The sequence below is a fragment of the Pangasianodon hypophthalmus genome, chromosome 9 (assembly GCF_027358585.1).
Source record: "Pangasianodon hypophthalmus isolate fPanHyp1 chromosome 9, fPanHyp1.pri, whole genome shotgun sequence".
NCBI classification, from domain to species: domain Eukaryota; kingdom Metazoa; phylum Chordata; class Actinopteri; order Siluriformes; family Pangasiidae; genus Pangasianodon; species Pangasianodon hypophthalmus.
In genome coordinates, this window is record NC_069718.1 from 9,259,752 (window position 1) to 9,403,930 (window position 144,179).

Genomic DNA, 144,179 nt, shown 5'->3' on the forward strand with positions numbered 1-144,179 from the left:
AAGATCACACCTGATCAAACGTCTGCTGCATTGCATCAAACCACAGACATCAATCAGATTCAATTTTTCCTGTTCACAAAGTTGTTGCAGATCCAATAAATACCATCATGTCAATGCAGAGCAATAACAATCACTGTGACTTTCCAATAAATGCAATAAATCCTGCAATGCAATGGATCACATCCTTAAACGTGGCTACTGTGCAAAGCATCTCTGATGTTTTTAGCCTGCTCTTTGCTTCTTAATACAGATATCTGACTCCAATGGTACTAAAAATACAAATTTCTGTCACCATTATTACATGCACTCAGCTTAGAAAGACAAAATCTGAGCCTATGCTCTACTTTATAGAGCATATTTTGACTGTGTATGGGTTCATGGCCTTGGATATAAGCACTGTTAGCTCTGTAGCACACCCAGTGTTATAGGCTGTTACTGCAGTAGTGTACTATATGTTTCATATTATTATTCACCACACATTTGCACCTCCAAGGCACTCAGTATTTCAACAGCATGTTTGAAAAGGTTTGCATTCACACAGACCTAATTAACATAATGCGCACTCTATTATTCATTCATTTATTCATACTGTATTTTGAACCCAGCTCTAAGTTTAGTGTCACTCTTCCAGGAGTCTCTGAGATCTGAGCTCAGTGCAGCTATCAGGAACATCCTCCACATGCAAAAAGCTCATTTACATATGGTTTCCTCGCCTACACTGCACATGACATAATTCATCCAGTTATGCCTTGAAAATCACCTGAACATTGGAGCATGAAGTTCTTCTGTATGATAGAAATTAGCAGTTGTCATTTTGGATCTCAGTAAATCAGAGCTGTACTAGTTGTGTTCATAGTTAGATAAATCATTGGTCTCAGTCTTTAGCTAACTTACACTCTGTGACCATATCTTCCAGTACGCCTAGCAACAGTTCTCACAATTTTAATCATTTGGATGGTGAGTGCATTGTGTGTTTCATCTGAATGCACCTCTAGAGATATTAGAGATATTAATATTCCTGATGTTTTTTTCTTACGTCCATTGTCACTGCACCTTCACAATATCTGTATATATATATATATATATATATATATATATATATATATATATATATATATATATATATGTAAATCTAATTGTAAAAAAGGATATCGGCAATCATCTCCTAATCCGAGATCTAAAAAAGTTATTTTTTGAAAGTTGCACAAGCATTTAATTGAAAATAAGGCATCAAATGATCTCACTACTCTCTAAAGAAAAGTGAACAATAATAGAACAGTGAATAAAATAAGTTAAACTGTTATTCATAGCTTTATTGGGCTGGAATAATAAAACCAAATCAAATCAGACATCCTCGTAGGAATTACATGGATCAATGCCTTGCTATTTAGTATAAAATCAGTTATCAGTAGTAAAATAACACAATATACTTTAATAGAGACAAAGTAATAAAAAAGATCTATTTATCTATCTATCTATCTATCTATCTATCTATCTATCATCTATAACAAATTTGAATACTAATCAAAAAATATTTGTATTTACAGAAGAACCATTCTGTTTACTTGATTTTTGTGTATGTTACCCAAGTAGGTCAGCTATAAGTATGCATTTAAAGTTATCACATACACTGAATGGCATTTAAATGAGTTGAATTTCTATTAATAGTATCTGTATGAATGTATTGTGATATTATTATTGATTAATAACACTGCATAGAATATCATAAAGCCACAGAATATTATTTATTTTTATTATATATTTATTTATATCATTGTTCTAGTTATTATATAATTATTTAAAAATATAATTATTAAAATATATTATATACATATGTACACTTTGTGTACAAAGGTTAATTTTAATATTATTTTTGACCCATATTAACTGTACATATAAGCACTTGCAATTAGCTGACCTGGTGATTAATGATTTAATTATTAAATATTTATTTATTTATTTATAAAAATCATTATATCCATAAAAACATGTTTTATGCCACATAGCCATTAAGTAAAGCAAGCAATCATTTTCAAACAAGAAGAGATATAGTGTCCATAGAGGAAAATGAAAAATTTATATCTCAGCCTCACATGCTCACCTGTAACAAATTAAATAATTACATTTAGTCACTAACTGCCTCCGTCTCTCTCACCAGTAGCTTGTGACGGTCGCAGTGCTGTCATTGCTCTGCATCGCTTGTCTCTGTTGCCTCCTGGCCTGCCTTTCAACTATTGAAAGTCAAACAAATCCAGAGGCAAGACTTAAATGCTAGGCAAGTACCAATTTATACTTACATGTAAATAAATGGTCTTTTATGTAGTTGACTGAGGCTGATCTCACCTTCTCCTCTCTTCAGCATAATCTTCATGGTGATACCAAACATGAGGATGACGATAAAAGCTCCCACTCCACAGATCAGCAGAACGGTGGCGACATCAGTTTCATTGCCTCCGGAAAAAAATGACACAAATGTCCAGACAAAAATCAGGCAGCTATGAAGGAATTCTACATAGTTGAAAACGTGAAATTCTGTTGATTGTCTACATAATAGTAGAAAGTGAAGGCGAGTCGGCTTGAACACTTTTCACCACTCACTTACCTGATGGTCTTCGTCAGTTTAAACTGGATTTAATTCCAGTAGCCTTCACTTCCCACTACTACATGTTCAAAATAAACTAGAGTCTCTTTATCAAATACATTCCTTTATTGATTTCAATTACAAATTTCACATCAATATTTCTGGCAGAAATAACCAACTGATAAAATACAACAAATGTATCAACGAATATATTTTCACATATAAATCTTATGTCGATTATGCAGCATTTTATTATCATTAAAAAGCCAACAGTCCAAAATTATAATAATAATAATAATAATAATAATAAAAAATACAGGCAGCAAAGATACTAAGATCAGGCTTACATAAAGATCCAAAGGCATAAATGAGAAATGAGAAAGCAAGACATGTAATTATTGATGTGGTGAAGTATTCAAGTAGATATTTATTTAACATTTAAGGAAGAAGTTTTTTTTTATTGTCCACATTTTGCAGCAAGTTTTCCACCATGGGAAAGTCTTCAGGACAGACAACTTTGCCCCCTGATTTCTCAGTAACATGACAGAATAAATGATACATGTGAAATAAAGAGAGACTGGTGGGGAAATGACTGTTTATAGCTGATATAATGTAAGTGGTGACAGGGAGTAACTGGTTTTTTGGACTTTCACAGCATTAAATGTAACTAGAAATGAGTAAAATGTATGTCCTTCTTTAATAAATGAAGAAAATTTTCAATTGCTGTGGTATAAGAGGAATAAAATACTTCAGGCTGTGCTGTTATTTCAGAATAATCAACAACAGGGTGGTCACAGCATCATTAAACCAGAGACAGTGGATGACTGCAGAGGTGCAAGTGCTACTGAAAACCTGAAACACTGCCTTCAGATCTGCTGACAGGGCAGCCCTCCAAACAGCAAGGGCCAATCTGTCCTGGGCTATCAGAGAGGCGAAGCACAACTATGCACAAATAAATCCATGGCCACTTCCAAAACACCAAGGACACATGGCGTATGTGGCAAGGTATTCAGGCCATCACAGACTATAAAGCTACACCACTTGTCTGTGATAGTGATGCATTGTTCCCAGACGCACCAAACAATTTCTGCAGTAGATGCCAGGAAAACTCTGTCTAGAGTTAACCCATGGAAAAACCACTGGTCCTGACAACATACCTGCTTGGGTGCTCAGGGAATATGCTGATCAGCTTGCAGATGTCATCACAGACATCTTCAACATTTCCCTGAGCCAAGTAGTCATCCATGTGTTCTTCAAGACTACCACCATCATCCCTGTACCAAAGAAATCATCTGTATCCTGCCTAAATGACTAGATGTCTACTGACCCATTGCACTCACACCTATCATCATGAAGTGCTTCGAGCAGCTAGTCATAAAACACATTAAGAGCCGTCTTCGCACCATACTGGACCTATTTCCGTACGCCTACTAACATAACTGCTCAACAGAGGATGCCATATCTGCTACCATCCAACAACAGGACAACTATTGAGAGAGTAAAAGGCACCAAGTTTCTTGGTGTGCACATGATGGAATACCTCGTCTGTACTGTCAACACCACCTGCCTAGCCAAGAAGGCCCAGCAGCACCTCCACTTCCTGTGGAGGCTGAAGAGAGCCAATCTCCCCACTCCCATCCTCACCACCTTCTACTGAGGGACAATAGAGAGCATCCTGGCCAGCTGTCTCACCATGTGGTATTGGAACTGCACAGTCTCCGTCCACGAGGCTCTACAGCTGATTGTGAGAACATCTGAAAAGATCATTGGGGTCTCTCTACCACTCATTGTCACCTCATACAATAATCGCTGCATCCGTAGAGCCACCAGCATTGTGGACGACCCCTCTCACCCATCCCATGGACTCTTCACCCTCCTGCTATCTGGCCGTAGGTACAGGAGCATCCGTGCCACCACCAGCAGACTCTGGAACAGCTTCTTGCCTGAGGCAGTCAGACTACTCAACACCCTGCTGCCTCCCAACGCTCACCTGCGCTAGTCAATCACCTAACCCAGTATGACTCAATAGCACTGCACACCTGCACTTTACAAAGATGCATCAGACCCTTTTTATTTATAAGACTCTTTTTGCTGTCAGTATTGCTACTACACTTATTGCTGCTACACTACACAATAATTTACAGTCCATTATTCAATAGCTTTCTCACACAACACTGTTCTGTTTTCCTGTGTGTTTATTTATTGTCCTGTGTATTTCCTGTCCTGCACTCGTCTCACACTGTTGTGTATTTGCACTTTATGTAGCATTGTATACTGTTATGTGTTGCACCTTGCTCCTGGAGAAACGACATTTAATTCCAATTTATATTTATACTATATAAAGGAATGACAATAAAAACCCATTGACTTGACTTGATCAGGGTGGTCACGTTCTACAACATTAAATGTAAGTGTCAACGGTTAAAAGTATGAAGTGTGTCATTCTTTAATAAAGTCAAAATTGTAATCATTGAGAAATTGAGGGAGAAAACACTTTGGGACATGCTGTTATTGGAAACTAATCAAGTTCAGGCTGGTAACATCACATTTTCCTATAACAACATGCCCAGTCATATTTTATTCCATATTTGTCATTATATGATAGTGAAGTATTATTATTATTATTATTATTAGTAGTAGTAGTAGTAATAGTAGTAGTAGTAGTACTATATATTACCTAAGACTTTCATTTATTTATGAATATGAAATTAGGACTATGAAATATTTTATATGATGTGTTTCTAGAGACAAATTTCTTAATACTTACAATTTATTTCATTACAGGAAGAAGTGAAGTTTCCACATGGACTCAGAACAGTACAGATGACTATCACTTTCTTCGTGATTTTCTGATCTAAAGTGCCCTGGTTCTGGTTGTCTAACTTCTTCCGGTCCTGCCACCACTCAAAGCCGCAGATCAGGTTCTGAGGCAGGCTAGTATTACAGGTCACGCTGACACTGGTACCACAGTTGTTTACAGAGTTGTTCTTCATCTGTACAGTGACGTTACCTGTATCATCAAAATGACAAATGTCAAATGTATACAGTACATACATACATACATACATATATATATATATATATATAATGAGCTAATGATAAATAAAGGAAATAGTTTTTGTTCTTAGTAAAATACTCTTACTCACATTACCATAATGTCTTTTTCATAAACTTTGAATCAACACTGAAGCACAAAAAATGTAACTTTTTTTGTAATTTTTTCTTGTTAAGAATTTTTTGTACCACTCTGTTTTCTTAGATGCGCATTTCGTTGCCCATTAGTGTCTGTTCTTTAATCAGCTAAACTGCTTGTAAACCAACCATGTGTTTTAGAGGAAAAATCCACCCAACAAGTAGCATTTTAATCTTTATAATTAACAAGCGACATTCAGTGGCATCCAAGATTAATTTCTGAGTTGACTTTTTTATTTTCAACTTCTTTCATTGACATTTTGGTTTTTTTTTTTCATTTTCATTTGACACTTTATTTAGCAGTTTCCTACATTACCCACAATGCTGTTTGACTACCTTCTGATACCTGCTGATGAATTCGACTGTAACTAAACAGAGCGATGCAGCAGCGCTTTAGTCCTTTAGTCTGTCCAGCTCTCTCACCTAGTCATCTGTACACTCTGCTAAAAAAGATCAACTTCCAAAGCTTCAATGTTCATACCAATACCACCAACACCATCACGCTCATCATCTCATAGATTGCTAACTAGCTGAGTTGACTCTCTTCTGTAACTGTCATATAGCTGCATTCTTGCTCTTTTGTTTGCTGAAACAGTGAAACCTGACTGTGTCTCCTATTAAATGCCATTATAACTGTGTTAGCAATATCAATGTCCCCATGTGACCTCAGTGCGGCACACAACCGCTACTTGCTCACAGGAATAACTGAAATACATCACCACCCAAAAAGTTGGCACCAGAATCACTAAGCACATCATATTTCAAAACATATTTAACGTGTCTCAGGGTAGAGAAGAGAGTTTGGTGAGTCATTTGGTAACAGTTTTGTAACTGCATTCTTTATATGAGAAAAAATATAACAGAAAAAATAAAAACTTTAATACTGACCAGGAGGACATTGTGTCAAGTTCTGTGAACACGGTTGGAATCCTTTATCAGCTAATACAGGAAGCAACATGATACAGTGATGAGACAAACACATCGCCTGTTATTGATTTACAGTAAAAGACACAATTCCAGTGAGAACACTTATGGATAATAAGTTAAGACAGACAAGCAGTCAATGACTTTACCTGCACTGAATGAATTAGACAGTACATGGTCTAGAGAGAGGGAGAAAGAAAAGTACAAAAAATAACTAGAAGTTATTAGGCATAAATATGTGATGTGTGTTACAGTGGAAACTCACAAATCAATGTAGAGATGAGGAGAGAAGTCAGGCCTGCTACATCCATCTTTCTGCCAGGGTCATTACTGAAAACTAAATCACGTAAGCCATATATGAAATGTTGCAAACAACAACAACAACAACAAATTTTGTTTAAAAAAAAAAAAAGAACTATCATATTTCTTATTAAATATATATATATATATATATATATATATATATATATATATATATATATATATATATGTGTGTGTGTGTGTATATATATATATATATATATATATACACACACACACACACACACACATATATATATATATATATATATATATATATGTGTGTGTGTGTGTGTGTGTGTGTATATATATATATATATATATATATATATATATATATATATATATATATATACAAAACTCTCTCCAAATGTGCTGTCGAGATAAAGTTTCAAATTCTCAGTGTAACACTAATATAAACAAATTACATGTAATCATACAGTCACATATTACTCACTTCCTCCTAACTCAAATAGCTTAGGTTGTAATTTAATTCTGCCATAATCAGTCCATATAACTTCTATTATAAAAATAAATTCTACATAACACTGAAACAACAATAAAATTTTTCAATTTTAATATTAATTTTTTTTTTCCAAAGGAATGAAAAGTTTACAGACATTTTTAACAATCATTATGAATTTTGTGGGATGTAAACTGAGCTGTATTACTGAAATAATGAAACAATATCATATAATGAAAGGCTTGCACCTAAACCTACTTCTAACCAGAGTATAAGCAACCAAAAACAAACTTTAGGAAAGAGATAGAAGGGAAAAATAAGTTTAAATCATTCCATAATCCTACCTTCAGAAGTGGCATATGTTGTATGTGCGTGCGTGTAAAACAATGATGTGGGAAGTGATGTGGAAAGTGAAGGAGGTGAAACCTTGCTCTTTATGGCTGGAATGAGTTTGCTTTGGAAAGTGATCCTCCTTTCCTGTTCTCTATGCAAATGACAGCAAAGATACAGTATGTAAAGTCAGTAATGCAACAGCAAACACATAGCTATGCTGCTTTGCATACCACAGTAGCATCATATTCTTCAAGAGAAACATATTCAGGAAGTACAGAGAGTTATAAACCTACTATATATACACACAGTTGAGATCCACTTTATGAAATAATTCATATAAGTGATGTGACAGGAAACGTGCAACTGAGTAATATGATTAATATGATTCATTAGGTAAAGATCTGAAAGTTTAAATTGAATAAAGTCATCCTACAATTTTAATATGAATTATGTGAACAAATTCTTCCTAATAAAATTAAATATAAAAAATATGTAAATATGAATATATTTGTATTTATATTTATATATATTTTCCAGGTACACACTTTGGCACTTTTGGTACTTTTAACTTTGTTGACCTTGTGAGTCTCATCAACACTTTTGAACTTTTTCTTTAGAAAAGCTTTTTTGGTCATTTTATCTATCTATCTATCTATCTGATGTTCTTTAAAAGCTTGTTCTTATATTTATGTTTAAAAGTTGGCTTTGAGCTTGGGTTGCCATGTGCATGGAGTTTCACGCGTCGACTCTGTCCACGTGGGTTTCCTCCGGGTTCTCTGGTTTCCTCCCACCTCCCAAAACACAGGAGGATTAGCTAAGATAAACTGCCCATAGTGTGTTGAAGAGTGTGCGAAAGGATCGTCGTGATGGACTGGCCTCAGATTCAGGGTGTCAGATTCATCACAGGCCTCATGCCTCGTGTTCCAGGGACAGACCCCGGGTGCGCCGCGACCCTGAACGGGATGAAGCAGTTACTGAAAGTGAGTGAGTGAGGCAAATTTGCTTCTTACATCAATTTCCAATTTTTTCCCCCCCTGTCCTAATGGCATACCAGGTACCTGATATCAGGTAAAGACACCTCTCCACTGAGGAACTCCATTTCACTTTTCCCTTCAGTGTGTTCTGTTCAAACTGTTCCTCTTGTTGTCCAGCAGAGGGCGCTGTGTTTCAGAAAAACAGACTTGTTCAATTAGACTTTATTAAAGTACCTGCCTGCAGCACAGCTGTGGAAACTTTCTGACTTCCAGCTGAGGCTCAACACGTTAGTAAACATATCTAGTTCAACAAATCAGATGAAGTTTGCAGTGTTATTCTGAGTAAAGAGGTAAACAGCTTCTCACAGACAGTATGGTGGCAGTCAGGGCCTTAACCCAGGCCTTCATTTCTCACTGGAGCACGCCGAAGTGGATTAAGAAAAAAATCAGAGAGAATTTAACTAAAATGCTTCCAAAAGCGCGCAAGGTGAGTTCAGTGAGTATCACTGCATGATCTGCTCCATCCATGTCACAGCTCACCTCAGCTCACCTCACCTCAGGTGAAACATCTTCTCCACATATTCTCTCTGCCCTTTATCTGTTCCTACCCTTTTACTTTCACTCTAAACTCACAAAAGAATCAGAGATAAGCTCTGGGGAGAATGTGTAATGCGAATTCACTGCGTTTCCATGCAGCATACTTCAGAAATCAGTAAACATTTCTGTCTGAATATACATCCGCATCACCAAGCGGCTATTTTTACTCAGAGCGCGCATGCGCAGTTTACCAGCTCAGGTAGAAAAGTCACTAAAAACCAAAGTGCCTCCTAAACATTATGTTTTCACCTGATCTCAATATAATACAATTAAAAGAGTTTGATGAATTTCTAATTAGAGTAATACAGATATTAGACTATGTTTACAATCTTTTCATGAAGCAAAACATTGCTAAAAACTAAATTTTGTGAAATATATTGATTTTATATTTAAACTGCATTAGTTGTTATGTGTTGGTTGTTTCTTTCTTTCTTTCATTCATTCATCTTCAGTAAGAGATTTATCCTGGACTGGGTCACAGTGGGTGTGAGGTGGGAATACACCCTGGACAGACACCAGTCTATCACAGGGCACCACACACACACACACACACACACACACACACACACACACACACACAGACAGAGTCAGATCTAAGGGCAATTTAGCATCACAAATCCACCTACCAGCATGTTTTTTTGAGGTAGGAGGAAACCAGAGAATGTGCACAGAGACTCCACACAGACCCCGGCCCGATCAAACCAGGAGTTGTTCATTAATTCCAAATAAATATTTAGCAACGGGAAGCTCCATTGCAAAATATCTGAACCTCCCTCAACTAACATGATTCACAGGAAGTTGCATCATCTTTTCATCAGGAAGATGACGATTCAGTGACATGCAAGTTGAATTAATTTCCATTTTACTATTACTGGTGGTTTTTACAGCCTTGCACTAAGCTTTCCAGGGATTGGCTCCGGATCCACTGTGACCCTGACCGGGATAAAGAATAATTTTAAGAATTAATTATTAATTATTTAGTTGTATTAATGTTTTGACTCTTTTATTACAAAATAATCACATTATAAAACAAGTAACTGTAACTGCTAAAATAAACAATGAGAGCAACATGAAAGAATCAGGTGATCCTGAACAAACACACATACACACTTGCACAAATGCCCCAAGAAAAATAGCTATATGTGTTCTCTGTTTAAAATATCAGTCTAGCTAGCAAACATTAGCTCCCTAGCTAGGCTACATTACCTAGCATTGCCTAGCTTTCCTGCCAGTTTAAACTTGTTGCTTTTGGTGCTTAGTTTTACCTTAAAGTTAACAATACTGTATGTTTTACTGTATCATTACAATTTATACCACAGCGCTGTTGTATTTTCGAATCGGATACGCTATTGTTTCTGTAGTAATAACCCGTTCACAGAGACCTGTATGACAGAAGCTCAACGTTAACTGATTTTTTTAAAAAAAGTGTATAATTGTTGATTTGGTGAATTTTTCAGTGAGGGGACATTTATTTAGCTATTTGGAAGGAGTCTCCAGTGTTAGCACTTTGTAAAAGCCAGAAGTAAGGTTGTAACTGTAAGTCACATGACATGGTAACAAGACAAGCTGCATTTTTTTTTCTTAATATCATCACAATAGAGCGGAATAATAGATAGGCTGGAGAGGGAACGTTTATAGATGCTATAACATGAACAATAACAGGAAATAACGTGTTTTGCATATGTAAAATATACCTAAAAAGTATGACGTGGTGTTTTGTAATAAATAAAGATTGTTAGCATTGGCAAATTGCTGTAGTATAAGAGGAATAAAACACTACAGGATGCACTGTTATTGGAAAATAATCAACTTTGGGGTGGTAAAAGTGACTCTGCTTCATGTCCACCCATATCACACCACCCTATCGTTGGTTATTTTCCTATAAAAGCATGCACAATCACAGCAGTGTTAGAGTAGCTGTACAGTAAGGCCCTTTGATACTCTATAGTCTGCCAGTGCTGTAAAAATATGGAGAGGTAAAAAAAAAAAATTTTTTTTTTTTCCTCAGAGGGATCTTATAGTCCACCCTTTCCCAAAATATATTACACATCTATTGGACACCCCTGCTGATGAATCAGAAAGTCATGTGTGTGTGGGGGTGTGTGTGTGTTGAGTTTGTGGTGATGTTGATATGCCTGGAGGGCCTGACTTTGGCGTGTGGTTGCATGTTTAGGTTCCTTTATATTGCAGCTCGTATCACAGAGTTGCTCAACAAGGTCAAGAACGAGTTTTTAGTCAGAGCAGCCACTTCCCCTTGTGGTGTGTTGCTATGGCAAGACTTCCCTTCGGAACAGGAAGTGACAAGCCGTGCGAAGTAACGGGGCGTGAAGTAAAAGAGTAGGGTGTGCTCGCTTTCTGGTGAGGTGTCCTCGCTCTCAGCTGGATCGAGCCATGGCCAACAAAATGAAAACTCTGGCAGTGCCAGCCAGTAATCTGGTAAGTGCAAACCTGGGTTCGATTTTCTTCTGCATTATGGAGACTTTTTGTAAATAAATCACAGGGAGTGTTGAAGAGCTTTGAAGAGTCAGAGTGGAAGCAGTTTTGGTTTTACAGTTTCTCCACTTCAGCATGGCACTGCTGAAAGATTTAAAGATGCTTGCTGTGACAGCACTGTCAACGTCAAGGCAATGATTGATGGACTTCTTTCTGTTTTCTGGCAATTAAAACACCAACATGGGACAAAACTAAAAGGTTGGAGCAGGAACTTGACAGATTTAGTTCATTTGGTTACATTTTAAGGATGTGAAAAAGAAATAAAGTGCTTGTTGGTGCATAGAGATGAGCAGATCTGAAATGCATCATCTCATAATGCTATTCTGTTGCGTACAAAAGTCTGTGCACCCTTTGTAGCGACTTCTAGTGTTCGGTTTCAAGAAATTGAAAAGGTCAAATAGTTTATGTGTGTGGGGGGATTTTACTTGGTTTTAAACAGCAGGACACGCCCACATTCATTGTACCTTCTTGTAATTCTGTGTCTCTTTGTAGATAAAATGTAAATCAGAAGGTCATTTTCCTTCCCCTGACCCATTTTTTGGGGGGCGGGGTGCAAACATTTGCACTTGACTGTAAATAATGTAGCATATCTGCTGCAAAATCATGATGTAAAATGAGCTAAGCTACTTTTTAAAGATGCAACAACACAATTCTCTAATTTTCTGCATAGTTTTAACTTTTCTCCTAAGTTCTTTTATTAAATAAAAGAAATACTGCAGCACTTTCCCCAAGCAAGCAATGCACAATACAGTGCTGCTGCTTGCATGTATGACAGGGACTTCACTGTCTTGATACCTCTAGCTAGTGTTGTGGTGGCCCGTGATCAATAAAAGATATGTGGTGTTTTGCTGCACTAGCACATTTAAAGTAAAAAGAAATCTGTGGTTTTCATAACAGTAAGATTGCTGATGCAGTTGTTTGTGCTGAAGTCTGACAAGATCAGACAAGAATTGGAGCAAACGAACAGTCAATAATATTTTCTCCTTGTTTTTATGCTGATGACTGCAAGCAGACATGATGCATAGGCTTTCTGCATGCACAAACATGTGAAGAGGTCGGACCGTTTTAGTCGAAACATACAATACATACAGGGGAATGACTAAGTCCCTAATAAAACATGATGGGGCATGCTGTGGTGGAGAAAATAACAACAGGGTGGTGTGATGTGACTTGATGAAAAGTGGAGTTACTGTTACCACATAAACATGATTCATTTCCAATACCATGAAGTGTTTTTTTTAATTAATTTTTTTAATAGCACAGCAGATAGCCAACACTAACAAGTTCTCAAGTAATAAAGAACGCCACGTCATACTTTTTGTCCATTTATAGATATGTTGGAAAATCTGTGAGACGTTAATTCCTGTTATCACTTAGCAGCTATAAACAGTCATTCCCTCACCAGCTTCTCTTTTTTCTTTCTTTTGAAGTTAATAAAACAAAAAAAACCAAAAATGCAGCTTGTCATGGTAAAGAAAATCCACAAAGCTCAAAGTCCTGAAAATTCTCATGTGGAGGAAAACATACAGATTTACCGTCTGACTGTTACAAAGCTCTAGCACTGGAGACTCCTTAAAAAAATAATAAATAAACATACCCTTACAGGGAACATCACCATAATGACAATTACACTCCTTTTTTTTTTTAAAAAAAATCCATTTATGTGGCACAACTGTCATACAAGTCCCTATAAATTAGCCATTCCTACAGAATGCATTCGAATGAGCACTTTAATATGAAACTTGTGATTTGCTTTGCATCCGGAACTGCTGTCAAAGCTGCTGTTATAGGAAATGAATCAATGCCTTCTGACCAATCAGATTCGAGAATTCAACAGCGCTGTAGTATAATAATAATTATTTATAGGTTGCATCAAAGCTTAAACACAACGTAAGTAAGCACGAATAGCTAAACATGGGGAGGGAAGAACTTCAAGTATAACCATAACTGCAGTTAGGTGCAGAAGTTTGTATACCCTGAAGACATTTTATTTAGATCCACAAATGGTTTTGTGTTTTAAGTTTCACAGATGTTCCTTCATTATCAGAAGTAACAAACTGGTCAAACTGTGTATGTTAAGTTATTAGTAATGGAAAAAAATGTATTTGTATCTCCTTTTCTAAATTTGATGTAGCAAATATTCTCCAAAAGCTTGTCTGCTCACTTTTTGCTTTTCTAACTCTAATGATTTGGGTAAAATTCCACACATTGTTCTGATGTGTTTGAACTCTGCCACAGTGTTTGGCTAATCGTTTCCCATTCATCTTGGAATAACTGTTAAAGCTCTTGCCAGGTGATGGATCAGTTCTGGTGATCAAGAACTTCTCTTCTAGCCATCTTGATATGGCCTTGATTTTGGATTGTTGTCTTGTTGCAGAATACACCCCCTTTTCACTTTTTTTTTTAAATAGCCATGGGTGTGCAAACTTTTGTATTCAGTTGTACTTTTGAATTGCATTAATGAGAGCTTCTGTATGAAGGGGAATTTATTAGGATTAGCTGACACAGAAACGAGGGTGTCATTGAGAATTCTGCGTATAGGACTTGTGAGAATGGGGTCAGATGTGTCATGAAAAGCAAGATGATGAAACTCCAGTTTCCTGTGTAACAGCTGCCACTCTCCACTGAACACCTTCAGTGCAAGAGCAAACCGCTCAGCTGTTTGGGAGACAATATCCTGTTGTGATCTTGCAGCTTTACCCCAATTCATGCACGTTGTTTAGATAGGTTTATCACCCTGTTTGACTTTTTGTCTTGTGTGTTTGCTTCTTGCAGACGCAGGCAGTTTCGGATGGGGGTAAGTACAAATTGAATTCTGAAGTTGCATCTCTGCTTTTTTTTTCTCTCTGTTGATTGACGTGTTTAATCTTCACGTCCCATAGATCTGAGACAATTACAGGATTTGTTTTTATTTCAGCTTGAAAGGGGAAAAGGAGAAGAATTTGTTTACACCAACCTCTTTTTGTATTTGTTCTAAAGCATAAAAAAGTGATGGATGTGTGGATTTAGCATGCATTTTAATATTAAAGTTGTGAAAGTTTGGTGAAGAGGAACAGCAGAAACTCTCACTGCAGCAGACAGATGGTACTGAGGAAGCTTTCTGCCAAACGTAGAGAGTAGGAGGAGGAAAGATGACATGATGATTAATAGACTGCATGCGTATTTAAGCCTGGGCCACACTACAAGATTTATACCATCCTAACTGATGTTGATATAATGAAGTAATGACAGATTTCACAGATTGTTGTCGTGGATCATACTTCAGTCATCAACCTCCCCCATACTACAAGAATAAAAACATCACACACTTTTAGATTAGGAAACTGAGTCCTGACGAAAACCTTTGGTTTTGAGGTTTGTCCCAAATCTCAAAAACTGAGATCTCAGAATATCTCAATAACGAATTTCACATGAACGGACATGTACCGCTTATTGGTTATCGGTGTTTCGTGCAAAAATTGCAGTGTGAATTACAAACATTAAAATGATTCGTTTACTCTTTAACCCTACCACGCCCATTGTACATGAAGCCCCGCCCCCTCCAGAATCAGTGGTGGCCAGCAGAGTTCACACACGTAGCCTTCCATCATTTCAAGTTACAAAATTAGCTATAAACACAGAAACACCAAATAATGTACTGACGTTGTCGTTCATGTTGTCACTGATCCAAACATTTACTAGTTTATCATGTTAACTTAATGATTGAATTAACGTTACCTGACCAACAGAAACGTAGCTAAGTCTCCGTCCAACTTCATCACCTTTACAGTCAGTAGGTTCGTCCATCTTGGAAAAGCAGCATCAAGATTTTCCACACAACTGTCGTATCTGCCAATGTTGGTGAACAAAACTGAATTCTGCCATATTAGCTTTTTAAAACAATAAACATGGGGGCGTGTCTATAACATGACTGACAGGAGAAATGTAAACTCAACCCAGCAGTTGTTTGTTGAGACACTTCTTTCTCTGTACAATTATGTTCAACAATTGTTTCATATTCCCCAGAGATTGCTATTACTCTTAATAGTAAGTACAATAAAAATATGACTAATGCATCTTTAAGCCTGTCTATAATTCTGTACTTTTGTATAGAAATGAATCCGGTTGCGTTTTAAATGTTTTCTCCTCATCTCTGAAGAGTTGAACACGTCGAGGTTGTCGGGCACAGGCAGCAGCCCGAGTCTGAGCAGCGGCTCTGCTGGAGGAGAGGTTGCTAGTGGAGTGGACGGTCCGGCCAGCAGGGTCGTCAGCTGGGCCGTGTGCTTCGAGCGCCTGATGGAGGACCCAGTCGGAGTGCGCTACTTTACTGTAAGAGCTCAAACCTGAATTCTCACCTCAGTCTTTTTTTTTCTTTCCTCAAATGGTTGCGTTACGTTTAACACTATGAACTTCTTTTGTCCTTTATCTGCACAAGAATTCCTATGTGATTCAAAATACTAAGAAAAAAACCTGAAAAATCAAATATTATACAGTTAGAAAATAGAAGTAAGATATAGGTATGAGAGAAACCAAATGTTTGTGTTTTTTATTCTTTTATTGGAAAACTGGAATAAATGGATCTAACTGGAATAGGCAGATCTGGATCACTCTAAATAGGCACAAAAACACATTTTCTTTGCAGCTGATAAACACAAGACAAATCTAAGCGTATAGTTCCTTACAGTAACTGTTTCACCAAACAAATACAATTGCCTTCAATAAAGTCCATAAATACAAAGATTTAGGTGTTTGATGTTTAATTTAATTTTAATCTCCGATTTTTTTAAAAACTTTTTTAAATTGTCAATAGTGGGCAAATGTATGGAAATGTATGGAAGCCTAAAGGATAGTTGTCACCTTTAAACCTTGGCTGTTTGAGTAACAGATTTTGTCAGATCTTCATCCCTAAACCATATGCACCCCCCCAACTACACCATATACGCCCCCCGACTACACCATATACACCCCCCGACTACACCATATGCACCCCCCAACTACACCATATACACCCCCCAACTACACCATATGCACCCCCCCAACTACACCATATGCACCCCCCAACTACACCATATGCACCCCCCAACTACACCATATACACCCCCTAACTACACCATATACACCCCCTAACTACACCATATACACCCCCCCAACTACACCATATACACTGCCCAACTACATAATATACAACCCCAACTACACAATATACACTCCCCAACTACACCATATACACCGCCCAACTACACCATATACACCGCCCAACTACACCATATACACCCCCCCCCCCAACTACATAATATACAACCCCAACTACACCATATACACCCCCCCAACTACATAATATACAACCCCAACTACACCATATACACTGCCCAACTACACCATATACACCCCACAACTACATAATATACAACCCCAACTACACCATATACACCCCCCAACTACACCATATACACCCCCCCAACTACACCATATACACCCCCCAACTACACCATATACACCCCCCAACTACACCATATACACCCCCAACTACACCATATACACCCCCAACTACACCATATACACCCCCCAACTACACCATATACACCCCCAACTACACCATATACAACCCCCAACTACATAATATACAACCCCAACTACACCATATACACCCCCCAACTACACCATATACACCCCCCAACTACACCATATACACCCCCCAACTACACCATATACACCCCACAACTACACCATATACACCCCCCAAATACATAATATACACCCCCCAACTACACCATATACACCCCCCAACTACACCATATACACCCCCCAACTACATAATATACAACCCCAACTACACCATATACACTGCCCAACAGTTCAGTAGTTTTTGACCTATTTATATTCCAGATAGATGGATGGCTAATTTTATTACTCATCTGTCAATATGTCTGAAAGAAAAAGGCATTTGAATCATGTAGGCTCACTTCTAGAGGTCGTGAGATTCAGTGCGCAGTGTAAAAGTGTGGTGACGTTTTTACACAGATGGAGGATAACTGGCTGATGGTGCGTGCTCTGCTCCACTGTACAACTAAACGGGTCAGATTTGCTAGAAATAAATACTATTCCATCCAGACCTCTCTGAATAGCGAGATTTCGTATTTGCTTTTTGTAAGATAAACTAAGAAGTGTTGTGCAGTGTAACTTTTTTTCTCAGAACTATCTGCTTTCCAGTGTCCTTTTTTTTCCCTAGCTCAGCATATTTGCATGACTCAGAGCAAGATAGTGGTTAATGCTTCATTTTAGCCAGCTCACAGCTGTCTTGTGAAATATCTCTCTGGAAACATTACCACTAATGTGTCATTACAGATGGGAGTCAGCATTGTGAGTGTGTTTACATGATGAAAATATGATTATATGGATTGTATCCCAATAATATGGTTATTTAGCAATACATAGAGAGATACATAGATAGATACAGCATTATTGTCGTTGCACAGTACAGGTACTCGTCAAGGAAATTAAGTTTAGCATCTACCAGGAGTGCAAATAGTAATGTTGTGCAAATTAACAGTTAGGTGCAGGTTGAATATGTAATCATGTAGTCTCACTTCTAGAGGTCATGAGATTCAATGTGCAGTGTAAACGTGTGGTGACGTTTTTAATACATACCATTAATCTATTTTAATTTTTCTACATTTACACTGTTAGACCAGAAAAAAGTAATATTCCCCCAAGTAAATATCTAAAAAAATGGGGCAAGAGAACTTAACATTCCTTACAAAACAAAAGAATTTCAAAGTTTCATAGTTTTGTAACTGGGTAAGTGTGTATTGTGTGGGTGCTCATCCTGCAGTGCTAAATAATTTCTCTCGATGGCATTCAGTAGAGGACATAAAGCATGTCAGCACATGCTAGGTACAATTTAATAGGTATTAAATTAATATCTGCATTCTCACTTTGCAAAATTATGACCAGCTTCCTGTTGACCTGGCCAGAAAATGAAAGTTACAGGCTGTGGGTGCAGCAAAGTTCAAACACACTTTCCTTTATGCTTATGAGAAAATTCTGCAAGGACAAAAAACTCATGTCCATCCACAAAGCCATTCTAAAAGTGCTGCAGTTAAATTATGCAAACTATAAACTGTGAGTTAGCATGCTTTTAGCTAAATAACTAGCATACTTTCAGAGCACTGAGAATAAGAAACCAACATTCTTACTCCAGTTAGAAATTTAGCTACTACTTTTAAAACAAAAAAACGAACAAAAAACAAATGTCCGTACTTCTGTGCATGCTGGAAAATATTCTAACTTCACTTTAGAACAGTTGTATGATGTCTGCTTATATAAATGAAAATGGTTTGAAATTGTTTTCTGACATAAATACATCCTCAGGCTTTTCTCAAGTCGGAGGTGAGTGCTGAGAACATCCTCTTCTGGCAGGCCTGTGAGAAGTTCCAGAAGATTCCACCTACTAATCTGGATGAGGTAGGACTGTTTTCACACAGTTATGAGTCACTCATTACTGACCTAAATTCCTACATTATATTTTTCATGGTCCATCTGTACATTTTTCAGAGCTGTTTTTCTTTTTGATTTCCAAGCACACTGATCACACCAGGTGTAGCAGCAAGTATTTATTGGTGGTATTTCGTGAACTGAAGCAGGCATTCGGTTAGAAATCTGTAGGTCAGTTTTTTCAGGCTGCTTCAATTTCACCATCAGTGAAGTTTTTCTATCAGGTGTGTTTGATTTGGAGTTGGGAATGTTTGATTCTCAGTTAGGTGTGTGTTTGATTCGGGGTCAAGTGCATTTATTTTTTCCTGAGTCGGGTGGGCATTTGATTGAGTGGCGGGTGTGACTGAACCTGAGTCTGTTGTGTTTGATTTAGAGTCAGATGTGTTTGAACGTGAGTTAGGTGTGTCTTAAGCCTGAGTCGGCAGTGTTTGATTTGGAGTCGGCAGTGTTTGATTTGGAGTCGGCAGTGTTTGATTTGGAGTCGGCAGTGTTTGATTTGGAGTCGGCAGTGTTTGATTTGGAGTCGGCAGTGTTTGATTTGGAGTCGGTTGTGTTTTGAGCCTGAGTTAGGTGTGTTTTGAGCCTGAGTTAGGTGTGTTTTGAGCCTGAGTTAGGTGTGTTTTGAGCCTGAGTTAGGTGTGTTTGATTTGGAGTCGGGTGTGTTTGAATCAGTGTCGGGTGTCCTTTGACCCTGAGTTAGGGGTGTTCAATTCAGATTTGGGTGTGTTTTATTCAGAGTCGGGTGAGTTTGTTTCGGTGTTGGGTGTGTTTTGAGCCTGAGTTAGGGGTATTTGATTCGGAGTCGGTTGTGTTTGATTCGGAGTCGGTTGTGTTTGATTCGCAGTCGGTTGTGTTTGATTCGGAGTCGGTTGTGTTTGATTCGGAGTCGGTTGTGTTTGATTCGGAGTCGGTTGTGTATTGAGCCTGAGTTAGGGGTATTTAATTCGGAGTCAAGTGTGTTTGATTCGGAGTCGGGTGTGTTTTGAGCCTGAGTCGGGTGTGTTTTGAGCCTGAGACGGGTGTATGGGAGCCTGGGTCAGATGTGTCTGAACCTGAGTAAGTTGTGTTTGATATGGAGTCGGGTGTGTTTGATTCAGAGTCTGGGGTTTTTGATTCAGACTTGGATGTGTTTGAGCCAAAGTTGGGTGTGTTTTGAGCCTGAGTCTGGTGTATATGATAGCATATGACTTCCATCATTTTCATCCTCATCAAACAATTTGGTGAGTCTTCCTGGAAGAGACCACTACCATCAGGATAGAATTGTTTCATTATAGAATAAAGGTGATCAGTCAGAAGGGCCCCTTGATGGGGACAAGTGGATGTAAATGCCAGCAAATAAATAAACACCCTCCACTTTGCTTTACTTCTGCATATCATGCAACACAGAGGAGAAAATGAAGAAAGTGTGGCACTGTGGTCGTGACTTCTTGTTTTATACATTTTCACAATCAACTGGTTTGGAGGGTTTTTTTTGAGAAACCTTTAGTTAAATGCGGATAAGCTTTAGCGTTACCCTGGGCACATGGTAGAGTCAAACTGCATTTAAAATAAGTTAGTGTTAAAGTTAGAGTCAAACTACATTTACATTTCTGTATTTTGCAGATGTTTTAATTATGTATAAATTTATTTATTTTTCCCACTTATCCAAACAGTAATTTGGATAAGAGAATATAATCCAAGAACATGTCCAGACTCATAAAATAGTCAGTTAACTTATGAATGACAATTTCCTGGTATATACAAATAACACTAATACAGCAATGAGTAACCCTCCCGGAACAAAGGTTTACCTCAAATGGTAACCACACCATAAAAAAGCACCTCCAGTTATGTGTATACACACACACAGACAGGAAGAGCTGAAGATGTTTCAATATTAATATTCACATGCTTTCATATGAGCTGAGTCTACTGGCATGTCTGAAGATTGTGAATGAAGCGGTCAACCTTAAGCATTTGTGTAAAAAGTGGTTTTATAAAACATGACGTTTTCTTATTAAATGTATAAGCAAAACTGATTTTAAAAATCTGTTTTGGTCAAATAATAATTAGTTTATAAGTGCATGCAGACCTCGAAGGCATAAAACAATTAATCTTTATTTATAGAACTTTTCTAAACTAGTTTAACAGTTCAGAAGAAAACAAGAGTTAAAATTTTATAATTAAAAGCATTTTAAGAAACAGAAAATGGAACACAAAATTTAGCAGTGACAAAGTAAATATAGTCAGTACTAATTACAAAAAAATGATAAATGAGGAACCTCTGTATCGACATGAGAATAAGAACTGACTCACTGACCTGACACTGTGTATCTGTGCTCATTCTGTGTAATCACAGCAGCATAACTGCTAACTATGGCTAGTTAGATACATAAAATACAGCATAGAGAACAAAACTATCATGAGACACAGATCAGTGGACAGTAAATCTACACAGCAATGGTGATAAACACCAAACACAACTAGTTCTTCAGTCGCTCTCGAGCCGCAGAGACTAAATTCCCTAGCAAGAAAGAAGACTCTCACATACTCATGTGCTTACTTTCTTTCTGCTAGTCACTGTGTAGCTCGACTTCTTTTGTGCCTGAGGTTGGAGTGTGGTGGTGTTAGCTGAGCTACTATAAGATGTATTAGTAGCAAGTAAATGATGTGTAGCTGTCATGTCATGTGATCATCTCATGAAATCAGTGATAGGAAACTTTTATAACCCTGGCTTTATTACCTGGCTTTGTGTGTGTGTGTGTGTGTGTGTATATATATATACATATATATACACACAGTCAGGTCCGGAAGTATTTGGACAAATATGGCATTTACCATTTAGGAATTACAGCCATTTTCAACAAAGTACCTCCATTTTCAGGGGCTCAAAGGTATTTGGACAAAGTGACATAATTGTAAATATAACCATAATTTTAATACTTGGATGAAAATCCTTTGCAATCAATGACTGCCTGAAGTCTGGAGCCCATGTTCTCAAAACTCAAATTCTGAGTTTCCTCCCTGGAGATGCTTTGCCAGGCCTTCACTGCAGCCACCTTCAGTTGCTGTTTGTTTGTGGGTCTTTCTGCCTTCAGTCTTCAGTAAGTGAAAAGCATGCTCTATTGGGTTGACATCAGGCGACTGACTTGGCCATTGAAGAATATTCCATTTCTTTGCTTTCAAAAAGTCTTGAGTTGCTTTCGCAGTATGTTTAGGATCATTATCCACGTGCACTGTGAAGCGGAATCCTATCAGTTTTGTAGCATTTGGCTGAATGTGAGCAGAGAGTATAGCCCTATACACCTCAGAATTCATCTTGCTACTTCTGTCAGCAGTCACATCATCAATAAACACCAGTGAGCCCGTTCCATTGCCCATGTCATAACACTGCCTCCACCATGTTTGACACATTATGTGGTATACTTTGTATCATGAGCTGTTCCTTTCTTTCACCATACTTTTCTCTTCCTGGTATCATTCTGGTACAAGTTAGTCTTGGTTTCATCAGTCCAAAGAATCTTATTCCAGAACATGGGATGCTTTTTTAGATGTTTTCTGGCAAAGTCTAATCTGGCTTTCCTGTTGTAAACCCTCTGTATTTACATTCACAAATTTATTGTAGATTTTGACAATGATACGCCTACCTTCTCCAGAGTATTCTTGATTTCTGTTGATGTTGTGAAGGGGTTTTTCTTCACCAAGGAAAGGATTCTGCGATCATCCACTTTAGTTGTCTTCCGTGGTCTTCCAGGCCTTTCGATGTTGTTGAGCTCACCAGTGCTTTCTTTCTTTTTAAAAATGTACCCAACTGTAGATTTGGCCACACCTAAGGTTTTTGCTATCTCTCTTATAGATTTATGTTGTTTTTTCAGCCTAATGATGGCCTCCTTCACTTGCATTGAGATCTCCTTGGACTTCATATTGGTAGCTCCAGTCGAACAGCTGCCAAATGCCAACTCAATACGTGATATCAACTCCAGACCTTTCATCTGTTTCATTTGTCTTGACGTAACGAGGGAATGGACCGCACCTGGTCAATTAACTTCTTGTCAGTCAATTGTCCAAATACCTTTGAGCCCCTGAAAATGGAAGTACTTTGCTTAAAATGGCTATAATTCCTAAATGGTAAATGCCATATTTTTGTGGAACCTCTTAAATAAATCTGAAAGTCTACACTTCAATCACAACTTGATTGTTTTATTTCAAATCCATTGTGGTGGTGTATAAAGGCAAAATCACAAAAACTCTGTCATTGTCCAAATACTTGGCCTAACTGTGTGTGTGTGTGGGTGTGTGTATATATTAATATATATATATTAGTGTGTGTGTGTGTATGTTTTACTTTAATAATACTGATTAAGGTAGTATATCATTATAATATGATATGTTGCCTTACGGCCCAGTTGGTGTTAAATCTTGTCACATTAATATAATGCCGGTGTGAACATCTGCTTGTTCTGTCTCTTCCTTTTCCTCTCGGCGTTCAGCTGAAGAAGCAAGCCCGCTCCATCTATGATCTATATCTATCTGAGAATTCCTTCAATGCTGTGAACATAGACGACACGGCACGCACTAACAAGAGCGACCTGGAGAAACCTACACCAGAAATGTTTAGCAAAGCCCAGCAACAGGTACACAACACACCCACTTGCATATGACACAACACACCCACTTGCATATGACTGTTTTGTACAATAGTCTGTGCAATCCTGAAGTCACTGAATGCCTTTCTCTCTGTCTGGGTTTTTTTCCCTTTCCTGGGCAGATCTATAAGCTGATGAAGTTTGATAGTTACGCACGGTTCGTGCGCTCTCCACTCTATCAGAACTGCATGCTGGCCAGTGTGGAGGGACGACCACTGCCTGACCTTGAGCCTCAAAATAAGTGTGTCACTCCAACCAGTGACAGGAAGGTAACACTGATTTAAATTCATTCCTTCACTTATGCTGTTACTCTGCATTCCCACAATCAAGCAGCAAAGTTACAGGTACATTTTTATTTAAATTAACGTGTGACACAGAGCCACAATTCCAGCCACAAATGACGCGGTTTATCAGGTGATTGTCAGGTGATTGAGGTGTTGAACAATTAACATGAATTACCAAGCTCACAGCTAATGTAGCTAGCTGGCATTATTGAGGGTTGGGACTGAATCTGGGTAGAAGCAGGATTGTCTCTGTTTTGATATGCATCCCTGTCTTGGCTTTCAAAAAATACAAAAAACAGAATTGTGTTCTGAGAGTCACGTATACCTGTGGCTGATCCGAACTGCAGTGCAAGCATCTGTCACTTACTCCAATGGACTTGCACATTTTTGTGACAGCATTCTGCATGGATTTTATTTTTTTCTGCATGGGAGCATCATCAGAAGTCCATGCACACACTCAGCTGGTTACCACCTGCATTTATTGAAAAACATGTAAACACAGTTTCAGATATATTACTATAATATTAAAATAAAATACATCATGTAGCTAGTGTGAACATGATCTTTAGCAACACTGATTGCTAGTGTGTTCCTTTTGCGTAATAATCGTGTATTATAAAACCAATAATATTAAGAGCATTCTGTACATTTAAGTAGTTTCATGTTCTACTGGTATTTATTTATTGAAAGAAGCAAAATAATTTGCAAATAGGATTGGCAAAAAAAATTAGTAAAATGTCTAGAAATAGACTTCATAACCTTATGTGTGTTTATTAAAAAAATTATCTAAGAATTATTCTACATTGAAGATGTGTTCACTTGCTAAGAGATCTTGTTTCCAGTCCCCAGTGAAGTAGCTACATTTTGGTCTAAGCTGAAACTGTTGTACTCAGTGTAAAATAGGGGATTAAAAACTTTTGCACTTTACTGTATGCTGTATACTGTATACACTTTAATGTGGCCTGATGTGTGTGTGTTTGTGTGTGTGTGTGTGTGTGAGCAGAGCACAAACGTGAAAACGCCATCATCTGACAGCAAAGCCAACAAAAGGAAGAAGCTTGAGAAGAGAGGATCATGGGGAGGTACTGCAGGACTGATTTGGTGTAACTTTGTGTTCTCATATCTTATGGAATCGAACAATGCCTTGTGCTAATTTTGTGTGTGTGTTAGCAGATGTATCTTACCGCCAGGTCACAGTGATGAGGCAGGAGTCTCAGATCTCCGTGAAATCCAGCAGCAGTGTGGAGTTGGGGTCACTGTCCAACAGATCAGAGGTGTGTGTGTGCAAGTATAACACACCACAAATCCTAAATGTCTGGTCAAGATTTTAATGGCGGGTTATAGTTTAAAAGAATAGTTTTTCAGCCAAGAAGAGTTTTCTTGAGTGGTTAGTTCTAAAGTTTTGCACTGGAGCTATGAAGCTAATATAATACAAGAAGCTAATGTTGGATTACATTTGGATTACATACATTGTATACATTTTAATTTTAGACTGAACTACATTGCAAAAAATTATAACCAGTTATAAGCCAGTGAAAATATCTTGAATAATGCCAAATTTATCTGATATTTCTCATTTTTAGATTATTATTAGAAAATAAATAATAAGCTTAATAATATCAGGCTTTAATTTGAATATAATTCTATTGGCAGATGATTTATCTTCTGTCTGAAAACAAAAATTGTTAAAATTGCAATTATCTGCCAATAGAAAAATTTCAATGTTGAGATGTTTAGAAATGGGCTTAATATAGTCAATATGGTATTTTTACTTATTTCTGTTTTATTTCTTTTATTTACTGTTAAGACTAGTCTTTGACTTAAAGATCTCTTGGTTAAGACACTTTATGGATGGTGTAATTTATACAGAGATTCTGAAATATTTAAAATTTAATGTATTTAAAATCAGTATGCTGCAGAATTTGATATTTTAGCAAGTAAATATATCTTGAATATGTTTGTAAACAAATCGTCTTATTCTATTGGCAGATTATCTTGCTTATTTCAAGCGTTTCTTTCTAGATTTTAAGCTTGAATTTAGTAAACATGTCTACAAATAATCTCAATGGTCTTATATTTGGTATATAATAATCTCATAATGAGATATTAGATAACTTTTCCTTTATTCAGGATATCTTTACATGCTAAGATATCACTTTTTTGCCATGTACCGCAATCAAATTCTGTTAGAAATCCTTCTGTCTGTCATTCCTGCTTTTTCTTATGGTCTCGCTCTCAGGATGGCTGCACGAGTCCTGTCAGTTCAGAGACGAGCTCGTCTGTTCGAGCGGATAAGTACTGCTGTGTGTTTATGCCCGATGGCACGGCCAGCCTGGCGCCGGCGCGAGCCGGTCTGACTCTGCGCGACATGCTGAGTGGCCTGTGTGAGAAAAGAGGCTTCCCCATGAAAGACATCGTGATCTACCTCGAGGGCAAGGATAAGGTCACACACGCACTGCCCTGATTTTAATACACAACAAGTCTGGTGTCCATTCAAAATAAATGCACTTACATAGAATTGATGTCGAGATCTGTGCTTTTCTATCAAGTAAATGACATCACGTGGGTTAAACCAATGACTCCAGCGATGATTACATTACCACAGCTTGGTGATATTGGTGTAGACTGATGGCTGATATAATCTAAGTCTTTGCAGCAGCTGAATAATGTTTTCCTGTTGTGTTGTGTAGAATGTGTGTCAGAGGCAACAGCCTCTCTCCTTGGACCAGGACAGTTCTGTCCTGCAGGATCAGCAGGTCTACCTGGAACTCAGAATAACGTTTACGTGAGTCCATCTGTCACACACAGTTTACTGAAACCTTACAGGAAACAGAAATGTATTTTCCATGGTATACACAAGATGCATTACATTAATGTAATGTATAAGTTTGCTATAAGAAATAATAGACAGATTTGACTATGTTAAAGATATTTTCACATGCTAGCTTTTTTTGTTGTGATGTGATATGATTTGTTTGTTGTGCATGTGTAGGTTGGAGATAGTGTTCACAGGAAAGACGATAGGCATCATGGCCAAATCGAGTAAGACTCTGGGAGACGCTGTGTTCTCTGTCCTACAGAAACACCAGCTCCGACCACAGGATGCCGTCATCACTGTGGTGTGTGTTGTGAAAGTTTTTTTAAATTCTGCCTTATCTGAAGAGTACCTGCTTACAGCGTTGCACTTGCTGTGGCTGTTAGAAGTTCTATATTGCGTAATAATTTCCTGTGACACCTAATAACCATGTTCTGTCTTTCTGTCAGAGTGGATCGAAAGAACCCTTAAACATGGACGCCACGGTGTTACGCCTGGCCAGCAAGACTCTCTGTCTGGACCGAGTCAAAAGTGAGTCAGCAGTCAAAGACCAAAAAAACTGACTGACATTTTGATCTTTTTGAATGTCTTTACTCTACACAAGCTCTCCTGTCTTCATGTGTTTGGCTTGTTGTATAAATATGTCAGTGTTTCAGCTCACAGACCCCTGTGGCCAAAACCCACTTCACATCCCGTTAGCTTTTCATCTCACAGAGTCTCTCGGTTCTTACAGGCCAATTACTGAGTGCTAGCACAGGAACCGTACTTCAGCCGGTTTCCTTTTTTGGCATGGTGAAAAATCTGAGTTTACTGAATTCTACTCTGTTTGAGCTTGCCCTGAAGAATGTTAAAAATGCGGTTTGTCGCTTGCTAGATCGACAACACAGGGTTAGGACAAAATGTTCCATCTAGCTTCCTAAGAGGTTTTTATGTTAGTTCCTCTGAGGAGCCCTTAATGGTTCTATGTAGAACATTACAACAGAAGAAGCTTTTGCAAATGGTGGAAATGGATCAACTTTAGCAGACTAGAATCAGTAACTTTCCAAAGAACCCTTCAACCTTTTTTGCTAAGAGTGTATTTAAGGAGCACAGGAGACTATTCCTTTAAATCTTGCAAGCCAGACTTGGATCACTTTGTTACTTGTAATGATCCTTAACATCAAATTACTCTGCGCTTTCTCCAGATTAAATCCAGTGATGAGCTTCCTTCATCATTGTTGGTCATACTTTTCAAATAAGCGACAAACTTTTCCTTCAGGAAAGTTACTTCAAAACTCCTGAACACCACCACTGGGCAATGAATTGTTTTCTTAGTTGTATATTGTATCAAACATTTATCATGCTATATTATCCGAGACATTATAAATTCCATATACATATTCCATCAGTATTACTCTGGTGGTTTAACGTGTCACTTGATTTTTGTTTTGTGCTGCTCTTGGTTCAGGTTCAGGTGGAGGTGATGTGAAGGGAAGTCCAGCTTTAGACCGAGGCAGAACGAGCACCAAGCCCAAAAATGAGATGGATGGTAAGTAGCATCAACATTCGTTTATCATTACACACCAAATAAACAGTAAAGACCATCATTGTGCTGCTAGAATATACTGCCATAGACCTTATGCTGTGTCTGCTGCTGCCATTGAGACTGTGCATTTGGTTGCTTTGTAATTAGCATTGAGATGAGTTGCTGCTAGCATACAATGCCCTAATCCTAGGCTGAGTTTATTTCTTTGACACATTTGGAGGACATTATTGTATGCTAGTAGTAGTTATCCATGTTTAGCTAATAGTCACATATAATTACCTACAATTAGTTGGCAATTTATTAGGTACACCATCCTTTCGCGATGTTACGCTTAGGGACGGAAGGATCAATTCGATATAGATTAGCCGATTAGTCAATACAGTTAGCCGATCAATAACACAAATGTAAGTCAGATCTTGCTACACGCACTGAGGGGGAAAAAGGGAAAATGGTGTGCATTGAAGTGAAAAACGTCATCAGTCTGGCAGTTTTTCATCATCTCAGACCAAGCCAATGCTAATTGCAAAGTTTGCACACTTTAAGACAAGCAAAGAATGATAACACCACTAACCCAGTGGCAGCTGGTGGTTTTTAAAAAAGGGGAAACACAGCTGTCTGCTCCCAGCACTACCAGTCAGCTAATCAACTGTACTAAGACAGACGCTAGGACCTGTTTTTGTTCAGTGACATCGGAATTAAAAATTCTTGGGCATTGGTCTGCTCTAGTGTTTCTCAGTCATGCCTCTTAAGTAAGACCATGAAAAACTTTTTGAATTTTAAGGTTAACAGCATTAACAGTGACTGCCATGTCTCGCTAAAAAGCAGCTATGCTACTCAAACGAACACAAATATTCAAACAAGACTTTTGTACTTAAAATTTATTTACATTATTTAACACTGTTACTGATTTAGGGTACTGGCTGATCAGTACTGTAACTCTGAATTTTGCAGCTGATTCAATGATTGCCATTGGCTAGGAAAACCCACCCCGGAAGCACTCATTGACTCCCAGTGAAGCCCAGAAGCCTGTTGTCCAATGAGCGTTGATCTTTGCTCCATGTAAAACACAACTATTAGCGGTGGTCCTACAGCCTTTTATGGAAGAACACTCAGGCTGTGCTGTCCACCGAAAACAGCTTGCATTAAATGAATGAATAGCATGATATTACAGTGGGATATTTGATAGTTAGATTCGCTAAAATACTGAATTTCACCAAGAGTGATGAATAAAATAGACACAATGGTAAATATTTCATTGCTACATTTTAATGAAATTTTAGGGGAGGTCGGGCTTCCCGTGTAGTTTTAAAGCAATCAGTTAAAGTAGTCACTTGAGATTACATCATACAACCGAGTACAGTGAGTGTCACAAGCTAGCAGAATTAGCCAAGATGGCTAGTACAAAACAGACAATGAGGCACCAAACTGTGCAGACCACATGTGACTGATACTAAAATGACAAGAGCCGTCCGAAAGCGAAGGAATATTTCCATCACGACCAAAGTGGTGGAATTTATTGCGCTATATTACCGGCCATTCTCATTTGTTGAGGATGTGGGTTTCTGTCAAATACTCAATATCACCTATGTTACAAGCATAGCTTTGAGCTAGCCTGGAACAGGAATGAGCATCACCTAGTGATGGACTTATTAGAAATATGTCACGACTTTTTTGTTCATAATTCATAATTCACAAATATTTTGAGTTTTTACAATTCTTCTTTCCTGCACCCTGTCTCTGATCTCTAATATCTCTCAGGTCTAGTGGAGATGCTGACCCGCGTGCAGTGTAGCCGAGCCGATGACCAACGCGGCTTATTAACCAAAGAACAATTGGAGCTGCCCTTGTTCTTACAGATTCCTGCACAGCAGAGTGAGGGAAAGAGTGAAGAGCAGAAACCTAAGAACGTACAGGACAGCTGCTCGAACAAGCACACGAAACCTGCTGAGAAAGCAGCAAATGGGGAGAAGCCCTGTATTAATGGAAATCATAAAGACTCTAATGGAGAGAAGAATAAAACAAAACAGAGTGACTGTGCAGGCTCCGCCAAGGGAACGTCACACTGAGTGTGTGAGTGTGTGAGTGTGTGAGTGTGTGAGTGTGTGTGTGAGTGTGTGAGTGTGTGAGTGTGTGAGTGTGTGAGTGTGTGAGTGTGTGAGTGTGTGAGTGTGTGAGTGTGTGAGTGTGTATATGTACATAGTATGTGTGGACCAGGCTTCATATTTAGCATATTTCCACACACATTATTTGGAAAGGACCTTAAACATTGATACTGTGTTCATTTTGAAAAGATAAAGTAGAAGCAAAGGGAACCTGGTGCAGAAACTTGAGATTTCTGTATTGTGTATTTATTTTGTATAATTAGCATTATGATCAAGCGTGCTTGTACTATATTTATTTAGTATTATTCGATGCACTTGCACATGCTTTATATGAAATTTTTATTCACTTATGATTTTTTTTCACTTGAATGAATTTGTCCTAAAAAAAGGAATGAACTCTTTGTTAAAGATTTGTGCTTAATTTAGTTTTTCGTGTGTAATTTTGTGTCGATTTTGTTCTCTGCACTGTTCCCTTTGCTCTTCAGATCTAATACAGTCTGATACTGGAAAATGAGGTGTGAATGGTCTCCATGTATAATTTATAACCTACAGTCACTTACTGTATCTATCTGATACAGAGGTGTAAATCTTGATTGAAGTGGAAGTACATGGTAAAGATTAGGGTTGAGGCAAGGTTAAAGTTTATACCATTTCTTAAAACGTCATTATAAAATAAAACAAAATCTGATCACATTTTTTATTAATCTACTTGGGGAAAGTGAAAATAATACACAGTGCTTGCAAAAGATGATTGGTTGTGGTATGAATACAATTGATATAGATTTGATTGAGCGTTTTATGTAAGGAATAAAAAATGATAGCTCCTTCTTTTATAGGAAAATATCAACAATGATGTGATGTGATGCGGCCTGATGCGAAGCAGAGTTACTGTTACCATCCGAAGGTTGATTTATTAATTTTTTTCCCCAATAACGGCATATACCGAAGTGTTTCATTCCTCTTATACCACTGCAGCTTGCCAGTGCTAACAATTTATTTACTAAAACACAACATGTACATTTTATTCATTTATAGTTAGGTTGTGGAACACCCAAGTACAAATTAGTTTCCGTTATCACTTGCGTAATTACAGCTACAAACAGTCGTTCACTCACCACACCTCTCTTTTTTTAACCCCCTCACCTGGAACTTAATAAGACAAATGCAGCTTGTCATGTTACCAAGAAACTGCAAAGCCCTCCATATTGGAAAACTGCATTATTACAAATTACAGCATTACCTCTGACTGTTACAAAGTGCTGACACTGGAGACTCCTTCCATAAATGCTAACTAAACATTCTCTCAAAGAAAACTTCACAGTATCAACAATTACCCGTGTTTTTCATTAGAATATGTGATATAATGATAGTGTATTATTACTACAGTTTATTATGATAGTGTAACTGATGTTTGAAATGATTTCAATTACAGCTGGAAATACTGTCAGAGCTGCTGTTATCTCTGACCAATCAGAATCGAGACTTCAGCAGCGCCGGAGTATAAATATAATCGATAAATAATGTGAATTTGTAACTCGTCGACAGGAGAAAAGAATTAATGTTTGAGATTGGTAGTGAGAACCTGAGAGGTCTGAAAAGGCAAAGAGTGGAAATGTAATTGTGTAAGAGTACTTATTAAATTTTTATTATATTTGATAAATTACAATCTTTCTAAGTACTTTTCACCTCTGCTGATATCTTACTATTTATCAGAATTAATATCGCATGAATTCTAGCACGGTCTGATGACCTCATCAGGGACGTTGCGCTTCCCATTTCAGTAGGAGTGAGGAACAGGTCACTTCTCTGATCTAATTGGCTGTGTTTTAATATCACTGTGTTAATAACCGTTAATTTTTTGTGCAGGAGTTCTCTAGTTAGGAACAAAAGGCAATAATGGGAACTTAGTGAGTTTCATAACTCCCACTTAAATGAGTGCTGAGATGTGAATTGTAGTTTTGTATATACTGATAGACATACTCACTAGCCAATTTAATAGGAACACCAGTACCCCTGTTCAGTAACGCAGTTCTCCAATCAGCCAATCATGTGGCAGCAGTGCAATGCATAAAAAGATGCAGATACGGGTCAAGAGCTTCAGTTAATGTTCACATCAAACATCAGAATGGGAAAATGTCATGTCAGTGTCTTTGACAATAGCATGGTTATTGGTATTTCAGAAACTGCTGATCTTGTGGGATTTTCGCACACAACATTCAAAATGGTGTGAGAAAAAAACCAAAAAAAAAAACAAAAAACAGTGTGCTACAGTTCTGTGGGCAGAAATGGCTTGTTAATGAGAGAAGTCAGAGGCAAAAGGATTGTAGCTCAGTGGTTAAGCTTTTGGACTACTGATTGGAAAGTGATGCGTTCAAGCTGCCACTGCTGGTCCCCTGAGCACGACCCTAAACTCTCAACTGCTTAGTTGTATAAATGAGATAAATGTAAGTTGTTCTGGATAAGGGTGTATGCCAAATGCCATAAATGTAAAATGGCCAGACTGGTTTGAGCTGACAGGTGGACTACAGTAACTCAAATAAACTCTTTACAATCATGGTGAGCAGAAAAGCATCTCAGAATGCACAAGACATTAGATCTTGAGGCAGATGGGCTACAACAGCAGAAGACCACATTGCTCTACTCCTGACAGCCAAGAACAGAAAGCTGAGGCTGCAGTGAGCACAGACTCACCATATCTTCAACCCTGCCGTTTTGGTGAGTCTGTGCTTCTTTCTGTTTGATGGCAACATTAACCCGAACCTCTTGACCTGTATGTAGGTGTATACGTGTTCCTATTAAACTGTTCTGGTGAATGAATGCAGTCTATATAAACACGCACTTAAAAACATCTTGAAATGATAAGGATCTATCTTTTCTTTTTTGTGGGGAAAAAAATGACATTTTGTCCAACCCACTTACACGCATACGCACACAAAACCACACTAACAGCCACCATCACCGTCACTGTGTGTCTCGACTGGTGGGTGTGTGCACTTGTCATGCATGTCTGTGAAATTATGAATGGACAGAGAGTGTGGTGTGGTGTGAGAGAGACGCAGAGGAAGGGAGGGATGGAGAGAGGAAAGGCGTATCACTAGAGACATAGAATTATCATCATCTGGCAGCACAGCCTCTCTGTCAAAGGTGGGGAAAGAGACGGTAAGAATCATCCTTTTTCCTCTTTATTATATTCCTTAATTCTTTGAATAATTTACTGTGCATGTATTTGTGCAATGCAGAATGCTTTAAAAGTACAGAATGTAATTTTTCCAGTGTGTAATTGTGACTCTGCCTTATTAATATGTGCCTGCATGATCACCTGTGTGTGTGTGTGTGTGTGTGTGTATGAGTCAGTCATATGTGTTGATCTGAGTATTTGTATTCACCATTGGTTTCAAGATCAATGAAGGGCAAGCAGACAGGCAGAACATGTGTGTATGAGTGTGTGGGTGGAGACCGATACACGGACATACGGGAGGCGATTTGCTTGGCTATGACTCGGTATGCTCGAGTGGTATTGATGTTACCCAGTGCAGAGTCAGATTGGGTCCATTCATCCTCAGCAGGCAGGTAGCACCTCAGCAGAATTCACAATAGAAATTCTATTACATTTAAGAGATGTTTTCCAAGGTACATGTTCTTTATAGATGAAAATGCATGGGTAAGATGAAAAATAATCAGTCAGCTGGGAGCCTGAGGGGCTGCGATTTAATTTTTTTTTCCAGTCTGATGGATAGACTGTAGGCATAGGTACTATATACCCTCTTAAATCCACCTTGGAATTATAAGGATATACAGTTACTTAATGATTTAAATGTATTATATACATGCCACTGAGATCATCATAAAATTTAAGGGATTTTGCATTAAAATATTATTTGAAAATGTCAAAATTAGAAACAATGTATCTGCTTTGACTTTAGTGAGGGTTAAAGATTTTATGGCTCGATATCCTAAAACCACAGATTTTATTTGCACACGTGTGTGGAGCTTCCCCTTTTCCTGTGGACTGATCATTGTCTTTATGTGTCTTTTTAAGCGACACTAGGTTTATATACGTGTGTGTGTGTGTGTGTGTGGGTGTGTGTGTGTGAGTGAGAGAGAGAGAGAGAGAGACTGAATGAGTGATCTGGACTCTGAACACACTTCCATACCATTCATCTACATGAATAATTTAACAAATGCACACATGACATTTAAATATTGATGTGTAAGTGCATGATGTGTAAGTGTGAGTTAGTGTTGTCAAAGTCATTGTTGAGTGTGAAACTCCATCCAGTATTTCAAGTATTTCAAGGCCTGGCATAGTGCATTGTATGTTTGTACATTCATATATACAGCAATCAGGAGCACATATTTAACATAGTCTATATAAAATACTCTAAGATGTCTTCTCCTTTTTTGCTGTATGAATGCACAAAAACCAAACCAAACTCTAAATAAATCATTAGAAAAATGGAGAATGAAAAAAATGACACTACATGCAACACAAAACAGATTACAGATATGACTGACTAGCCTGAGGGTGGAGAAGGTTGGCAGGGGTGTGGATGGAGTGGTGGCAAGTAAAACTAGGGCACCAAATAGGTCATGGCTACATCTGTGGTCAGACACTAGGGCTTTATATTCTTTATCTCTGCATCATGGTTCTGAGATCACCATTTAGTTTTCTGAAGGAATAAAATAAAATCTCATTACACCTACAAGGCCGAATAACATTGGTACAGTAGGAGTGTAATTGAAATATTTCCACTTCCTGTGTTCATTCAGATCACAAAGAACCCATTAGAGCAAACATAAAATGATAAAATGAGTCATTCAGATTGCATGACTGTATAACGATGTGAGGTTCATCATTTTTGAGCGTTATCTACATTGTGAAAGTGTGAGTGAATTTAAATGATTCTTTCCCCATAATAACTTGCCCTCTGGTGAACAGTAGGACTTCTGAATTTCTAATTACCATTTGTGTGTGTGTGTGCGCGTGTGCGTGAGATAATTTAATATTTGGAGTCACTCTCTTGTGTTTCCATGGTGACCTGGCCTCTGTTATTACCATTTGTCCCCTCTGGCCTTGGCAGATCAATGCTCATACTCATAATCATGTATACATTGACACCTATGCTGCCTTTTTATATATTATGCAAGGGCTTTACTTTTTACAGCTTATTACTTAAGTAGCACATTTTTAATCTATGCTTATGTGCATATATTTTATCATTAATCTACATCCATCCTACATTAGCTAAACATCTTACTGCTGCTAAACATGTCTGAATGGTTAAGACCGAATCAAAAGAGCAGGTGACCTCTAGTGGTGATGGATTGCATGTCCCTACATTGTGACATTTGTGCGTTCTTATTTCATTAAATGCTTGTTAATGCGCTTTTGCTTTCTCACACTGATAGGCCCTGAGCGAGTGTTAAAGATAAAGAGTGTCCCTTCTCCCTCCAGCACCCTCCAGCACTTGTCCAACATGGAGCAGAAGGTAAGCAAAGAGATTTGGATCCAAAACATACAAATAAAAATATCAAACAGCAAAAAAATGGATTTGTTTTTTAAAATTTATGTTGCAACACTCTTTTATCTCACCTTCTTACTGTGATTACCATGGACTGGTATCTGATTTTAAATTCATTAACCAGAATCATAGACAAAGAAAACTGTTTCATCAATATACCTTTGAGATTATAAATTATGATATTAAAACTCTGGGAGAGTAAATTTTTTTCCCACCCTTTCCATATATATACATATATACATAAATATATATAATGTGCAAATAGTACAGTAAATTATGCAATAAAATGTACATGAGAAAAAAAAAAACATTTGCAGTGCTGCTTTCCAGAGCGGCTTCAGGAAAATACTACATGGCATGTACGCAATATTTACCACCCAGAAACATATAACTGTCTTTTTTTCTCCCATGTGAGCATTTGGGTCCTGCGAGGTGTGATCTACGGTGAATTATAGTAAGCATGGTAAAAAGACATCCAAGTTCAGTTGGAATACAGAATAGGTTGAGTTACAGTAAGCCATAGTTCTCAAAATGGTGTCCAGGGATCTGTGAACCAAAGCCAGAGGGTTTGTGATTTTGTAGAAATCAGAACCTACCATTTTCCAAGCTGTCTATAAATAATATCAACATGAATCTAATGACAATTGTATAATATGTGTTCTAGGTGGGGAAAGTTGAGAAAAAAACTTTATGGTTCCAATAAATAGCTAAAATGTCTTTTATTTTACAGTTAAAACTGGCATAAGGAGTAGCTGTGTCTCAAATCACACACAAATTATACTTTTTGTTTGGATTAAACCCATTAAATTAAAATTGGATAATAACTATAAGACTAAATAAAATAACTTTCATAACAGTGGGATGTTTTCTTCCCTCCACTGAATTAAAATAAAAACTGCGTACACCCTGGCTATGCTTCATGGCCCCCTGGTGAATCCCCTGATGACTCCATTTTGAGAATCATGGACCTATAGGATATAGTGAGTCTTTAAAACTCATTTGGGATTCATAATTGGACATTAAGGACTGTTGTACCTTTAAGGGTCTGTTTATATTTTACCTTGTTGAACTGTACAGTACTTTTTTCTTTTTGCATGTAATGAGTTCAGACCAGGGCTCATCAGCGTGTCTGTACACGTTGAACCCTGGGACTGAAACTGGGGAAGCAATTCTCACAGTCTAATATTACTCAAGGCCTCTTGTATCCTACCTTTCTGAAAATGGTGAAAAATGCTTTTAATATGTTGTGGGAAGAGTTTGAAACATGGATTGAAGTATTATTCTAACAATAAAACTGTACACACTCTGTGTTTTCATCATTAACAAGGCAAGACACTGATGTGATGTTAGAAATGACCTACTATAAAACTGTCACTATGGCACACCTTTGTGACTTTGTCATAGTCCCATAAGGCCAAGCCCACCTGTATTTATTGTCGATACTGAGTTCTGAATCTCTAAGATTAAAAGAAGTGACGAAAATGTTTGTGTGAAAAAAAACCCATCATGATGATGATGATGACCCGTGGTTCATATTAAGAAATACAAACAAATGTACTAAATGTAGTACAGTAAAAGGCCCTGGGTGCTGGAATATATTTTAAATGTGCAACAAGAAATGGACACTTTTATCATTTAACATGACCCATCATGCACCATGGCGCAAAAGGGAAGATGCTTGTAGCAGATAACTGACAGAACCAGCATGACTACCAATAAGGCGTGTAGAGAGTTCAACTGAGGTGTTGCTTTGGTGTCTGTCGTAAAACTGTAACAGGGTTTGAAGATTCCTTAGAAGAAGAAAAAAAATCAGAACATTTTAATGGACTCCACCCTCAACTGGAAAAGTATTTATTTATTTATTTATTTATTTTGAGGAAGAGGTTCACCTTCACCTTACGGGAAGCAGAGGGCTCTAAAAAATAACTGCTTCTTTCCATACAGGACTGGTATGCTGGTATTTGAACAGGCATCTTTTGTTTACTATGCTGTATTATTAAGTACACATCTCCACATAATAAATATTTCTATGTATTAATATGCAATTTGGGATAAACTGACGATGAGGTTGTTTAGCTCCTGCAGAAAACAGTGGCAAACTGTTGATGTCTGAAATTGGGAAAAAAAATCATTATAAATGATTTAATAATTAAAAACATTTTATTCCCTCCACGAACACTTTTTAAATAGTCTTCTATTTCCTCAGACAACGTCACCTCAGAAGCATATGGTGAAGAGCAGGTCCAAGTCTACAGAAGAAATCCAGCAAGCCAAGAAGGTGAGTGATTGTGGTATAGCACTCGGTCACTTGTGCTTTCTGATTTTCTTTTTTGACTAATTGGCCACCCACTGGTAAATTAAAGCTACCAGCAGACAAGCTCAATTTAAACAGTGACACTGATGGATAATCTAACTGCTCATCTAATAATAAAAAAGGGTGTGTATGTGTGCTTTGTGTGTACATGTTCTTGTCACTCAGCTTGACATGCCATTTTATCCCATGACCAGTTCTGTAACTTGTGCTTTCTATACAGTTTATTCATCCACTTCATTTATTCTAATGTGGTCACCTGGATTTGAAAAGTGAACCAAAAAGACATGCAGTATTTGCATTTAACTTATTATATTTTAAATTAATTTAACATTCAAATGAAACAAAATAAGAATAAATTGATGTGTGGTGATGTAGGGTGGTGGGGTGTCAAATTAAAGTGGCAGTGCAAACATTGTCAACAGTGTAAACATTGTAAACAGCGATAAAATGAACAGGGATATACAGTATTGTAAAGAGTAATTATAAGAAAAGGAAAGAACAGGGAAAAATGAATAGAAGTAAATTGCCAGTGCATATGGATATGAATAGTGGATGGTGGTAAAGTTCACATAGCAGCAAATAGCAATAACAGCAGCTCTGACAATAGTGCAGCTGTAATTCAAATAACAGGTGTATATTACTGCATTTATTCTATGTTATCATTTCTATAGTAACCGCTAATTCAGAGGAAGTTGTCCATATAACCTACGACTGATAAAAAATGTTGTATAATCAATATTTGGGATGGTAAAACTTTCTGTAAGGAGATGGTTATTTTGCATTTATGGAAGGAGTCTCCAATATCAGCTCTGTGAGTTTTAGTCTTCAGGACAGAGGGCTTTTGTATTTTCTGTCTTCTCAGTAGCATGACAAGCACTATTTTAATAATAATAATAATAATAATAATAATAATAATAATAATAATAATAATAATTTTTGGTCTTATTAACTTCAAGAGGTAGACGAAAAGAGTGAGGGAATGACTGTTTATAGCTGTTAGAAAGCAAGTGATAACAAGAACTAATTCTAATTAATAATAAATAATTACTAATAAAAGGAGTGTTATGGATGTTCCACAACATTAACTATATCTATAAATGAATAAAAATTATAATGTTATTTTTTAATTAAAAAAAAAACACACTAGTTGGCAGATTGCTGTGCTATAAGACATACTGCTTTATTGCACAATAATCAGCGCTGGAGTGGTAACAGTAACTCCGCTTCATCACACCACCCCTCTGGTTATTTTTCTATCACTGCATGCTCGGTCATGTTTTATTCCTCACTTGGAGAAGCAACAAGTTGAACCTGTAGACAGTTACTGTTTCATTTAGAAAAAAATGCTAACAGGTCACAGTGGGTTAAGAGCTGCATGGTTCATTTCAAGTCCAGATAAGCATACTTTTGTTTCATATACAGTATTCAAATTAGAATGAAATATTTATTGATATTGTATTTCTCTTGTGATCTTTTAATTTTTCAGGCCTTCTACATACCGCAGAAGTCCCTTCCTGGTGGATCAGATTTAGATAAAGTGAAGGTGAAGTGAACTACAGTTCAACTAAGGACAAGTCAGAAAAATCCCAAATGCTCTTCCGCATTTTAGTTATTATTCTTTACAGACTAGCCAATACAGTGTGTCAATAATTACTGCTGCTGTACAGTGAGGTCATTGTCTCTTTCTAAAAGTTAACCATGGTTTTTGAGGTCAAGAGGAAACAATGTTTACTGTGGTACAATTGTTATACCACTAAGATTATCACTCTAGTAAACAAAATTAAACTGCTTAAACTACAAAGAAAAAAAGACCAGTGGAGTTTCAGAAATGTTTTTTTTTTAATTTACTGTTACATATTAAAGTTTCTCTAAAAACAAATTTAGTCAGCTTGTTGTGCCAGTGGGAAACAAGAGCTGTAACATAAATCAAAGATGCCAGACACCAGATTTGTCAGTTTCATGTGAATGTACTGAAAAATATAGAAAACAAGCTACTGGCAGAGAATAGCTATCATGATAAATAACGCCAGAATGATAAACAAAACGAGCGCTCACTGAGATTTTTTAAAGTACCTTCCCTATTCCAAAAAAAAAAAAAAAAAATCTACACCACCTCCCTTTCTCCCTTTCTAAATAAAACATTAGAAAAAGACATGCTCCAAAAAGAAAACGCACCCCTGCAGTGGCCAGGCAGCTATAAAGCGTGCATTTATTTGGTATTTACAGATGTGTATATATATATATATGTATATATATATATATATATATATATATATACATACACACACACACATATATATATATACACAAAGAAGCTGATAAAATGTTAACACACCATGGGGTCCAAAAGACTAGTGAAATTCTTCTATTTTGCATTCTTTTCTAATTTAATACAACAATTTTCATTATAAATAATATTATTTTATTATACTATTAACTTGAGTAAATAAAAGTGCAATCTTTGAAATATTTCTATGAATTTCAGAGTTAGTACAGAGTTTGGTACGTCCCCTTTTTGCTTTAATGACAGTGTGCACTCGAGCTGGCTTGGACTCCACAAGTTTGCGCAAAACCTTACGATCCATTTAGATCAAATCAGATCACGTGTCTGATCATGTGCTTCAGTAGAAGAGATTAGACATGAAGAAAATTTGACCTTTTGTATAAAGCAGTTACCATGGTCCATATCACACATTTACTTATATTTAAATAGGGACCTAGAAATAGTGCAGAATCTTGAATATTAAATATTCAAGATATTGGACACTGACTTTCTGTGTTTTAAATATTTCAGCATTCTAAAACTGTTTATTTCCAATTTTAAAAGTAAAAAAAATCCCAGATTTTGAATGTGGTCTCACACTTTTGGACCCCACTGTATCTGAAGTATAGGTGAGAAAATAGGTTGTATACACAGTTTACAGAGCTAGCATAAAGCTATAGTATGCACAGTTTAAGGGTTGTACAAAAGCTAGCATAATGCTGTATTAAAGTTCAAAAGCTAGCATGGAGCAAAGAAATGAGTTCTGACCATAGCAGAGTCCCAACTAACTACTGTATTTTAGGTGAGCAGAATGTTTTCTGAATGTTGCACTTGGAGTAAATAAGTTACCATGAAATACTGCACTAAAATCATTGTAGTATCATTCTTTAGAGTTTAATAATCATACTGTACTGTAGTTACCATAATGCACCACAGCATCACTATAGTAAATGATTAGGGTAGTGTAACACAAGAATGTGTGGTAATTGCAAGGTATTGTGTGTGTTCATCTCATTTTAGGAGGGTCAGGAAGAATCCGAACCCCCCACGTCAGCCTCAGAAGAGTTCAAGTAATATACAGGAGCCTGGAACAATGCGAATACAGACACACACACAAACACACACACACTAAATATACACATGTATATCGCAGACACAATTCAGACACACTTCTCCATGTCTGTGCTAAGGCAAACTGTGACTGCTTCACATATCAACTGAATGTGTTTCAATAAAGTACATGTAATTCATTTGGTGCTCATATACAGTCGACTCCAAAATTATTGGCGCCCTTCATGACCATGAGCCCCGTATGCTCACGCATCCTCATACATCTAGCATGTTTTAGAAATTTGTCCCTTCTTTTCTGTTGTGTCCCTGATTGTGCTTAATAGTCTATTTAACTGTTCATGTATTTTCTATATCCATTACCTGGCTTGTGTAGCTCAACAACCAATCTGTATAAAGAATTATAAATCAGGACAGTACACAGTATAAAAGCAAATGTGTGCATCATGGTTACAGAGGTTTATGTATTTTGTTAAAAAAAAAAAAGGAGGACATAAATTAGACCATTTTTCAGGTTTTTATTTTTGTTTCATCTGAAGACAAGCCATGACAAATGCTCCAAGACACTTGGAAAAACCTACCAGCCAATCTCCTTATTTATTTATTTATTTATTTATTTATTTGTCTGTCTATCTATCTATCTATCTATTAGAAATACATACATATTTAAAAAAGGAATTGATGAGAGTGATTTATTGCTTAAAGAAATCCAAGTAGTTGTTCTTTTGCTTAGGTGGAAAATTAATATCATCATGTGATGTAATTTTAGCTCGGGAGCAGCAGGTAACTTTGCTGCTTCACAGCACCAGAGTTCTCAGTTCAATCCCTAGCTCGGGTTATTTTCTGTGTGGAGGTTCTGTAGATCCATGTGGGTTCTCCAGTCTCCAGAGTTCTCCAGTTTTGTGCCACTTCCCAAAAACATGCCAGTAGGTGGAATGGGTATGCTAAACTGGCTCTAGGTGTGAATGTGTGTGTGTGTGTGTGTGTGTGTGTGTATGGTGCACTGTGATGGACTGGCGTCTTCTCCAGAATCTATTCCCACATTGCATCCAAAAACCCATGTATAGGCATGGTCACTGTAGTTGTTGAGTTGTTGCGATGTTGATTATATTGTATTTATGGGTTTGAGGAGGCGGTGTTACTTTTCAAAGATGCTCTGTAGGCTAGTGTTCAAAATAAACCTGTTAAATACAAGGTGTTTGCAGTGTATTTAAAGCGTTCAGTATATATATATATATATATATATATATATATATATATATATATATATATATATATATATACAACCTGCCTAATATTGTGTTGGTCCCCTTTTGCTGCCAAAACAGCCCTGACCTGTCGAGGTATGGACTCCACTAGAAGGAGTCCACCTGAAGGTGTGCTGTGGTATCTGGCACAAAGACGTTAACAGCAGATCCTTTAAGTCCTGTAAGTTGTGAGGTGGGGCCTCCATGGATCGGACTTGATGGCCAGCACACCCCACAGATGTTCGATTGGATTGAGATCTGGGGAATTTGGAGGCCAAGTCCTTGAACTCTTTGTCATGTTCCTGAAACCATTCCTGAACAATTTTTACAGTGTGGCAGGGAGCATTATCCTGCTGAAAGAGGTCACTTCCATTAGGGAATACCGTTGCCATGAAGGGGTGTACCTGGTCTGCAACAATGTTTAGGTAGGTGTCAAAATAGCATCCACATGAATGCAAGAACCCAAAGTTTCCCAGCAGAACATTGCCTCAGGTAAACGATGCACACACACCTGGCCTTCCACATGATGTAAAAGAAAAAGTGATTTATCGGACCAGGCCACCTTCTTCCATTGCTCCGTGGTTCAGTTCTGATGCTCACCTGTCCATTGTAGGCACTTTTGGCAGTGGACAGAGGTCAGCATGGGCACTCTGATAGGTTTGTGGCTACACAGCCCCATACGCAGCAAGCTGTGATGCACTGTGTGTTCTGATACCTTTCTATCATAGCCAGCTTTAACTTTTCAGCAATTTGTGCTACAATAGCTCTTCTGTGGGATCAGACTAGACAGACTAGCCTTCACTCTCCACGCGCATCAGTGAGCCTTGGGCGCCCATGACCCTGTCGCTAGTTCACCGGTTGTCCTTCCTTGGACCACTTTTGGTAGGTACAAACCACTGCATACCGGGAACACCCCACAAGACCTGCCGTTTTAAAGATGCTCTGACCCAGTCATCTAGCCATCACAATTTGGCCCTTGTCAAAGTCTCTCTAATCCTTACGCTTGCCCATTTTTCCTGTTTCCAACACATCAACTTCGAGAACCGACTGGTCACTTGCTGCCTAATATATCTCAACCCTTGACAGGTGCTGTTGTAACGAGATAATCAATATTCATCACCTGTATACTTCACCTGTCAGTGGACATAATGTTATGGCTGATCGGTATGTGTGTGTATGTATATAAGCAGAATACTGCTACAGGTTTGGATGTTGTTGATCATCTTTTCCAGAGGCAGAACCAGAAACAAAGTACTTCAAGTCATTGACACCTGATTTCAGACTGCTTCAATCACACTCGAATATGAAGTGATGATTCTCCAATAAAACATCCAAAATATTTGACCACACAGCCAGAATGAAAGGAGGACAAAGGTGACTTCAGTTAAAATTTCCCTAACAAATTCCAAATGGTGATGTGTCTCCTCTGGAGGTCCTGACATTTTCTGTTATCGAAGTTGCAGTCAGGAAGATGCTCTTTAAGTTTTATTTAGAGGCAGCAACTTCATTCCGCATCTCTTTTAATGGAGTTTACATAACTAAGGTTAATGTTAATGTTAATAGAAAGCTTCTAAAAGCTCTCCTGAAACACACTGAATAAAATACAGACTGTGAACAGAAATGGGATTTTTTAAATGGTTTTCTAAGGCCCAGTTTGAGAGTATAAGAGCCTCAGAGCACTCTTGGTTCACTTGGTGCTTCAACACCTGCAGAGCTTTATCAAAAGCCTGAAAAAATCCTTCATAAACTCTCAATATTATCAGTAAACACAGTAGATGTCTAAATTTTACCAAATTTGAACCACTTATTTTCAGCATGTGTTATTCATGCACTGATTCTGACTGCCAATTTGTTCTCAGTGCTTCAGCACTGGCAGTGACTAGCAAAGCTCTATTTTAGAACATTGTATTGGGTCCAAATGCACTTTAAACAAACATTAGCTTCATGTAATTTAATTTCCTTCAACTGCACTTCAAAACATTCAGGGTTCCTGATATCTGAGATCTGAGATCTACTGCTCAAAACGTGAGGATTTGCTGCTTCTTCAGGCTCCTTAGTAGTGGAATGAACTTCCTGCTATGGGCCAAAGTGTCTCTGTTCCTTCAGCAAAGGTCTAAAGACCTTCCTCTTCGTTTGGATTTCTCAGATTTATACATTCAATCAGGATTTGTTTAACACTTTGGTAGTCTCAGCCTCAGACACCCTACCCATGGACTCACAGAGCATCCAATATATTTTGTACACATTTCTGATTACAAGCTTCAGAATCTTAATTGGTGCATTCTGATTGGCTGTCTCCATTTCTTTATTCTTCTATATTTTTCTATATTTCTATATTTCTTATTTCATATAATTTATATATACACTTCTAGTGGGAGAACCTACTTTTGAATGAAAATTTTAGGGTAAGGTATATTGACTGGACTGAAAAAAGTTGGCACAATCTTGTCTTTAAAAGTTATTAAAATGCTTTGTTTGAAGCAATTTTAGTGAGCAAATGAGATAATCTTGAAAATCTGTTGAAGGAAAAGGGAAAAAGTCTCTGGTTGGTCATCCACCATGCCAGTCAATTAGCCTCTTTCAGTGAAGTTAGGCTGGTTTTGGCCACATTTATTCCCCGATGTACCTTATCCTCAGACGAGAAAGGTTAAATAAAATGAAAAATCTACAAAAGTCTGAAAATCTTCCACTTTCTGAGCTAATGTCTCTAGCCCTGTAGCTATTCTCTTGTCCAATGAGCTGCCTTAAGCTAAATAATTTACATAAACACATTTGATTGGTCACAACAGAAGACCTTCTACAAGATCCATGCTTCTGTAGCAATAACCATATGTTCATTGGCTCGGCTACAGTAATTTTTCAAGTATGTGGTTTTATCCGCTGACATACTTTGCTGGGTCCACATCTGGACTGCGGTCCATCAGTTGATGACCCTTGAAATAGGCCAGTCTAACACTCGGCCAAATCTGCAATAATTTCTAGTCCTTCAGCTTATGATTTTTTTTCAGTTCCTCAAAATACTTTGCATTGTTACGTCAGCTGTTTGCACTTCTTATAAGTCACTTTGGATAACAACATTTGCCAAATAATTAAACGTAAATGCAAGTTGTTAAAATGTGTTGAAGTGTTGATAATTACAGCACACCATTGTAAATGATTCTTCAGGATACTTGAAATATACAATACTAGTGACATTGGATTTGTTCCAGTAAAGGGCTATGGGTGAACTGACTTCGTATAACTATGTTACATATTGAAGAAAAACAAAAGCTCTATTTAGTTTTTAGTGTTGAACCTCATTAAAACTTGAGATCATAAACCGTGTGCCAAGATCCACAAAGATTTGAAAACTATTTGCAAATGCACACATCGTACCTGTTCAGTTAATATTCAGTGTGCTTGTGTTTTCCACCCCAAACTTTCAACAAGGTCTAGTTCTAAGATGATCTCATGCATGCATGCTTTTCTACTTCAGGTTATAGTTTGTATGAGGTTAATAGGTCCATCGTGGTGTGTGTTGGTGCTGACTCCACAGGTCCATCAGCAGTCATTAACTGACTCCTGACTCCACTGAACCCTCTGAGTGTGTAGATAAGACCAACTCTGGAACCAGGCCAATATTATTTTCCAATGACTTTAACAACCAAAATGATATTTTTGTTAAGAGCACAAAATGTACAAAATGATATTTTTCTTAAGAGCACAAAATGTACAAAGTTATACTTTAATGCAGATTTGTCATGCTGCCTAGTTTTGATATTTTGATCCTTGGATCTCAAATAAAGAGCAATAAAGAACAAGCCGAGCTAAATAAGGGTGCTTTACTGGATATTACATAAGCTTTATTTTAGCCTTCCCTATTTTGAAGAAATACAAGCATAAGGTAACACTCAGGGTCAGCAAATACAAATATATTTATTCCTAATGACTTTTTCCATCTATCTTACTTAAGGACAATCCCTGGTTATGTTTGTATGCTATGCAGACTCAGATGCCAGCTGGCAGAAACCGAAGACCTTTGCGATCAGTAGTTTTGGAGAACAAGTTGTATCCAAAAGTATGAGAAGGTGCTGAAAACCAAAGCAGTGAAGCATAGCTGAACTTCACAATGATCACTTTTGAACCAGTTAAATATATGATGGGGGAAGAAGAAGAAGAAGAACAACAACAACAAAAGTTGGCATAAAACCAGTCACAAATAGCTGACTTTGGCACCACTTAGCCACAAGATGTCAGGTTTTTCCAAGATGCCAAATGGTTGAATACGGTTTCGGTATGGTTAAATATTATTATCCTCCAGTTATTTAAAAGTTTGTCATTAGTAACTTCAAGTAACTTCAAGCTTTCATTTTCATGCCTTGATACACATGTGGGCAGTCGATTATTTAGTTGCTGAGTGGACAGTGTGAGGGCATTTTGGTTAATGAATGAGAGAATTAAATTATACCCAGTTCACATGGTTGGAGCTTCTTTTATAAGCCTGGGAATCCCTTTACATTAAGGGTCTTCAGCTTTAAAGACTTCTCACCTGCTGAGGAGAGAATTAAATCTCTGTCCTTTTAATAAGGTATGATGCCTTTACATTTCTGTCAGGGTTTTTTTTTTTTTTTTTTTTTTTTTGGGTGTGTTTTGATGACCATATTATTATATTTGAGTATGCTACAAGTTTATAACAAGTTAACAAGTATATTAATATACACTGTAGACATTAAAGAGAAGTATACTACATGTAAAGTATAATATATTTACAGTTCTGATATGATACTAGGATGTGTAAGAAAAGTACACTAGGTTCCAAGTAAACTATGTGCAAGTTTTAATCCAGTACAAATGTCATAATTAATTCAAAATGTGTTAGGCCCGTGGTTGGGAGTTTTGTGTGTTCAAATCCCGATAATGCCAAATCGTGCCAATCAGAGAATTCAGGTGTCTGATGAAGCCAGGTGAGCTGCATCTTTACAAATTATGGAAGTGTCTCATGGCTCAGAGGAAAATCTCACAGATTGGTAGCTTATGTGTGATATGTTAACTAACTAGATTTGCTTGTTTTTTTAAATCACCGTGAAAATGCACATTCAGAATAATACGTATGTATATCTTACTCTTCAAAGTAAACTCAACAAGTATAGCCTATGATTTGCTTCAATTTAGTCCAAAGTACAGTACAGAAGTAGTGCATGGATTATGGAAGTTGTGGGGAAAAAATGCTATTTCATTATTTCAAACTTCAATCACTAGCTCTTTATTATATCATGTCCCTCACTTAATAACTCGTTATGTTGATTTAATATTTAACGCCCCACAATCTACCAATAATTAATTCACTGAATATTAGCTTATGCTATTTCACGGGCAGTAAGTAAGCCAGATGTTGCTTCAGTAGAATTCAGATGACACATATACCTACATGTAAAAGTTTTGATTATCATCATTAATTAATGACTGTGCAGGATGAGGCGCAAACTGTGGTTTAAATGCTGTTTTGAAATGGTGGAACTGTTCAACCAGAGAGCTGTTGAAAGGGTTGGGACTAAAAAGGAAGTGTGAGTTCAGTATTGAAGAGATAAATGTGTTAATAAATGAAGCTCTTATTAAATCAAGACTTTCATATCAGAACAAATAAGCATTAATACAACTGATATGTCAGTACATTTTCAGTTACCTTAGTGAAAAGGTGTAGAAAAGTTTAATTAAACTTTAATTGTTTCATTTATCAAATAGTTGACTGTGACTCCTGTAACATAAAAACTGGAAAAAAAAAAAAAGTGCTGTTTAATGTGCTGAATTTCTCTGATACATGTACAGAAATTGTGTTTGTGATGATGTGCTATGACCAGGGTTGCCAGATCTGCAAGAGACAAGCAGAAGCTTATTAAGACACATAGTTTGCCTGTCATTTTTATCTAGTAAATGAAATGGCAATATGTGAACACTTTGAAGTCTGAATAAGGGGGCGTTTTCCCATCCTTCCAAATTCTCCCACACGACAAGGCTGAAGCATAACGGGGGATTAGCTCAAATGGTAGAGTGCTCGCTTAGCATGTGAGCGGTAGCGGGATCGATGCCTGCATCCTCCACACTCCACCCTGTTTTCAGTATAAATTACACTCGCCAAATTCTTTATCCGTAGTTTGATGGCTAAAACTGAGAGGCTCAGGAGGAGCTTCTTCCCTCAGGCCATCAGACTCCTCAACATGGACATGTCCACCATACAGACCCTGTAGGACTCCATAAAGACTCTCCAGTCTCTCCACACACTGCACTTTGCATTTTGTATTGTTACTACACGTAACATATTGCATGTTTTGTACATCCGTTTTTTACACATTCCTGTACATATATTTCATATTTCTTATCTTTTTTCTCCTTTTTTTTTTTGATTTTTCGATTTTAATTTAGTATTTAATGTGCAGTCTAAAGAGGAGTAGGCCAGGTTTCCATTTTTGCAAGTTATATCCTGTATATAATTGTGTATGTGACAAATAAAATCTTGAATCTTGAATTTAATGCACAACTGATTTTGTGAGGCAGACAAAATCATGTGCAAAACTACCTGCTGCTAATTGGCCACTTCCAATTCTTTTATTGTGCTGAAATCACCCTTTTAGTGCGACCCAGCTTCATTTGGCTACGTATGAATGGGAGAAGCTCACTTAGCATGTTGCCTTGTAAAAGGTGGTTAAAATGCAAGATTAAGCTTGTACGTCAGTTTCATACATAATAAGGATTTTTTTTTGCAGAATGAGGCCTTATTACACATGAAAAAAAGAGCAAACAGCTCAGTACATCTGGAGTCAATCCCAGGAACACTGTGTGGAATGCACACTGGATGGCATCACAGGGCACCAGGCACACACACATTCACACACATATTCACACACTCATTTACACCTAGGGGCAATTTATAATAGCCAATCCACCTACCGGCATGTTTTTGGGATATAGAAGAAAACCCACAGACCATACAATTATAATACATCTTTACATTTTTACACATTTTCAGAAGGAAAGTCATTGCCATTCCTTCGGCCTGTGCATTTTCCTTGGGTAGAGTAAATCTACACTGGTGTAATAAGGCTGTTAAATATTTATATGTGAATTTAGAAGTGTGAGACAGCTGTGTGGGCTGTCTGGGCCATGTGTAAACTGATTATAACTGTAACATATTGAAGAAGTTTTTAGTTCTGGGCTCCACATTTGCCATGAATACTTGAGATATTTAACAGTTTGTTTTAGGTTTGACATTTTTTTTCTGGCCCACAATAGACAATAAGCAGTGTCAAGGTTGAATCAGAAGCTGTGTGGCCTGACTGTCAGAAAGTTAAAATATTTGAACTGTATTATAGGCTAAACAATACTACCCTGATTGATTCCTAATGAATAAAAAAAATCATCAGCAATGAACTTGGGCCATACCAATCACTTAAGCCCACCTAAATAGCAAGTTGGTTAATCTCTAAAATAATAATAGTAATAATAATAATAATAATAATAATAATAATAATAAAAATATTTTTATTTGAAAAATCTCTTGGTGTGTATTCAGTCCACTGAAGTGCTGCTTCGGCGATTGTAATGAGTCATGAGCTGCAAATGAGTGTGAGTCTGTCACTATAATTTGAATGGCATTCAGAGCTCCTGCTTTTAAAAATGCATTAGCAAAGCCTCCTACGAGACTGAATTTCCACAACCTTGACATGAAAAATGCATTTATTCTTAGATATGCTGCTTCTGAATTGAAGGTAATGGCAGCTGAAGGTAGTTCAAGCAATTAGTCGAGACTCTGCATCTTCGGTGGCCGTCTGAGATTGCAAGTGCCGTCTTTGTTGTGTACAACATCTTATACAAGCTGTCTTTCATGAAAGGTCACAGAGGAAAGACACTTATTAAGTGCTGGATAATTGATCTCTTGTGAATAACAGCAGGCTACGGTGTTTCAAGGAACACTATGAATCCTCTCAGTATCAGGCTGCATAGATTTTGGCATCTTAATATCTGATAAAGCCTCACGGCTATTAGCTGTTCATACTCACGATTCCCTGCTGCTGTTTTCCAGGAAGCCATGTCCAGCCGGCCAATCACAATCATATCGAGTAAGACAGCACAAGGGGGAAACTACCATGGTAAGCAAATAAAAGGAAATTCATATTTTTGTCATATAATTGTTTAACTGATTTGTTTGACATTTGATATTAAAATGCATTCACAATTTGATTTGAAAAGTTTTTTAGTAAACCTGTGTTTGATATAATCTGAGAATTTAGTTTGTTTACAAAAAGGAACTCAGTTTGATATTAAAAGTTTTGAATGCATTCATAGTAATGCATTCATTGGAGGTCTTGAAGTAAGGAATAAAACACTTGGGGGCATGTTGTTAGTAAAATAATCAACGACAGCGTGGTGTGATGGCTCAAGCCGAAGCAGAGTTACTGTTATCACCATGAAGTTGATTATTTTCCAATAACAGCATGTGTTTTATTCCTCTTATACCATAGCAATTTGTCTGTGATTACAATGTTTAATTTATTAAATAATGACATCATTCTTTTTACCTTTTATAATTACTTTCTAACATTATCTAATGTTTTGGAACATCCACAAAAGTTAGATTTTGTTATCATCTTCTTATGACATAACCACTGTAAAAATGCCATTGTCTCACTAGCCTTCCATTTTCTTACTTTTGAAGTTAAAAAAATGCAGCTTTTACAGAGAAAGCAGAAAGCAGAAAACTCATGTGGTGGAAAACCTACTGCCTGTTATAAAGCACTGACACTGGAGACTCCTTCCATAAACATTCCTTACAGAAAACTTTACCATGTCAAGGATTATACATCTTTGTTAAATAACAACATGGTATTTAAATTCTTACATTATGTGGCGCATCTGCTTTACACGATCCTGTGCATTAGCTGTTACTATAGAAATGATAATATATTACAATGAGTGCATTAATATAAAGCTGTTTTTTGGATTACAGCTAGCATGAATGTCAGACTGAAGTTGGAAAAAAAAAAACCAGCTAAAATTTTTTAAAAATTAATATAGGAGTTTTATATAAACATACACACACACACACACACACATATATATATATATATATATATATATATATATATATATATATATATTGGGACACCCTGTACACAATACACAAATCAAACTATATGTTTGCTTACAAACTGTCAAAAAGTAATAATGTATTTTTTAAATAATTCAGGAAACAAACTTCAGTTCATTTCAGTGCTACATTTGTGTAATATCTACAAAATAAATTAACACTGAAAATACATAAATATTTGGTATAAAATTTCAAAAACAGTAACAACTACTCAGGACAATGACAATAGTGATGATTAGATCAAACCCAGTCAATATAAATACATTCACAGATTACTGTGAAAAGCTGTTATCACTATGCATAACATTCTCTAATTGCTAGCAGGAATGGATCATGTTAGCAGGTTGTGTTAACATATAGACTAGGCCTACCTAAATTTGTTTAAAAATGCATTAAAAATGTAAAAATCTATCATAAATTACTTTAGGAAACGTAACAGACTACATGTAGGGCATTACTAGCCACTTCTGGTTATAATTCAGCCCACATACTTACTAACATCTAAAACTTTCACAGATAAGTGCTGTGATTTGGGAAAAAAATGTGTGTAATATCTGACTCTCTCAGCTGGATGACTGGAAATGAAAGTGGTGTTCAATTTTTTTTTTATTTCACAGCCCTATTTCTGCCTTCCATGCTTGTTTTTTTCAGGGATGAACATCCACAGCCCCAGAGTGTGTGAGTGTATGGAGTCTGACTCAGCTCTGTGTGGGGAGTCCGGCCTCGGCTCCACCGTGGATCTTATCAGCAGCTGTTCTCACACACAATGTAGCCGAAACCATTGTCCTGCCCACAAAACCTGGCTCCCGAAAGTCCAAGGTGTGTGTGTGTGTGTGTGTGAGACTATGTGTGTATCATCTCTTAGCTGTACAAACTTTTTGACTCCTCCAGTAATATGAACTTATTTTAGAAAATTGTGCTTTCTCCTCGGGCAGCACCGACTGAGGATCCCAGAGAAGGGAGGGAGAGAATGATGTCAGTCTTCATCAGTGTGCTGAAGATTCCGCTCCTCTTCTTCCTCCTCTACTGCTTCGTTTGTTCCTTGGACACCTTGAGCTCTGCTTTTCAGCTGGCCGGGGGTAAGTATGTCCCACTAACTGCCCCCTACAAGAGCAGGTTTTAGACCTAAATGCATGTCAGAGTCCTTCTTTAGTCTATCTAAAGGAATACTCCAATATATTTCACCCCAATCTCTATTTACTGCACTGGGACTGTACATGTCAGTGGTGTCCAGTCTTATCCAGATCAACTGATTAAACATGTGGAATCAGGTGTCCTGCTTGAGTAGAATGAAAACCTGCACTCACACCGGCCCGTTCTGGATAAAATTGGACACCCCTAGTATATGTGGTTACAACTGGAAAAGAAATACATATTGTCCCCGTGCTGTGAAAAGTTCAGATCACATTTTAATGTACATCTAATGGCACTTATTGAATTCAGCCAACAAGCATTTATGCAAAACATATGAATGTATTTATGTGGAACATTTTAATGTACCCTAATGAACTCTAAATCTGGAAAAACTATTTTTTCTGCAATGTTGTTTCCACATGGATTTAGATAGATTTTGTGATTTTGTGTTTTCAGTGTAGTTAAGTGAGTCTGATGGATACCGCAAAACCTAGCTGAGGTGATGTTATGATTGAGGTGGCATTTGTTTTTATGTTTTCATACATTTACACATATGTATGTAAAGTCAGAGTAAATGACATTTTAAACCACTATAACCACAGACCACTATGCCTACACTTTACTAAATCTAATCATTAAATGCAGTCAATCCTGTTACCTGAACACATTCACCCTGATGAAACATCTGTAATATTTCATAAGTCACAAGTTCACATATCCACAAGTCATTAGCAGAGATGCTAGTTAACCACATACTTTAATACCATGGCTTTAATTCATTCATTAAAGAATGGTTTTAGACTCTCAAATAGTGCTATTGTCAGGAGAGTAAGAGTTCAAATCCCAATAATGCCACAGCTTTCTGAATGGGGTGGATGGTGTTCCTCTTTTTTCTGTCAATCACAGTGACACTAGCAAATCTTGGGCATCTGTGAGCTCATGTATGCGGAAGAGGGTAGATAGCACTTTCATCCAAGTGTGTTATGCTGCCATGTGACGCAGCAGTTCGAAAATATGCAGTGGCTGGCTTCATGTGTCTTGGCATGTGTTAGCCTCCACCCTTCTTCTTTGGTAGTTTGACAGGAGAGATCTGAATGGTGGGTAGGAACTGGCAGGTGATGAAAATGGGAAAAAAGAAGGGTTATAAAAATGTATTTAGTTCTACACTGTTAAACAATTCTGTACTGAACTTAGTCTGAACCTGTAACTAACCCTCCTATAAATCTCTTAAATCTGTGCAGGTAAGGTGGCTGGAAATATCTTTCAGGACAATGCGATCCTGTCGAACCCTGTGGCTGGCTTGGTGGTTGGCATTCTGGTCACAGTACTGGTGCAGAGCTCAAGCACCTCCACTTCCATCATTGTCAGCCTCGTCTCATCCGGCCGTGAGTATTACAGCCAGAACAGAACGCATTTTAGAAGCCCTTGTGCAAATAGCAGCCATGCTACGCCCTGAGAGATAAGAGCTCTTCATTTCTCTCTGCCTTTCTGACACAAATATTGAGAACACTCTGACCAGAATCAATAAATTCTTAGTCTAGCATTTATTCATTGATTCTTGTCACTGTGTTCTCTAGGTTGTGTCCGAAGCCTGGACTGGACTGGAATGAAGAGCTCTTATCTTTCATAATACAGCAAGGATCCTATTTACTTAACATGACATCAAATTATTGAGTAAACAGAAGTGTTTTTGGATAACTTTTTGCATCCTGCACTAATTCAGGTCTCAAGGAGCCAATATTTTGGCTTCACTTATGCTGTATTAATGCTCAAATAATATGAATAAACAGAACAGAGCTATTTTCTTTAAACAGTATCTACACTTTTGAATGAAATAGTGTACAGAACATTATATACTCTCCAAGTTATGCACTAACAGTAACAAATCATGATTTTCAGAATTAACAAATCATAATTAGCACTTAGGCTTGTATTTTTTAATGAATTAACCAAATAGGCCAAACAACAACCACCTGCAATACCAAATGCTTATTCCATCCATGAGTAAAAATAAGTCTACAGCGACAAAAGGCAGTTATGATCTAATGCTTTAACCCTTTGCAGTCAAACATGTTTTTGAATGTACGGCCAAAACCCACAAATCACAAATCATCTGAGTAAATGCATTGTTCATATCCTGAAGATATGAACTATGAGAGCTTTTTTTAGTTTGGTAAAAATTTGGTGAAGACATGCATAGAAACATTGTTACTTCCTAAAATAGCAGGTGCACAACAAGCAAATGATTTAGTGGAATTTTCCAGAACAGATATCTCTGCTTCCTCTTGGTACACAGACATAAATTAGCTATCATAGCAAAGCTCTTTCACATGGTCTCTTTTTCTCTGTCTCTAGCTGCCATGGTCTTGGAGTTATTTGTGAGAATATGATGTGGCATCATTTGGATGCAGCGATGCGTCTGTCAATTCCAGGGGGTTAATTAATATTTGTGGTGTTTAACTGGAAAAAAAAAAAACATAATTGAGGTTGAATGGCGGTGCCAATATTTACATCAGTATGTCTCAGTTTATTAGATCAGCATCTAGTAACATGCTTTAAATGAATTCATGCTAATTTACATGGAGTTATTTTTAAGCATATCTTAACATTTCAGTAAATATCAATTAGTACACATGTTAAGATGTTAAAGAGCTCATATTCACAAATCTGATTGGTCAGAAGGTGTTGGTTCATTTTCTACAGCAGCTCTGTGAGTAGTTCCAGCTACAAGGCAAATCACAGGTTTATATTAATGCACTCTTTCTAAAATGTTATTGTCTTATATGGCAGATGCTCCAAGTAAAACATATGGAATTGTTAATATCATGAAATTTTCTCCAAGGAGATATTTATTTAACATTTTTAGAAGGAGTCTCCAGTGCCAGTGCTTTGTAACAGTCAGAGGTAAAGCTGTAACGTAAAGTGTTTCAACACAGGAAAGTTTTCAGGACAGAGGGGTTTCACAGTAGCATGAGAAGCTGCATTTTATTTTTATTATCTTTCAGGACAGAGGGGTTTCATGGTAGCATGAGAAGCTGCATTTTTTTTTAATTATCTTTCATGACAGAGGGGTTTAACTGTAGCATGAGAAGATGCATTTTTTATTATCTTCAAGACTTATGAGAGAATGATGTGGATGATAACAGGAACTAATTTGTTTCATGGACCTTCCACAACATTAGACATAACCGTATATGAATATACTGTATGATGTGTCATTCTTTAATAGATTAAAAAAATGTTAGAGTGGAGATAAAGGATTCTTCAGGGTATGTCAGGGTATCAGCTTGAATGTGGTAACAGTAACTTAACCACTTACTTAATTCTGAAATCTATGGCTTTTTAATGCAAAAGTGATTACTATACATTTTATGGTATTTAAGGAAATTTTAATGCTAAGCATTACTGAAATCTCTCTCATTCAATTATATTTGAAAAAGCAATCCTTTTAGCATTCAACCTTTGCATTGCCTGCTTTTTTGCCTTAAAAAATAAATATAAAATAAGTATGAGTCTCTGATGAACACAAAGCAGATGGTGTCCTGGCATGAAAATCCACAAAGCAGTTGGAGTACAACAGGGGATAGAAGTTCAATACAAATAGTTTTTCCTCTTTGTTTCAAATTAAATGCTTGCTAGTCATGCTTGACAGAAAGCTACATTTTAATGCACTAGTTGCCACATAAACATGTGAGCATTAAAAGCTGTCAAAATAAAAAGCCACAATAACAATTTCAGATTTTATTGAAGGAACTGGCATGGGATTATGTCTACAGAGTGCCAACAAAAGTTTTCAATGACATATTCACAGTAGAGAAATTCAGAATAGGTTAATGTCACGTAATGCTTTCACATGTGTTATCCGGGGTTTGTTCTTTTCCAGGGTTGTGAACTGTAGCTAATAGGTGGCGTGGTTGATCGTTAGCATTTTCACTCTGTGCTGGGTTAAATGCTAGCTCTGCCCCTGATTGAGTAGCAGAAAAAAGAGTAATTACAGGAAATTACTGATGCTGAAGCTGCCGCTGGTGAGTTCAGGGGCAGGTACAGTCCGGGTGGTGTTACAGCTCCAGGGCAGCAGTACAAACAGATTGTCTAGGAAAATCATCAGCCTCTAATTTAATTGTCGTATAAGCGGAAAGAGCAAGAATGAGATTTGTACTTGAAATGCTGAAGTTCTTGAATTGCCTGGTTTTTATCCTGTCATTATTCTGACTATTTCAGAGGCTATAATCACTCTGTCTATCATAGACCATTCAATTATGTTCATTTTTCAATTGAGTAAATGCACTCAGCTCTTCAATAGACTTATTTGTGTGTCTCTGTGTGTGTGTATTGTGTGTGTGTGTGTGTGTGTGTGTGTTGTAGTGTTGGAAGTGAAGTCTGCCGTCCCTATAATAATGGGCTCGAACATCGGTACATCCGTCACCAACACCATTGTTGCTCTGATGCAGGCTGGGGAGAGGACTGAATTTAAACGGTATGGATGTGAGGCAAACATCTCCATCTCAGTATAATGCCATGATTCACTGGTCTTTATCTTCATTATCGTCACTAAGATCATGATTAGCACCACCGTCATCAGCATCCACATCACCTTGTTTACACTGGTGGAGGAAGAAATAGCTCTAATTACAATTGCACAGTCATGAACGTGACTTCTCAGCTACAGACCGATATTCAGGTGCTACAATGATCTGCTACAAACTAGACTTTCTAGAACTGTCTGCTAGAAACCAACCTGAACTGTGAGCTATGAAACAACACTGGGGATCCAGAGCTCTTAGCTACAAAACAATAGATGCATTCAAGATTTTTCAGACACAAAACCATTAACAAGGTCCTGGAATTCCCTGATAATCCCAATACACAGGTTTTAGATACAGATCTCAGATACAGAAAAGGTACTATAGTTCTCAAATTCTCAGCTAGGAAACAACACTGGGGTTATGGAACTCTTATACGGACATTTTCTCCTACAGACCAGCATTCAAGTTCTAAAATTCTTAGCTACAGACCAATAGGCAAGGTCTAGAACTGTCAGCTATGGACCCACACTGGGGTTATAAAACTCTTTTGTGGGTACAGAACATTAAAAAGGGTTCACAATTTTTCAGGTACAGTCCAATACTCAAGCTCTAGATTTCTCAGCTACTGACCAATACATAGTTTCTTATCCACTGGCCAATAAGCAGATTCTACAATTGACAGCTATGGCACAACACTTATAGAACTTATAGCAGGTACACAACAATAACTGGGTTCTAAAATTTTGAAGTATGATCCAATAATCCAGTTCTAGAATTCTCAGCCATGAAACAAGGCTGGGGTTCTAGAATTCTTAGCTGTAATAATTTTGGTTGATAAATATCAGCTGTGGAAAAACACTAGAGTTTTAGAACTTAAAGTTACAAAACAATTCTCAGGTTTTAGAATTTTCAGGTTTAGACATATACCCTTGGTAAAAGAACTCCAGAACAATACTGAGGTTCTAGAATTTTTTGGGACATGCTAATATTACGGTTCTAGAATTCGCGGCTATAAAACTATACTAAGGTTCTAGAATTCTTAGTTGTAATTATCTTAGCTGATAATCAAGCTGTGGAACAAAACCAGGATTTTGGAAGTTAAAGCTGCAATATGGAGGTTCTAGAAATATCATGTTCAGAGATTTACTCTAGTGTTAGGACTTCAGAATGAAATTCTAGAAATTTCAGATACAAATCAATACTCATATTCTAGAATAGCCGAGACTATGTTTGTGAATTCGTTTTGGGGGTGTGGCTTTGGAGGAAATTAGAAGGAGGGGCTGTATTCAGAATTTTGAGGTTTAAAACAGAGAGTTTCAGTTAACTTCCACCAAAATCACATACTATATTACCTACTATACCTACTACTTTCTCTCTGTTCATTCTGTTTCCCCTCCTGCCCCGGTGTGTGTGCAGGGCGTTTGCGGGAGCTACGATCCACGACTGCTTTAACTGGCTCTCGGTGCTGGTGTTGCTGCCCCTGGAGGTAGCTACAGGTTTGCTCAGCTATCTGGCCCGAGCCACTCTATCCAGCTTCCAGATGCAGAGTGGAGAGGAAGCCCCGGAGCTACTCAAGGTCATCACTGATCCTGTCACTAAGCTCTTCATACAGGTGGGTGGGAAAGACTGTGAGCAGGTAATCACAGCTGTGCTGATATTCAGTACAGCAGCACAACTGTGAGTGCGATATTGATTTTATACAACAGTTCTATAAAAAATAAATGAATATACATACAGTAACTGACATTTCAGATGCAATATGGCTCAATATTTTATTTATTTTTGCTCAGTCAATGAAAATAATTCCCAAAGAAGCCACAGTTGGATAGAGCGTTGCTTGTTGCCATGCAACGCAGCTCATAGAAAGTGTAGTAATGGTTTCACTGTCTTGAACTATTGCTAGATAGTAGCAAACACGGGAAGGGAAGGGAAGTGATACACATTGTGAAACATTCCAGTGCTGTTCATTCTTGGAACGTCGCTTGTCCAATCAAATTAGTGGACTGGAACTAACTTTTGTATTGTCAGGAGGTCAGAAGGTGTTGATTCAGTTGGTATAACAGCAGCTCTGGTTCTGACTGTATTTCAAATCACAGGTTTATATTTATGCACTTGCTCTAATAAAATATTTTTTTAATGGTAACAACTCATGCACTCCACAAAATCTAAGCCTAGTGATAAACAGATGACTAAAACGAGTAGCTGTTTAACAAGTAAGAATGTCTAATCATTGATATGGTGAAGCTATCTCTAATTTTATGTTTATTTATGTTTATAGATGTTTATTTAACATTTATGGAAGGAGTCTCCAGTGCTAATGCTTTGTTAAAGTTAAAGTTATTCCATTACGTTTCCACAATGGGAAAGCCTTCAGGACAGAGGGCTTTGCAGTTTCTTGGTAACATGACCAACTGCATTTTTGTATCATTAACTTAACAAGAGAGAGGGAAAAAAGAGAGACTAGTGAAGGAATGATTGTTTATTGCTGGAATTCTGGAGGGCTGTGGTATAACTCACAATCACACTCATTGCTACAGTTGAGATCATGCCTCGGTTCAGTGTGAAAGTAACTCCTGTTGACGTGTTCCATCTAGCTGGATAAATCTGTGATAACTGGCATCGCTATGGGAGATGAGAGCATGAGGAACCGCAGTCTGATCAAAGTGTGGTGCAGCATGGTAAAGTCTCATTTTTACTTTTACTCAACAACCTCCTAGCTACGTCAAAATAAAGTCAATGGAATTATTTCTTCCATTCACTCCTTATTTACCATTTATAAAACCTGATATTTTAATTTACTCAATCCATTCCTCATTCAGTGCATCCATTCCATATTTACATATTTACTTTATTTTTACATGTATTCCTCATTTACCAGTTTACTCCATCTATTCCTTAATTTCTCCACATATGTCGTATTTACTCAATCTAATACTCCTTATCGATATCTCAGCATACTCCTCATGTATTCAACTTTTTCCTCATTTACTCGGTTTGTTATTTGTTTAACACATCTTCTCCATGTACTACGCCTTGTACCCAACAACTTTATTTCTTATTTGCTTCACCCCTACATTTTATTTACTCATATACTATTTCCTAAATATATTTCTTTACTTATGGCATCTATTCTTGATTTATTTGATCTATTTCTCATTTATATATTCGTTATTCATTTACTCCATATATTTCATATTTTCTTCCTCATCTATTCTTATTTACTCTATCTATTTCTCAGATATCTAACTACTCCTCCATTTCTCCATCCTAAGCAGGCATTTTATTGCATTTGTTTTAAAAATCTTATCGGTGGTTCGCATTTCTAGCCCTGCAATTACATGTTTTAACATTGCGATTTATCTGATAATGTCAAATATGGAGTAATGAAAGAACTGAAATTTGGAAGAAATACAATGCCTGAAGCTCCACCTTCTTCGTAGTTATTCCTATCTCTCACTTTTTGTACTAGTGACAAAGTTTCAGCTCCCACCATCTCCTCCCTGCTATTCAACAACTCCTACCTAAGAGTCTTTAGTGGTGTGTCTGGCTGTCTAGCACAAGTTCTCAGAGTTCTCCTTACTTTTGACAGTTTCACAATCAATCTTAATGTCATTTAGTTGAAGGCGTGGTCTGCACTCACATGATAGCTTTGGTGCTTATCAAATATATTTAAGAATCATTAGTACACTAGAAATAGCCAATGGAAGTTCTGTATATATGGAGTCCAGCACAGTTTAGTGATCATTCTGCTTTAACACACTTGACCGAACTCTTCAGGCAGTGACCAGGTTTATTAGGCTGGTCCAGGACCAGCGTCTGTATCCTATGACTTTACCTAGGATATGACTTTTAGCATACCAAGAGGATTGATGCCCATAATCCTTTTAATATTTAAATACTTCTTCCAATAACTGTGAAAATTCCTCTATGTGTGCTATGCTAATATCTGTCAAGTATTGACTCATGAAACTCCTTTGCTGGAGTGTTGTCTCAGCAGTTATTTTCAGTACGGGTCTGTAGTTCAGACAAAAGAACAGAATGAGAGCCCTCTCTGAAGGTGAAGCTCTGTCAATCATGACTGCTGTTGTTCATTTTGTAGAAATCCTGGAAAGGAATATTTATATACTTATTTCCCGTTCATGAGTCACTCTGTACTGACACTACAAAATAGAATATAAATACATTATTCTGCATTATGCTGCATTTATCTCTGTCCACTTGTCTTTCATCATGGTCCAATAAATACATTACATATATTAAGAATAATTTGCCTTTTTCTTTATCCTAAAAATTTCAGGACTCAAATATCTCAACTAAAGCACCATTTCTGAATGCACTTTGGTAACTTTGGACGCTTAATTTAACTCTAATTGATGACTGCCTGATATTCACAGTCCCTTATGTGTGCTGAGCTGTGCTGTAACGTAATGCCCCTGATATGAAGCTGCTGTTTTATATAATCTTTAGACAATTGTACTAGTTGAACTTAGACTTGATCTTGGATTTAAGTCCATTTTTCTTGCATGATATCAGCTTGAACGAGGAGCAGTAGTAAGTCCATTGGCACTGTCTGGCAATTTTATATCACCACAATTTGTCATGCTGAGATTTATATTTTGGGCTGTAAACACACACACACACACGCACACACTTTAATATTGAGCCAATATTAAATGCATAAATATGCCATTATTTTTTAATTATCCTTCAAATCGTGGTCATATCTTCTGTGAAGAATTAACAAACAACACCGAAGTTATTGTAATTATTTCAACAACTCAAATTATGAATTAAAAGTATGATGAAATAATCTGTTAAAAAGAATATTAAAAAATATATTAAAACAATATTAAAAAAAAAAAACTAAAATGCAAAATAACAGGATGTGCTGGATCATGTGTCTTATAAGCTGCTGAATGATGAATGTGGAAGCCATATTGTTAATTTAATCCAAATGAAAACACTTTACTGCTATCACTATTTATGAAGCTATATACTGACAATATGCTAGACTCTTATTAGATGTTGTTTCAATACTTCTGATTCATATATCATCTATTTGGTACTTTTAATTTTTTTTTTTTTTAAATTTGGTCTTTTGCTTTTATGTTACTGTAGATCATATTCCATCTGACAAAAAAAACAAACAAACAAACAAAAAAACCTGCGTCTTCATTCCACATTTTCAATTCCCCAATTGAAGAAGAATCCTTTATTTTAGAAGAAATAGTTTTTAGGTTTAAAGGCAGGCGTTTGTGTTTAAATGCAGAGGACTAGACACTAACCATCTTAGACACTTCTACTTCAGAAAGATCCGGCCACCCTGTAGGTGTAAACTACATGCAAGGGAATTTTAATCATTTGAATAGTAAACCCAGAAAATCAACTAAGGAAGTGAATAACCTGAATGTGAATACGAGTGACTTTCCCCAGGTAAATATTAACATAACTTTAAGCTTTAAGTCAAAACCTCTGAATAAATATTTACTTTAATTAAGGTATGTCTGTTGAATTAGTCATACTTCAACAGTAGAGAAATAAAAAATCTGAATAGGACTGTCACCACTTTGTCATAATCATCTGTTATATTTGTACGTGATGTACTGTATGTTCTAATCTGCTGCTTGATCTGCTCACGCACATTTCTATTCTATACATAAAAATTCATCTTAATTATCTTATATAAGAGAATTAGATGCAGAGAAGGCATCTAATTTTCAATGTAAATGACACAGTTAATGATTTATAATTAATTCTGTATCTTTCTCTAGTCAACAGAGAATGTGACAGCGAGTGTTTCTCAGAATTGTTCGTCAGTGTTGCATTGTGGGAAGGATGGTAATCTCGTCGCACAGGCTAATGCAGAGAGATGTACGTACAACCTCTGTGAGCTGAATGGGAACACGATATGGAAATACATTCTTTTCAGGAATTCAGTCAATACACCATAATTGCTTGCTTCTTGTAATTATTTCATTCCATCATGTTAAATTTTTCATGTCATGAATTTCTGAGTAGGCTATCAATTAATAGATTGGCTGTGATTAAAGTTTTATGATATGAGGCCAATCTAAGAGATACCTTTGCCATTAACTGGCCTTCTTTTTCTCTAATGGCTTTGGTTCTTTTCCAGATTCTTTTTTCCCAATCACATTTATAACTATTAATTTGAGCCACTCCATCATCTCCCTCATGCCAAACCAGGGCACAGTTCCTGCTCTGTTTTTACTTAAGTTACTATAGTGTTGCTAGGCAGTTTGTTTTGCTAACCTCCGCTCTTCTATCCTGTGGGTTTTTGGCTGCAGGTTGGCATATGTTTGCCAACACCGACTTGTCTGATCTCTCTGTGGGTCTGATTCTGCTGGCTGGATCTCTCGTGGTGCTCTGTTCCTGCCTCATCTTCATCGTCAAGGTCCTCAACTCGGTCCTGAAGGGTCAAGTGGCACAAGTCATTCAAATGGTCATTAACACAGGTCTGAGTTTGTTTGCTTTTTGTAAGAAACTTGGTCTTTACTACGATAAAAGCATGTGGTACCCTTTTTACTCCACTCCCAGTTGTATTATATGATTGTATAACCTTCTGGTTTAAGTGTAAATGTGATGCGGAAGTGAGGATTTTTCAGTTATTGATTCTGATTGGTCAGATGGTATTGATTAATTGTCTATGATGGCAGATCTTACAATAGTTCTGGCTGCAAATTACAGGTTTATATTAATGCACTTGTTCTTTTTATAGTAACAATTATATAAAAAAACTGTTATAAAGTATACAATACGAGTTGATATGATGAATCTTTTGGTAAGAAGACTTTTATTTAACTTTTTTTTCATTGGCGTCTCCAGTGTAATAGTCAGAGAGCTGTAAGTTTTCTGCCAAGACTTCAGGCTGGAGGATATCCCTTCTTGCAGCTTCTTGCTAAAAAGCTGCATTTTCTGGTCTTATTAAAATTAAGACAAAGTTATGGAACAGCTATTTCTAGTTGTTATAACATAAGAGATATCATGAACTAACTTTCATGGCCATTCCACAACAGTAAATGTAACTATAAATAGATAACACATATGACATCGTTCCTTAATAAATAAAAATTGTAATTATTGGCAAATTGCTGTGGTATAGGAGGAATAAAACACTTCGAGACGTGGGTGCTAAATGTAACTTTGCTTTGAGTTGGGCCTCAACACACCACCCATTTGTTGATTATTTTCTTTCAACAGCATGCCATGCCATATTTTATTGCCTTTCTTTAAAATAAGACTGGAACCTGAGGTGTAGACCTTCCAGAACGTTCCAGATCATAACTCATTGTCACAAAGATGCTGCAATTTCTTATACAGTGGTCACGAGTTTTTCAGAAGACCTGCAAAATGAAAACAATGTAATATTTCAAAGTGTTAATGTGATTTGAATGCCAATGACATCAAGATGGATGGCTGTCTAAGTGAATGCCAACATACGCTGTATGGCCAAGAATATGTGGACACCTGACCATCACACTCATATGGGCTTTTTGAACATCCCATTCCACCCTTTGCTGCTATAACAGTGTCCACAGTTCTGCGAAGGCTTTCCGCTAGATTTTCAAAGCATGACTGTGAGGATTTGTGCTCATTCAGCTACAAGAGCATCACTGATGTTGGATGAGGAGGTCTAGGGTGCAGGGGCATTAGTTCCAGTGAAGGGAAATTGTAATGCTACAGCATACAAAGACATTGTACGCAACTGTGTGTTTCTAACTTTGGAGAAGGCTCACATATAGGTGTGTTGTCAGGTCAGGTGTCCAACGACGTTTGGTCATACAATGTATTATCAAGGTAAATTACTGTTTAACCCTTATGTAATGTACAGTAACCTGTTAACTTTTTAGTTTATTATCCAGTTATTGATTTTAAAGCATATTATTCAGTAACTAGTTTAAATGATTCAGTAAGTACAGTGAAACTCTTAGGAAAGTTTTTTTTGCCTCAAATGTGGAACAATACTACAAAAGTTTTTTTTTCAGTTGGAGGACTCCCAGTCAAGGGACATAAACATTAGATATTTGGCAGATTTCAAAATGATGAAACAATATAATGAATCAAAAGAAGGTCAATATGACATCTGGTGCTGAACAGAATAAAAGGGTTAAATAATAGTGAATTTATTGTCTTTATATTTAGCTATTAATCCATAAACCAAATGCAAACCAAACTCTTTTTTTTTTTTTTTTTATGTGCAGATTTCCCATACCCCTTTGGCTGGCTGGCAGGATACATGGCCATGATTGTTGGGGCAGGAATGACTTTCCTGGTGCAGAGTAGTTCAGTCTTCACCTCCGCCATGACACCACTCATCGGTGAGCGTTCCTACAAATAATCTTTTCTCAGAGTTAATTTTAATATGGATGGTTCCACTTAAAAGGTAGCAGTAAATAAGTTCATATAAATAGATTAGGTGATCAATAAAGATCCTAAACTGCTCAACTGGCAACCTACTTAAATGAAATTACTGAACTTTAGGCCTGTATTCTAACCAAGATGTTAAATCAATAAAAACAAACTCAGTGTTTCTTGGTGCATTACTTGTTCAGTCATTGTTTAATTAAAATAAACTGAAGCATGGTATACAAAACAGTGTTAAATTGATCTCTTTTTTCAGTTGTTCTTGTCATAATGGTAATTAGAACAAAGAATATAGGGATGATAATCATGTATGGATCATTGGTTAGGACATAATTATTATGTACAACAACAACAAAAAAAGCTTTAGAACTTTTTGTGTGGCCCGCGTCCAAAGATCAGAATGCCACCAACACATCTGTCTGAAGCTGTGAGCAAAGAGTGAATATTTAATGATAAAAGTGATGAAAAAGCACAAATTAATGAACAGATCCATCAACAACCCTTTGTTAAACTTTAATTTACATCTAGGCTTTGGTGTTTTCCATGCACAAAGTCTAATTGTTAACAAGAGGATCTGCTGTGCCAAATGAGTCGAACCCATCGACCTCACATTTCACAGCTTCATAAGAACAGAATCATTAAGTGGAACCACATGACTGGCACTGGACCAGGCGCAGCCACAATTAGCACGAAAACAAATCTGTCGTTTTTGTCTTTAATGAGGCTGGAAATTAGATGAAGTGTGGCAATGAAAAGATGTAAAGATAATTAGTGTGCTTCTTATAAGAGTTAGAGTTAACAAGGGCTTTACATCAAGTGCAAGAGATTAATTAACAGGGTTCTTTAGCCTTCCATTATGTGAGTCAGCCAGTTAAGTACCTTTCACACACTAGTCTCTGTATTGTATTTAACACAAGTGCTATCTTGTTGAATTTGACCTGTGATGTTTGACTGATCCAGGGCTTGGAGTAATCAGTCTGGAGAGGGCGTACCCTTTGACTCTGGGCTCCAACATTGGAACGACTACTACTGCTATCCTCGCTGCGCTGGCGAGCCCCGGAGACAAGTTGTCTGCTGCCTGCCAGGTATGAGGTTGTAGGTGCTGTAGGCACATTGTGTTTTGGATTTGTGATTTGATGTGTTTGTCACTAAAAGGCAAATTAAAGATGAAATTGTGGGTTTTCTTAATTTCATATTAAAGGGATAAAAAGTCATGAGTGCAAGTGTAGGTGTTTTATTTAAGTAAAAGACAAATAAAATCAAATCAACAATAATAAGTAGAGGAAAACAAGAGCTAGCGAACCATGACATCAAACACACAGTAAACTACAGTAGATACAACAGAAGCTTAGCAACTAAACACAGTAAACTAAGAACTTAAATAGGGACACTAACTAAGGGGAAACACAAAACAGGTAACACACATACTCACAGACACACACACACTGATCAGCAATAACCTTAAAACCACTGACAGGTGAAGTGAATAACATTAGCTGCGTTTACAGGGACACTAATAATCCGATCGTAATTGGACTAGAAGCACAATCAGATTTAAAAAGTCACATGTAAACGCGTCAATCGGAATGAATTGGCCAAAACCGATTAAAATTTCATTCGGATCGTAAGGGGTGGTTTAAACCTTTTCTAATCTGATGGAGAGGACATGTAAACACTTCATCGGATTGAAAATGAAACCAGATAGGTCTGCGCATGTGCAATGATGTACAAATCATGTAATGACGTATGACGCACGGCTGACTGTTGTTGTCGAAGGTAAGATGGCGTGTGCTAAGCAAAACTGGTCTGTAGCAGAAACTATGTTATTGCTTAATATTTTAAAAGACAAAAACATAGTTGAACGACTTGACGGTCGTAAGTTCTGGGCTCAGGAAGGGACATTTTAATTCCTTGATAAATACACGCAGTACCACACAAAACATCACGCGCTTATCGTCTTCTAATTAGCAGCTGAAATAGGCAAATGTTAAGTCTGCTTTTTAAAAATTAAAAAAAGAAGCAATGGCAAGAGAGTGGCATGCTAGCTTATGGGGTGTTCCTGGTACGCAGTGGTTAGTACCTACCAAAAGTGGTCCAAGGAAGGACAACCGGTGAACCGGCGACAGGGTCATGGGCGTGCAAGGTTCACCGATGTGTGTGGGGAGTGAAGCCTGGTCCATCTGGTCTGATCCCACAGAAGAACTACTGTAGCACAAATCGCTGAAAAGTTAATGCTGGCTATGATAGAAAGGTGTCAGAACACACAGTGCATCGCAGCTTGCTGCGTATGGGGCTGCGTAGCTGCAGACTGTTCAGAGTGCCCATGCTGACTCCTTTCCAACATCGAAAGCACCTACAGTGGGCATGTGAGCATCAGAACTGGACCATGGAGCAATGGAAGAAGGTGGCCATGTCTGATGAATCACGTTTTCTTTTACATCACGTGGATGGCTGGGTACCTGGGAAATAGATGGCACCATGAGGCACTATGGGAAGAAGGCAAGCCGGTGGAGGCAGTGCTTCCAACACATCAACTTCGAGAACTTAATGTTCACTTGCTGCCTAATATATTCCACCCATTTGTAAGGTCATATGGAGGTCATATTTCTTGTTATATAATTTCTCGTTATATAATTTATAGCTACAGAGACAACAGTGGAGTGACAAGGTTGAACGGTCAAGAAAGAAAAGGCTCCATCAGGCTTAGAAAAAGAAAAAGAAGAGAGATTCAGAGCATGGAGTAATGAAATACAATGCCCACAGAAAGAAAGTGACCTTTGCTCAGAGAAAGAGGTAAAAAAAAAAGTGTTGAAAAAAGGTGCCCAGTTCTATAAGACTGTGAGATGACAGAATGAAAGGTAATACATGTACTTATTATCTCTGAAGCATGTTTACTGGCAGCTGAGATAGAAGAGAGTGAGAGAATATACAAAATGAGTCATCAGGGTTTTTTTTGTCTCTTTCCTGCCCTCAGAAACAATGCGGTAGAAATTGCACTTTTTATCCTGAGAGCCAAAATTACTATGGCTTATCAAAAATGCAGGGCAAAAGCCATTATCTTGTGTCTCCCATTTCTTAGTAGCTGACACAAATAACAAAAAAAAGCAAGCACCTGCTAGACCTCAAGGAGATGTGGCATGTTTTTTTTTAAAAAATGTAGTGTTATACTTGAAAACCTGTTAACATTTGCATAACTATATATTTATGAAAATATAAAAATGTTAATGTTAGTGTTAGGAGCAGAGTTGGTGCTTGGACCCCTACCAGAAATGTGAACAAAATACAATCACCTTTGTACATATTTCTTATGAGGGTCTCTTATATTGATTTTCCGTTTTTGCCCTCAGATCGCTCTGTGCCATTTCTTCTTCAATGTGTTTGGAATTGTTCTGTGGTACCCGCTACCCTTCAGCCGTGTGCCCATCCGCATGGCGAGGGCATTGGGTGAGCGCACGGCTAAGTACCGGTGGTTTGCTGTGCTCTACCTTCTGCTCTGCTTCCTGCTACTCCCTGCACTTGTCTTTGGTCTCTCTCTGGCTGGCTGGCATGCCATGCTAGGTGTGGGAGCGCCATTCGCCGGGGTTGCCACCTTCATCATCCTGGTAAACCTGCTGCAGTCACATAGCCCCACCCACCTGCCCCGATGCCTCCGGAACTGGGACTTCCTGCCTCTATGGATGCACTCACTCAAACCCCTGGACAAACTCATCACCAAAGCCACAGCTGTTTGCTGCAAGTTCACCAAGTCCAACACTGCCGGTCTTGACCCTGAAGCTGCCACCATTCACGATACTGCTAACATAAAACCAGAATCAGTAGCATCTCAGAGAAAGGCTCAACTATCATATGACAACCCTGCGCTTTCGTTTCAGGACGAGTCGCCTCCACAGCCACGAGTGTTCAAGCTAAAGGGGCTAGAACGGTGCAACAGCACGCCACTTTAGAAAGAATATTACCCAATAAAACCTTACAGCCAGTGTGTGTTTCTCACGTCCAAAGTGACAGAACTCAACCATTCTGAACAAGACTAATTTGTGCCTCTCTTATATTACACAGTTTTCATAATTTCCAAGTTCATTCAGCATCACGACAGATGATTCTGTGTGAGCATCCTAGCATGGTTAATTGTGCTGTATGAACGACATGCGTGATTACGGCGTTGGGATACTGATCTCAAGGTTGTGAGTTCAAACCCCAGTGCTGCCACTTTGGATAAAAGTATTAGCCGAATGTAAATGTAGGTAACTGTGTAGTGTTGAAGTGGCTTTATGGAATCAGTCATCTCAATCAGTCAATGGCTGAACACCTTGAATCAGAGATATTGATGTCTACTTGTAGCTATAGCCTCAGGCTAAAGAGGTAGGATTTTTTACTAGATAAATTATACATTGAGGGTTTGCTGCTCTAGCTGCTCTCATATGAGTGTGTTTAGTTTTATAAATACCAACGGAATTGTGCTGCTTTATAGGTAATGGCAGGGTGAGAGTAATTGTTCATCAATAAGATGGACCTGTGCTGTTTAAAGAAGCACAGTCTGGGATATTACGTGCCTGGTGTTTAAAACACACATGATTGAAAGCTCCAGATAATAGTCTCGCACAACCAGCAGGCCAATTTTTGGAGAAACAGGAGAAGCTATCAAACTCCAACAATTACGCCACAACACAGCAGGCATTGAAGGATAACAATGAAGCTTTCTTTTGTTAGCGTTTTCTGTTGTTAGAAAGTTAAAAAAAGTTTCAGTACTTAGAGCTTAATTAGAGCTTTAAAACTTTCCAGTATTGTTAATATTTTGCAATATTTCTCATGTTATTCTGAAGAGACCATGCACTGGGTTAGCATATGAGCTTTCTATAGATGTCTGAACTTTAAATCATTTTGTATGACATTTCTACGACATTTGTAATACAGAGCATTCGACAATCACTTTGAAAATGTGAAATGTTATCAGGGTACCTTTTGTAAATATGCCTTTGCTTTGCTTTTATTTTTTCACCCCATCTTTTTCTGACATGATGCAGGATCGATTTCATGCTTTCCATCATGCATACACTCCTTTCAAACTCCGTGGATTGACTTGTCATCGATCCCTCTTTCCTGTACCAGCGTGTCACTATTGCACACACTTTAAATAATTAATTATTAGAAAGCAAAGGTGGAATAATTAACTTTGATGTCATTAACAATTTAAAAATTACATTGTATATTATTTAAAATGTGTAATGTCTTTTTTTTTATTTTTAACCATGTACTGTAATAATCACTGCATTCAATATGTTGTTTTTAAATGTAGAAATGGGATATTTTGCTTGTTGAACAGAACACAAACTGGTGCTTTTGGATAATCTAAGCTATTTTTGTATTTTCAATGTCTTCTAAGCTCTTTTAATGTGAACTGTGAAGATCATCATTCCAATGCAACATGTCAGATGTACATACAAATATCTGTCCCTTAAAAAGGAAATATTACAATCTAAAATATTGAAAGGTTTTTTTGGAGAATATTGAGCATCCTAGAGATATATACTGGTTCCGATACTGTAATCTGTAAATCATTCCTTCAGCTGTTGTCATTCATTGAATAATGAACGTTAAACAGAATATCCTTTTGGCTCATGCTGGCTAAACTGCCCCACTGCTCACATGTTTGTGTGATTTTGGGTTCAGTATGGCTACCGCTAGCAAGAATCTATCTCAATATTTAACAAAACATCAGCCATGCTTGATGTATCTGAACATAAATTCCACTGTAAAACTATTAGTAAGTAAATCATATTGATAACTTTTGCAATAGGTGATGCTTGCTTTTGTTTTTCAGCAGCAACATTACTTCATAATAAGGTAAATTTTTAATCTGAGCTGCTAAGATGAGTTAATTCTGGCAGGGAGTGAAAAATTCTGTGATTTATTTAGCAATAAAAAAAGACATCATATAAGGGTCATTTATTGTTCAAACGTTATTGTCTGTTTAGTGAGGTATGAAACAATATTGGTGTAATTCCAGTTTGGCATTACCAAATCACCCAACACTTTACCTAAGCCGATGTTGTTGTTCTTCTCCTTTCGGCTGCTCCCGGTAGGGGTCGCCACAGCGGATCATTGGTCCGCATATTTGATTTGGCACAGTATTTACGCAGGATGCCCCTCCTGACGCAACCCTCCCCAATTTTATCCGGGCTTGGGACCAGCACTGGGAGTGCACTGTCGTGTGCAGCCCCAGTGGCTGGGGTCAGTTCCCTGGCCGGGAATCAATCCTGGAACGAGGCGGCGAGTGCAGTGGAGAGCACTGAAGCCTAATCAGTAGTCTTCCAGGACCCACTTTACCTAAACCAATAAATTATGTAATTAAAAGGAATACAAATAATAATATATATTTTGGTTTCATTTAAATACATCCATTTGTGTGTGTATGAGTAATATACAGTATATTTAGTGAGTATATTATATTGACAAAAATCTGAACAAAATATTGTGCAATTCAAAGAGATGGCAAACATCAATTTATTAGTACAACTTTTCGATTAAATACAGCTTATGTATAACATATGTATGTAAACACATAAGGCTGTAAAACACATTCACGATATAAACATTCTTACCTAATTTAAGTTGTGTAAGACTGAATTAATATATATTCAGTGATTATGTCTTCAAAAGACAGTTTGACCTAGCACAGCAGGGACTAAATATGATCAGAGTAAATGCACCTGCGTCTATTTTAGGAAAAGAAGGAAAGGACTGAGACATAAAATAATGAAATAAATGAACAATTACTTGGTACAATGTAAACACTTATAAAAAGTACTATAATAAAATATGCACACTCTTCTTTCAAGACATATTGCCAGGTAAGGACAATATCGGGTCACATCAGCTCCTCATCTTCTTCCTCCTCCTCCATCTCCTCATTATTATAATGCAGCTGCCCAACTAAGCTAACTTTCCCTCATTGTCTTCAGTGATGAGACCTGTGATAGTCCTGAGTTCAACAGCAGTCAGCTGCCTTCTCTAACCAATCAATCAATCAATCAATCAGTCAGTCAGTCAATCCATCAGTCAGTCAGTCAGTCAGTCAGTCAATCCATCAGTCAGTCAATAAATCAATCAATCTGTCAATCTGTCAATCAGTCAATCAATCAATCAATCAGTCAGTCAGTCAGTCAGTCAATAAATCAATCTGTCAATCAATCAATCAATCAAGCAATCAATCAGTCAGTCAGTCAGTCAGTCAATCCATCAGTCAGTCAATCAATAAATCAATCAATCAATCAATCAATCAGTCAGTCAGTCAATCCGTCAGTCAGTCAGTCAGTGACTCAATCACTCAATCAATCAATCAATCAATCAGTCAGTCAGTCAGTCAGTCAATCCATCAGTCAGTCAATAAATCAATCAATCTGTCAATCTGTCAATCAGTCAATCAATCAATCAATCAATCAATCAATCAGTCAGTCAATCCGTCAGTCAGTCAGTCAGTCAGTCAATAAATCAATCTGTCAATCAATCAATCAATCAAGCAATCAATCAGTCAGTCAGTCAGTCAATCCATCAGTCAGTCAGTCAATCAATAAATCAATCAATCTGTCAATCAGTCAATCAATCAGTCAGTCAGTCAGTCAGTCAGTGACTCATTCAATCAATCAATCTGTCAGTCAATCAGTCAGTCAATCAATTGATCATTCAATCAGTCAACCAAATAAGTACCAGTGTTATAGTAATAATGTAATCATTCAATACATCACACACTATTACATTATTTTGACCCACTATTAATTGAATAAATAAATTCACACTCCCTAAGGAACTAATACCTTATAAATTTGACAGATTTGTGAATAGGACAATATTTCCTGCTGCAAGAATATGTCATTGTTTCAACAGTAAGTTACACAGGGACTTGTATTTTTAATCTGTGTATGTAAAAAAGATTCAATAATTGGTTTACATAAACAGAATTTAAAAGGAGGAAATATTTATTTAGAATTTATGGAAGGAGTCTCCAGTGTCAGGCCCAGTACTTTGACAGTCAGAAGTAATGCTGTAACATTAAGTTTTCTGATATGAGAAAAAGTCTTCAGGTCGGAGGGCTTTGCAGTCTCTGCATAACATGACACATGTTTTAGTAACTTCGAGAAACCAAAAAAAAAAAAAAGAAAGGTTGGTGAGGGAATTATTGTTTAAAGCTGTTATAACAAATGATAACACCAACCAACTAGTTTCACAGATGGTCAACAAAATAAGACAACTTTAAATAGATAAGTATGGAATAAAGTGAGGAATAAAACACTTATAGGGATGATAACAGTAACTCTGCTTCATGTTGGACCACATCACACCACGCCATCATTGATTATTTTCATATAACGGCACGGCCAATCGTTTTATTCCTTACATGATTTCCATGAAGGTTAGAGAAGAGTTGTTGTGGAGATCAGTTCATTAATTCATTCATCTTCAGTAAGCATTTATCCTGATCAGGGTCAGAATTATGGATCCAGAGACTATCCTGAAAACACTGAGTGTGAGGCGGGAATAAACCATGGATGAGACTCCAAACCATCACATGGCACCACGCACACACCTAGGGGCAATTAAGCATAGCCAATCTACCTACTGACATGTTTTGGGAGGAAACTGGAGAACTGGAGAAATCCATGCAGACATGGGGAGAACATGCACAGAAACCTTACATAGACAGTAACCTAAGCTTAGGATCAATACAGGAACCATTAAGCTGTGAGATAGCAATACTACACAGTGCACCATGTTCTTCATGCTTCTGGAGATCTGTCTACCTTCATAATTTTTACAAATTTACAGTGTTGCATTCAAGAGACTGACTGTTACCCAATATGCTTGTTGATCCTGTAGCCTTGTCATTATGATCTATAAATAACAGGATCAATCACATCCTAGACTTCACTACTAATTACTCTTTCAGGTTATGAAACTCTCCACTCTCTCCACGTACAGCTGACACATGTTGGCCCGTGACAGCAAAGGTCCCCATGGGTTCCAGCAGGAGCTCATTAATAGATCTTTGAAGTTAATGAAACAGTGCAAGTCTTCAGAGAACACCATCAATGCTGACAGCAACCTGCTGCTTACTACAACACAATCAGCCTCAATCTGCCTGCAGGTCCACCTGTTTAACACCGATGATGTTTTAAGCCCCACTTGTATATCAGCTGCTGATATTATCAGCCAACATATAACCTTCAAAATTAGTATTGACGTTTACTGCAATTACTGTCAGTCATTGTGGAGAACAGGTTTAAACCCCTACAGCTTTAAGTAATGAAGTGAGGAAGCAATGAAATTTAACAACGTTATTCCACTGCTACTAGTTCTATTAGGATAGTTTCCACAGACTGTACATTCTACACTGTACATAACTGTATATATATATCAATCTGTCAATCAATCAATCAATCAAGCAATCAATCAGTCAGTCAGTCAGTCAGTCAATCCATCAGTCAGTCAATCAATAAATCAATCTATATATATATATATCTGTGTGTGTGTCCTCCTTTCATTCTGGCTGTGTGGTCAAATATTTTGGATGTTTTATTGGAGAATCATCACTTCACATTCGAGTGTGATTGAACTAGTCTGAAATCAGGTGTCAAAGTACTTTGTTTCTGGTTTTATATATATATATATATATATATATATATATATATATATATATATATATATATATATATATGTACAGTTATATACAGTTATATACAGTGTATAAACCTAAAAGCTATTCATCAGTTCATCAGTTCAAAATATTGTCAGTAGTCACAAGAATCCTGTCCTGTCTTAGAACAAAAGGTTGTTTAAAGGATAGTTTTCTTCCTAAAGAGCTGCTACTTTTCTCTTAGGGATTTTAACTTGCATAGTGATGACCCTTATACAGGAACGACACTGAATTCATTAGAGTCTTGGAGAAGCTCAATTTCCAGCAATACATTGACTGGTCTTATTATAAAATCTTATATTTGCTCATTACCATTGGTGGAAAGTGTACAAAACACACTGATCTGAATAAAAGTGCTGCAACTGTAGTAATAAGACATTTGTGTTTGACACAACTAATCTGAAAATATTTGGCACGCATTTGAGCTATGCTGAAGTGAACACCACCTCCATTATGCACAGAATATATAAAAAAGGCAGTAACTTAGTCAAATGCTGTTGTGGTTTCAGTAGCTTGCTAGCTTTGTTAGCTAGCTAGCAATATCAAGTTACTTCATACATGTTTCTAGCTACAGAGTTAGCTATCAAGCAAAGATGCCCCTTACACATTATCCTGAAAGTTACCTATAGGCTGTAGTAGCACTTAGGTATATTCAACACAACAGGCAATTGCTACCACACATTGAAGTGTCAATGTTAAGTTTAATATAGAGCTTTTATATTGTAAAGCACTAAAATATCTGGGTAGCTAGTCTAGCAAGTTGGATGTTGAGCTGTGAAATGGCGATATCTTCAAAGGTGGCAATGATCAGCAAAATATGCAAGCCAAAACCTGTGGAGATAAACTGAAGATACCTCATAAATTGGGCTTGTCTGTCTCTAATGTCTCAGACAATGCTAGTGCTGAAGTGTAGACCTTCAGCAGGAAACTGCTTTATTTTGACTGGGTCTTATGATTTGCATATATTGTCTTTTAATTGCCTTACAGTCTTCAGGGAGTAAATGCATTTCATTTTTTTTTTTTTTTTTACTGTGTATCATCGATACTCTCTTTCAAAAATAAATGTAGCAAAGTCGAATATTTTATTTAAAAAAAAAAAACTCAAGTAAATGTACTATCATTTAATTTGTCTCCAACAATAACAGTAACAGTGAATCATATACTCAAGTACTATAAAGAGAGGATATATACGTTATTTGCTTCCGACCCTGGTCATTATTAAAGGCTTAGACTCAAGGGTGCTCATCTCTTATCTTTTTCATATCAGACAGTTTGTGTACATTCTTTCAAATTAGCCAACATAATAGGAATGTCATTCCTGAATACTAAATTAAAAAGGAGATTTTCAAAAAATACTTTCAATATTGTACCATGCACAGCAACATCATCCTCTTTTAATGATCTGATAATGTTCATGCGTTGAATGCCAAATGTACAGAAATTCTTGTTAGAACAGAAAGAAAAAAAAATGTAGCCTTGGAAGAAAAATTCAATTATTCATCATAAAAACTGCTAATAATAAGCCTTGGATGACTTGGATGCCACAATACTGTGCATTGCCAATTAGTCCTTTCAACACATCCCTCTTTACTTGAGTCTACGTCTGTAACAAACTAAAAGTCAGTAAGACACATGCAGTCCATTTAAACATTATGAAGATTGAACTCTTCATCTACATTGAGGGTAATTTAAATACCTGTAACACATCCAACACACACAAACGTTGTGAGATTTTTTTTTTCCACAAGCTTGTGTCTCGGGTTGTCATTTTTGCAGTGGACTCTAACTTCAGCAGGAGATTGAGGATTGTGAGCGGTAGGTAATTGTGGGGTGTCACTCGAGTGGATTCTGGAAGTCTGTTGTGAATCAGTGGTAGATGGATTTGACAGGCCTGGACTAGTGACAGCTTTCAGTTGTTGATGATTTAAGTGGACATTTGGGAGGTAGACTGTTCAGAAGTGTGTTTTGAGATGAGACATGCTACTAAGAGCACATTGTTTCTTGTTCACTACACACATGCTTGCAGTTATTCGCTGCTATGGATGGCTGAACAGACTGGTTGGGACTGAAGCCTCTTTTTTTGCAAACATTTTTATACCCCTGCTTAGCCTCAGTAGGAAAGGTTCCAGAGAAAGCTTGTGTCTGAATGTTTTTTTTTTTTTCCATAGCGCTTTTACTTCTTTCTCTTTGTATCTTTAGCTAATTATCTCAAAGGGCTCTTTAACTTTTGTGAAGCTGATCTTTCTCAAGGTATCTTTTCTTATTTTTACACATCATGGTGTTTTTCTAAGCATTAGTTTTATGATTATTATGCGTCTTTTAACTAAGAAGTTCTAGGTGTCACATCCAGTATGGTGTTTCCCAGGCCTAGGGATATTTTTTTTAATTTAATATTTTAACAGTGTATCTGCTAAGTCTTGTTTAAATTAAAATAATATTTATTGTGTATATCGTTTCTATATTCTGTTACAGGGTATTGCCCCTGTTGGTTTGCCTTACGTTAGATGGCATTTTGATTTTCTTAACTGATTGGTTGAGTTCAGGATTGATTTCTGTTGTCATTTTCCAGGGTTAAGTCTCGGATTACTCTGAGGATCCGTGTGTGTTTTTTTCATTTATTTTTGTTTATTTTGTGTTGCTGCTTTTTTGTTGATTTGTGTTAGTTCATTGAACAAACCAACTATAACCTTTAACTATTACTACTTATTAGGTGGAGTGGGCAGTGTGGATGGGGTGCTTGTGATATCAGAGGGTTTTTAATTACCCTTTTAATCACTTGCACGCTGTGTGGTTTAATTGCACTAAATTCTTTTTTGCTCACCTTGTGCAGTGTGTGTGTGTGTGTGTGTGTGTGTGTATATACATGACCTTGGGACCCAGGCATGTGTTGTGTGATCCAAAAGACCAAGCCCTCCTTTGCCAACGTCTACTTGCTCAGCTTAGATTATTTATTTTCTTCTTTACAATCCGTTACCACAAAGAGACTTCCTGTCGAAGCCCAGCTTCTTATTGTGAATTAATAAACCTGTATTTTTCTATCTCTTAGAGGTTTTAGTGTCTGTACCTGACAAAAGAATTTTTCAATAAAATAGTCTAATGTAGAAGGAATTACGTCTCTGCTCTTGTTTTACCAACCAAGCTGTGTTAGAGTGTACTGTAAGCTCTTGTTCTTTCCCTTGGTACAACACCTGAGGGGATAATTCTGGGGTACTACCTACCTTACACAACCCCAGATTATACTTGCATGATCTTTGGTATTATTATTGTTTTCAAATATCTTGTAAAACTTCTCTACAATGCCACAGCCTTTCAATGCCCCAGGGTCTGGGTTACTGATCAGATAGTTGGGGATTCATGCCCCAACACTGCTAAGTTGCCAATGTTGGGCCCTTGAGCAAGGCCTTTAACCCTATCTGCTCTAGAGTTGCTGTAACAGCTCTGACTCCAGCTTCCTAACAAGCTGGGATATGCGAAAAAAGTTTTCAGGCAGCGGTGGTTCAACAATTAAGGCTCTGAGTTACTGATCCGAAAGTCAGGGGTTCCTAGCACTACCAAGCTGCAACTGTTGGGCCCTTGAACAAGGCCCTTAAATCTGCCTGCTCCAGGAGCACTGTATCATGGCTGACCCTGCACTCTGACCCCAACTTCCTAACAATGTGGGATATGTGAAAATAGAATTTCACTGGCTATAATGTACAGTTAGGTCCATATGTATTTGGACAGTGACACAATTTTCTTAATTTTGCCTCTGTACACCAACACAATGGATTTGAAATGAAGCAATCAAGATGTGATTGAAGTGTAGACTTTCAGCTTTAATTCAAGGGGCTTAACAAAAATATTGCATTAACCATTTAGGAATTACAGCCATTTTTGCAGAGTCCCTCCATTTTCACAGGCTCAAAAGTAATTGGACAAACTAACATAATCCTAAATATTAGAATTATTTTTAATACTTGGATGCAAATCCTTTGCAGTCAGTGACTGCCTGAAATCTGGAACCCATGGACATCACCAAATACTGAGTTTCCTTCCTTGAGATGCTTTGCCAGGCCTTTACTACAGCCGCCTTCAGTTGCTGCTGGTTTGTGGGTCTTTCTGCATTCAGTTTTGTCTTCAGTAAGTGAAAAGCATGCTCAGTTGGGTTGAGGTCATTGGACATTTAAGAAAATTTAAGTTCTTTGCCTTAAGAAGCCCTTGGGGTGCTTTTTCAATATGTTTTGTGTCATTATCCATCTGTACTGTGAAGCATCGTCCTATCAGTTTTGCAGCATTTGACTGAATCTGAGCAGAAAGTATAGCTCTATATGCTTCAGAATTAATCCTGCTACTTCTATCAGCAGTCACATCATCTATAAACACCAGTGACCCTGTTCCATCGGTAGTCACACATGCCCATGCCATAACACTGCCTCCACATGTTTGACAGATGATGTGGTATGCTTTAGAACATGAGTTTTTATCCCAATCTGCTATCTTTACAGTAAGCTCTTTCAGTTTTGTTTGTGTTTCACTGAATTCCTGATAGGACTTCACATCGTTTATTTATTCGTACACACCTGCCAAATGCTACCTTAATTTTTTGCATGCTGCTTCTCTGAATATGTGTGAGAAACTGGTTTTGGCCATCAACCATAATTTTTGGTCTATCAGAATTGAAGTACTATTCAGATTTATCCTCAGTGACATCTATTTTTATCATGTATCAGAGGAACTGTGGCAGCATGAGGCACAGTGGGTAGCATCGCTGCTTCATAACAGGGTCCAGGGTTCATTCCTGACATCGAGTTACTGGCTATGTGTAGTTTTGCATGTTCTCCCTGTGTTTGTGTGGGTTTCCTGGTTTCCTCCCACTGTCATAAAACCTGCATGTATGCAGACAGCCTACTCTAAACTGCCCCTGAGTGTAAATTAGCGTGTGTGCGTGCGTGTGCCCGCGTGTGCGTGTGGGGAGTTTGTGCCCTGCGATGGACTGGTGTCCTGCATTTACATTTACATTTACATTTATGGCATTTGGCAGACGCCCTTATCCAGAGTGATTTACAGAGGTGCTTACAAGTCTCCATCAATAAATATATCCTGCTACTGGTTCACTAGGTCATGGACTAAAAATACCATCAGTCTAAAAACTCTTTTGGGGAGTTATTATAGTAAGAGATGCACACAGACAACACATTTTTTGTTATTATTTTTTTTAAATTTAAGTACTTTGGGAAGGGTAGGTCTTTAGACATTGTTTGAAGACTGCCTGTAACTCAGCTGTAGTGACATCTAGGGGAAGTTCATTCCACCACCTAGGTGCCAGAACAGAGAAGAGTCTTCATGCATGCCTTCCTTGTACCCTGAGAGATGGTGGGACGAGTCGAGCACTGTTCTATCTGGGGTGAATTCTCCCACCACGCACCCAGTGTTCCTGAGTCTCTGAACTCACCACAACCCTGATCAAGATAAAGCGATAAAGTTATTGAATATAAATGAATGAATGCATCAGGGGAACTGGTGACAAAAAGTGTTAGGTACATTATAGCCAGTATCTGACGCCTTGTTGAAACATTACTTTACAGTTTTGTTTACAACTTTTAAAACTTTTTTTTTTTAAAGTATAAACAAAACTGAAACTCATTTCCCTAAAAGGCATCTTTGTCTGGCAAAAGCAAACACTGACTTCATGTTCTCTTTTCCCATGATGAAACTTAGCCTCCAAAATACACAAATCAATTGAATACCAAATATGCTAATGAACCGATTGTCAAATATGGTAATGAACTGCACAACTTATTTCCATAAATCTGAATTTATGATTTTGGGATAAGGCAATAGCGTGCCAAGTACTACATGTGAGCACAAGCAACATGGGTCAGCAATGACCTCAGCAGGTAAACACAGAGCAAAAATACCTACTAAAGCACACACACACACACACACACACACGTCAGACATAACTGCAGAAGACACGATTGCTGTAACTACATTGAGCAGAATAGCTGCACTGAAAGTTGAGCCAAAATTTTTTGGCCTTTTCAAATGAGTCCTTAAGGGGGCGTCATTTACAGCTCTTTCTGTTGACTTGGGGATTCAGGCCAGTATGTTAATTACACAACACCACAGCCCTGATGATGTTGTCAGTTACCTAAACACAGTGCAGGAAAGAGTGTCTCTTTTGCCATACCACATTTCTCAACACTATACACACAAGTCTTCACATAATCTAGCAAACTGAAACACTGGCTTCAAAACCACTAACATACATTCTTCCTAAATGAAATATTCACATCAACATAGCTGTCACAGTGTGTGTGTGTGTGTTTGCAGGTGTCAATATAGGAATTTTTGCAAAGGCATGTTTATTTATTTACAATTATACACCCATATATCATATAATATATAAGGAATAAAGCATGTGTGCGTGTGCTGTTATAGGAAAGTAATCAGTGATGGAGTGATGTGATCCAGCCTAATGCGACCCCTATAATAGCACATCCTGAAGTGTTTCATTCTTCTTATACCACAGCAATTTGCCATGGCTGACAAGAACAAGACATACATTTTATCCATTTATATTTACATTTAATGCTGTGGAACGTCTGTAGAACAGGTTAGTTCCTGTTATGATGTTATAACAGTTAAAACAGACATTCCCTCACCAACATCCCTTTTTTCCCCTCTTGAAGTTAAAAAAAAGACAATAACACGCAGCTTGTCATGTAACCAAGAATGTGCAAAGCCCTCGATCCTGACGACTTTCCTGCGGTGTAAACCTTACTGTTACAAAGTGTTAGCACTGGAAATTTATTCCAAAAAATGAACTAAATAAAGGCCTCCTTACAGAAAACTTCACCATATCAGTGATTACACACTTTTACAATCTGTTTTCAATGTGTCATACAAGTCCCTGCATACGCTGTTACTAGAGAAATGATAACATTTCAGAATAAGCGCATTAATATGTGATGATTTTTACACCAAGCACTATTGTCAGAGCTACCGTTATGGAAATTTAATCAACACCTTCTGACCAATCAGGTTTGAGCACAGTGTCTGTAAAATTCCATTTTTAAGATTTCAATTTTTTTAAATTCAGATCTCTACGTTTCTTTTTTTTTTGCTTCCATATGTTTCAGCCTCCTTGCATTATATTGTCTACAGAAAATAACATTTTGACTTTCTCATTCAGTAGAAAAAGATTCACTGCTTTCCAAAATGTACGCAGTTTAATATCTTACTGCATGGGGGTTGATCAGGAGATTTGTGGTTAGAACTGGAGCACAGTGTGAAATGTTTAGCAAAAATCTTCTAATGTTTTGTTGTAATGAGAGTCAACTCCGTTAAAATCTGTTAAGAGGTTTGCTCCACTGGCTTCGGCAAAAGTCACCCGTTGCTCGGTCAGTGAGAAACGTGTGACAGTTTGCAATGTGGAAGCAATTGTGAAGAAGTGTATTTAACTACAGGCCTGAACAGTTCTGAGGCTGTCAGGAGTTTGACCCTTAAACCAGCTCTACGCACGATCATGCTAAATATAGCATAGAAGCAATTAAAACTGGATTGCATGGTAGATTTAATTCATGGACTTCTTAGGAAAACAAAAACACTTACTGCCTCCTGATAAGGAGGTGTTGCTGTAAAATTCCGCTGGAGAACAGTTCTTCTCTGTGCTTGACCCATGTTCAATAAATTCTCACCAGCAATAACTTAAAGCAGACTTCTGTCAAACTCTATTATAAGTTTTTAGAGACAAATACAAAAGATTTTCAAAAAAAAAATGCCAAGTAGACTGAACAAGTAGAGTGAATAAGATTTACTGAATGCAAAGACTTTAAAAACATAGGTTAAAAACATATTAAGCAAAGCCAAAAATGATTCCAGAAATATTTTTTGCTTTGTGGTGAGTCAGAAAAAGAGATGCTTTATGTTGTAGCCTACACGCTTTATGTTATATTACAAGAAAATGATGCTTTATGTTGTAGCCTACACGCTTTATATTACAAGAAAGAAATGCTTTATGTTGTGGCCTACACGCTGTATGTTATATTACAAGAAAGAGATGCTTTATGTTTTAGCTTATATGCCTTATGTTTCAGGCTAATAATAATGAGTATTTTTCACCCCTTTCAGAGGCATGTTATCATCTTCACATGGAAAATAATCTCAGTGGGCACTTTGAGTTGTCATGGAAAACTAAAGAGATTAAGGTCAGGTTGTGGTCTTATTTGTGCTTTGGCACTGCATTTTCCTCTCTTGCCACAAAAACACACATGTGGTCTCCAGGCAAATCTCTTGATTCCAGATGTTATCACACCAGCCCACACCAGCGAAAATATATTTTTGCTTTCCAAAATAAATGAAACAAAATCAAAAGATATGTTGTAAACAGCATGGCTCAAAAAAGATTTCCGACGTAAAATAAATACTAACTTATGTTCAAATATTTTATGCTAAAACGTACTATATAGTTACCATTCAGATTCTATAAATTTAAATGCTAAATATATTTGAAGACATCAGTAAATTCACACATAGACGACAATTCCATAATGTGGCAACACTGCTTAGTAAGTTTTATACATTCATTCATCTTCAGTAAGCACTTCATTGTGGTCATGGTTGTGGTGGATCTGGAGCCTATCCCGGGAATAACTGTCCACTAGATCCCATCCCCTCCTCAGTGCTCCAGTCCATCTCACGAGACCTCTTCTGCTTCATCTCTTCTATCATTATTGACTCCATGGCATCTGGTCATGTGCAGACTTCATTCAAAGACAGCTAGAGTTATTCCCTCCCTGAAGAAACCCACTCAGACATCAGCAACTACTGACCGGTATCACTTCTCTCTTTTCTTTCTAAGAAAAGCCTCACACTCCACAGAAAGTGCTGTAGTGGCCATTACTGAGAAGCTTCATGCTTCATATATATATATATATATATATATATATATATATATATATATATATATATATATATATATATATATATAAATGTGCAAATGATACGTCATTCTTCTTTAGCAAGCTAAAAATCTCATATATAATCCCAATTAAATCCGTTTCATTCTCTCTGTTAATTAAACTTTTAGCAGTTACATATACTGTTCTTCAGGCTGTGCGCTTGTGAGGAATGCTGGACTTGCCACATGCTCCGTTCTAGCTAAACGAATATAGCGTTTATGTCATTGTGTAGGATTAGCACCGTGGCTTTGCACCTGCATTCGGCATGATTACAGTCTCTGCTCAATTGCACATTCAGACAGACAGATACATGCCATTTGGGATGAGTGCTGTGCTGCGTAAGCTGGCAGCGAGCAGAAGAAGGGTACAGCTTATGTAACAGCCTGGTACAGGAAGGCAGAGAGAGAGAGAGAGAGAGCAAGAGAGAGAGAGAGAGAAAGTGGTAGATTACGTCTAATTGACACAGCACTTTCTCAGTCATGCTGGAGGCACACACTGGCCAATACCGTACACACACTCTGCAAATTTCAACATTCAGCCCTTGTGCACTTCCATATCTGCAATTAACTTCTCGCTGAAAAGGCATAAACATTGAATGTTAATTAGGAAGCTAATGGCCCAGTCAGGCCATGTGTGTGAGAGTGTGTGTGCGTGTGTGTGTGTGTGTGTCTGTGTTTAGCTCCAACAACAATTTTGATTATGTTCATTATTTCTGCTGTTCACCTGCAACAATGGCTGTGTTTACAGGCATCTTTTTGTCAATTCAGATGAATTCATTCTGATTGCAAATTCCAAATGAACTACCTATTAAAAAAATCTGTTTACTTGTCCAGAAAAATCATAACTGAGACCTGTGGTCAAAACCACAAGCAGAGAATTATGAGCTAAAATCATAAAATTATGAGCTAGTTCACACTAGCAAGTGACAACACAACATACGACCATTCATTTTCGTGCGACATGGAGCCACAATTTCAGTGTGAATTTCAGTGACATTTGAATTGAGATTTTCTCAATTCCATGCAAAAATTCCTTGGAACAATCCTACGGTGCAGGTGGTCCGAAGGTTCTTCAGTTCTCCACTCACACTGTAGCTTTAGTTTCTTCCTGCAATTAGTTTCCATTTACTGTTTAATAGGTAAAAATGGAAGAAAAACATATAATCGTGGTTTCCTCTTATCCTGGTATATACGACCTCTCATGAGGAGACCTTATGAAATAAAATAAACCTCGGAAGGAAGTAGAAAATATTGGTGCCTCTGGTGAGTGTGCATAGCTTGCTTTGCTAACTGCCATTGATGCTAATACAAAGCCAAGCACATAATATCTATAATATTTTCATAATATATTCATTTTCTTCATTTTCATTTTCCTTCATAATCTGCATGTGAGAAACAGCATTTAGTATCAATTTTACCAAAAGAACGAGATGCTTGTCAGTCCTGTCAGTGTAACATTTAGTTAGTACCTGAGCTTTCAGCAGTCTTGCTTGAGTATTAACAAGTCTTAAAGCATTTTGATACTTTCGGTTTGCACATAATACACATATGCATATTATTAAACACACCACAAAGCAAAAATATTTGCTGAGCAGTGTGTGAGAAAGGCCACAGCTGAAAACATACTCATAAAACTGTTGGTTAAAAACATAAACAAACCTCTGGCAAGTGTGTGTGGAAATAACAGAAATCAAAAATTTGGAAGGTTATTGGACTTAACATGCGATTATTCTTCTATTTAACTGATTCAATAGATATGCATTTCTTTATATCAGATAGAGACTGAATTTACAGTCAATCAGAAACCTCAATCAGTTTGTTCTATTATGATTTATATGTTGCATATACATAAAAGTTTCTTTATTCTGAGTCATATGGGAGAACATTCATAATTTCAAAATGTAACACATTCACAATGTAACCCTAATCTCACATCTATGGTTCTTTATTGTCAATGCTCCTGCAGATTTGAGTTTAAAAAGTGAAGGATTTCTAAGACAAGGCTAAGATGAGCAGAGTACAAAACGTCAGTGCCATTAGACACTGTGAAACCCTCAGTGAGATGAAAGTGAAGTTTATTCGGAGGTTCAGCTGGTGTTCGTGACGGCGGGTCATCACTGAACGGATCCAAACACTCCTGAAACTCCTCATTTCCATTCTCCTAAATGTTCAGCGGCTTCGGCTCTTCTGTTGCAAATGATCCGGCCCTTGGAAAGCAGTCCTCGGCACGCTCTCTGTTTGCTTTCCCCTCGGAAACTGAAATAGAAATAAGTGGGTGCTTTTTCACTGTCCACCTGTGTACTGGCTTTATCAGATGAAGATAAAGTGCAGAGCTGAAGTAATCGTTTCCATTCCTCAGCTTTCGCAGGTCTATTGAGTGTTGGAGTCACAAGCTTGTTAGATGATGCTGATAGAAGCTGACATGTTGTTAAAGGGTAGTATTTGAGCTTGTAAAGTCTGACAGTCTGGCATGGTTTACTCTGGTCATACCAGTCAGTTACATTTAAGCCTGCGAGTACCAGATATTTTGTTAAATACCAAACTAAATGTGACTTTTTGCTTACCCCACAGAGGCCTATGGCTATTTTGCCCATTTCTGATACCTAGATTTAACTGTCAGTAAAAATGCCCTTATTTCAAATAAATATGTAGTGTTTTATATCATTTTTCTCAGCACATATGGTTTGATGATGCACACAAACCTGTTGCTGAATGACCAGACCAGACATGATTGGTGAAAAGGCTTTGTTGGAAAGTTGTATGCCTGCTGTTTATAATACAACGAACTATCTTTTTTTATTTATGTATATCAGCAGTGACTACTCATCATGAAATGAGATGGGGGGTGGGGGGGGGGGGGTGGGGGGGGGGGGGGGGGGGGGTAAAATCAAATATATATCAATAGCTCAAAAAATGCACTTACCAGACACTTTAATAGGAACATTTGTACACCTACTCAGACTAGGAGATGTTTTTCCAATCTTTACCTGTCCAGTTTCAGTGAGGCTTTGCCTATTGTAGCCTCAGATTCCTGTTCTTGGCTGATGGGTATGGAACCTGATGTTGTCTTCTGGTGGTTTTTAAAATTGTGGAAGCACAGGTGTCTGTTATTGAAATATATAACTATATATCAGTTCGTGTTCTGTTTTATTTGTTTAATATAAGTCAGAGAATCAAAATCAGGGGAACGAAAGTAGTAGTGTCCGCCACGCTAACTAGCTAGCTACTTTTCACGAAAGAAGGTACTGGCAGCTAACTAGCTAGACCTATAAATAAACAAAAAAAATTCAAAAATAAATGCAAATAATTACACTTATAGTTACAATTTATTTACAATATTTACCAGTTACAAAGATAAAACAACAAGCTACAATAGTTGTGTAAAACTGTTATGGATTAGACTCCTGAGGTTCAGCCTCTTTGAAAGATGCCCCAATCATCATATGGAGAAGCCGTGCATCCAGGCAGGACAAGTGAAGAATGCATTGTTTGGGTAAAAAAAGGATGATAGAGTAAATAATCCACCTCATTCGTATTCAGTAAACCCGCAACTGTAGTTCACATGCGCCTGCTCAATCACTGCTGATGATGTGTTACTGATGTGTCAGCGAAACAGGCTGAAAAATATCAGCCCAAATAAAAATGAAATCTAGCAGGTGTTTCACTCTGTATAATCACTTGACACAACGGTCCCTGATAGGCTGCATGAACCTACAGTCTGGGCTAGAAAGAAATCAGCCTGAGCATCGCTTCATCATAACATTCTGTGTATTTTTCTTACATCCATTAGTGGCTGCTGTTGTGCTTGGTCTTTGGTTCTGTCTTAACACATTTGTAACCAGCAAATAATCTGATGTGTATGCCAAAAATGAAACCTTACATTGATCTCTTAGTCCTACTAGCCCAGTAATCCTGATCTCTTAGTCCTACTAGCCCAGTAATTTGTCCTGTATCTCAGTCAGTCACTGAAGTCTGTAGGTGGTTTGAAAGCCAATTTTGTTCTTTTCTTGGCTTTTTAGTGTAGACATCTACAGTATCTACTCTGCTCCTTGATACACCCACACCTCAGGCATACCCATACTATAGATGTTCCACTTCTCCGTTTCAGTCTTTAGGCACACACAATAGGCTTTGTAGGTAGATAGTCAGCTAACAAGGTTAACATCCCCTCGCTATGCTGAAAGACACAGCAGTATGACTAGTAGATAGAGCTCGGGTCTAATTCGGGAAGACGTTTTCTTCCTTGAGTTTTTATTTTCATAAGATGTCAGAGCCTGAAGAAAAGTTCAGCGAAACTTGTTTTTTTTTTTTTTTTTTGTCCCTGACTCTGCAGAAGGACTCTGGGAATCTTGGCATGATCATTATTCCTCCCAGACTCACTGCCCGCCTGCAAGTGCTTCCCTTGTTTGGAGAATCTCATTACTCATATAAAGCCGCTTGCACAGTGACAGCAGGCCAGGACTTCATTTTTATGTTCCCTGCTGCATTTTTGTTTGAATTTCCTTAATCTGATTTATGAGGTTTAGTAGTTTAAACTAGGTATTGGTTTCAAAATGTACATCAAATATATATCAAATCTGCAATGTTACTGTAAGTAAGCACTGAGAGATATCAGTTACCAGAGACCCCAGGGTGGAATCATCTGAATCACAACCTGTGCTGCCTTCCACATTAACATTTCCTTACATGCCAGATATTTTTTTCTTTCATGACAATCCAAGTATGAGGCTATATTTGGCTGATATTGTGCGACAGAACATTCCACCAACTGACCAGAAACAAGTGCAAGATTGGTGTAGGAAGAACAGAGAGAGAAAGAAAGAGAGAAAATAAGCATGAGGGCTGTATATGCTAGTACTTAGGAGTGCTATAAACATTAGTCACGAGTATAAATGATGCAATCACATGGCAAAAGAGAGCACATTACTTAGTATGACTGCCAACAGAGTTCAGATTTTTCAACTTGAAATAGTATTTAAGTGCAGTTGAATATTATGAATATTAACTTGCCTATGGACAGAGCAATGGCACTGCACTTCATATCACATACAGTACACCGGAGAAGGTGGAGATTGCATCAATTTAAGCAAAGACTATCATAAGAATTGAGTATACAGTAATTTTATCATAAACAGTTCACATGTTACGCGCTAGTTGAAGTAAGTCAGGTAGGCATATACATACATACACATCGATCAGCCATTAAAAGCACCAGCCTAATATCATTTAGGTCCCCCTTGTGCCACCAAAACAGCTCTGACCCATCGATGCATGGACTTCACAAGACCTCTGAAGGTGTGCTGTGGTATCTGGCACCAAGACATTATCAGGAGATCCTTTAAGTCCTGTAAGTTGTGAGGTGGGGCCTCCAGGGACTTGTGATAGATTTTCCTGGGTTCACTTAGAATCAGGAAGAAGGCTGTGTTCATGCTGCTGCCACAACCTCTGTACAAGCTGGGGAACAGAGTGCCAAAGAAACACTTAAAGTCAGTGTTTGAGTAGCAAAGCTCTTCAAAGTTTACTGAGGCAGACATGGGGTATTTATAGATATCTATATGCAATATCTGCAGAAACAAAGGCGTCAGACAAAGGCGTCAGCAGAGAACAGAAGTGGTGGTTGATGTGTTTCATGGAGTATACGTAACGTTCTAAACATGTTTATTAGAACAAAACAGAAGAAGAACAAAAGATATCACGAGGTCAGCACAGAGCGTGCTGAGATATATTCATAATATATCAACTTGTTTGTCCAGCACATCCCACAGATGCTCGATCGGATTGAGATCTGGGGTATTTGGAGGCCAAGTCAACACCCTGAACACTCTGTCATATTCCTCAAACCATCCCTGAACAATTTTTGCATTATAATTATTTTGCATAATTAATTTTTGCAGGGTGCATTATCCTGCTGAAAGAGGCCACTGCCATTAGAGAACACCCTTGCCAATGAAGGGGTGTACTTGGTCTGCAACAATGCTTAGGTAGGTGGTACATTTCAAAGTAACATCCACAACCAAAGTTTCCCAGCAGAACATTGCCCAGGCCGTCACACTGCCTCCACCAGCTTGTCTTCTTCCCATAGTGCATCCTGGTGCCATCTCTTCCCCAGGTAAGCAACGCACACGCACCCGGCCATCCACACGATGTAAAAGTGTGATGTAAACATGATGTAAATGTGATTCTTCAGTCCAAGGCACCTTCTTCCATTGCTCCATGGTCCAGTTCTAATGCCCACATGCCCACTGTAGGCGCTTTTGGTGGTGGACAGGGGTCAGCATGGTCACTCAGCAAGCTGCGATGTACTGTGTGTTCTAACACCTTTCTATCATAGCCAGCATTAACCTATGCCATGTTTTATTTACAGCATTTGGCAGACACCAAACTTTCATTTCCACTTTTTATCTCACTTATACAACTGAGCAGTTGAGGGTTAAGATCTTTGCTCAAGGGCCCAGCACTGACAGCTTGGTGGGGCTGGGATTTGAACTCTGATCAATAGTCCACTGCCCTAGTGTTTCCTTAGTGTTTAGAAAGCGTCCATGAATTCTTTGTGCGTAGTTGCATCTTGTCTTCTGAGCCTAAGGCAATGTCTCTGGTTTTCAGTAGCACGTACGTTTCTGCACCAAATGAACTTATGCAAATGAACACATTACATACAGTTTAATACTACTATTAAGCCATGTACATTATACATTTTCATATACAATTGTAAAGTTGGTGTGTTCGAATGTATCATAATAAAGTGTGCCATAAATTATGCATTTATACAGTCTCCTTTCACTTATCAAGGTCATTCAGCCAAAAAGTTTAGGAAACGTGTTTACATGGACATAGGCATAGACATTAGTTTAAGTAGAACATGGGATTTTAAACATTCTGAGATGGATTACCTTGAAATGTATACATTTTATGAAAAGTAAAGTAGCGAAATTTCTTCCAACAAATTCTTCACATAGCAAAAAAAAAAAAAAACGGATCTATGTTTTACTATGTTTGCTTGATTCTCGTGGGTGTGGAATTATTGCACTCTTCATAATTTAAAATAAATATCTTACATTTCTTGCAGATGCACATTCCAGTTCTGCTGGAGCTATTGAGATACATCACATACATTGCAAAACCTGTGCTTTCCATTCTCTTTTCTCCTCACACTACCATTCTCTTTTCTTTTCTCTTGTACTTCTTTCACCTGCTTCCTCTTTCCCATTTCTTATTCTCTTTGACTCTCAGTCCTTCCCCCTGTTCCCAACTCTCTTTACCACCTACTCATTTTGCATGCTGGTGTGGATGTGACTCGTCTGAATGTTTGAGACTATGGGGAGTGGGTTTGCGCCTCATAGCCTACATGAAGCTAGAATCATAATAGTGCTTTCCTACTAGATATTTCAATAGAACACTACAGCAACAAATCTGTGATTCCACATTTTATCGTTATTTTCATTGCCAGTTTACCTGTACTATAACGAAGTACTTGTCTTGAATTTTGTTATTCTTTCCCAGGACCAAACATTACAGTCACACCAGCAAGTAATAAGTTGTTTGTGGCGCTTGTAGTTTGTCTCTCGTGGGTGTGTAGCGGCCAGGCATGCACTTTACAGTGTTTGTTTGTTTCAGAGAGAAGCAGTATTACAGTATATACAGCTTCTAAAGTGAATTAAGCAATGCAGTAATGCAGTAAGTTTGAAAATTAGTTGTTTTACTTGATACTAGCTAGGTTTTGAACTAGCTTTATTGACAGATTAGCAAGGCAATCTAATTGTACTAGCTACATACACACACCAACGATCTCTGCTACGTCCTCCTAGCTTTATTTTTCTTAGTAATATCTCTATACATATTTAATAAGAAATTGGACATGACCAGATTACGATGAAACCACAGTTATAAGTTTATCTTCCATTTTCGAGGTGCAAACAGTAAATGGAGTAACAATAATTGCAGGTAGGAAGTAATGTTGTGAGTGAGAAACAGTTAATGAGAAACTGAAATGCTGTGTTATATTTTGGCTCAATTTTAATGTCATGTGACAAATTTTGTACTCAACACTCAGTTGGTTACATTTGGGTTGCTTGCCACCAGTACTGATGTCTATCAAACTCAGTGTGCCTCCTACAGAGAAAGTAAATAAGTGACAACGATATGCATATTTTACCATAAAATAGATAATAGGCCTGTTTTTAATTTGTGACAAAGAATAAATTTGAAAATCTCAAGTAGAAATTCGTGCAACTTACAGCTATTTCAGGATTCGAATTAGTAGTCATACCATGACGCACAGCACTATCTAGAGGAGAAAAAAAATCTATAACACCCCAACGTTCGTCACATGTCTGGGTCAGAGGACAGCGCTGGTTAATTCTCTTTGATCCTTGCTTTCCTTTGATAATACCACTGAAGGTCATTCAAGAAATAAAGATTATGTAAGAGTAACATTTACCTCAGAGTTCACCCCATTACTGTAGAAAGCAGATATGAAAGCTATTCAGATTTGTCTATTAAAAGGGGAAAAAAGAGTGCTGCTGAGCTAAAATTATCCCTGATAATTGTTTGGTGAAACATCAATATTTATTAGCATAAAGCTCACTTGAAATTAATTAAATAAAGTTTAATTGAATTAATTGTTGGTTATACTGACTATCATTATCAACACAGTAAAAAAAGACATCCATGTATAAAATTAACATCAGATAATTTGCATAGCAACAATGTAAACAGTGGTGGAGAATAAGGTTCAATAAGATGAGAACATAAAAAAGCTCTATCAAAAAAACAGCAATGTGTATACACTTTACCCAGTGTATCCGTTTCTCTCAAATTGAGCCATAGTCAATCACTGAGTCTTTCTTATTGCACAGCTGTTACCAATCTCGCATGAGGACCACTATCAGATGCTTCCTCCAAGAAACATATCTTATCAAACTGCATCTCATGCAACATCACAGGACAGCTGAACACACTTGAAGGAGATACTAATTGCTCTATTCTCTATACATGATCCCATATATGCTCATGATTGTTTGGTGTCGCTCTAATCCATTTTTAAATAAAGGTGTGACACCAGCTTCACAAATCTCTGGGTTGTTTTGGGTGTGTTATAGCTGCAAAGGGATGGAAAATGTTCTGCCTTTAGTAGGGGCTTTGAAAAATGCATGTGGCTGTGTTTGGATATACTTAATGTCACTGCAATTTAAACAAATACACAAATGCTAGGTGGTTTTAAGAAATTTAATTTCTGGTTTCGTATAAAAATCATCTTAATTCCTTTGTAAATATTAGATGAGGCCAAATAATCAGCAGTCTGTTGACTTCATAATATCTTCTCAAAGTCTTTGCTTATACAGCTGTCATCAGATTAATCAGAGTTAAGGATGGGATCTAATGATAAATTAAGCGTAAAGTATCTTGCATAAGTATTTACCCCCAAGAACCTTTCCACATTTTGTGGAGTTACAAACTGGAACTGAAATGGACATAATCTAGGCCAAATAGCCCGGAATATTGAAAGGGAATGGAATCAATATAGCTTGCAAATTATTTACAAATAAAAAAAAACATAAAATTTGACTGCATAAGTATTGACCCCTGTCTCTGTGAAACCCCTACATTTGTTCTGTTGCAACCAGTTGCCATAGAAGTCACATTAATGGGTCTAAAGTGTCTCATGACCTGAATATATATACACATGTTTGTTAGAGATCATATCTAAACAAACAGTATCATGAAGACCAAGGAGATGTCAATAATAGTTCTGGGATAGTATCAATCAGGGTTTGGTTATAAAAAAATATCCCAAACTTTGAACATTCTGCAGAGCACTATTAAGTCCCTTGTTAAAAAATTAAAAGAATATGTCACAACATTGACTCTGCCTAGAGGAGCATGTCAATCAAAAGTCAGTGGCAGGGTAAAGAGGGCATTAGTCAGAGAAACAACCATGAGGCCAAGGGTAATTTTGAAGGAGTTGGGGAGTTCTCCCACTGCTCAGATGGGGGGAAATGTTCACAGGACAACCATAGCCCAGTTACTCCAAATATTTGGGCTTAATGAAAGAAGAAAAAAAGATGTTGGAGATGTTAAGGACTCAGCAAACGAGTGGAAAAATGTTCTCTGGACTGACGAGACCAAAACTACCTTTTTGCCCACAAAGCATTTGGCAGAAACCCAACACTGCTCATCAGTGGTGTTCTGAGAACACCATCCCCACAGTGAAGCATGGGGGTGGTAGCATCTTGCTGTGCAGACAGGAAAATGGGCAGGGTTAAGAGCAAGATGAGTATAGCCAAATGTAGGGCAACCCTAGAACCTTGCAAAAGGTTAATCTTCCAACAGAACAGTGATCCTAAGAATACTAAACTACCAAAGCTACACTGGAGTGGTTGAAAACCAAGAACCTAAATGTGTTAGAATGTCCTTTTTAAATCTGAGAATGTCCTTGAATCTGAGAATCTGAGGCAAGATTTGCAGATGTAATTACAGCTAAACTGACCCAGGGAAGTGAATACTTATTCAACAAACTAATGGCTGTCTTTTTTTAAATTAACCTTTGTGTTAGGTTAGGTCCATTTCAATTCCAGGCTGTAACACTACAAAATGTGGAAAAATTCAAGGCAATGTATGATATCCATACAACCTAGCATCACTGTTCTTGGTGTAGTTATTTGTATACTGTATATTTTAATGTTAACAGTATAACTGTATAGTATAATGTTAAGAGTATTACAATTTCACTTTTCTCTGGTATTTTTTTTTATAACAATCACTCTCTTAATCAAAAAATAACATATAATGTGCTTTTATCTGTTTGGCATAATCGTCATGAGTATTCTTTGGTACTTGTCCCTTATTGGTCCATCTGGGACAGTCCTCGGAAGATCTTACTGTTGCTGAGGTTTGTATTGGAGCTCTGTTAGCTGGAAAGAAAAGAGGAACAGCCAGGGGGACAGTGTTTCAATGCAGATTGTCTTCAGTTTGAAGGGTCTTATTTTAGGCTGCACCAGACTCCATCTCTTGACACGGATGAGACAGAGATAGAAGAAATAAGGATTACTTTTTTTCCTCTTCAAGGAAAATTGAAGGTTCTAGGGAATATTTTGGACCTGACATAACCAGAGAGCTGATATAATTGTAATAGTTTTTAGACTTAAGGCATCAATGATTTAAATTACAAACTTCGACATGCTTCATCATAGTTTTGCTTCTTTTATCAAGCGCAAGGTTACCCATATCGACAGCAAGTACTGTACTTTTTTCCAATATATGTTACAGTTGTACTGGCAAAGTGGGACAGTGGTATAGTGCATGGGTCAGTTGTAACATCATATTAAAAATTCAGTATACTTACATGTACATCCTGAAAAAAATCAATGTTAAACCATCGTACATTCACTGAAAATATTATTATTATTTTTTTTGGTGATAACACGGTTTTCAAACAATGGGCCTCATTTATCTAATCTTTTAGTAAAGTTGTGTGCAAATGTTTTTGTGTAAGCCAACTGAACTAAAAATTTCTGCCAGATTTGCTAAAGTTTCAGAAATGCTTATTTTCATCGTCCTTGCATGTGTATGTTGATGAATGCCAATCACCCGTAAATTACCAGGCGCATACACAGCACATCTGATTTGCACTTGGTTATGCCCATAAAACTCCATAAAAGGCAAAGCTCACACAGCTGAAATTATGAGTCAAAGGCAAAAATAGACTTTATCAGAAGTAGATGTGAAATTTTTGACTAGCGTCTATGCATCTATTGTAAAAAATATATATATATTATTTAACAGTGTAACAGCACTTGAAATACCAAAATCTGGAGTTGAATTACGAAAAATGCTAATTAGATGAGAATTAAATGAGATAAAAAGAAACTGATTTGACATAAAAATGAAGGAAAAAAAATATTATATATATATATAGCCATAAGCACATCACACAGAGAACCTGCTATGTTCAGTTTTTTGTTTTGTTTTGTTTTTAAGTGATCTGTCTCAGCCAGATAATCCCTCACACCCTCTCTGTTGCCATGTTAGAAAAGAAGATGAATGACGCGAAGGAAGGAAGTGAATGATCTGCAGAACACTAGGAACTATACGCCACATTGCAGTCAGACATACAGTACTTGATCGGTCACTTATCTCTCTTTGAAACGTGCCACTAGAAAGAAATCCACCACAGACAACACCTGGACACGCACAGGAGTGGCACAGAATCTTTTTGTCTGTCGAATTCATGCTGACTCTAAAGTGTTGCCCAGGATTAAAAAGAAGATGCTGTGGCATACGTAGCTGACTTACAAGCTTTCATCCTCCCAAAAAAAAAGAAATCATACCGGTCTCTAAATATCTGTTCCTTCCTATGTGCAGCATGTGCTAACTCTTCCAGTAATATCATTTCTGCCATTTGCACAGCCTCAGCTTATGGCTACCATCTGCACAGACCAGCACATCCTCCTTTTATATGGTGGCATTTCTTCTTAATTGAATAATTAGAATTATTTGGCTTGCTGTCTTTTTTATATTTAATACAACTTTTCCTTAATGCAATTAATATGAAAGGACAGATTAAATTTGTGTATATTTGAAATAAATATGCAGTTTAAACTTGACAGCGTAATGCGTGTATTAAAATGCAGTAACTCCTTTGCTAATTATATGATCTGAAGTTTACATTAGAGTTAGTCTTATATGAGTAAGATTTCTCAGGAGCACAAACCCTCATATAAACGATTCACGAATAAATCCATTTGTATCCAGCTTGATTAATGAGTCCCAATGGTTTTGCCATGGTTACTATAATTTACTCATAATTCTATGATAAAAAAAAAAGAAGCCTTTATTTGTCACATATACATTACAGCACAGTGAAATTCTTTCCTTCACATATCCCAGCTTGTTAGGAAGCTGGGGTCAGAGCACAGGGTCAGCCATGATACAGTGCCCCTGGAGCAGAGAGGGTTAAGGGCCTTGCTCAAGGGCCCAACAGTGGCAGCGCTGGGGCTTGAACCCCAGACTTTCTGATCAGTAACTCAGAGCCACCACTGACCAAAACATACACAGCTGAACAGGGACATGAACCCTGGACCCTCGGGTTAAAAGCCTTATACGCTACCAACTGAGCTTATCCAGGCTCTAAGGGTAAGATGTTTATGTGCAGCACAACTGCACAGAGGTCAGTCTTTTGAAACAAGAAAAAAATAATATTAGAAAAATAATTCCTTTGTTGTTGCTGTTGTTGCTTATCTGACACAAATAGGTCTTTGACAAATATCTTAAGCAAAAGTGGATGAGTCAGGATTTTTTTTTTTTAAAAACAGCTACAGAGAAGTGATGTACTATTACAATTGTGTCATGTTACAATTATGAAGGTTCTAACCTTTATGACTAAATATGACATCCAGAGAGTTTTGTTGATTCTCGGTTGCTACTGAATTGCTCATTATAAATCACTTGAGAGTCCATGTTGTTTACTTTTATATTTTATATACCATATTTTCCCTCGTGCTGTCCTCTGCCTTCTTCCTCCTCTTATTCCCTTTCTTTTTTACTCATCTGTTCTCCTCCCTTTTCTTCTAGCAGATGTATGGAGGAAGGCACATCAACCATCGCTTTTAATTGACAGCTCCTTTTGTGTTGCATCCTCCGGACGTGGGATGCGTTATGCATAAGTGTCATGAAGCTGCTGTGGGTGCCAATGAGGCCATGAACAAACACACATATACTGTCAAACATCCTGGACCCAGTTAAGCATCAGACTGCTGTGGACTGTCAGATATTTAGGTTTTAGCCTGTTATATGCACATCATGTATCTGTTCTACTAAGCTGAGAGCTGGAGCTGCCTTGGGGGTGTGGCCTACCAGCAATTTATACAACTGATCCCTGTTTTTTGCTCTTCATCTCAGAAACCTTTTCAACTTCTGAGGAATTTCTGTGCTCACCATTTTTTATACTTCCTATACCATTCTGCATTGGATTGCCACTGAGAAATCCCCCCAGGAAAACAGCCCACGCCTGATATCGTATAAGCTATGCCTTTTGGAAGCTGTGATCTATTTTTAGTCTGTGTCAAGAAGTAAAAAATGGAAAGTAATTCAGGACAGTGAATTTACTGCTATATCTTTGCAGTGGTATAAAAATAGAAGGTTAAGATACTTAAGTCTTTCGTAATAAAACTCTTACATCTGGATGGCTGTAAATCAACTCAGAGCAAGAGATATTTCTCACTCCTAGGAACCTGGATGTTTGCGTCACAAGTGGTGATATGTTTCTAATTTAGGATTATGAATTTATTTATAGGACACAACTATTAGGATATTGTGGTATATGAGAAGATTAAGTGAGACTTTATAATGGCATATATGCATCTTTATTTTGAAAACTTTTATTTTCATTTTATTTAATTTGCTCAGTGGAAAAGGGAGAATAAAATCACAAATACAATCATCTGCAGTCTACAACTACAAATGATGGAATTACAACTACAAATGATGAAAAAAAACAACTACAAATGATGGAATTACTTCACCACCTCCCTACATAAATCTGATTCAATTCAATTCAATCTGACATTGTCACAAAGCAGCTTTACAGAAATACATAAATTCCAGATATAAATTGTAAATTTATCCTTAATGAGCAAACCAGAGGCAACAGTGGCAAGGAAAAACTCCCTGAGATGACATGAAGAAGAAACCTTGAGAGGAACCAGACTCAAAAGGGAACCCATCCTCATCTAGGTGACACTGGATTGTACGATTATAAATAATTTCGCTTCTATAACTGTACACTATATAACTATACTCAAAAAGTGCAATTGTGTAAACAGGAACTTATGAACTTACGAGCAACTTATGAGTATAAGCATCATTTCTAAATTCATTATAGTTGTAACTTAAAGTCTATTGTAGTGAAGTTATCAACTGTTCAATGATGGAGACTTGAGTGCAGAACTTGCAGAAATTTGCAAATTGGCTGTACTGGATTCATGCTTTTCATGAGGCCATCTGCACCAACAGTTTGGTACATTTGGTGAAGTATGAAAGCTGTTTTTATACCCGCTACACAGAAATGATGGTTTGGTGTTCATTTTATATGGGCTTGATTGTGGGCTGCAGTCTGTGTGAAGGCGATCTATTCCCAGGTCATCAAGTAACGTGATTGGTTGAAGTTGCTATGTTACTTTCTGTTTCAAATTTCAAAATAACAGTAAAACGGATGTTGTGATCTGCAGATGTCTGTGGGTTTCACTTCTCCAGAAGAGAAGTAAAGAATGCAATTAAGTGCAACTTACAATGTAAAAGTTTTGGATTATCTTTGTGTAGGGTGGCACAGTGGTGGAGTGGATAATGTTGCTACCTTACAGCTTCAGAGTCTGCGGTTTCGTCCTGAGCTTGGGTTACTGTCTGCGTTGAGTTTCACATGTTCCCACTGTGTCCGCGTGGGTTCCCTCCAAGTTCTCTGGCATCATGCCGCCAGGTGGATTAGCTCTGTTTAATTGTTTAATCCAGGTGTGAACTGGGACAGGCTCCAGATCCCCTGTGACCCTGACCAGGATAAAGCGCTTCCTGCTGGTGAATGAAAGAATGAGCTTTTGTATATTTGAGATTATAAGGCTTCACCTGAACTGTACCCATGTTGACCAAAGCTAAAGTAACTATGATTAGATGGAAAATACAATACTTATGTGAACATGTATAATATAAGTAACAGTAACAGGATGTACAAGATGCTACCATTTTGGCCAAATTATGCGCACAGCAGAACTGATCGATCTTGGCTTCAAAAGCAATTCATCTGCAATGATGACATGTTCTCTGAAAACTAGTGCAGAATCAGTCCTAGGTGCAGATTCAAGTATTGTGTGTGTGCATGTGTGTGTGTGTAGGTGTATACAAAGCACAAAATAATGGTGATGTGTTAAGGATGAAGAAAGAGTGCAGCTAAAAATACAAAATGGAGAATGTATGATTTCCTTTTTTTGATTTGTCTCACGCTTATTTGGAGGGAAACTACAAACAGTGTGTGTTAAATGTTTATCTGCATGTTAGTGACCTGTGTGTATCCAATTGGATTAGATGAGCTGAGTGCAGCCAAAATGCAGTGCAATTTTTTTTTAGCATGATCTAGACCTTTAAGTGTTTGCATAATTCATTCTCAGTGTGTTTACATTTGGGATAAGAGTGAGTAAGAGAGAGAAAGAGAGAGAGAGAGAGAGAGAGAGAGAGAGAGAGAGAGAAAGTGTGTGTGTGTGTGTGTGTGTGTGTGTGTGTGAGACCTTGAGATTAACTTATGGGAAGACTGGAATGCTCAAAACGTTCACAAATATTCTTTACGACTGACATATAATAGAAATACTGCTGTCACTAAATTGTAGTAAATAAATAACACAAGAAACACGAAGTCAGGGGATTTGAGTTATAGCCTTGACTTACTGCTTAACTCCTGATTAGCATGTCTTAAAGTTAAAGCTAAGGCAAACATGCTAACCACTAAGCCACCGTGGTATACACATACACACACACACACACACACTAGATTCAGCCAATCACTTACACGAGGAAACCTGCACTGCATATGTGTTTTGTGTACGCATAGAAGGGTGCTGGGGATTTGAATTTTATTTATATATTATTGTATTCCTATGGAGACATCAAAAATAAGAAAGGGGTTAGAGGCAGAGGGAAGCAATTGAATTTTGATGAAAGATTAAAGGGAAATTTTTTTTTGTCTTGACCAATGGCTGTTGCTGATCAATTATAAATAACCAATTATTTTAAATTTCAGCTTGTCTTTAAATTTTGTTATTGCTTTCACAGCTCAAAATGAAATTATAAATCAATTAGAATCCACAGTATTTATTTCTCCCTGCATGTTTCTCTTGTGCATTTTTAATATCAGAAACCTTTGGGGAAATAGATCTCTCAGCATCTAGTTCTAATCGCTGCACTTTCATCTTCTATGGTTGAAATGTGTTTTTTTTTTTTTTTTTTTTTTACAAAAAAACATAAAATGATTTGCATTTAACTTGGATTCTTGAAAAAAACAATGCATAAGGCAAGTATCTTTGTAGGCCCTTCACAGGAATGAGTTATAAGGACACACACATTGCATTCCACAGAATAAAGCTCATCTCTGGGTATACAGTATAACTTAGCTAACCTTTTGAGTTTTGCTCATTTCAAATTACAGTAGCTTGCAGTACTGGTTTGGAATAGTAAGCTGAAAAATCAGGAAAAGGATGCACTTGACAATAACATCTCTGTAAAAATATGAACAAAGAGATGATAAAAGCAAGAAAATCAAAAGACAAGCTCTGAACAGTGTGATTACAGTACACAACCAGCAACAAGGTAACACACACTTTTAAAGTGCAACCCGAAACCTCATTGCTTTTACTTATGTTTGAAATTATTGAAATTTGTTCTTCTATTAAATGCCTTTGTAACTGCAAGCTTTGCCTTTCAGGCGGCCCACAAATGTGACCCTAAACAACAAAAGAATAACAATAAGAATATTAAAAAACTTAATAGAATTCTGGTGTATGTCAATAAACAGTAAAAGGGTATGAATGACAAAATAAGCCATTATATTTGCTTGGTTTAAGAGCAAATTAAGATCAAATACTGGAGGGAGACACCAGCACTAACCTGTACAAATCAAAACTGCTGGAGCGGAAAAAAAAAAAAAAAAAGGGCACACTGTAATTCAATTATGCTTCCACTCACAGCTTTTGCTTCATACTGTAATGACCCACGGGTCACTGAGCATCAAAATAAGAGATAGTACAACTGATTGTTTAAAGCCATTTAAAGAAAATCACCATGCATATATGGAAAAACATGACAGGGAGGATATGAACAACTGTGGTGATGAGAAAGTAGACCAGTGCAGATACTGAAGATAACGAGACAGAGCAAAATAGCAGCCCTTGCAATAACACTGAGAGAGATTAGATTTTTTTTCTTTTCATCAAGATGATGGTGCCGGCAAACCATCGTTAATCAGATCATAGATGGTAATAGTGTTGCTACCTTAGCACCCCCACATTTAGGTTTAATACTGCCTAAAGAGGTATGCAATCAAATCTGAACTGGCTCCGAAATATGCCACTCACAGTTGCACAGTTGCAAAGAAATAGGTAGTAAAACAATTTGTATTCGTTATTTAGGGATTAGCCAAACTGTGTGTAAGATGATATCTCCACCACTTCCAAGAACACACACATGCAAACATTAAAAATCCTTTAAGATCCCAATTAGCATCTCAATCTCAAGACATGAAGGACTGATTACAGAGATCATTAATCAAGTGAAACAGTCTATTAAATCATTCTCATTGTGTGTGGACAAGATGGCGGCAATGGAATTTTTGGCAGGCCGTCATCTCCTACTTGCCCTGTGTATACTTGCACTTGTGTTATATGTTCTTTCGGGGATCAAACATGTGTTTATCAGCCTGCTTTTGAAAAAATGACTTTTTTGACATGTTACAGCGTACCAAAACAGCAATGTGTTCGGGAAGGAAATGGCTGCATCTCTCTGATGTTACTGTGTGTTGATATGGGAGGAATAACCTCACAGTCATATTTTCAGTCCTCTTTCTGAAGCCATTCATGAAGAAACATTTTCTTTGAGCTATACAACAGAGGAATGAAGCTTTCTCTACTGATCACGTAACTAACCACAGTAACTAACCACAGTAAATTAGTGGGAAAAAAGGAAAAAGAATTACAACTCTGTTACACGAGACATTCTGCTTTTATCTACAGCCATCATGGAAACTCTTGGTGCAGCCTGTTGGTGCTGAGAGTTGAAATCCATCCCTCCGAACAGCAGCCTAATGCATTAACCGCTGAGCCATCAGACCTCATACCAAGGGCTCCCAGGATAGGCTCCTGAGCTACTGGGTGTGAGGTGTGAACACACTCTGGATGGGAAGCCAGTTCTTTACAAGGCATAATGCAAACACACACACTCATTTACACCTAGGGGCAATTTAGCATACCTAATAGCACATCAGGGGTGTTTTTGAGAGGTGGGAGGAAACTGGAGAACTCAGAGGAAACCCACACAGACACAGTTAGAACCTATGAAACTCCACACAGGCTGTAAGCCCAGCTGAGAATGAAACCATATAACCTTAGAGCTGTGACGTGGCACTGTTACCCATTGCGCCACAATTGCATGATCATTTCCCTTTGTTTATCCTACAGTATTCTCAGAAAAATTATTTCTGAAGGATTCTTTGGATAGTTAAAACTTCTTTCCTTCCTAAAGGGGTTCTTCTTGGATCACTGATAGGGAAACACTCTGGTCTGTTACTTCTCATGCCCCTCCTTTAGCTTGTCCCTCTGGAGGAAGCTCTAAAAGTTTCTAGGTTTCTAGAAGGATGCTTAAGGAATCTACATTTACCCTGAGGTTTCCCATGAAGTGTCTTATCCTCCTGGAAATGTTAATGGAGCTCCAGTATACTGGTGCATGCAGTGTACTGGGAGAGGATCATTGTTGGGTCCCTGCTAGACACATCCTGGACCATTTCCACCATTGACTGCCAAAGATTTCCACCATTGCTCTCCTGCTCTTCACCACAAAGGCTGTTCCCTTAGCTGGTATCGCTTTGTGCTCAGTGCCCTTTATTGAGTGGCAGTGGGATGGACTGTCTTGCCCTTGACCAATCCCCCTTCTACACACCAGTACTCAACTTTGATGACCTACTAATTGGCTCCAATGGTTGATTGGATTGACTTCAATAGTTACTGAGTTCACCTGACAGTCACCAAAAACACCAAAGATGTGTACACAATTCCTTTAATCACTTAATTTCATTACATAATCACTTCTCTTGCAAAGTCTCTCACTTCTGTATGAGTTACTGAGCCTTAGTCTCTGCATGCTAGTTTGCTATTCTTATTTAACCCTTGCTAAATGTATTTTCATTGCCCTTCGTAGTCTGTCTTTTGGGACCCTGTGCTTCTGTGTCCTATGAGTTAAATATGTATCTTACCATTTAGCATTTCCTTGCCATCATTGTATTTCACTCACCTTTCATGTCTCAGGCTGGTGGTCCCTGGACCCCTGGCTGATATGGTTTCCCATGAAGTGAATCCTCCTCCCTTGGACAGTGATGGATTTCCACTATATGATGTCACATTCATGATGATGCAAGTGGAAGCACATAAAACACCAGGTGGACTGGGAGGGGTACAGTCCTGGGCAGCACTTCTAAGTCCCATCAGAGGACATCCTAGATCCAAGCTACTTCAAGGATTTCCACCTCGGCCATCCTGATCAGTCTGAGTTTGCCTTCAGTAAATCATACACATACGATATTAGCTACACCCTAGCCGCCTCTGTTACATAAGGGGGGTTGTTTGACATTTTAATGTGAATATAATCCATAAATCCTCGTCCAAATGGCTGGAATACCATAAATACTAGTGATTACAAGGTGGAAAGGTCAAGAAAGAAAACTTTATGTTATTTATGTGCTAAATTATAACCTCTGATAGTTCTTTAAAGGGTTTGTGCAGAATTTGGCCTTTAATCCTGTGAAAAATTGGTTTGAGCTTTTCCTGTTTAAAGTGATGACATACTGTGAATCAAGCAGTTATACAACATTCAGGGTGAGATAATTCAAGCAGCAGCTTTTGTTCGCTTTATAAGACCAGGGGAATTAAGTGTTGCTGTGTTGCGTACCGGGCATCTAGGAGTCACACCATTTTACTGCTGCTATTCATTGAAAAACACATTGAACCAGACATAATGAAATGAAATAGCACTAATGCATTTGTTCGGTATTGACATTTCGATTCTTATCACTTGGACTACTCATTTATTTAACTTTTCCCTTATTTTACTCTTTCTAATTTACTGCCGAGTGCAAAATATATTCCTTATAAATTATATCTTACTGGCCAATATAACCAATTCTGATTATCAAGTAGTAGTCTGTTGGCTCAAGAGTGTGCACTTCATGTATCAGTTTCTTGAGTGTCTCCCGATTTCACTGTCAGAAAGACTGTATGATGGAAATGTCTCTTAACCCATTTGAACTCTGAAGCCCATTCTTACCACTGTTGGATCTTTAATTAAAGTTCAACCAGAAGAGAATTGGGAAGTCACAGGACAATAGGCTATAGGCCAGGACACTTTTTATAGTTCTCTGAGCCCTTTCGATCATTCACTGAACATGGGGAACTGTGATCCATTGTCCATTCCGCCCATTGTGAAGATAAATGCTAATTAAATCTTGGCTGAAGAGCTGTAATGTGCCAAACTGAACATGCTGTATATTGACAAAACCTCTTGTTTCTTCTTGTTTCAGGGTCGTAGACTGGTCACATGAAGGCAGGGGGAAACAAATCAAAAGTTTCATTCTCATTCAGTAGCTTTAACGACCCGGATTTCTATTTGGCTGCCTTGTGACAACAACAATTTTTTTTTATAAATAGATTTTAAATTTATTTAAAAAATAAAAATTCTGCAACCAGTTTCAGTGTCTTGCATAAGTATTCATATAAGTTTCCATATTTTGTAGTATTACAGTCTGGCCTGAAAGAGGTTCTTATGGACATTTTGTCTTTGGTACAATGTGCTACATTTGGTGGAAACCCAGTTGTGCTCACCACCCACATAACACTATCCCCACAGTGAAGCATGGTGGTGGTAGCATCGTGTAATGTTTTTCTTTACCTGGTCACTGTCAATGGCCTTCTCAAAGCAGAGTCATTGTTGTGCCATTTCCCTTCCATTTTTTTTTAAATAATGGGTTTAATGGTACTCTGCTGGTGGTTCAAAGTTTGGAATATTTTTTATAGGCAAACTGTGACTGGTACTTTTCAGTAACCTTGTTTCCAGGAATTGTTTTGATAGCTGCTTGGCCTTCACGATGCTATTTGTTTAGGTGTGTTCTCTGAAAGCAAATACACCTGAGGAACAGGTGCATGGAGTTCCTGTGACACTTTAAGGGCACACAGATAAACTCTATTCAGCTAATTATGTGACTTGTGATAGCAACTGGTTGCATGCAATCATGTAAATAATTTTGCAAACTATTTTTTCCTCTTTACTTCAATATTATGCACTATTTTGTGTTGATTCATAAACACCCATTTCAGATCCAGGTTTTAACACTACAAAATTTGGAACAGTTGAAGGCACTGTATAACAAAAACATTGTAGAACACATTTATAATGCATTTTTTAAACATATGCTTTTTTGTATTTTCATAAATTATACTGACCTGGCTAAATCAGTTACATGAATGACTGAATTAACTATTTTCTTGGTGTGATAAACATGGGCATGAGCAGTCATCACTGTATGTTTCTGTTTGATTTACTTACTCACTACATGATGGATGGATTCCCTTTGCTCTAAATTGATTGGGCAGTAATTTGAGTTGTCTTGTAGTTATTTCTTCTTTTTAGTTTTAAGCATTAGTTCCTAATTAGTTAGGAACTGATGGCTGTTCAGTTATTTTTGTCAAGGGTTGGTAATATCCTTGCAAATGCTGAAACCTACCAAAAACAGGTTATTTTTTAGCTAAAACCCAAAATAAGATGAAAAGTCTGGCACTCTCTGTGAAGGAGGATTAGACGATCAATCCAGTCTATGGCCCTACAGAATGGAATGGAAATTATTTTTGCTTTTATGGTTTCTTGAGACAGCAGAGTGATCCTCTGCGACAGGAAATTGAGCATGAGGTAGTGTCCTCACAGCCTCTTCAAGCCCGATAATGCAAATGAACCATATGTCTTTCTGCTCACCTTATAATATTATTACACTCCCACAAGCATACCAACTCTCTGACTCATTCGCTTGCTCTGTGATCTCCTTTGCCACAGGGAGTTGGGATTAACACACTGAGGACTGTGGTGTTTAACCGTGTTGAGCTCTTCCTGACTGGGATCAGCTTCAGGTTCTTTCGCTCCACTCTGCCATCTGTCATACATCATCTCTTAGCCCTGCCCTAAGCTGTACCTCTCCAGTCAGGCTAGATTAGATATGCTTAAACACAGCCTGTCATCTACAATCACATCATCAGTAATGAGGAAGGGCTTCCTCATTTCACTCCTGCACAATTATGCTTACATGGAAATTGAGAGACTGGGGAATAGATCCATTTAACACTGCATGCTTGAAACATCGTTTTACACGAGTCATCCATTTTAGGTTATGAAAAATGACTTTTTGTGTCGCATAACATTCACTCAACTTGTTACCTGTTAACACATTCATCCCTATGAAATATTTTAATATTCCACAAGTCACATCTTCAACATGAATTTGCATCTTGCAAATTTCCTGAAGATCACAGGAAGAAGTGTATGTTCCATTATTCTTTTGTCTTTATTTTCAATGATATTGACTGACAAGGTCACTGTGAAAGTACAACCATAAATTAAAGATTATTTGTAAAATAACCTTTGGTTAAATCATAACATCCTAAATGTACCAATGCCATTAGCTTGGATGCTTGTTAACCATATTTTGTGTATTTGCTAATTCTAATTCTTTGCTAAAAAAAAAAACTTTCAACCTTGTTACTCATTTAAAAGAAAAACGCAGCCTGTCAGCAAAGAAGCTCTGTAAAAATGCAATTGTTGCCTGAGAAAGGTGAACACATTTTTGAATAGTTAAATGAATCTTCATTCATTCATTGTTGAAAAAAAGTTTAATCTTTAAGAGTTACAAGGGCTGAATGGTACCTCAATCATGGAATCACAGATATGTTAGATTGTCACTGATCCCAAACACATTTTAAATTTAAACATATGAAGGTAACATACAGGGTTATACATAAATGACATGAATCAAGCAGCATCGGTATCTGATTTCATCGATACTCAGCAAAACAGAACATAATGGGACAATGTGCATAAAGGAAACAGTGAAACAAAAAAAATCATGACTTTAATATTATAAGGTTCTGTTTGGATGGCAAATAATAATACTAAATTAAGTCAAATTTATTTATATAGTACATTTAAAAAAGTTCCTTGACGAAAGTGTTTTACAGAGGTGAAATAATATATGAACATGAATTATGAATTATGTCTGAGGGATTTGTTGTTAAAAAGAATCAGCTCCTTAGGACGTCAGAAAGGGGAAGCGGGTGACTAGATAGGATTTATTTTTTTCTGAGAGCTTTTCTAACTCATGCACGTGTTCTTTTCAAAAGATATTTGGAGAGGAAGAATAACAGAATGGCCTGCCCATGTACCTGACCTGACCTGACTGCGCCAATCGATCAAGCGTTGGATCGATGAGTTCAGTAGAGGTGTCCAACCAGCTTTCTAGTTGGCCTGTAAGAGGCACAGCAGAGCATCTCTGAGGAATACCTGAAGAACTGTTTGTTTGGGTTTTTTTGGAGGTTTTTTGATTAAAGTATAATTTATAATTTAAAGTATAATTTATTTATAATTCATCAATATTTTACATGATTTCACATGATATTGTTTTCCTCAGAACCAACCTGGTTCATCCTTAATATGTTAATTAATTGCAAAATGGTAAGATATTAAGAAACAGATATCGCTTTATATTTGTTATGGCTTGATTTTTTTTTTCATTTCATGAAGGCTTATGCATGGAGGATAAGCTATTTTAAGAAAAGTCACTCACCTGCTGAAGCACAGCAAGTGCAATTCAAATGTGAAATCTTCACTCGTGCATACTTTTTGGCCCTGGTTTCCCAACACCCTCCTTTTCCCCTGCTGCAGCATCTAGGAAGTGATGACTCACTGCATGTTTTTTTTTTTTGGGGATTAGTTTTTAGCTATTTTTAGTAACTGAGAATTTTGACTTAATGGTGACTCTTCATTCTGCACCATTTCCTATACCATTTACTGTTCTGATGATTTTTTTTTTCACAAGATTTGAACGAGAAAAGGATTAAAGGCTTGTTGGATTAAGAATATATTTATAGCTAACTGTGGAAGGGCAAAATAACGTTTACATTACCTTCATCCGAGTTTACGCTAAATGTAATCAGTGTTTGTTTTTCCTTTTATGCCTTAAGGAAGGACTGATCAGTATAAGGTAAGTCCTTATTGTAAATTCTATTCATCTTGGCTACATGCATGTTTATCCATGACAAGCAGTGCGAAGACATGTCAACGCCAACCTTATTTGCTGCTGTTTCTATAGTAACCATGATGTGATACTTCACTATCCATTATCCTAAAGCACGACCGATCTATCCGATGCTGTTATAACCACGTAAATGGACCTGAACTATGATTACCCACTTGTTTCGAAAGTATATGTCCATGTACGAAACTCTGCCCCATGAATGCGCCACTACAGTGTGTCTGGTATTACTTTTTAAAGGAGTGTACTGAGTTTGACTGCTTAACACAAAGAGGTAATGAGTTTTAAAGAGGTCACAGTCACATGTTCTGTAGTGTTGCTTCTACAGAAGGCTTTGTCTGCTGTGTGGGGGTAAACACAAGGAAGCATGTGTATGTGAACTTGGTGTATCATGTGGCCAGATTCAGATAAACTGAGGAAATCGTGGTAGTCTTCGAGTGTATTTCAGCAGCATGGTATAATTATAGCTGTGTGTGTTGACATTCTCACAGTAAGACAATAGGAGTGTGATTGAGTTGAGTCAGAATTGTACTCATCTTCCAGGATTGTTCTCTTGCCAGTGGGAAGCCATGTACGGTCACAGAAACTCTCGTGCATAGTTTTCATAATTTACTTATTTGCAGAGGCGGTGAGGCTGCTTGATTACCAGTTGAGATATTACTTCCAGATGTGTTTTTTTCAATGAGGATCAGATAAGCATCAGATCACCAAGTCTGTGATTTGCACCAGGAGCACCACAAGTGCTGTGTGTGAGAGAGACTGAGTTACACTAAAGCAAACACACATGGAGGACAAACTTAGATCTTGGACTTAAGGAATTTATTAGATATATAGAACAGAAGGTGCCTAATTAAGAGATCAGTACAGGTTTCTTTGGGATGGACTTAAAAGGGATGAAGGGGTAAAAGCAGAGGGAGTTGGCTCACTGCTTCAATACCTTAATGGCACAATGCTTAGATCATTAGAGCAGAATCTGTGTTCAGAGCCCCTACAGCAGGAATTATAACCCAACTGATGAGGAACAAGGCCTCTGTACACCTAGTCAAAACAAACTATATTCACAAACACAGTGCAAAACTATTAATCATGTTTCTACATCAGTGACCTTATCAAAATGAAGTCAAAAGGAAAATGGTATTTTTAAATGCATGTTTGTATGTTTTTAGGGTCTGTGTATTGCTTCATGTAAGCAGTGCCGGATTAAATGGCCAGATAGCACTAGGCAGCCTTTTCTTCTGGCCCTCTTCCTCATCCACTTCAATCCCTGTAGACACTCACCAGCCACTTTAATAGGTACACCTATATACCTGATCATTAATGTAATTATCCAATCAGCCAATAAATGTAGCCAATGTTTTTTAACGTTCAATCTTTTGTGCTCAGCACAGCATCAAATTCCTGTTAGGTGTGTTGTAGCCAACCCTCCCCAAAGTTGTAAAGAGTGGTTTTGAGATGCTTTTCTGTTCACCACGTTTGTAAAGAGTGGTTGAGTTACTATAGACTTCCTGTTAGCTCAATGTAGTCTCGCCATTTGTCTGTGATCTCTCTCATCAACAAGGCATTCTGTCCTGAAGAACCTCTGCACCCTGGATGTTTTTTGTTTTTGCACCATTCTGTTTAAACTCTCAAGATTGCTTTGTGTGAAAATCCAAGGAGATCAAATACCCCAAAAAGCCTGTCTGGCACCTACAACCATGCCATGATCAAATTCACCAATATTACATTTTTCTCCTATTCTGATGTTAACTGTAGCTTTTGACCTGTATCTGCGTGATTTTATGCATTGCATGAACATGAATGGTGTACGGGTGTTCCTACTAAAAACAAAAAACAAAATTTTACAATTAAATTTTAATTAAAAAAGAGTTTTCCCTATAGTCTAAATTACATATGTTCTTGCACCAATTGGGTAATATCTAGCTAACATTCAGGTTTTATTATTATTATTATTATTATTATAAGCAGACACATCAGGTCTGGGCCCACCATCGAGCTCTGTGTCACGTCCAGCATTAGCAGCCTGCACCCAATGCTCCACTTCATCTGATTATAAACACCTGTAGCTAGTTTCCCAGCCAATCAAGAACAGTTTAAAAACCACACTCAGTCTTTGTGACTCGGTCTTTGTGCAACATTGCACTGTTCACACCTTTAAAGAAAGTCACATGTACATGCTTTATATATGAATTTTTCACATGTGAGGTGTGTTTTGTTTTTTATATATTGTTCATGTTAGGTCACATGTGTTTACTTGCAGGCACATGTGCAATTTCATAGCATGTGAAAGTGAAATGCACCTTCCCATGATCTTCACATAATGAAAAACATATGATCACGTGAAATGCATCTGATTTTTCCATAAGGTTGTGCTCTCACTTTGCCTGTCTTTGTCTTTTCTAAGATTTTCTAAGTATTCCTAGTCTGTGTTAGTCATTTCACCAAAAATCTGTATCTATTTTAATCATAGATTTCAGAGTATTTCCTAGTTCATTCATTGTTCACACACTTCCTAGTCATTATTCTCTCCTTTTATCCTGTTTTTTTTTTTTCATTTGCTAGTTGTGCTTAGTGCTGGACCTTTTCATGTTCTTTCTCTCTCTCTCTCTCTCCATATGTTTTTTCTGTCCTTGAGCCCCTTTTTATGGCACCCATTTTACACTATGCATTTGAGATAACTACAGATTTTCTGCTGCTAAATGGTGGATATGCTGTGTTAGCATTTTTCTGATTTTTACTTGATAACATCAAATGGTATTCCAAAATCTGCAAACTTTCTTGAATTTCTTGAGAAAGTGTCACTAAAAGCATTAAAAAAAATTTATACTTGGGGACCTTCTTTTTTCTCCTTGCAGTGGTCACTGTAAATCCAGATAACCAGGTCCAGATGTTTATACCCCATTAATGTACAGATGACCCTTCAGCATATGTTTTTTCCCTATGTAACATCATAAAGTGATAGTTTGGCCAAAAGTGATCAGTCCAGACAGGTTTGCTTTGTAATTTTGTACTGGTTAAGAATAATTTAACAATTAAAAAAAAATCATGTTCATTGTTCAGTATCTCAAAGTAGACTTGTTTATGTGGTTTCTAACACTCTGTTTAGAAAAATGGACAAAAGCACATCATAGAGCTAAATGGAAAGAGAGGAAGGCAAGTCACTTTCTTCCTTAGAAAATAGTTTGGTATCAGTCTGGCTAGCTTCAGGCTAGGGGAGGAATCATAGATTAGCCTAATGAGGGGGCCAAATAGTCTGTACTGTACAAATGAAATAGGTGAGTTCCTGTTTATACATAAATGGTATTATTGAGGGAAACAATGTTTTCTGAGTCTGATGTGGACCACCAAATATGGGCGGCGGCCTGGAAAAACCATTCACATGGTTAATATTTGAACATATATATATGTATTTGCATTATAAAGACTTGTTACCCCAAAAGTGAAAAAAGAGAAAATTGCATGTAAAGTTTTTATTACATTTCCACTAATAGAGAGCCCACATACCTCTACATTTATACCCTTATTTACTTAAGAAAAAATTATACATTTACAATGGAAAATGATTTTTCACTGATTATCAGCGTCATCCACATCAGTCTCTGTTTCAATAGCTAAAGTAAAAGTCTCTCATGGCATTTAAACACAAGCCTCATCACCGTCTCGTCACTCGTCACATCTCTGTTCATGCTAATGTCAGTGGGGAAATAATCATTGATTTAAATGTCAGTTTTGTTCTGTTGGCTTAATCCATTTTTATTTATTAATGAATTTCATTAGGTCATTTAGATATTTTAAAACTTTGTCCATTCTCGTTTGTACAGAGTACATAAGTGCTTTTCTCTGTTTTGATGATGATGATGATGATGATGATGAGCAGCACAGACATTTTGACAGCCACTAACTGATTACAAACTGAATTGATTAGCCTTATGTCTGTTTCACTATCCATTGCCTTGATCAAATCGTGAGGAATACACACTAAGCTAGCCAGGTAAATAAAGTAGAGATTTCAATCTATATTACTGGCATGAAAACAAAATTTCGGTCAAAACCAGATTTCTCATCATTGTCTGCTTTCCAGAAATCAACCATAGTGACAACCGATGGGTTTTCCCAAGCCGTCGCCCATATTTCTTCAATGATCTGGGCTCAAGGGGAAATTATGGAAATTTCATTTTCGGCCAAACTATCACTTAGAAATTGAGGGAACTACATCTAGAGGCAGTAGAAAGTAATGGTCGTGTAATAGTTTATTTGCAAGCCACTGTGCTTTCTCAGGATCCTCACATAGTCAGTAGGGCCAGATGGCTGTTTATGATGGCGCTAACTTTAGACATAGTAGTTATTTTCGTGACCAATAACAATGTTAAAATATGTACACAAGGGTTTTCCTGCACCCCTTCTCCTTTTTCAAGGCCTCTGTACAGAGGCGTAGAGTAGCGAGTGCTGCACATAGAGGGCTCGATCTCTGTGGATTTTTATCTCTGGATCAGCTCTGGGTTTCAGTTTCTGCATGAGAGACATGCAGTAAGGTTCAAATAGGGTTCAGGGATCATGTATGCTGATTAGTAAGCTTCTGCTTAGTGTGATTTCTTTCTAAAAGAGTGGTAGATTCATTGTAGTCCTGATATGCTGTCTTTTCTTTTCAGAGCCAGCAGTAAAATACATAACATAGTACAATGTTTGATATAGTCCTTTTATAAATCACTTGTCTAATGTCTCCACATGGTCATTTTTTACTGCTGAAACTGCTTAAATGCAGCTGTGCTGACTGCCCCAGGAGGGCAAAGGAAACTAGGAGCATGTTAAGTCACTGTCCAATTATAATTACCATTAAAATGATATGTAAAATATTACATTTGACACTTCATGGTAGGCCAATTATGTACTATTTATCTGCAGTTTTTTTTTCTTTTGACCAAGACCTTTTTTTTGAAAGAGCTGTTTTTAACCATTTTTGGCAAAATTGTTCTGTGGCATCCCTAGTAAATATAGTTACCTGACGTTAACTATATACTTGTCTAATGTTAGCTAAGCTGAACATACATTGCTAGATTTAATTCCATATTATTGAACTCAAAACATTTTCGTTAACCTCGACAGAAAGCGATGACTCTGCTCTACACATCTTTCAAGCAGGAAAATGAAGTCGAGACGAATGCACTGGGTGAAAGATTACTAACGTGATATAGGGGAAGGAGGCGGGGCTTCCAGGGTGTATCAGTCAATATCCGAGAGTTCAAAACAACTACACAGCTCTCAATTATTTCAAATCATTCATGTCAATTGACTCATCTGCCATTTTTATTTGTTGGGGGGGACACTGCTCTTTTGATTTATTTTTGATATCTCATACTCCAATGTTAAAATGCTCCTATGCAAAAAATGCATACAGATTTGCAGATCTATTTATTCGTCTCTCAGTATTGCATTATATTGCAATTTCATAATTCTTTGTTACACTGAGAGCTGTCTTGCACAGTGAGGAATGGGCTTTTTCATATTTTAGATACCATCTGGAGCATGTGCCACATGGGTAACAGTCCCCAACAGTGTAATTGGTCACATTCTCATTAAGAGAGGGATCATTTTCTCCTATTTCAATCAAAGGGCTTACAATATCTCTTCATCATCTGGTTTCTTGCTGCTCAGCTTAATGCTCAGTGTGAGGCAGGAAACAAACCAAAAATGAAAAATGATAGCAGATGATAGGGAGATCATCTCAGAGAGGTTTATCAAACAATTAAATATATAGTGCTTCGGAGTACACTTGACCTTGATGGCTTGCATAAAGACCGTCATCTGAAAATCTGTATTCAATTCACTGCTTTAAAACGGCTAATGGATGCGCTGTGGAAGAGTTGAAGCAGGAGGTGACAATATATCTTCCATACTGTCATTATCAGGCCCCACTGACACCTGGACATTATTCATAATTTATATTTGTGCCAAGCTTTCTTTATTAATGTATTCTGACTCCATCTGCCTTAAGACCCACCACACCTCGAGTACACCAACGATGAGGCCAAACATTCTGACAGCATTGGGCTTTTTTGTCATTGAAGGGCAAGACGGCAACTTAACACTGCATAATTCATGTCGATGCCAAGCTCTAGCATTTTTACATATTCTTCTCGGTATCTTTTGCAATACAACAGAACAGCAGTTAATTTTACAAAGAACTGTTTTCCTGCTTGGTGGCCCTGGTGAAGACATCACCATTATGGTGTTTGTGAGTGTAAAAAAAAAATGTGCATGTTTTTCATCAGTTGGTGCCACATGTGCTTTGGTTGGAGTTAATGAGCTGTTTCTAACACCATAAACTCCATGTGTATGTTCCCCATGTACTTGAATAAGCCTGAGTGATATTAGGCAATTAAACAATAACGAGAGATTGAGCATTAGTAATGAGCATTTATACGATTCTGAAGAGTTTGTTTACGATTTTTAATTCCTTGTTGGCTCATTTTTCATCCATGAGCCCATCACTGGTCAAATAACAGCTTCAGTCTGACATGCAAAGCACATGACTCTTAATTATAATTCATAAGTCGATCATGTCAAGCCATGCTTCACTGCTGTATTAAATGAACGGATTAAAAACACACACTCACACACACGTGTACACACACACACACACACACACTTACGCACACTGCTTGCTTCACCAATGAACATCGTTTTTATGGTTCTTTTTAATATTTTCTTCTTATGATACTGCTAAATATTTGAGCATAGTTTGTTAATACAGTGCTGAACAGATGGAATCTGGTATGCAAATTATTAGACAATTATGACATGCTAATCAAAAACTTGCATGTACAGAACCTTAAGTGCTAAACTAGCCAGCTAGCTAACTTGGTTAATGTTATTCTTGAACAGAACTGTGGTTGTTATGGTGTATTTTGACAGGATTTACTGCTGCTATATGAGTCATTGAAAAGATGGCAATACAAATAAAGACTTAAAGCTGGCTAAAATACAGTAAAGTTGTATACAAATTCACTAGATTTGTACATTAACAGCAAGCAATAACTGAACTTACTCTTTTGATACACCAACTTGTGTCCAACCCAATTTGAAATGATAAAACCACCGAAACCCTGAAAGGAGTGGAACCCGATGTGGTCAACTGCCTCCAGGTTCGACATGTGCTTTCTGAGATGCTTTTCTGCCCATCTCGGTTGTAAAAAGTGCTTATTTGAGTTACTGTAGCCTTCCTATTAGCTCAAACCAGTCTAGTCATAGTCCTCTGATCTTTCTTAAAAGGTCTTTCTGCCTGCAGAACTTCCTCTCACTGGTTTTTTTGTTTTTTGCACCTTTTTGTGTAAACTCTAGATACTGTCGTTGGTGAAAATCAGCAGTAAATCAACAGGAGATCAGCAGTTTCTGTAATACTCAAACCAGCATGTCTGGCACCTACAACCATGCCACAGTCAAAGTCAATGAAATCATACAGTATTTTCCCCACTCTGAAGTTTGATGCAAACATTAACTGAAGCTCTTAAGCTCTTAAGAAACAGTTTTTTAAACACAAAGCTGCCCATGCATGTTAGGTAATTTGTGCAACACCTACATCAACAATTCCTTGATGTTTGCACTCTGAGTAAGCTTTACACACACCACTGCATTTCCCTTACCTCTCTCCTTTTTTTAACAACAGAGTACAATATATCTAATAGATTTGTGTAACCAGAGCTGTGGGAAAGTGTGGGGCTGGAATTGGAAAAGGATGTGGGGGTGTTAACAATTTTCATAGGCATATACTATATTCATTAATCTTCGCATTCTTAATAAGAGTAAATGTGTTAAGATGTCTCTGGGTCATGTTAGTAGTTTCTACCAAACAATTCATTATTTATAATATATACTGTATATTATATGTTATTTTATTGTTAATGATTACTTAAATTGCTCCTTGACTTGTGTGTGAAGACCTGCTGTAGGTGTAATGATCCTCATTGTCTGTATAAGTACACTAGACTATTCCTCACTGTAAATAAACTAAATATTATCTTGTCCATGTTTAAGAGTGTATGAATCTTCAAAACAAGGTTTTCAAAGAAAGGTTTCTATGATTGCGTTCCATAAATGTGTGTGTTTGCATGCAGCAATCCATCATTAAACAGTCCTAGAGTGTCATTATCTCTGACACTGTGTTCTAGCCTTCTGCACTAATATTGACTTATGAGCTTTGTTTTATATAATGTGTACAGTACGTTATTTATCCTCGTTCCCAGGTAGACTGCACATCACTCTTGTGCTCCGTGTACCTGGCCAATGCCTGCGGCCCGGATGTACCACGCTGCTCCTGAATCTCTATCCGGCCTGCATTCTACCATCTGTTTGTCTAATTACACTGTAAATGACTGGGAGGGAGCTGTGCTTTAATTAGACAAGCCGGTTCCTCCTTGACGTCGTCCCAGTGGTGTGTGTGCGCTAATAGGTAGGAAGTATTGTGTAGGCAGTCACTGTCATCTCAGGTTTCACGGCTTACAGCTAGAACCTGACAAGTGAAGCTATTAGACGACTCGCAGTGATAAACATGAGCGTTGGGGGGTAAGTCATCAGACAGATGCAGTGTTAGGAATGTAATACAGTTCCCCCTGTGCTACAAATAATATGAAAAAACTCAGACAAAAGGATAAGCAAAAAAGTGGCATAAAAATCGATACATTTTTATAAATACAGATATCAGACTAGACAATAAACTACAAAATATACAACACAGTAAACTGACAATACAGTACATACTAACAAAGTCACACATTACTACTTGGACAGTAGTAATGATAATGGCAGAACATGTGAAATGCATGTGGATATGGTAAATATTATGTCTCTTGTGTAAACTTTCTCATGAAAGTAAGAGAGTGAGGATAACCCACATAACACACAGAACATGAATGGTTATTCCGGCCTTTAAATGACCAAGGTCTCTGAGGAGATTTGAGGAAATACTTCCCAACATCGTATTAAGAGTGACTCAGCCTTGCTACATAGTAGTTATTTTACTATGAACAGAGGACAGACCATGTTGTTGCCTTTAAATCAAGCACTTTGTGAAATGATCTGGCCACTCATCATTACCGCTCAGCACGGGAGGTTTCAGGAACAAGCAGATTTTAATCTCTCTTTCTGTATCCCATTGTGTTAAATGGTTGAGTCCCTCTGTTGCTCAGCATGCTGCTTTTAATTTCAGAAATAAACAGATCAAGCAGAGCATCCCAGGGAAATAAGCAAAATGCCTAAAGTTATCTGTGTGTCATTCCCTTTTTTTTTTTAGAAAAAAGAAAAATAGATCAAAAGTTATTTATATGTAATCTAAAATAGCCAAAATATAATTGACTCAGATTATACAAAATAGTGCAACTTGAAAATGTTGTAAGTGGTACAGGGGCTCAGCATTTTAAACACTTTTAAACACCTACTAAACATCCAGTTTAGTAACATTAAACACTTACTAAACATCCACTTTTGAATACTTCATATCTGACAAGTTATTGAGGCTCTTGGAAATGGAAAAATTGATAGCCTTTGATAAATTTTTGGCACAGTTGTGTCTTAATATATCCTTTAGGAAATATTTCTTTGCCTGTTCCAATGCACTATAACTACATTTACCTTGGAATGTAATCATGAAACTACTTTAAAAAAAACATTAATTATTTAATTATTAATTATTAATTAATTAATTATTAATTATTTTTTGCATTAATGTGTGAATGCATTTAACATCTAGTACCTGAAACATCCTTCTCCATGATCTTGACTGATGAGGTCACTTTGAAAGTGCAACCCTGTAATAGATTGAAAGTAAATTACTGCAGCCATATGCAGCTGCTGTCAGGTTAGAAACCTTGTTAAAAAAAAAAAAAAAGAGAGAGAGAGATGGTTGCCTGAAATGAGTTGGATGGCTAATGCTTGTTTTTAAGTTTTTAAGTGTTAAGGTAATGTTAAAAAAAGTATGAAACAGTCTCCACTGGAGTTCTCATTTAAGATCACGCTCTTTAAGTTTAAGCATTTTTTTTTTTGTTTGTTTTGGGCCAGGTTATATACACACCCCAATTGCTGCTACAGTATATGGCTAAAAGTTTGTGGATACCTGACCATCAAATCCATATGTGGTTCTTCTCCAAACTGTTTCCTGCAAAGTTGGAAGCACACAATTGTCTAGAATGTCTTTGTTTGCTGTAGCATTAAAATTTCACTTCACTGGAACTAAGAGGCCCAAACCTGTTCCAGCATGACCATGTCCCTGTACACAAAACGAGATCCATGAAGACATGGTGTGTTTAAGGTTGGAGTGGAAGAACTCGAGTGTCCTGCACAGAGCCCTGACCTCAACCCCACTGAACACCTTTTGGATGAACTGGAACACTGACTGCACCCCAGATCTCCTTGTCTAACATCAGTGCCTGACCTCACTAATGCTTTTGTAGCTGAATGATCACAAAACCCTACAGCCACGCTTCAAAATCTAGTGGAAAGACTTCACAGAAGAGTGGAGGTTATTATAACAGCAAAGGATGACTAAACCTGGGATGCAATGTTCAGCAATGGATGATGGTCAGGTTCCACAAACTTTTGGCCATATAATGTATGTCACGTTGAGTCATTTCAGTTCCATGTTCATACTTATCTTGGCAACGTGCTTTTAATTTACTAGTGCTTTTATGTTGTCATCACCCTCCCATTTAACGACTGTCGCAGATTGAATCAGTTGTTTCTAGAGGTCACTGTTCATGCATCTCATTATTTTTTTTTCTGCATAGTTGCTGCAAACTGCAAAACTGCTCAAGGTCATGACCCCTTTCATTTCATACTCATTACAGATGTTGTTCTCACTCCTTATCTCTGTTAGTGAGGTTTTGTTCCAGCTGGCACACTGATTTGGTCAGTGATTTCAGCCTGAAATCAAGATCCCATGCCAATATTATATTACAATGATAAATGACCTATGTATAATGCTATAGCAAATGAATGCTTTTGCACAGTGATGAAGAGCCCAGGGCTATGTGCAAAGTCCTGAGAATTTTTCAAATATAACCAGCACTAGTTTTTAACTTGCGCTCATTTCAGTGACCTCAAGTTTGCAATTAGGATATAGTCAATTCAGAAACATGGCAAGATAATTATATAATATTGCACCATTCTCTCATGTGCATTCTGGTTTGGAGTGTGCATTGCGTTTTTGCGGGTGATTACTTATCTCTAAGCTATACAGTTGAATGTTTTCCATTTATATGCAAGTCAGAGAGTTTAAAGCTGAAATATCAATGTGATCCATCAGGCAACTGCTGGTTAGCCATACTTCTGCTGCGAGCTCATTGCTGTAAGTGATGAGGTCAACACAGAGAAGACGTTAATCAGAGAATGAGCAGAATGTGTGTGGGGAAGATGTGGTTTAGCTCTTTGTGGGAACCAGAAATCCCAATGATGATAGGAAAACATGATTATTTTGATATTGTGGGGACATCTGGCTGGTTCCAGTGGAGATAATGACTTAAAAAGTGATGAAAGATTTGAGTACGGAGACGACTTTTAATTTTTACTTGTCGACTAGTAATTTTAAAAAGTAGTAAACTAGTCATGTTTTCCAAAGTTAAATCAAAACCGATTCAAGATATCATTTTTTTTAGTATTTTAGGCTAATTATAATGCAGATAAATGCTGATAAACGACAACAAATAACCTGTCAAGCCCCACTTTATTAACAACCATACACAGGCTACAAATTATACAGTATGTCCAGCTTTGATGCATTTTAGGCTACACTGTTAACTCCAAAAATAAACAAGTCAGTGCAATAATTGTGCAAAATAATCACAGTACACTATTTAAGGATGTACTAATTCTTCAACTGGACTTGTGTGCATGATCTGGTGGTCAAGTCCCAGCTGAAAATGTGGAAATATCTGGAACTGAGAGTGTACAGCATGGAAGCGCATGTTTGTCAACAGAGCCTTCTCTATAGCTCAATTACCAGCCTTCCTTGTGTAGTGGAGTGTCGTAACAATGTTTTTTTATTTTTATTTTTATTTTTTTGTTACATTGTAATCATATTGTGGACGGTTGGCCTGTGAGCTGCTGCTATTGGGCTATTTAAAGCCTTGTCTATGCCACTTCAGATGCATTACGGTAGAGGATCCACCCACCTCCACACCCTCCTTTCCAGTTCAGCGCAACAGAAGAGGTATGTTTGTTAATGGGGTGGCTCTGTGTTGTTTAATGTTTGTTTGTAAGTAATAATACTAATTTCTACTTGATTGTAGTGTAATTTGGAGATGTCATTTTGTTTCGATGAAACATACCGCTGGAGATAGTCTGCTTGCTCCTTTGGGATTATTATTATTATTATTATTATTATTATTGATCTTGTTTTGTTTTTGGGGTTGTCTTTAATTGTTTTGTGTGTTTGTTTATTAGTTTTCCCCACATTTCCAGCTGGTGTGAGCCCACTATGGTTTCGGGTTGTTTCCTGCCCTAGAATTTTTCCATTCATTCCGCGGGGTTGAGTTGTTTTGAAAGAAATATTGTGCTACCGCCTATTTGGCTCTTTTTGGTGTGGGTTTTTTTTGGGCCCATTGCTGTTATAGCTAGCCCACCCTTTTGTAATTGGGAAAGTTCTGTCCTGTAGTATTTGTTTTTGTGTTGAATTTCTTTTGTTGTTTTTTGTATGTGTTTAATTTGTTTCCTCAGACCATTGAGTGTTTGACATTGTCACCTGTGGAATGTGTTTTGGATTGTCTCACTTGGCCAAATTCAGATTTTCAAATTATATTTGGTGTCAATAGAGATTTCACCTATTTTTTGGTATTGGAACTCATGTCTCTACTCTTTATTTCAGTGTATAACAAGCTTTTGGGTTAATATCTGTGTGGTCAGTAATATGTCCCTGGGTGTAATTCCCAGGGTGGTGTAGATCTTTGATCTTTGATCTTGCTGGTATTCTAAAACCCCTCTTTATACCTCTGCAACATGTAGATGGAGGATCCTATGTCTACAACAGCATCTGGGAGTTTTTTCCTGGCTGATAATGACCCAGAAGTTGAACATCACTGGATGACAGCCTCTGTCAACTGGCATGCATGGCTCACAGGCTTTCAACTAGCCGAGTGGGATTGGACAGTAATGTGCAACCTACTGCTTCAAATCTCCTCCTTCACAGTGCTGTCACAACAGAATTCACTAGCTACACAGTGCAAGGATTATATTTAAATTTTATTTAGCTTTAAAGGACAACAAAATTAACTCCAGGTGGAATTAATTCAGGGAAAAACTATCCAATTCATGTCTTCATGGCTGGTTGCAACATTAGTCAAATGACTTCTTCCTGTGAAAGGCATCAGTTCCTGGTTATGCTAAGTGCTAATTGGTTTCATCAATATTTTCATCAATATTTAATTTTTTAAACTAACAAGTACATTTAGCCTGTTTTCTTTACCTGACTTTTTTTTCCCCACCACCCCAACTAATGAATTTACTAGTTGACGACCTGATGGGGTCATATCTTTGTTCTCTTCCTGGTCTCCACTTGTACCTCATATTTAGAAAAAAAAAAAAGCTCAGTTTCAGGTGTGCTGTGAGCTGAGAAACAGAAAAATGTGGACAAACTGGGGGTCACCAATAATCAGAAACACTGGTCTTCTATTTCTTGTCAGAGAGTCTAATGGTTTTTAGCACTTAGCATAACCAGGAACTGATGCCTTTCACAGGAAGAAGTCATTTGACTAATGTTGCAACCAGCCACAGTGGAGGGAGGAAACTGCGAAAACCTCATACATCTTTTTTTTAAAAAATCTAATTATTTATATCTCGCTCTGTAAAGGTTATAGGGTGTTTCTTTCCCACATAAGACTGATAAAATCATTGCATGCAAATGTGAACCATGCTCCACCAGAGTTCACACAATTATTCACACAGTTATTTTGTTTTGGGCCAGGTTACATACACAAGCCTGCAATTGTTGTTGGAGTATCTGTCTTTTAGTGCCATGTTATGTTGAGTGTATTCAGTAGCTGCCCATCACAGTTGTTCTGTTTTCTCACTGTTCTTTGTCATTGAGGCTACACTATATGGTCAAAGGTTTTTGTACACCGGACCACCATTTTTGGGCCTCTTAGTTCCACTGAAGGGAATATGTAATGCCACAGCATACAAAAACATTCTATACAATTGTGTGCTTCCAACTTTGTGGTCTACATATCGGAGTGATGAGCAGGTGTCTACAAACATTTGGCCATGTATGTTCCAGCTGGCACAGCAATGTAGTTAGTGATTTCATCCTGAAATATGACAGAGGGCCTGAATGTTTTCCACTTAAATGCATGCTGGAGAGTTTAAATATCAATGTGACCCATCAGGCCATTGCTGGTCAGACATATTTCTGCTGCACGGATGTGGTTTAGACTTCCCCTAAAATATGACAATGAAATGCTGTATTAAATGGAGAAATGTGTCTATATTATTCATCATTCTTGGTGAAATTCAATATTTTAGTGAATCAAATGATCAAATACTGTATACAGAATCACTGTAATACCATGCTTTTTTCAAAGCCTGTGTGAAAATCTCCTTTGAAGCCCCCGACATGATGCCTAGAGATACCCAGTGAAGCACAGCTTCTAAGTGCTCATATGGCAGATTGAAGAACTTAACATTTATTGGACAGGCTCTGTTCACTTGTCCTGCCCAGATGCACGGCTGTCAAAGGGGCTGAACCTCATAACCAACTGCCAGTCATTGAAACAGTATTGAACATAACTGACATCTCCAACTTAAATTCATCAGCACTCAGACAAGAGGGCTCAGAGCTAGAGTAGTGGTCAGTAGCCTAATCTGTAACAGTTTTAGAAAATTTTGTAATTGGTTAATACTGTAAATAAATTGCAACTATAAAGTTCTGTTTGATCAGATTTTTTTTGTTCATTTATAGGTCAGGCTAGCTAGCTTTCATTATCTACTTTGGTGAAATTTAGATAGCTAGTTAGCAGTTTAGTTGTAATTTAGTGCAACATTGCACACACTACTAATTTTGTCAACCTGATTTTAGAAAAGCCTTTTGATGGTCTTACTTAGGAGAAGAGAATGAGAATTAAACAGGAGACCAGACCGACAGATAAAAAAGAACACACACACACACACACACATATATATATATATACTGTATATATAATTTTTAAATTTTTTTTTGACCTGGCAGATGAGTCTGAGCTGAAATCATTAACTCTGGAACGGAGAATGCACAGCATGGAAGCTCATGTCTCAAAAGAGCACTCCCTATAGCTAGTGAGAGAGTGGTTTTTGTCACTCAGTGTTACCAAGAACTGTTGACTTCCACAGAAAGAATTCATTTGACTAATATTGCAACCAACCACAGTGGCATGTAAGAGGCAACTGTGAAAACCTCACAATCCCCATGTATTTATATCTTGCTCTGAAAAAGCTTGATGTTGCTGGGTGTTTCTATCCCCCATTAGACTGATAAAATTAGTGAATGAGAATATGAAATTGTAGCTGGCAAGATTCTGATAGCTGTGGCCAGCTAAGTCTACAATATGCATTAGACATGGCCATGGATGGTAAGTCTGAGTACGACTAGAGACATACTGTTAAAGTTACACTATGCTTCCACTTTTCATAGCAAATTTTGTTGCTGAAGGTAATTGTTTCATCTCTCTTTACTCTGAGCTGGTTGTCTTTTCTATGACAGTATCAAACCTTTTTGACAAACGTCTTTTCAGGAGTAAACAATTTGATATGCTGCTTAATATTTGCTAAGTTTATTTAATGGAAAATCAAAGCTTAAATAAACTAAGAGTAAACTGTAGTTGGTGAATCTCTTTTACTTAATCATATTGTGCACTTGGTGAGCTAGTACACTCTCAATTGTTTAGCTATCATGGATGGATATCACTAGCATGCTCCTAAGCTAGCACACTCTCAAATGGTTAGCTCACAAACTCTCTATTGTTTATCTAGCTTGGCTCTCACCAGCACACTAACAGGCTAGCACTCTCTCAGTTAACTATCTAGCATGCTCTCAATTGATTGGCTAGCTTGGCTCTCGACAACACGTTATCAAGCTAGCACATTCTCAAATGGCTAGCTAGCTTGGATCTGACCAGCATGCTACCTAGGTCATGATGGTAAGTAAACTTAATCCTTCTATTATAGTAAACCAGATTTTGTCCCATTGTGACTGTTATGCACTGCATTGATCTGACAGCTTTTTATTAAAATGAATGAATTACAGCAAACTTGACACAAAGCATTAAGCATAGTTATAGATCTATTTAGCATGTGTAGTAATACACAAGCCAGTAGAAAGACCCCACAAAGATAGTAATACAATAGTGTGTGTCTGTGTATGTGTGTGTGTGTGTGTGTGTGTGTGTGTGTGTGTGTGTGTGAATTAGTAAAAGAGAGTGTGGTGGAGTGTGTAATTTGTATTAAAACGTACGTGGTCTCAAAGGAGTTCCCATTTGTTGTTCTATTCCCCAAACAGATGCCATAATTGAATATTTTGTCTCAGTGCTTTTGACTTTGGCTGTTCAGCAAGTTCTTAATAACTCCCGAGGACTGCGTGTTCTTCTTTTCTTAGTGGAATGATTTAAATCTCATTTAGTGCTTTGTGGTGAGGGCATTGATTAATGCAGAGGGTGCAAAGGTCATAAGTCTAATTGCCTTTTTTTTCTTTTCCTCATTAACCCCGCAGCCCCATATTGCCAGATTTAGACTTCAATTCCCCCACTCGTACAGACTTTTATTAGTTTTACTGTTACTAAATAATTCATAGTAGTTACTGAATAATATGCTTTAAGATGAGTAACTGAATAATAAGGGGTTAACGTAGAAATATATACATAAAACAAAAATAGGACATGCTGTACATGCTGGACATGCTGCACTAAATGTACACTCTTAAAAATAAACACGGTATCCAAGTAGCGCAACATAAAAGCATTCGTCCTATTGTCTGGAGATCATGAGCTCGAATCCAGATGATGCGACAGCCATCTGTGGCCAGAAGCTGAGCCCAAGAGAGCAAAACTGGCCATGCTCTCTGGGAAGGAGGGGTGGCATACTCTCTCCCCTGTCAATCGCAGTGACTATTAGCCAATTATACAGGTGTCTATGAGCACATGCATACATGGACAAAGACCCATCAATTTCATCTTCATCATTATCTTCAGTAAACATTTTAGCCTGGCCAGGGTCGTGGCGATGCCAGAGCATATCCTGGGAACATTGAGGCGGGAATGCACCCTGAATGGGACACCAGTCCATCATAGGACACCATGCATACACGTACACACACACATTTAAACCCACATGTACACCCCCAGGGACATACACAAAGTTTAAGGAGGCAATGCTACGCTCTGTGTTCTTTAGGGAGCAAATGCTTTAAAGAATGTTTTTTGATTCCTTGATTTTATAACTACATCTTTAACAGTTTTCAGTAAACACCTCTACACCATAAAAGTGTACGAAATGCACTGTTTGGCATGGACTGTAATGGGTGTCACATTTCATTTCTATACAGGCATTTCTCATTTTGGTTGTCCTTTTAGTTTATTGTCATGGGGAAATGTTTTGGCTGATTAATTATTCATTTGTAATGGGAAAACTCAGTGTACTGTTGATGCTGCAGACAACAGAACAGTTTGTGATTCCATTTCTGCATAGTGGTACACTCTGCTTTTTATTTCTTAACTTTTTGGAATATTTTTTGTGGAGAAACAACGGTGGTAGCATTTTATTCCACATACATCTATCTGGTTTGTGTCAGCTTGGCTTGGGCAATATAGATTTTTCCATGCTTATGATTCCCACTAAAAAAAAAAAAAAAAAAAGATAAATGGTCCAGAAGCGATGGCCTAAAAAATGCAGGAAAACTAACATTTCCACCATTTCAGGTAAACAGTAAAAAAATTGCTATAATCTTTTCACAAATTGGTTGTCTAATGTCTATATGATTGACATTTCCACTGTTGATCATCGGCTGCTTACAGTGTTCGAATGTGCCTGAGTGCCGAAACAGCATCATCACCATTAGCTTTATTTAGAAGGTGTTATATTTGATAATTTGTTGGAGGCCTTTAGGTCAAAATCTTTGTCTTTTTTTTTTTAACCATTTTTCCACCATTTGACCACCAAATTTTTCGGTGACATCCCTAATAAATATAGTTAAGCAATGTTAACTGTGCACTTGTCCAATGTTAGCTAAGTCAGTTTTTCATAAGTTTCATATTAATTAACACAAAACATTCAACATTTACCGAAGCAGAAAGCAAGGACACCCTGCAAGTCTGGTCAAGGGCATGTGAGATGGAGGAAGGGGGCGGGGCTTCAGTTAATATCAGGGAGTACAAAACATCTGTGCAAACTATATATGATTAATATGTCGATTAGCTCATCTCCTGTTTCATTGGGGAGAAGAAGACTAGTGTTTGGGGGAGTTTTTGAGAGATAAGTTGTACTGCTTTACTCCGATGTTAAGTTGCAGAGGTCCTGTGCAAAATGCATAAAGGTCTGGTAATATAATATAATCTGAGTAAATGTCACTGGACATTTACTGTATATGCTGTAAAATCTCAGCTCTAATTTGTTAGACATATGTATATACTGTAAGGGCTATGAAAAACCCAAAGGAAAAAAAACATGTATGTTTCTTCCACAACTGCTGAGACAGATTTCAGTCTCTGATGGCTTCCTCCTCTCTGAAACAGCTCATGCTTTTACAGTTCATGGCATTCTGTATTTCACTATTTTCGCTTTGGGATTATTTGTTCCATTTTTCTTTTGTCTCTGCAGTCCAACCACAAGTTCAGACCACCAAGAGCAAAAATAGTCCCTCACAGTTGAGACAGAGTGCATTTGTAATAGAGAATGACTGGTTTATTTTCAGCTAATAGTTACAATAGGTGGTCTAACTCAACCATATGTTAAGCCAAAGGCCATGTGTTTTGTTTCAAACCTTAATAAGTTATTTGCTGTGACATTATGGCCAAATAAACTGGTGATTTCTTTTCAAGATCTTCTGTCCGAACTATTCAGTAAAACACATGAGATTTTAAAAATGGAAAGCTTACTTATAGCACTAGGACATGCATGTAATCATGTGTGTAGTTTGGCCTAAAGTAAAATTATTATGTTGTCAAGCTGGCCGTTGTTCCCTAGGGGTGATTTCACACTTTAGTTTTCCTTTTTTTTTTCTTTCAATTGCCAGCACACATTTTACATGTAATCCTATGGGAAGCAGCTGCAAGGTAGAGGGTATGTGATCACTTTTAAAGCACTGACACTAGAGTTTTTAGAAAAAAAAAACACTTTTTAAAGAAAGCTACAAGTAACTTCAAGATTTTTTTAAACTCCTGACTAATCAGGTCGCAAGTTGGGCTGCAAAGTGAAAAAATACAACATGGAAGATAAAGTGCTGGTGAAAAATTTGCCTTGCTAGTGACTGAATATATGGTGAATTATGAGATGTCGAATCAAAAAAATTAATTGCCAATATTCCAGTGTTGCAATATAGCAAAAAATAATATATTGCATTATTATGCAGTAGTAATTATGCATTACTATTTATTGCATATAATAATTGCGTATAATAATATAATAATATTGCATATAATAATATATTGCATTATTATGCAATAGTAATGCATTTTGGGATGGTCACCAGTGTTTGATGTAAGTGACATCCCACTTTAACTGTATCTGCATACAATCATGTCGCTGAAGCAGCTCCTCGTTCTCTAATGCTACAGCTAAGGCAAACAACCTCCTCATTAAACTGGTCTTAATTTTAATATTTATTACTACTAATAATGAACCTAACCTAATTAGCAAGCCAGTCTAGTTAGACCAATACTAGCTAGAACTAGTTACAGTATGTGCCAGTGCTTTTTCTGTTTTAAAAAAGTGTGAAAGCACCAGAAAAATGCACTAGATTGCTCTTTTCATTTATGAAACTGCTTTGGTGGCTTGAAAGCAAAAATACACATTATATGACAGTGTTTACCCAAAACACTTATTAAAGAGCATTAGAGCTTAATCCCATATGGTCACATTTTTGTCCTTTTATTTGAGTTTGAGAACTTCATTTCTGTGGTGATAAATAAAGAAGATAATCATCTCTAATGATAAGACTCATAATTACTTGGCCACAGATATAGAAGCCAGATTTTCCCAGTAGCTGTACAGAACAAAGACAAAATGATGATACAAGCAAAACGGTCGTCCCCAAAGATGGGGCTAATCGGGTGATGAAGCTGAGAATCAGGATGGCTTCTTCAGTAACAGGCCCACTGGGAGGAGATGACAAGATTAAAGGTAACTACAGCAATTCTGGAGTTGTTATTTGGTCTATCTTTGATATAGTAAGAAGCCAATACAAACATCTTTTGCCATTTCTCTTTGCCCACAGTGGAACTTTGAAACATCTAGATATACTGGTGATGGGAAGATGATACAGAGGTGTTGTATTGCAACATCACTTCTTGAGGCTAAGTGAGTTGCTTGCATTTTTAGATCAGTATCTTTAATACCAAAGACCAAACTAAGGACCCTTTGGTTCGACTGTAAACAATTATTGGTGTTAAGCCCTGACTTGTTGAGGCACTCTGCTCACTATAATTATAATAATAAAAAAGAATTTTTAGGTACTGAAACAGTAGGAGGATGGTGAGGTATAAGGAATATTACTAATTGATCCAAATTAGGGCTTGGTCATTAAAGGGGCAGTATGCATATTTTAGAGCCCTCTGCTGCCAGTAAGGTGAACTGCAATGGCAATGAAAACAGTGACGAGCCTTTTGTTTCTCCCAACCACCCTAACACTATTTGTTAAAATTGCAGTACGTACAACTTTTGTCCACGGTTTGTCCATGGGCAGAGCTAATTTCCAGGCCAGAAAAATTGAAACAACTTATAAGATGAAGAAACTCGCCAGATCCATCGTTTGGCAATATTGTAAGTCTAAAAATCAGATGCCTATTACTGGTCTAAAAAAATTTGAAAGGGAATCATTATAAATTTTAAGAGATGACAGTAATGTGTGGTAATAGGGGAAGGACTGTTGGTAAACAATGTATGAAATGGGAAAAGAGGCCAAGAGCTAGGAAAATATGTGGAAGAACATGGCTCAGAAGTGTCATAATAATTGAGGGTATAAATACTATTTATTATAAAGGCAAAACTAGAGCTGTATATGTTGCACTGTCTACATATGTTACCATTTACATAGTAAACAGGAAATTCTAACTCCATCAATTTAATATGAGAAGTGGTCAAACAGCTAAAAGTTATATTTCTCAGTTTAAATATAGTTTTCTTGTACAATTTTAGGTTGTGTGCTTTTCTCAGGCGGTCTTGCCCTGCCCATGCACATTCGTAAGAATTCTGTGTGAAAAGTTATAAACAGTTAAGAGCTGCAGGCATGACTTTCCCTTCCACGATTGTTTGTATGAAATAGTGCATGTTCATCAGAATTTGATTTTGTGTGAGATTAAGTAGGATACAGAAAACTTTGTGGCATTAATCTTTCAAAATGCCAGATCCAGCATTTCCTTGTTTATTTTTGTGTGTGTTTGTGTGTGAGTTGCCTAAAGCCCATTCCAGTGGTTCACACAAACAAATACCATTGTATGACCATCTGTTTTTCCCTCAGTGGATTTATAAGGAAATAATATAGCCAAATTAATCTGGACTATTTCCATGATGGAGAGCTTAATGCCCTCCTCTGGAAAAAAAAAAAAAAAAAAAAAAAAAAGAGAGGTGTTGTTGAATCAACTCTACTGCATATGAAATACATGCGTATTTTTGAAAATATGTACCATTATAATTTGAAATATATTAACACATTTTATGCATGTATGTTAGGTGCGCAAGCATCTAATATGTAGCTGACAGGCTTAATGTGCAACTGTTTTTTTTTCCTTGTTCTATTTTTACTTCTATATTCTCTTTCTGTGGAATCTTATCTTCTTGTCACAATTAATTTTGTGTGGTTGGCAGATACTCTCCATCTCTCTCATGCATTATTATTAGTATATTGTTTGTGGTATTCTCTGGTAACTGCCAAAAATAGCTATTAAAAAACTTCCATATATTTTAATATATGTTGTATGTACAGTATGTTGACATTTTTGGAATTTCAATGCTAAGATATATAAGGAATAAAACTGATGGCTGATGCTGAAAATGAGAAAATATACAGTATGTTTTTTTTTTTCATATAGTACATTTACATTTATGTATACATGTAAGATCAGGGAATGCTGGAAATGAGAATTTTCTTGACCTTCGTCTCTTGTGAAGTTCCTAACATTCGCAACTTTTTACATGAAAAGTTCCTGTATTCATTGAGTTCTCATATATAAATCCAACTAAACTCACATCTGCAAAAGTTAATTTAACTCTGAAGACATCATTGTGGACTCATTTATTCTGGCCTTTCTCCTATACTGAGTTGGGACACTTTACTAAGCTTGGCTTGATTTGAATTTTTGGTGGAATTATTCACTAGAAAGTTCCAGTCTTTTACAAAGTATTCATGAAGCACTGATTTTGTAGACCATCATTGTAATAACATATTTTCTCTAGAATTCAGTTTGAAATTTGAAATTAGGTAGGCACACCTGAATTTCTTTAACTGTTATGGATTGCTTGGCTTATCTTCAATTTTACCAATAATTCAACATTATGGACACTAGCTTTCATAAATTTTTATAAAGGACATTTTAAAATTATATATTTATATTATAATGAGAATGTTCTGGTCATTTTGACTCAAGAGTAAGAAGGTGAAATAAAAGTATTGTAGTTCATGTTCCTTTCCATCCATCTTGTACTTACACTCTCGCACAAACACACACACAGACACATTTTTATATCTTGGTGGGGACTAAATGTCCCCACAATGATAGGAATATCTGATAATTCTGACAATGTGGGGACATTAGGCTGGTGCCCACAAGGATTTTATTATTATTATTATTATTATTTTAGCCAAAACTGCAGCATTTATTGAAAAACAACAACAAAAACTAAACTAAAAGAGACCACTGGATTCTTTTTGGTTACTTAGGATTATGGTTAGGGTTAGATTTAGATTTAGCATAGTATTACTTACAATTAATTATGTTAGTGGAACATCCACACAAGAATAGCAAAACACGAATGTTTCCTTGTGGGCCCCTTCTGAAAATGGCTTGTCTCGGGTCTGGGCATTAAGCATATCAGGCCTGGTTTTACCATACCGTGAAATTACAGCTATCAATCTTTAAGAGCATAGGGGGAACTTTTCAGCAACTGCTGTACAGCATGGGGATTTTAAATAAGTGTGTTGGATTTATGCTGCTCCTCACAGACATGAATAACAAGAGCTAAATTTGACTCTAAAGCTCTGACTATGGGCAACATCGGCTCATGTCCCACGACACCAGGCCATGTTCTCCATGTTTATGGCAAACATCAAAGGGTTTCTGATAGAAATGGAGGAGGGGAGCGGTGAAACAGCGCTACCTCTCCGGTGCTGTGCCAGAGGTGTGAGAACAGCTGGAGATTTGACAACAAATAGACAGAGCCAAAGCCTTCCAGCAGGAGAAGCGAGCTCACTTCAGAGTCTTCAGTCACTCGAGACATTTGCAGGCACAGTTTAAGATCGGCACTCGAATCAACAGCTTCACCGCCGACGGCTACAGAGCTGCGACTTCTGCTGAGACAAGCTTTTGTACTTAGCAGGAAGCTAGAGCATGAATACTGCTCGATGGTGTTTACTGAAATGTCTCAGCGCTCCCTTCAATCCAGCAGGCAATCGTCAGGCTGTGAACAGATGAATAGGCCCTGAGGTCAGGAATCTGCTTATTCCCAAAGAAAATCGGGCCAAACCCCAGTGGAAACATTGTGTATATGTATTGTTTAGAACATGTAAGTGCCTCTTTTTAGTGTCTAAGTGTCTTTTGACACACTGAATACTGCAAGTGTCTGTATAGGCTATAAATTTGATATACAGTCTGTCTACTATGTTTACATGTGGGTATAGACCCCGTTACTACATACTTTGTGTGTTTAAATGTCTGTCTATACTCTATTTTTAATATAATGAATGTGTAATGTCTGTGTAAGCGCCTGTTTAAGCTCTTCTTTTGATATATTATAGCCTACTATATGTTTGAATACCATTTGTGAACTATCTGGATTTTATCATGAATGGCTCGTAAAATATGCACTGATTATCACATAAGGAGTGAATTCGCATAAGTACTTTGTGTAACTAAACATTTTTTCCACATAATCAAGGTGATTGATGGAGAAGTACTTAAACTTCTTGGTTAATGACCTCTAAAATGGGGCACTTAACGAAATGCAGATATCTCCAATGGAATTACAAACAGTTTCGTACAGCTGTGTGTGTGTGTGTGTGTGTTGTATAATTACTGTATGTGTGTTCATAATAAAACAACTCAATTGTTTACCTTTTAAACAATTAAATAAGCAGGTGCAGGTTGTGTGCTTACATGCATGTACAGTTGAGTGCAAATGTTTGAGTCATTCATTTCTGGGTGAGGAAAAAAGGGAAATTTTATTCTATTCTATTTTATAATTTATGTACCAAAAAATAGAATTCCAAAGGTTGAGACATTTATGAAGGCTAAGTTCTTTGAGATTATACCACTCAGTGTTGAATTCTCAATTCTGATTGGTCAAAAGGGGAAAGTATTGCTGGCTGTAATTCACATCACAGGTTTATATTAATTCACTCATTCTAATTTGTTATTGTTTCTATAGTAACAACTTGTACAGAGACTTACTGTATATGATGGATGCTCCACATGAACGAGTTAAAAAATGTGTGTAATTGTTGATATAGTGAAGTTGTCTGTGAGGAGACGTTTATGTGGCATTTTAGAAGGAGTCTTTAGGGACATTGTAACATTCACAGCTAAAGCATTAACAGTAAATTCTCTGACATGGGAAAGTCTTTGTGACTGAAGGTTTCTGTGCAACATGACAAGTTACAATATTATTATTATTATTATTATTATTATTATTATTATTATTATTATTATTTTTATCTTCGAGAGAGAGAGAGAGAGAGAAAAGAGGCTGTTGCGGGAACGACTGTTTATAGCTGCTATAACATACGTGATAACAGCAACAAACTTGTTTTGAAGATGTTCCACAACAGTAAACATAGATGGATGAAAAATATAATGTGTATTCTTTTTTTTAACAAAAATTGTAATTGTAGTAAATTGCTGAGTTCGGGATGTGCTTATATTAGAAAATAAAATACAGTGGTAACAGTAACTCTGCTTGGACGCATCTCACCACCCTGTCGCTGATTAATTTCCTATAACAGCACGCACCCAAGGGTTTTATTTCTTATAGACTTACTGTATATCACATTTAGAAAAATGTTTGTCTTCATTTTTTCCTACAGGGATGCGAACTTTTGCACTGAACTGTACATTACTCACTTTGTATCCAGGGGTAAATCAGTACAGTGTATCGCACCTTATTGACCTGAGTTATAACTCATTCACTTACTCATCCACTCAGTCAGTCACCCACTCACACATTCACACACTCACTCACACACTCACTCACTAACGTTTATTAGGCTAATGCTTCTCCACAAGGGGCTGCTCTTGCTTTAGTAGCTTTTGTGCAAGCTAGTTCTGAAAAGTGGCATTAAGTAAAAGGCCTGAAATCTTACACAAACACAGGCTACATTGTATTCTGCTGCCATTACAGTATGAACAAAAATATTTTGACTAACATCAGAAATGTTCACTCAGTCACAGTAGTGTAATGCTAAAAGTTTTCAGCGAACCACTTACGTACGTTATGTCAGGCCTTAAACACTTCTGAATATAAGAAACATTTTTTGTTTTTGTTTTTTTGTCATCTGAGTGCCAATAACCCAATCTAACCCACTCTTAAACCCAACTCCAGGATTGTTTCTCATATGTAGATACAGCACTGTCAATCATCATTAGAAATTAATATTTAACAGCTTCTTTTATTCTTTGAAATTGTTTTCATTTCATTACAACATTGCTTTTTGAAGAAGGACAGGCTTTAGTTGTTTTATTTAGAAATATTCAAGTCCCTACCCTGGATTTGTGTGTTTTAGCCCGGTTGTAGACAAAAAGAACAAAAAGTTTTGTATCAGTGTGTCCTGGAACAACTTTTATATTTGATTAATGAAGTCGGGTGGAGAGGGAATATTTACTGACTGAGTGGGCAAGGCTGAGGTGCTTGCACTGAACCGCACAAGGAGAACATGTTCAAACACACACACACAGACACACACAGACACACACACACACAATCAGTCATGTATTTATATATGCAGAAATGTACACTTGAAGAAGTTAATGCAAGGCACTATAAAGAGACTGTACATCAAACTGAATGGCGTAAACATTATACAATTATAGTAAACCCAAATGAGTACAAGCATCTGGTAGTTATTAACAAGGCAAACAAAATGAAAGTTTTAACCAACTGCCCCCTGGGCTCATCCATGACTGATGCTGATTTACATCACTGCCCTAGTAGTGCAAGTTACACAAACATCACCTTCAGCAAATAAAAAGTTTTTAAAATAAAAGAAAATCTGTATTTCATGTACCCATGATATGCATCTTTCTGTTCCTTATCAGCTTTGGTTTGCTCAACAGAGGCATTGCTGGAGGGAAGGAAAACCACGTAGGAAACCAGGTCAGCCAAGCAAAAACGCCAAGCTGGAGAAAAGTTTTTTTTTTTGTAAATAAATATAATTTGTGTCTGCTTAATTAGTTGCAATAATTGAAGCCTTACGAACAAACAGTAATGCAGAGAGTACAGATTGAATGCCATATGAACATACAAAGTTTTTACTATTCTCTGATTTCATTAAAATCTAAGCGCAGTATAAAACCATCTGGTACCTTTCCTGAATTGTTCACTTCCTGTTCTCCAGCACCACATCCCACTCCACTGAGGGAAAGCAAAGACGCACGAGTAAGTTCCTCTGATAGCAATAGAAAAAACAATAGAGCTGATTATTACATGTGAATAAAACACTGTATAGTTATAAGATAGTGGCCTGTCTGGAGGTCCACTGGAGAAGTGGAGGATGTTTGGTGGGGTTTTTGCTTTAGGCACGTAAATGTTTGAAGAAGGTTTGAAGAACTTGTCAATTCAGATGATATATCCATTCAAAATTCCTGCCAGCTCATCTACACATTCAAAATTCAAAAACTATGTCAGCTTCAGTGTTTTCTATATTATATAATGCTATAATATTATTTATTCTATATCCAGACATTTTTAAGTCTAAATGAGGTAAAAGTGTCTTACAGCGTAAGCAGATAATTTTGCTTTTTTAAACAAATAAATGAAAGAAGGAAGTAAAATGATGTATATTATAGTAATACAAGTGTATTAGATGAGATATTATAATAACCTAATCTCACCATGAGAAATAATAGTTGTTTAGGATGTTTTACTTGCTAAGACACTATTTTGCTGCAGTGTAGAACTTGTTGAGTGCTTTGTATCGAAAACATAATCCTCATGCTAGTTTTGACGGTGGAGTGGCTGGTTGCTTTATGTCCCAGGGCGCCCTCATGTCTGTGTTACCGTCTGGCTCTCCCTTTTAGTTATACTGTCATAGCTAGTCTTGTCGGAGTCTCTGCTAGCACTCTGCACACAATATACATTGTCCTTAATCATAATATGACAATAAGCATACCTAATAATCTCTCTCCCTCTCTCTCTCTCTCTCTCCCTCTCTCTCTCTCTCAAGCTACATATGCTACTCCTGAGATACCAAAGATCCTGACCCCTTCTGCTCTCCAGAACTACCTGATCCATCCTGATACTCTACTTCTGATTAGATTTCTGATCACTTGAAAACCTCGCAGCTGCTGAGGATGGATTGTTTCTGGTGTCACCCAGATGAGGATGGGTTCCCTTTTGAATCTGCTTCCTCTCAAGGTTTCTTCCTCATATCGTCTCAGGGAGTATTTCCTTGCCACCGTTGCCTCTAGCTTGCACATTAGGGATAAATTCATATATTTAAAATTTATATCTTGGATTTATATATTTCTGTAAAGCTGCTTTGTGACAATGTCCATTGTTAAAAGCGCTATACAAATTAAATTGAATGAAATTGAATAGTTCAGTAGGTCACTGTCTAAGAATACCACCAACCTAAAACCCTGTTAGGGAACGTTAGTAGAGGATGAAAGTTAATAGAAAATTTAAATTATTTTAAAAAATGAACTAAACAAGTGCTATTTCAAGTGCTTGGTGAAGAGGTTGACTTTTTGTCTTAGTAGTGACTCAGCTGTATGGACAGCCAGGGGAAGTTCATTCCACCACGTGGTTGCCAGAACAGAGGATAGTCCTGATGCATGTCTTACTTGTATCTTGAGGGATGATGTGTCCTAAGAGAACTTGATGCAGAGTGTGGTGTGATACATGCCTTCAGTTAGGCAGGTGCTAGTCTAGATTTGGCTTTGTATTCAAGCATCACTGTTTTAAAGCTGATGCGGGCAGCTACAGGAAGCCAGCAGAGGGAATGCAGCAATGGTCAATGTGAGAGAACTTGGGGAGGTTGAAAACAAGTCAGATGGTCAGATGGGCACGGGGCAGACCAGCCAGTAGTGAGTTGCAGTAGTCCAGTCTAGAGATAACAAGTGATTGAACATGCACCTGAGCAGCTGCTGTGAATAGAAGTGGCTGGATCCTCCTAATGTTGTAAAAGAGAAACCTGCATGACTGAGTCAGGTTAGCAATGCAAGAAGAGAAGGAAAGTTGCTTATCCAGAAAAACCCCAAAGATAGTAGATTGGATCCAGGATCTGAGAGTTATCCAGGGAGATCACAAGACCTTGGCATGGGGATGCATCTCTAGTGACATACAGCACCTCGGTCTCGCTGGGATTTAGTTTCTGCTGATGAAATGCCATTTATGACAAGATGTCTGCCAGACACAATGAGATCCATACAGGAAAAAAAGTGTCTGAGGGAATAGAAGAGATGATGAATTGGGTGTAAATCAGTGTTAATTCAGCGGTATGAAAATCTATGTGAGGATATGACCTCACTGAGAGAGCAGGTATAGAGGGAGAACAAAAGAGGACCCAGCACAGAGCCATGTGGGGTGCCAGTAGAGAGCAGATCTGGATCCCCTCCATGTCACCTGATATGACTTTCCTTCCAGGTACAAAACAAGCCACTGCCATACTCATTAGAATGGACAGGAGATCTTGTGATTGACCATGTCAAAGGCTTCTGAGCGGTCAAAGAGGATGAAGACGGATGACAGTTTGGCTCATCTAGTGGCAAGAAGTTTCTCAATAACAGCCATAAGGGCAGTTTTTGTGGAGTGTGCAATATTGAAGCCAGACTGTCTCGTATAATTCTCCCCGCCTCAGTGTGCGCTGGGGCTCTTGAACTCTTATTTTGACATTGTTTGTTTTCTTTTCCTGGTCTGGTCTCTACCCCTTGTTTTGTCATTGGTTGGTTTTCCCATTGTTTTCAGTTTAGTTCCTGATTAGTCTTCCTGATTAGTCCTGATTAGCCAGTGGTTTCCTGTTTTTCCAAGTCCCTTGTCCTTGTATCTCTCATTTACTTCCTGGTTTAGACCTGTGGCTCTCTTCTTGATTGTGATTATGGATTGTCCCTGTTGGTTTCTGCCTTCCTCATGCTTCATTCTGGGTAAGACAGACAACTGACTGTATACAGCATGTTAAAGAATTTTCGAAAGAAAGAAGTGATACCAGTCGGTAGTTGATGATCTCTGAGGTATCCAGTGTGGGCTTTTTCAGAGTATAACCCTTGCTGTCTTGAAGATGTTCAGATGTTGCGGAGATGAGATGGGAGCTTGTGGGATTGTATTCAAGAGCAATGAAAACTTACTGTCATGTGACAAAGGACAGTGAACTTTTCTTTCTAAATATCCAGATTTTTATAAGGTATGTGATGGTCAGAGCACAGGGTTGGATGTTGTTTAACAAACAGGAGTAGCTGAAGGTAAAAGGGAAGGCAAGAACACACTTTGGAGGGATGTTCATCACAGGGAAACACACAGACACACACATGCACACACACACACAAAATGTAAATGGATGTAAAGCGTAATCAAACTGTAGCTCATTATAATGCAATATTCAGTATTTCTTTAAGAACTTAGCTATACACTCCCCTAAGTTAACAAGTCCTTTTTCTTTTTTTTTTTTGCTTCACTTTTTTTCATGACTTATGCGACATCTTTGCAAACTTGCACAAACCGAAGAAAGATATCCTCTCTACATATGAGAAAATGTTTGTAGTTAGCCAACAATTTTCAGTGGCTATGGCAACTCTTACCACGAAAAGCAGGAGACCGAGTCATTTTAATAAATAGGCAAAATATTAACTTATCTGATGAAACCATGCATAGGTCTACACCATCATACAGTAGTTTGATCAAATAGACGCATTTCACATGTTTTATTCTGCATGTCAATGGACTACTAAACTCTTCTGGGCCCCTCACCCAGCCAGAACCCAGGACAGCTTCCATGGTCATCTGTCCATGACAGTGGGACTGACTAAAAGCAATGCAAAACTCATCAGTCTGATGATAAATACCTCAGGGAAAGCCATTTCTTAAAGAACTCAGGGCCTGAGAAGTCCTTGCCCAATACATAACCCTGTCTCCTTCACTTCCTGCAGTCCCTTTCAGTTTCTTTCTGCTTTATCATCCTGTACAGGACATTTATCTTCCCCTCTATGATACTATAGCTCCTGTGTTTTTTTCCTTTTGTCTTCCATAACATGTTTTTTTTCTCATATCCATCCTCCCATATCTGGATCTCTCATTATGTTTGGAGCTGAGGGTAGGAGTGAGGGTAGTGGGAGAGGTCAAGGGCCACTGTGTCTCCCCCAGTTTCCTCGGCACTTCCCTGCTTTTGTTTACAGCCGATATGAGAATAGTCCATTAGGCCATGGCTTGAGAAAGTCAAATGAATGGAGATGCAGAAGGCCAAAAGCACATTGCATTTTAAATGAGATGAGGAAACATCTCAGGAGACATTAGTAATAGGAACATGCTTGATTACAGCCCACTTTAAGCTGCAAAGCTAAATCACAGAGCCTAAATGAACGTGTTGCGTCTGGTTTAACACACCATTACTGATTGGAACTGTAATTGAACTGGGAGCAGAGATTTGACAGGGGAGTTAAGCATCTACGCTTTGTAATAATAAAAAAAACTAAGCGATATCATTAGACCTGAACACATTGCATCAGAAATCTTCAGTACAACGTCTCTTTTAGGCATGTGACTCGCAGTTATCATTATGTATTTGCATATTAGTGAAGCTCAGTCTGATCTATTCATATGTGTATCATTAGAGACATGTGAGTTGTTTCACATAATGTCCAAATTAATTGATAAAACATCTGTGGGTTTTTATCTTAATTAAATTTTTTCCTTTGGGATTTGCACATTTCTAGTATGAATAAAAGCTTAGGAATATGATTTAGCTTTCCTGCCAGAAGTTGAACATAGCCATTTATTGCTTTTTTTGTAGTAGCATGTAAATTAAGTGGCATTTCACAAATTAAACCTGCACAGTGTTCACACTTCTATACAGTCGATCAAACCAGTGAAGCAGTGTGGCTCAGGGAAATTGATCTTGCAAATATCCATCACTGAATGGTAAGTAGGATAACACTGGAGTTGATAAAAGCAAGTGCAATTTATCACAGGTAATTAAAGAATCATTAGCAAGAACAATCTCATATATTATTTCAAATATGTGAACTAGATATTTGGGATCAATTGAAAATGCATGCTTACTCTGACATCTGCCAAACTATAGGACATCTAATACAATCTAACACACTTAGCTCTTCCTGGAAATAATTAGCAGGTTTTCACTGATGCAGTACTGCTGCAGTGGGCAGACATGTCTCACCCTTATCTATCTATCCTTGTCTACACTTATGACTGTGTGGCCACTTCCAAATCTACCACCATTGTCAGGTTTGCTGATGACACTGTTGTGGTGGGCCTGATCTCTGATAATGATGAGAAGGTATACCTGGAGGAGGATAAAAGCCTGGAGAAGTGGTGCCAGGAGAACAAACTCCACCTGGACATCAGCAAGACAGTGGAGTTGATAGTGGACTTCAGCACGAAGTAGGAGAGGAGCTACCACCCCCTTAAAATCAACAGTGCCCCACTGGAAAGAGTGAACAGTTTCCATTACCTTGATGTTCACATCACGCAAGATCTGTCATGGTCCTGTAACATTAACACCCTGGCGAAGAAGGCCCGTCAGCATCTTTACCACCTTAGATGCTTAAAGCCCTCTAAGGTGCTAAGAAACTTTTACTTCTGCACCATCGAGAGCATCCTGACGGGAAGCATCACAGCCTGGTTTGGGAATAGCACCAAACAGGATAGACGGGCTCTCGAGAGGGTGGTGCAATCAGCTGAGCATACCATCAGCACTGAGCTCCCTGACCTGCAGTCTATCTACAGCAAGCTGTGCTGGACCAAGGCCAAGAAGATAGTGAAGGACCTTAGCCATCTGTACAATGGCCTCTTCTCTCTGTTGCGGTCAGGGAAGCACTTCTGCTCCTTGAAGTCCAAAACAGAGAGAATGAGGAGGAGCTTCTTCCCACAGGCCATTCGGGCCCTCAACCAGGACAACACCTAGGACTAGAGCTCAGATCTGTATGCACAACACCCACACCACCTACATTCCTGTTAATATACCCGTATTACCCCATATTTATAAATATTTATTATATATGTTGGCAATTTCAATACAACTACCTCAACCCGATGTTGCACAGCATTACATTGCAGAAACAACTGCACATACCCGCACTTTATTATAAATATAGTCATACTGTTGCTGCTATCTATCTTTTATATCCCTTATATTATATTTTTATATCTTTCCTTTTCTACCTGTATACTAGTAAATTCTGGTTTATGTAAATTCTATTTTATGTCACGGACAGTCGGAAAAAGCATTTCACTGCACATCGCACTGTGTATGGTTGTGTGTGACCAATAAAATTTGAGCATAAAATAGATCCTCATAGACTGACCAAAACATGGGCCTCCAATTCCCTGATAAACTCTGATAACAAGAAGGAACTCTGCTACCATATCTTTTGTCTCCCCACGTATATTCCGACAAATCCCAACTTGCGCTATGATTATTCCTGGCTCCTGCTCTAGAATTGGTTAGTAACCCTTACACCCAAGCTGTCCACCAGTCTTACAATTTAGAAGCCAACTTGTGGAAAACAGGAACAGATACCCAGTAAAAAGAAATTTCTCTGAAATACAGGTGGAAATACAGGTAGTTTCACTATGGTTCCTGTGATGATGTCTCCGTCTCAAATATCCAGTCAGTGGAATGAGTTGCATCTAAACCTAGTCTCTACTTCAGATGCTCCCTCCATGGACAGTCTGGTGCATAATGTACGCTTAAAAATTCAGTATACCACACCGTTGAATCTGGTTAGAAAGCAGCTCTCACAGTAGTGCCAGCTGAAATTCAAATCACACGTTTATATTAAGCAAGTGATATCAAATCAACATGGCTACACACAGCATCATCAGTAAACAAAGCAGCACTTCTTATGAGTCACACTACTCACTTTAAATGAGTCATACTAAATATACAAATATCCTCTTTAGATCAATCAACATACAGACATATTCGCTTGTTAAATCTATAACATTGACTATACAGTTTGCTGTTTTGAGGAGGAAAATATACATCACTCATCACAGTTAACTGGCCAGATTGTTGCTAAGAGCATGTTTTTTCCCCAGTTTGTAGCTCAAATACGAGGAGGTTGAAAATCATATCATCCTGCTTACAAGGTAAGTCGAATGCAGCAAACAAAGTGCAAAACGCTGATCATCTGTAGGCTCCATAACATGATCCTGAAACCCAAATGGCTACCTATTCACTTTGTTTGCCCAATAAATAGGGGCAAACAATTATAACATAATAGAGGTGTACACCCTACCTAGTACCACAGATGCATAGAGGAGAGCATCATTTGAGATTCAGGCACAGAAAATGTGCCACACTATGGATTTTGCTGTATTTTACTCTCCAGAGAATATGATTCCTTAGCAAGTAAAATATCTTAAATATAGAAGAGTATATCTAATAG

General features: G+C 37.5%; 3 protein-coding genes and 1 long non-coding RNA gene across 11 annotated transcripts; 2 read left to right on the forward strand and 2 right to left on the reverse strand.

The window, feature by feature from the left end:
• Nucleotides 1–1,493: 1,493 nt before the first annotated feature.
• LOC117598102 (uncharacterized) lies at nt 1,494–10,134 on the reverse strand. Of its 3 annotated transcripts, none has more exons than XM_053237171.1 (9): nt 9,991–10,134; nt 8,852–8,953; nt 7,805–8,746; nt 6,963–7,034; nt 6,847–6,876; nt 6,662–6,712; nt 5,349–5,591; nt 2,344–2,451; nt 1,494–2,231 (listed from the first exon to the last, which is right to left on the reverse strand). In XM_053237171.1, the coding sequence occupies exons 4-9, from the start codon at nt 7,006–7,008 to the stop codon at nt 2,152–2,154; spliced, it is 558 nt and encodes a 185-aa protein (XP_053093146.1). In that variant the 5' UTR covers nt 7,009–7,034; nt 7,805–8,746; nt 8,852–8,953; nt 9,991–10,134; the 3' UTR covers nt 1,494–2,151. The 3 variants fall into 3 exon arrangements, with proteins under 3 accessions (XP_053093146.1, XP_053093145.1, XP_034163517.2); XM_053237170.1 differs by lacking the exon at nt 9,991–10,134 and adding an exon at nt 9,134–9,252; XM_034307626.2 differs by lacking the exon at nt 8,852–8,953 and having other exon boundaries at nt 7,805–7,944.
• Nucleotides 9,131–42,041, forward strand: rgs14a (regulator of G protein signaling 14a). 6 transcript variants are annotated; one of them, XM_053237169.1, is made up of 19 exons: nt 11,712–11,800; nt 14,633–14,654; nt 14,775–15,883; nt 15,996–16,165; nt 19,208–19,300; nt 23,800–23,943; nt 24,078–24,224; nt 25,243–25,321; nt 25,410–25,513; nt 26,479–26,682; nt 26,930–27,024; nt 27,232–27,358; nt 27,504–27,585; nt 28,502–28,582; nt 30,338–33,840; nt 36,091–36,170; nt 38,410–38,481; nt 40,004–40,060; nt 41,801–42,041. In XM_053237169.1, the coding sequence occupies exons 4-15, from the start codon at nt 16,133–16,135 to the stop codon at nt 30,643–30,645; spliced, it is 1,497 nt and encodes a 498-aa protein (XP_053093144.1). In that variant the 5' UTR covers nt 11,712–11,800; nt 14,633–14,654; nt 14,775–15,883; nt 15,996–16,132; the 3' UTR covers nt 30,646–33,840; nt 36,091–36,170; nt 38,410–38,481; nt 40,004–40,060; nt 41,801–42,041. The 6 variants fall into 6 exon arrangements, with proteins under 6 accessions (XP_026775717.3, XP_034163510.2, XP_034163511.2 ...); XM_026919916.3 differs by lacking the exons at nt 11,712–11,800; nt 14,775–15,883 and adding an exon at nt 9,131–9,254; XM_034307619.2 differs by lacking the exons at nt 11,712–11,800; nt 14,775–15,883 and adding an exon at nt 9,141–9,263.
• A 5,512-nt stretch (nt 42,042–47,553) lies between these two features.
• slc34a1a (solute carrier family 34 member 1a) lies at nt 47,554–72,200 on the forward strand. Its single transcript, XM_026919441.3, has 13 exons — nt 47,554–47,662; nt 51,152–51,218; nt 52,868–53,035; nt 53,152–53,295; nt 54,592–54,735; nt 57,716–57,827; nt 59,293–59,488; nt 60,471–60,554; nt 63,648–63,747; nt 64,182–64,349; nt 66,096–66,212; nt 67,219–67,343; nt 69,606–72,200. The coding sequence occupies exons 2-13, from the start codon at nt 51,158–51,160 to the stop codon at nt 70,200–70,202; spliced, it is 2,016 nt and encodes a 671-aa protein (XP_026775242.1). The 5' UTR covers nt 47,554–47,662; nt 51,152–51,157; the 3' UTR covers nt 70,203–72,200.
• A 20,699-nt stretch (nt 72,201–92,899) lies between these two features.
• LOC113529477 (uncharacterized) lies at nt 92,900–93,380 on the reverse strand. The gene is made up of 3 exons (XR_003403061.3): nt 93,325–93,380; nt 93,122–93,171; nt 92,900–92,996 (listed from the first exon to the last, which is right to left on the reverse strand). It is a non-coding gene; the product is annotated as an uncharacterized LOC113529477 (long non-coding RNA).
• Between the last annotated feature and the right edge of the window lie 50,799 nt (nt 93,381–144,179).

Excerpts from the sequence above, each read along its gene's own strand:
- LOC117598102 (XM_034307626.2), bottom strand. The coding sequence starts at position 7,008 with ATGGATGTAGCAGGCCTGACTTCTCTCCTCATCTCTACATTGATTT. Across the intron at positions 6,713-6,846 it reads GTCTAATTCATTCAGTGCAG|CTGATAAAGGATTCCAACCG; the intron begins GTAAAGTCATTG and ends TTCCTGTATTAG. Across the intron at positions 2,452-5,348 it reads TTCCTGTAATGAAATAAATT|GCAATGAAACTGATGTCGCC; the intron begins GTAAGTATTAAG and ends TTTTTTCCGGAG.
- rgs14a (XM_034307619.2), top strand. The coding sequence starts at position 9,141 with ATGGTGGCAGTCAGGGCCTTAACCCAGGCCTTCATTTCTCACTGGAGC. Across the intron at positions 16,166-19,207 it reads TCGGAGTGCGCTACTTTACT|GCTTTTCTCAAGTCGGAGGT; the intron begins GTAAGAGCTCAA and ends ATACATCCTCAG. Across the intron at positions 19,301-23,799 it reads CACCTACTAATCTGGATGAG|CTGAAGAAGCAAGCCCGCTC; the intron begins GTAGGACTGTTT and ends CTCGGCGTTCAG.
- slc34a1a (XM_026919441.3), top strand. The coding sequence starts at position 51,158 with ATGTCCAGCCGGCCAATCACAATCATATCGAGTAAGACAGCACAAGGG. Across the intron at positions 51,219-52,867 it reads ACAAGGGGGAAACTACCATG|GGATGAACATCCACAGCCCC; the intron begins GTAAGCAAATAA and ends TGTTTTTTTCAG. Across the intron at positions 57,828-59,292 it reads GAGAGGACTGAATTTAAACG|GGCGTTTGCGGGAGCTACGA; the intron begins GTATGGATGTGA and ends GTGTGTGTGCAG.